Source organism: Triticum urartu, chromosome 7A (assembly GCF_056163025.1).
Source record: "Triticum urartu cultivar PI428250 chromosome 7A, HENAU_Tu73, whole genome shotgun sequence".
In the NCBI taxonomy this organism is placed as follows: Eukaryota; Viridiplantae; Streptophyta; class Magnoliopsida; order Poales; family Poaceae; genus Triticum; species Triticum urartu.
The window spans coordinates 160,272,389-160,416,567 of record NC_141879.1 but is presented as its reverse complement, the minus strand read 5'-3'; positions in this window follow the sequence as shown (position 1 = coordinate 160,416,567).

Here is a 144,179-nt window from a genome sequence, read left to right as displayed (position 1 = left end):
TCCATTTTGTGCCTATTATGTTATGCTTGCGAGGGTCAGGACGCTTGACAAGTTCCCAAACATTGTTCATCTTGAACTGTTGAAGCTCTTCTTGCATAGCTTGAATCCACTCAGGTTCCATAAAGGCTTCAGCAACTTTCTTGGGTTCTGATATTGACACAAAGGCAAAGTGCCCACAGAAATTTGCTAATTGTGTTGCTCTTGAGCGAGTAAGTGGACCGGGTGCATTGATGCTATCAATTATCTTCTCAATCTGTACTTCATTTGCAACACGAGGATGAACTGGACGAAGATTTTGCTCTTGCTGATCATTATCAACATTGGAAGGATTGTCTTCAGGCTGAGCATTTTCTTCAGGTTGATTGGGTGCAGAAATGATAAGTTCCTCTTCAGGCTGAGCTTCAGAAGGCATGATTTCACCAGTTCCCATTAGCTTGATAGATTCGCTGGGTGGAGCTTCATCTAGTGTACTTGGCAGGAGCTCTCTTTGTGAACCATTGGTTTCATCAAACCGCACATCCACAGTTTTGATGATTTTGTAAAGATAGAGATTGAAGACTTTGTAAGAGTGCGAGTCCTTTCCGTAACCGAGCATGAAGCCTTCGTGAGCTTTAGGTGCAAATTTTGATTTGTGATGTGGATCCTTGATCCAGCACCTAGCTTCAAATACTCTGAAGTAACTGACATTTGGCTTCTTGCCAGTGAGGAGCTCATAGGATGTTTTATTTAGAAGCTTATGGATGCAGACACGGTTGATGATATGACAAGCTGTATCAATAGCTTCAGGCCAGAACTTTCTTGGGGTCTTGTATTCATCGAGCATTGTTCGAGCCATCTCAATGAGGGTTCTGTTCTTGCGCTCCATGATGCCATTTTGCTGAGGTGTGTATGGAGCAGAGAACTCATGAGTGATTCCCATTGTATCCAGATAAAGATCAAGTCCAGTGTTCTTGAACTCAGTGCCGTTGTCACTTCTGATATGCTTGATCTTGACGCCATAATTATTCATGGCACGGTTGGCGAAGTGTCTGAAGACATCTTGCACTTCAGTCTTGTAGAGAATTATGTGTACCCATGTATATCTTGAGTAATCATCAACAATGACGAAGCCATAGAGACAAGCAGTTGTTGTGAGGGTAGAGTAGTGAGTAGGGCCAAATAAGTCCATGTGTAGCAGCTCGAAGGGTTGATATGTCGTCATGATTATCTTCGAGGGATGCTTGGCCCTAGTCATCTTTCCAGCTTCGCAGGCACCACACAAATGATCCTTCTTGAACTTGACGCCCTCGATGCCTATGACATGCTTCTTCTTGGCGAGAGTGTGTAAGTTCCTCATGCCAGCATGCCCCAGCCTCCGATGCCAGAGCCAGCACTCTGAAGCTTTTGCAAGAAGACATATGGCAAGCTGTGGACCTGCTGAGAAATCTACCATGTATAGATCATCTTTCCGGTACCCTTCAAAGACTAGAGACTTGTCAGATTCCATTAGTACAAGGCAACGATATTTTCCGAATAACACAATCATGTTCAAGTCACAAAGCATTGAGACAGACATTAAGTTGAAACCAAGGGATTCAACAAGCATCACTTTATCCATGTGCTGATCCTTTGAGATTGCAACTCTACCTAGACCCAATACCTTGCTTTTCCAGTGTCAGCAAATGTGATGTGACTCTTGTCAGATGGACGTAAGGTTGAGTCCATGAGAAGACTTCGATCACCAGTCATATGATTAGTGCATCCGCTGTCCATAATCCATTCTGAAGCATGAGGTGTCATACCCTATAGTACAGTCAGGGGGATAGGCCTCACCAAGAGATGTGTGAAGCATAAACATTTGATGGGCAAGAGGATTATTGAAGCTCAGATCAAGATTAGGACTGATAGGATGAATGGCAAACGATTCAGGAACAATATACATAGTGAGACCATTTGGGCATTTGATCTTGCACCCTATAAGATGTTTTAGGTCCCCAGCAATAGCATCAGACGCCTTTGATTTTCGGCTGGAGACCTTTTCCTGCAAAAGAAAGTTAATTCTTCTTAACCACCCACATCTTCAGGTGTGGCCTAGAAGCAATGAGTCTAAGTGCAGCATCTGAGAACTTCGGCTTTGGAGCCCTAGCAAATAGCCTTGTAGGAGATGAATGATACTCATATGAATAAGCAGAAAAGTTCTTAGTTCTATGAACATAGCGGTTTGAAGACACATGCTCATATTCATAAGTCTGAGTATGGTTTCCCTGCAAAACATTGGCGTTAGGGTGACTCAGGTGAGTCCTCGGTCTGTATGAAGACTTTGGACCATATGAAGCCTTAGGTCTGGGGTTTGTCTTATTCCCAGGTGGTGTCATGATGACATTCACCGGAAGATTCTCAAGACAGCTTTTGGGAACCCAGATCTTCTTCATAGGTGGCCCATTCCTGCAGTTAGTGCCAATATACTAGGCAAACACTTCACCATTCTGATTCTTGAACAGTTTATAGTTTGTATCAAAGGATTCATCAACGTAAATAGGGTTAGCACAGGTAAAGCCAGATAAGGTGGATGGATCCACTGAAGGTCCCTTTGCAGCAACCCATGTGGTTTCGGGATACTGCTCAGGCTTCCAGTAGGAACCATCAACATTCATTTTCCTCTCGAACCCAACACCCTCTTTCCTAGGATTTTGGTTCATAATACGCTTTTTGAGGACATCGCACAATGTCTGATGCCCTTTCAGACTTTCGTACATCCCTGTTTCAAGCAATGTCTTCAACCTAGCATTTTCATCAGCAATAGTAGTGGTATCCTCCGCAGAGGGGTTAGTTACCACATCAGTAATTGAAGACAATGCGACAGTAGCAGCAGTAGAACATTCAGCAACAGAGGTAGCGTTGTCACGCTCAAGGAATTTTAGACATGGTGGTTCAAATCCATCCTGAGCGGGACTGATCTATTGAGCGCGAAGTGACTCATTCTCTTTTTGAAGATCTTCATGAGCCGCTCTCAATTTCTCAACCTCTTGCTTCCTTTGAAGATAATCATAGGAGAGCTTTTCATGAGTGGTTGAGAGCGTTTCATGACGACTTTCAAGTTCTTGGTACTTAGCATGAAGATTTTTTATGTCTTCAACTAAGGACTGTGAACGGGTCATTTCCGCGTCCAACAGGTCATCGCTTTTGTCTAACAGTTTTTGAGTATGTTCCATAGCTTTTTGTTGTTCAGTTGCAATTTTAGCAAGTGTTTTGTAGCTAGGTTTGGATTCACAATCAGAGTCATCTTCACTTGATGTTTGAAAGTAAGCATCACGTGATTTTACCTTCGCACCACGTGCCATGAAGCAGTAGGTGGGAGCGGAGTCGTCCTTGTCATTAGCTTCAGCGTTGGTGTGGAAGTCATTGTCTTCAGTGTTGAAGATGGACTTGGCAACATAGGCTGTGGCTAGAGCCAAACTTGCAACGCCAGGGTCAGACTCCTCCTCAGACTCCACCTCCGCCTCCTCAGAAGTAGACTCCTCCTCTGAATCCATCTCCTTGCCAACAAAATCACGAGCCTTGCCAGATGAGCTCTTCTTATGAGATGAAGACTTGGATGAGGACTTGGAAGAAGACTTTGAAGATATCTTCTTCTTCTTGTCATCAGAATCGTATTCCTTGCTCTTCTTCTTCTTCTCATTGTCCCACTGTGGACACTCAGAGATATAGTGTCCAGGTTTCTTGCACTTGTGACATGTTCTCTTCTTGTAGTCATGAGTGGAAGCTTCATCATTTCTTGAGCTAGATCGTGAAGACTTTCTGAAGCCCTTCTTCTTAGTGAACTTCTGGAAATTCTTCACAAGCATAGCAAGTTCCTTTCCAATGTCTTCAGGATCATCAGCACTGCAGTCAGATTCTTCTTCAGATGAGGAAACAACTTTTGCCTTCAAAGCGCGAGTTCAGCCATAGTTGGGACCATATATATCTCTTTTCTCAGATAGCTGGAACTCATGTGTGTTGAGCCTCTATAGTATATCAGACGGATCGAGTGTCTTGAAGTCAGGGCGTTCTTGTATCATGAGGGCAAGGGTGTCAAAGGAGCTGTCAAGTGATCTCGGTAGTGTCATGACGATTTCATGCTTGGTAATCTCAGTGGCGCCGAGAGCACGAAGCTCATTTGTGATGTCGGTGAGGCGATCAAACGTGAGCTGGACATTTTCATTGTCATTTCTCTTGAAGCGGTTGAAGAGGTTGCGAAGAACACTGATCCTTTGATCTCTCTAGGTTGAGACGCCTTCGTTGACCTTGGACAGCCAGTCCCAGACTAGCTTCAACGTTTCCAGAGCACTCACACGGCCATACTGTCCTTTGGTCAGATGACCATAGATGATGTTCTTGGCAGTAGAATCCAGTTGAATGAACTTCTTGACATCAGCAGGAGTGACACCTTCACCAGTCTTGGGAATGCCATTCTTGACGACATACCAGAGGTCGACATCAATGGCTTCAAGATGCATGCGCATCTTATTCTTCCAGTAGGGATATTCAGTTGCATCGAAGACGGGGCAAGCAGCAGAGACTTTGATTATCCCTGCAGTCGACATAGCTAAAACTCCAGGTGGTTAAACCGAATCACACAGAACAAGGGAGTACCTTGCTCTGATACCAATTGAAAGTGCTAGTTATCGACTAGAGGGGGGGGGGGTGAATAGGCGATTTTTATGAAAGTCTTCAAAACATGGAAGTTTCAAAGACAAACAATAGAAATGACCCTATTGATATGCAGCGGAAGATAAACTACACTAAGCAAGCCATAGTCAAGTATGCAATAATGTGAAAGTACAAAGACTAACAGCAGCTAGGTAGTAAGGATCAGGGTGGAAGATGGTATGAAGCCAAACTACGAAAATAGTCAGATAGTGAAGACAAATAGGTAAAGCAAACAAGCAATGACTTCACGAAGACAAACTCTAAATAAAGAGAGGGAGAGGATAGAACCAATCACTTGTTGAGGACACAGGATTTGTTGGACCAGTTCCAGTTGCTGTGACAACTGTACGTCTGGTTAGGGAGGCTGAGATTCAACTCAGAAGACCACGTCTTCACCTTATTCCCCTTGAGCTAAGGACACCCAGTCCTCACCCAATTACTCTGGTAAGTCTTCAAGGTAGACTTCCAAACCTTCACAGACTTCGTTCACTGGCGATCCACAATGACTCTTGGATGCTCAGAATGCGACGCCTAACCGGGTGGAGGATTCACAGTCCTCAAGTGTAATAAGTCTTTAGGTCACGCAGACAGAAAGACTTCAGTGATGCCTAACACTCTTTGGCTCTGGGTGTTTGGGCTTTGTCCTCGCAAGGATTTCTCTCTCTCAAAGGCTTCGAGGTGGGTTGCTCTCAATGCGAGAAAAGCCGTGCACTAACTCTGAGGAGCCACCAATTTATGGTGTAGGGGGTGGGCTATTTATAGCCACTAGGCAACCCGACCTGATATGTCCGAAATGACCCTAGGTCAATAAGGAACTGACACGTGTTCCAACGGTCAGATTTCAAACACACACGGCAACTTTACTTGGGCTACAAGCAAAGCTGACTCATCTAGCTTTGGATAAGATTTGCTCTCATTGTCTTCGCTCGAAGATAATAGGATTTGGGTTGAGCATCACTTCAGTCACTCTGACTTTGTTCACTTGGACCCCACTTAACAGTACGGTGGTTCCTATGACTCAACAAAGAAAAAAAGGAAACAACGAAATGACTAATTCTTCGCGCTCCATAGTCTTCACTCAATGTCTTCTCATGTCATAGTCTTCAATATGAATATCTTCACATACCACCATTGTCGTTAATGTCTTCATACATTTTTAGGGGTCATCTCCGGTAGGTAAACCGAATCAATGAGGGACTACTACCTGTGTTATCCTGCAATTCTCACAAACACATTAGTCCCTCAACCAAATTTGTCGTCAATACTTCAAAACCAACTAGGGGTGGCACTAGATGCACTTACAAAGACATAAAAAATATTCACGTTAAGTACGAGGAACTTGAGAGTCGTCATGAAACCTCTCAACTACTCATGAAAATCTTTCCTATGATTATCTTCAAAGGAAGCAAGAACTTGAGAACTTGAGAGCGACTCATGAAGATCTTCAAAAGGAGAACGAGTCACTTCGCGCTCAACAGATCAGTTCCTCTCAGGTAGACTTTGAACCACCATGTCTATTCAAGTATCCTTTTATGCTATTCAGAAATTCAGTATCATTTCCGATCAACAATATGTCATCCACATATAATATCAGAAAATCTACAGAGCTCCCAGTCACTTTCTTGTAAATACAGGCTTCTCCAAAAGTCTGTATAAAACCATATGCTTTGATCACACTATCAAAGCGTATATTCCAACTCTGGGAGGCTTGCACCAGTCCATAAATGGATTGCTGGAGTTTGCACACTTTGTTAGCATCTTTTGACAAACCTTTTGGTTGCATCATATACAACTCTTCTTTAAGATATCCATTAAGGAATGCAGTTTTGACATCCATTTGCCAGATTTCATAACCGTAAAATGCGGCAATTGCTAACATGATTCGGATAGACTTGAGCATCACTACGGGTGAGAAGGTCTCATCATAGTCAACTCCTTGAACTTGTCGAAAACCTTTCGCAACAAGTCGAGCTTTGTAGACAGTAACATTACCGTCAGCGTCAGTCTTCTTCTTGAAGATCCATTTATTCTCTATGGCATGCCGATCATCGGGCAAGTCAACCAAAGTCCACACTTTGTTCTCATACTTGGATCCCACCTCAGATTTCATGGCCTCAAGCCATTTTGTGGAATCTGGGCTCATCATCGCTTCCTCATAGTTCGTAGGTTCATCATGATCAAGTAACATGACTTCCAGAACAGGATTACCGTACCACTCTGGTGCGGATCTTACTCTGGTTGACCTACGAGGTTCGGTAGTAACTTGATCTGAAGTTTCATGATCATCATCATTAGCTTCCTCACTGATTGGTGTAGGAATCACTGGAACTGATTTCTGTGATGAACTACTTTCCAATAAGGGAGCAGGTACAATTACCTCATCAAGTTCTACTTTCCTCCCACTCACTTCTTTCGAGAGAAACTCCTTCTCTAGAAAGGATCCATGCTTAGCAACAAATATCTTTCCTTCGGATCTGTGATAGAAGGTGTACCCAACAGTCTCCTTTGGGTATCCTATGAAGACACATTTCTCCGATTTGGGTTCGGGCTTATCAGGTTGAAGCTTTTTACCATAAGCATCGCAACCCCAAACTTTAAAAAACGACAACTTGGGTTTCTTGCCAAACCACAGTTCATATGGTGTCGCCTCAACGGATTTAGATGGTGCCCTGTTTAACGTGAATGCAGCCGTCTCTAAAGCATAGCCCCAAAACAACAGTGGTAAATCAGTAAGAGACATCATAGATCGCACCATATCTAATAAAGTGCGGTTACGACGTTCAGTCACACCATTACGATGTGGTGTTCCAGGTGGCGTGAGTTGCGAAACTATTCCGCATTGTTTCAAATGAAGAACAAACTCATAAATCAAATATTCTCCTCCACGATCAGATCGTAGAAACTTTATTTTCTTGTTACGATGATTTTCCACTACACTCTGAAATTATTTGAACTTTTCAAATGTTTCAGACTTATGTTTCATTAAGTAGATATACCTATATCTGCTCAAATCATCTGTGAAGGTCAGAAAATAACGATACCCGCCGCGAGCATCAACACTCATCGGACCGCATATATCAGTATGTATTATTTCCAATAAATCTATTGCTCGCTCCATTGTTCCGGAGAATGGAGTCTTAGTCATCTTGGCCATGAGGCATGGTTCGCAAGCATCAAGTGATTCATAATCAAGTGATTCCAAAAGCCCATCAGCATGGAGTTTCTTCATGCGCTTTAGACCAATATGACCTAAACGCTAGTGCCACAAATAAGTTGCACTATCATTATTAAACTTGTATCTTTTGGCTTCAATACCATGAATATGTGTATCACAACTATCGAGATTTAACAAAAATAGACCACTCATCAAGGGTGCATGACCATAAAAGATGTTGCTCATATAAATAGAACAACCATTATTCTCTGATTTAAATGAATAACCGTCTCGCATCAAACAAGATCCAGATATAATGTTCATGCTTAACGCTGGCACCAAATAACAATTATTCAGGTCCAAAACTAATCCCGAAGATAGATGTAGAGGTAGCGTGCCGGCGGCGATCACATCTACTTTGGAACCATTACCCACGCGCATCATCACCTCGTCCTTAGCCAATCTTCGCTTAATCAGTAGCCCCTGTTTCAAGTGCCAAATGTGAGCAATAGAACAAGTATAAATACCCAGGCGCTACTACGAGCATTAGTAAGGTACACATCAATAACATGTATATCAAACATACCTTTCACTTTGCCATCCTTCTTATCTGCCAAATACTTGGGGCAATTCCGCTTCCAGTGACCAGTCCTTTTGCAGTAGAAGCACTCAGTCTCAGGCTTAGGTCCAGACTTGGGCTTCTTCACTTGAGCAGCAACTTGCTTGCCGTTCTTCTTGAAGTTCCCTTTCTTTCCTTTGACCTTTTTCTTGAAACTAGTGGTCTTGTTAACAATCAACACTTGATGCTCCTTCTTGATTTCTACCTCCGCAGCTTTTAGCATCGCGAAGAGCTCGGGAATTGTCTTATCCATCCCTTGCATATTATAGTTCATCAGAAGCTTTTGTAGCTTGGTGGCAGTGATTGAAGAACTCTCTCAATGACACTATCATCAGGAAGATTAACTCCCAGTTGAGTCAAGTGGTTGTGGTACCAAGACATTTTGAGTATATGTTCACTTACAGAACTATTCTCCTCCATCTTGCAGCTATAGAACTTATTGGAGACTTCATATCTCTCAATTCGGGCATTTGCTTGAAATATTAACTTCAACTCCTGGAACATCTCATATGCTCCATGACGTTCAAAACATCGTTGAAGTCCCGGTTCTAAGCCATAAAGCATGGCACACTGAACTATCGAGTAGTCATCAGCTTTGCTCTGCCAGACGTTCATAACGTCCGGTGTTGCTCCTGCAGCGGGTCTTCCACCTAGCAGTGCTTTCAGGACATAATTCTTCTGTGCAGCAATGAGGATAATCCTCAAGTTACAGACCCAGTCCGTGTAGTTTCTACCATCATCTTTCAACTTAGCTTTCTCTAGGAACGCATTAAAATTCAAAGGAACAGTAGCACGGGCCATTTATCTACAATAACATAGACATGCAAAATACTATCAGGTACTAAGTTCATGATAAATTAAAGTTCAATTAATCATATTACTTAAGAACTCCCACTTAGATAGACATCCCTCTAGTCATCTAAATGATCACGTGATCCATATCAACTAAACCACGTCCGATCATCACGTGAGATGGAGTAGCTTTCAATGGTGAACATCACTATGTTGATCATATCTACTATATGATTCACGTTCGACCTTTCGGTTTCAGTGTTCCGAGGCCATATCTGCATATGCTAGGCTCGTCAAGTTTAACCCGAGTATTATGCGTGTGCAAAACTGGCTTGCACCCGTTGTATGTGAACATAGAGCTTATCACACCCGATCATCACGTGGTGTCTCGGCACGACGAACTTTCGCAACGGTGCATACTCAGGGAGAACACTTGTACCTTGAAATTTAGTGAGGGATCATCTTATAATTCTACCACCGTACTAAGCAAAATAAGATGCATAAAGGATAAACATCACATGCAATCAAAATAAGTGATATGATATGGCCATCCTCATCTTGTGCCTTTGATCTCCATCTCCAAAGCACTGTCATGATCACCATCGTCATCGGCTTGACACCTTGATCTCCACCGTAGCATCGTTGTCATCTCGCCAACTATTGCTTCTACGACTATCGCTACCACTTAGTGATAAAGTAAAGCAATTACATGGCGATTGCATTTCATACAATAAAGCGACAACCATATGGCTCCTGCCAGTTGCCGATAACTTTTCCAATCATGATCATCTCATACAACAATTTATATATCATCATGACTTGACCATATCACATCACAACAAGCCCTGCAAAAACAAGTTAGACGTCCTCTACTTTGTTGTTGCAAGTTTTACGTGACTGCTACGGGCTTCTTGCAAGAACCGTTCTTACGTACACATCAAAACCACAACGATTTTTCGTCAAGTGTGCTGTTTTAACCTTCAACAACGACCGGGAGTAGTCAATCCCGATTCAACTAAAGCTGGAGAAACAGACACCCACCAGCCACCTGTGTGCGAAGCACGTCGGTAGAACCAGTCTCATGAACGTGGTCATGTAATGTCGGTCCGGGCCGCTTCATCCAACAATACCGCCGAATCAAAGTAAGACGTTGTTGGTAAGCAGTATGACTATTATCGCTGACAACTCTTTGTGTTCTACTCGTGCATATAACATCTACGCATAGACCTGGCTCAGATGCCATTGTTGGGAAACGCTGTATTTCAAAAAATTTACCTACGATCACGCAAGATCTATATAGGAGATGCGTAGCAACGAGCGGGGAGAGTGTGTCCACGTACCCTCGTAGACCGAAAGCGGAAGCATTTAGTAATGCGGCCGATGTAGTCAAACGTCTTCGCGATCCAACCAATCCAAGCACCGAACGTACGGCACCTCCGCGTCAGCACACGTTCAGCTCGATGACGTCCCTCAAACTCTTGATCCAGTTGAGGCCGAGGGAGAGTTCCGTCAACATGACAGCATGGCGATGGTGATGATGAAGTTACCAGCGCAGGGCTTTGCGTAAGCACTACGACGATATGACCGAGGTGTGTAGCTGTGGAGGGGGGCACCGCACACGGTTAAGAGAAACTTGTGTGTTCTAGGGTGCCCCCTGCTCCCGTATATAAAGGAGGGGAGGGGAGGCCGGCCAACCCTCCTAGGGCGCGCCAGGAGAGGTAGGACTCCAAGTCCTAGTAGGATTCCACCTAAGGAAGAGGGGGAAGAAGGAAGGGGGCCGGCCCTCCTTGTGGCCCTTCCTCTCTTCCCACTAAGGCCCATCAAGGGCCATTAGTTCCCCCGGGGGGTTCCGATAACCCTCCGGCACTCTGATAGTTATCTAGTACCTCTCGGAACTCATCCGGTGTCTGAATAACATCGTCCAATATATCAATATTTATGTCTCGACCATTTCGAGACTCCTCGTCATGTCTGTGATCTCATCCAGGACTCTGAACAATCTTTGGTCATCAAATCACATAACTCATAATACAAATCATCATCGAACGTTAAGCTTGCGGACCCTACGGGTTCGAGAACTATGTAGACATGAGCGAGACACATCTCCAGTCAATAACCAATAGCGGAACCTGGATGCTCATATTGGCTCCTACATATTCTACGAAGATCTTTATTGGTCAAAATCGCATAACAACATACGTTGTTCCCTTTGTCATCGGTATGTTGCTTGCCCGAGATTCGATCGTCGGTATCACCATACCTAGTTCAATCTCGTTACTGGCAAGTCTCTTTACTCATTCCATAATGCATCTTCCCGTGACTAACTCATTAGACACATTGCTTGCAAGGCTCATAGTTATGTGCATTACCGAGAAGGCCCAGAGATACCCCTCCGATACATGGAGTGACAAATCCTAATCTCGATCTATGCCAACTCAACAAACACCATCGGAGACACCTATAGAGCATCTTTATAATCACCCAGTTACTTTGTGACATTTGATATCACACAAGGTGTTCCTCCGGTATTCGGGAGTTGCATAATCTCATAGTCAGAGGAACATGTATAAGTCATGAAGAAAGCAATAGGAATAAAACTAAACGATCATTATGCTAAGCTAACAGATGGGTCTTGTCCATCACATCATTCTCTAATGATGTGATCCCGTTCATCAAATGATAACACATGTCCATGGTCAGGAAACTTAACCATCTTTGATTAACGAGCTAGTCAAGTAGAGGCATACTAGGGACACTCTGTTTCTCTATGTATTCACACATGTACTAAGTTTCCGGTTAATACAATTCTAGCATGAATAATAAACATTTATCATGATATAAGGAAATATAAATAACAACTTTATTATTGCCTCTAGGGCATATTTCCTTCAGTTTAACCACCTGTAGTTTTAGCTATGTCGACTGCAGGGATAATCAAGGTCTCCGATGCGTGCCCCGTCTTCAATGGCACTAATTACCCCTACTGGAAGAGTAATATGCGTATGCATCTTAAAGACATTGACGTCGACCTCTGGTATGTCGTCAAGAATGGCGTTCCCAAGGTCGGTGAAGGTGTCACCGCTGCTAATGTCAAGAGGTTCATTCAACTGGATTCGACTGCCAAGAACATCATCTGTGGTCATCTGACCAAAGGACAATATGGCCGTGTGAGTGCACTGGAAACTACAAAGCTAGTATGGGACCGGCTCTCCAAGGTCAACGAAGGCGTCTCAACTCAAAGAGACTCAAGGATTGATGTTCTTTGCAACCTATTCAACTGCTTCAAGAGAAACGACAATGAGAATGTCCAGCTCACGTTTGATCGCCTCACTGATATCACAAATGAGCTTCGCGCACTTGGTGCCACTGAGATCACCAAGCACGAAATCGTCAAGAAGCTTCTGAGATCACTTGACAGCTCTTTCGACACCCTGACCCTGATGATTCAAGAACATCCTGACTTCAAGACTCTCGATCCGTCTGACATACTTGAGAGGCTCAACACACATGAGTTCCAGTTATTTAAGAAGAGAGACATCTATGGTCCCAACTATGGTCGAACTCACGCTTTGAAGGCAAAGGTTGTTTCCTCATCTAAAGAAGAATCTGACTATACTTCTGGGGATCCCAAAGACATTGGAAAGGAGCTAGCTATGCTCGTGAAGAAGTTCCAGAAGTTTACCAAGAAGAAAGGCTTCAGAAAGTCTTCAAGATCCACCTGAAGAAATGATGAAGCTTCCACTCGTGACCACAAGAAGAGAACATACCACAAATGCAAGAAACCTAGTCACTACATCTCCGAGTGTCCACAATGGGACAATGAGACCAAGAAGAAGAAGAAGAGCAAGGATTATGATTATGATGACAACAAGAAGAAGAAATCCTCAAAGTCTTCATCGAAGTCTTCATTTCTCAAGAAGAACTCATCAAGCAAGGCTCGTGCGTTTGTTGGCAAGGAGATGGATTCAGAGGAGGAGTCTGCTTCTGAGGAGGCGGGGGTGGAGTTTGAGGAGGAGTCTGATTCAGGTGTGGCAAGCTTGGCTCTGGCTTCAGCGTATGTCGCCAAGTCCATCTTCAACACCGAAGACAATGGTCTCGTCCCCAACGCTGATGCTAATGATGAGGATGACTCTGCTCCTACCTACTGCTTCATGGCACGTGGTGCCAAGGTAAACTCACGCGATGCTTACTTTAAAACATCCAGTGAAGATGACTCTGAATGTGAATCTAAACCTAGCTACAACACACTTGCTAAAATTGCTACAAAACAACAAACTGCTATGGAGCATATTCAAAAGTTGTTAGACAAAAGCGATGACCTGTTGGCCACAGAAATGACTCAAACTCAGTCCTTAATTGAAGACTGAAAGTGCTAGTTATCGACTAGAGGGGGGGGGTGAATAGGCGATTTTTATGAAAGTCTTCAAAACATGGAAGTTTCGAAGACAAACAATAGAAATGACCCTATTGATATGCAGCGGAAGATAAACTACACTAAGCAAGCCATAGTCAAGTATGCAATAATGTGAAAGTACAAAGATTAGCAGCAGCTAGGTAGTAAGGATCAGGATGGAAGATGGCATGAAGCCAAACTACGAAAATAGTCAGACAGTGAAGACAAATAGGTAAAGCAAACAAGCAATGACTTCACGAAGACAAACTCTAAATAAAGATAGGGAGAGGATAGAACCAGTCACTTGTTGAGGACACATGATTTGTTGGACCAGTTCCAGTTGCTGTGACAACTGTACATCTGGTTAGGGAGGCTGAGATTCAACTCAGAAGACCACGTCTTCACCTTATTCCCCTTGAGCTAAGGACACCCAGTCCTCACCCAATTACTCTGGTAAGTCTTCAAGGTAGACTTCCAAACCTTCACAGACTTCGTTCACCGGCAATCCACAATGACTCTTGGATGCTCAGAACGCGACGCCTAACCGGCTGGAGGATTCACAATCCTCAAGTGTAATAAGTCTTCAGGTCACGCAGACAGAAAGACTTCAGTGATGCCTAACACTCTTTGGCTCTGGGTGTTTGGGCTTTGTCCTCGCAAGGATTTCTCTCTCTCAAAGGCTTCGAGGTGGGTTGCTCTCAATGCGACAAAAGCCATGCACTAACTCTGAGCAGCCACCAATTTATGGTGTAGGGGGTGGGCTATTTATAGCCACTAGGCAATCCGACCTGATATGTCCGAAATGACCCTAGGTCACTAAGGAACTGACACGTGTTCCAACGGTCAGATTTCAAACACACACGGCAACTTTACTTGGGCTACAAGCAAAGCTAACTCATCCAGCTCTGGATAAGATTTGCTCTCATTGTCTTCGCTCGAAGATATAGGATTTGGGTTGAGCATCACTTTAGTCACTCTGACTTTGTTCACTTGGAACCCACTTAACAGTACGGTGGTTCCTATGACTCAACAAAGAAGAAAAGGAAACAACGAAACGACTAAGTCTTCGCGCTCCATAATCTTCACTCAATGTCTTGTCATGTCATAGTCTTCAATATGAATATCTTCACATACCACCATTGTCGTCAATGTCTTCATACATTTTTAGGGGTCATCTCCGGTAGGTAAACCGAATCAATGAGGGACTACTACCTGTGTTATCCTGCAATTCTCACAAACACATTAGTCCCTCAACCAAATTTGTCGTCAATACTTCAAAACCAACTAGGGGTGGCACTAGATGCACTTACAAAGACATAAAAAATATTCACGTTAAGTACGAGGAACTTGAGAGTCGTCATGAAACCTCTCAACTACTCATGAAAATCTTTCCTATGATTATCTTCAAAGGAAGCAAGAACTTGAGAACTTGAGAGCGACTCATGAAGATCTTCAAAAGGAGAACGAGTCACTTCGCGCTCAACAGATCAGTTCCTCTCAGGTAGACTTTGAACCACCATGTCTAAAATGTCTTGAGCGTGATAATGCCGTTTCTGTTGCTGAATGTTCTACTGCTGCTACTGTTGCATTGTCTTCAATTACTGATGTGGTAACTAACCCCTCTGCGGAGGATACCACTACTATTGCTGATGAAAATGCTAGGTTGAAGACATTGCTTGAAACAGGGATGTACGAAAGTCTGAAAGGGCATCAGACACTATGTCCTCAAGAAATATATTCTGAACCGAAACCCTAGGAAAGAGGGTGCTGGGTTCGAGAGGAAAATGAATGTTGATGGTTCATACTGGAAGCATGTGCAGTACCCCAAAACCACATGAGTTGCTGCAAAGGGACCTTCAATGGATCCATCTACCGTATCTTGCTTCACTTGTGCTAACCCGATTATCATTGATGAATCCTTTGATGCAAACTATAATCTGTTTAAGAATAAGAATGGCGAAGAGTTTGCCAAGTATATTGGTACTAACTGCAGGAATGGGCCACCTTTGAAGAAGATCCGGGTGCCCAAAAGTTGTCTTGAGAAGCTTCCTGTGAATGTCATCATGACACCACCTGGGAAGAAGACAAACCCCAGACCAAAGGCTTCATATGGTCCAAAGGCTTCATACAGACAGAGGACTCACCAGAGTCACCCTAACGCGAATGTTTTGTAGGGAAACCATACTCAGACTTATGAATATGAGTGTGTTTCATCAAACCGCTATGTTCATAAGACCAAGAACTTTTCTGTTTATTCTTATGAGTATTATTCACCTCCTGCAAGGCTATTTGCTAGGGCTCCAAAGCCGAAGTTCTCAGATGCTGCACTTAGACTCGTTGCTTCTAAGCCACCCCTGAAAATGTGGGTGGTTAAGAAAAATTAACTCTCTTTTGCAGGGAAAGGTCTCCAGCCGAAAATCAAAGGCTTCCGATGCTTATGCTGGGGACCTAAAACATCTTGTGGGATGCAAGATAAAATGCCAAAATGCTCTTACTATGTATTTCACCCCAGGATTCCTTGACAAACATCCTATTTACCCTAACCAGGATCTAAACTTTCATAATCCGCTTGTTCGTCAAATGTTTATGCTTCACAATACCCTTAGTGAAGCCTATCCCCCAAACTGCACTGTAGGGTAAGACACCAAAGGCTTCAGAATGGATTATGGACAGTGGATGCATGATACGTCTCCAACGTATCTATAATTTTTGATTGCTCCATGCTATATTATCTACTATTTTGGACTATATTAGGCTTTATTTTCCACTTTTATATTATTTTTGGGACTAACCTATTAACCGGAGGCCCAGCCCAAAATTGCTGTTTTTTTGCCTATTTCAGTGTTTCGAAGAAACGGAATAACAAACAGAGTCCAAACGGAATAAAACCTTCGGGAACGTGATTTTCTCACCGAATATGACCCAGGAGACTTGGACCCTACGCCAAGGAAGCTTCGAGGTGGGCATGAGGTAGGGGGGCGCGCCCTACCCCCCAGGCGCGGCCCCCACCCTCGTGGGCCCACCGAAGCTCCACCGACGTACTTCTTCCTCCTATATATACCTACATACCCCCAAACGACCAGAGACGGAGCCAAAAACCTAATTCCACCGACGCAACTTTCTGTATCCACGAGATCCCATCTTGGGGCCTGTTCCGGAGCTCTGCCGGAGAGGGCCGTCATCACGGAGGGCTTCTACATCATCATAGCCTCTCCGATGAAGTGTGAGTAGTTTACCTCAGACCTTCGGGTCCATAGTTAGTAGCTAGATGGCTTCTTCTCTCTTTTTGGATCTCAATACAATGTTCTCCCCCTCTCTTGTGGAGATCTATTCGATATAATCTTCTTTTTGCGGTGTGTTTGTTGAGACCGATGAATTGTGGATTTATGATCAAGTCTATCTATGAATAATATTTGAATCTTCTCTGAATTCTTTTATGTATGATTAGTTATCATTGCATGTCTCTTCGAATTATCCGTTTGGTTTGGCCAACTAGATTGGTAGTTCTTGTCATGCGAGAAGTGCTTAGCTTTGGGTTCGATCTTGCGGTGTCCTTTCCCAGTGACAGAAGGGACAGCAAGGCACGTATTGTATCGTTGCCATCGAGGATAACAAGATGGGGTTTATTTCATATTGCATAAATTTATCTCTCTACATCATGTCATCTTGCTTAAGGCGTTACTCTATTTTTAACTTAATACTCTAGATGCATGCTGGATAGCGGTCGATGAGTGGAGTAATAGTAGTAGATGCAGGCAGGAGTTGATCTACTTGTCTCGGACGTGATGCCTATATACATGATCATACCTAGATATTCTCATAACTATGCTCAATTCTGTCAATTGCTCAATAGTAATTTGTTCACCCACCGTAGAATACTTATGCTCTTGAGAGAAGCCACTAGTGAAACCTATGGCCCCCGGGTCTATTCTCATCATATCAATCTCCATCACTTTAATCTTGCTTTGCTTTTTTACTTTGCCTTTTACTTTTTGCTTTGCATCTCTATATCAAAAATACCAATAATATTATCTATCATCTCTATCAGATCTCACTCTCGTAAGTGACCGTGAAGGGATTGACAACCCCTAATCGCGTTGGTTGCGAGGAGCTATTGCTTTTGTGTAGGTACGAGGGACTTGCGCGTGGCCTCCTACTGGATTGATATCTTGGTTCTCAAAAACTGAGGGAAATACTTACGCTACTCTGCGGCATCATCCTCTCCTCTTCGGGGAAATCCAAGGCAAGCTCAAGAGGTAGCAAGAAGAATTTATGGCGCCGTTGCCGGGGAGTCTACGCAAAAAAAGTCAACATACCAAGTAACCATCACAATCCCTATCTCCCGAATTACATTAGTTGCCATTTGCCTCTCATTTTCCTCTCCCCCACTTCACCCTTGCCGTTTTATTCGCCCTCTCTTTCTCCTCCTCCTCCTCCTCCTCTTTCTCCGTTTTCCTTTTTTCTCGCCTGCCTTTTGTTTGCTCGTGTGTTGGATTGCTTGTTTGTCGCGATGGCTCAAGATACTACCAAATTGTGTGACTTCACCAATACCAACAATAATGATTTCCCTAGCACTCCGATTGCTCCTCTTGCCAATACCGAATCTTGTGAAATCAATACTGCTTTGTTGAATCTTGTTATGAAAGATCAATTCGCCGGCCTTCCTAGTGAAGATGCTGCTACTCATCTGAATAGCTTCGTTGATTTATGTGATATGCAAAAGAAAAAAGACGTTGATAATGACGTTGTTAAATTTAAGATATTTCCTTTTTCGCTTAGAGATCGTGCTAAAGCTTGGTTTTCGTCTTTGCCTAAAAATAGTATTGATTCTTGGAACAAGTGCAAAGATGCTTTTATCTCTAAGTATTTTCCTCCCGCTAAGATCATCTCTCTTAGAAACGACATTATGAATTTAGAGCAACTTGATCATGAACATGTTGCACAAGCTTGGGAGAGAATGAAATTAATGATACGTAATTGCCCTACTCATGGTTTGAATTTGTGGATGATTATACAAAAATTTGAAGCCGGATTGAATTTTGCTTCTAGAAATCTTTTAGATTCGGCCGCGGGAGGCACTTTTATGGAAATCACTTTAGGAGATGCTACTAAACTCCTAGATAATATTATGGTTAATTATTCCCAATGGCATACTGAAAGATCTTCTAATAAAAAAGTGCATGCGATAGAAGAAATTAATGTTTTGAGTGGAAAGATGGATGAACTTATGAAATTATTTGCTACTAAAAGTGTTTCTTCTGATCCTAATGATATGCCTTTGTCTACTTTGATTGAGAATAATAATGAATCTATGGATGTGAATTTTGTTGGTAGGAATAATTTTGGTAACAACGCATATAGAGGGAATTTTAATCCTAGGCCTTATCCTAGTAATCCTTCTAATTATGGAAATTCCTACAGCAATTCTTATGGAAATTTTAATAAGATGCCCTCTGAATTTGAGAGTAGTGTTAAAGAGTTTATGAATTCACAAAAGAATTTTAATGCTTTCCTTGAAGAGAAATTGCTTAAAGTTGATGATTTGGCTAGGAACGTTGATAGAATTTCTCTTGAGGTTGATTCTTTAAAGCTTAGATCTATTCCTCCTAAGCATGATATCAATGAGTCTCTCAAAGCTATGAGAATTTCCATTGATGAGTGCAAGGAAAGAACCGCTAGGATGCGTGCTATGAAAGATGCCTTTATTAAAGCGTGTTCTTCCAATTCCTATGAAAATCAAGATGAAGATCTAAAAGTTATTGATGTGTCCCCTATCAAATCTTTGTTTTGCAATATGAATCTTGATGAAACTGAATATGATCTTCCTTTACCTAGAAGGCGTTCCAAAAATTCAGAGTATTTAGATCTCTATGATGAAATTGATGAAAGTGGGATTGAAAGAAATAAAACCCTAGATGTTGCTAAACCCACTATATTGGAATTCAAGGAATTTAATTATGAAAGTTGCTCTTTAATTGATTGTATTTCCTTGTTGCAATCCGTGCTAAATTCTCCTCATGCTTATAGTCAAAAGAAAGCCTTTACCGAACATATTGTTGACGCCATGATGCAATCTTATGAAGAAAAACTTGAGTTGAAAGTCTCTATCCCTAGAAAACTCTATGATGAGTGGGAACCTACTATTAAAACTAAAATTAAAGATCACGAGTTTTATGCTTTGTGTGATTTGGGTGCTAGTGTCTCCACTATCCCCAAAACTTTGCGTGATTTGCTAGATTTCCGTGATTTTGATGATTGCTCTCTAAACTTGCATCTTGCGGATTCCACTATTAAGAAACCTATGGGAAGGATTAAAGATGTTCTTATTGTTGCAAATAGGAATTATGTGCCCGTAGATTTCATCGTTCTTGATATAGATTGCAATCCTTCTTGCCCTATTATTCTTGGTAGACCTTTCCTTAGAACAGTTGGTGCAATTATTGATAGGAAGGAAGGGAATATTAGATTCCAATTTCCATTAAAAAAGGGCATGGAACACTTTCCTAGAAATAAAATAAAATTGCCATATGAAACTATCATGAGAGCCACTTATGGATTGCCTACCAAAGATGGCAATACCTAGATCTATCCTCGCTTTTATGCCTAGCTAGGGGCGTTAAACAATAGCGCTTGTTGGGAGGCAACCCAATTTTATTTTTAGTTTTTTGTGTTTTTCTTCTGTTAGGGAATAAATAATCCATCTACCTTCAGTTTGGATGTGCTTTCGTGTTTTAATTAGTGTTTGTGCCAAGTTAGACCTATTGGATCTTCTTGGATGATAGTTATTTGATCTTGCTGTAATTTCCAGAAACTTTGCGCTCAGTGCCCGAATTCTTAAAAATCACCAGAACGTTATAAAATACTGATTCCAATTTCTGCTGATCAATAAACAAATTGTCTAGGTTGTCTAATTTTGGTAGAATTCTTGGTCTTTTGAGCTATGTAGTTTTGCTCTATGTGCTTCAGTTATATCTTTCGAGCGTTATAATTTTGCTCTATGTGCTTCACTTAGATCTTTTAGAGCACGGTGGTGGTTTGTTTTAAAGAGACTATTGATCTCTCATGCTTCACTTAGATTATCTTGAGAGTCTTAATAGCATGGTAATTTGCTTAATAATAATATGCTTGGTATTCAAGATTTGTGAAACTTCTTTTTAGTATGTTGAATACTAAGAAAAGATTGATGCATGATAATTGTTTTGAGATATGAAGATGGTGATATTAGAGTCATGCCAGTTGAGTAGTTGTGAATTTGAGAAATTCTTGTGTTGAAGTTTGTGATTCCCGTAGCATGCATGTATGGTGAACCGTTATGTGATGAAGTTGGAGCATGATTTATTTATTGATTGTCTTCCTTATGAGTGGCGGTCGGGGACGAGCGATGGTCTTTTCCTACCAATCTATCCCCCTAGGAGCATGCGCGTAATACTTTGCTTTGATAACTTCTAGATTTTTGCAATAAGTATATGAGTTCTCTATGACTAATGTTGAGTCCATGGATTATACACACTTTTTCCCATCCTTCCACCATTGCTAGCCTCTCTAATACCGCACACTTTTTGCCGGTATCATACACCCACCATGTACCTTCCTCAAAACAGCCACCATACCTACCTATCATGGCATTTCCATAGCCATTCCGAGATATATTGCCATGCAACTTTCCACCGTTCCATTTATTATGACGTGCTCCATCATTGTCATATTGCTAGCATGATCATGTAGTTGACATCGTATTCGTGGCAAAGCCACCGTTCATAATTCTTTCATACATGTCACTCTTGATTCATTGCATATCCCGGTACACCGCCGGAGGCATTCATATAGAGTCATATTTGTTCTAAGTATCGAGTTGTAATTGTTGAGTTGTAAGAAAAATAAAAGTGTGATGATCATCAATTTTTAGAGCATTGTCCCAAGTGAGGAAAGGATGATGGAGACTTTGATTCCCCCATAAGTCGGGATGAGGCTCCGGACGAAAAATAAAATAAAATAAAAAAAGAGGCCATAAAAAGGCCCAAATAAAAAATGAGAGAAAAAGAGAAAAGGGACAATGTCACTATCCTTTTACCACACTTGTGCTTCAAAGTAGCACCATGATCTTCATGATAGAGAGTCTCTCATTTTGTCACTTTCATATACTAGCGGGAATTTTTCATTATAGAACTTGGCTTGTATATTCCAATGATGGGCTTCCTCAAATTGCCCTAGGTCTTCGTGAGCAAGCAAGTTGGATGCACACCCACTTAGTTTCTTTTGATGAGCTTTCATATACTTACAGCTCTAGTGCATCCGTTGCATGGCAATCCCTACTCACTCACATTGATATCTATTGATGGGCATCTCCATAGCCCATTCATACGCCTAGTTGATGTGAGACTATCTTCTCCCTTTTTGTCTTCTCCACAACCACCATTCTATTCCATATATAGTGCTATGTCCATGACTCACGCTCATGTATTGCGTGAAGATAGAAAAAGTTTTGAAAATGTTAAAGTATGAAACAATTGCTTGGCTTGTCATCAGGGTTGTGCATGATTTAAATACTTTGTGTGGTGAAGATAGAGCACCAGCCTATATGATTTTGTAGGGATAACTTTCTTTAGCCATGTTATTTTGAGAAGACATAATTGCTTTATTAGTATGCTTGAAGTATTATTGTTTTTATGTCAACATGAACTTTTGTCTTGAATCTTTCGAATCTGAATATTCATACCACAATTAAGAATATTTGCATTGAAATTATGCCAAGTAGCACTCCGCATCAAAAATTATTTTTTATCATTTACCTACTTGAGGACGAGCAGGAATTAAGCTTGGGGATGCCTGATACGTCTCCAACGTATCTATAATTTTTGATTGCTCCATGCTATATTATCTACTGTTTTGGACTATATTGGGCTTTATTTTCCACTTTTATATTATTTTTGGGACAAACCTATTAACCGGAGGCCGAGCCCAGAATTTTTGTTTTTTTGCCTATTTCAGTGTTTCGAAGAAACGGAATATCAAACAGAGTCCAAACGGAATAAAACCTTCGGGAACGTGATTTTCTCACCGAATATGACCTAGGAGACTTGGACCCTACGCCAAGGAAGCTTCAAGGTGGGCATGAGGTAGGGGGGCGCGCCCTACCCCCCAGGCGCGCCCCCACCCTTGTGGGCCCACCGAAGCTCCACCGACGTACTTCTTCCTCCTATATATACCTATGTACCCCCAAACGATTAGAGACGGAGCCAAAAACCTAATTCCACCACCGCAACTTTCTGTATCCATGAGATCCCGTCTTGGGTCCTGTTCCAGAGCTTTGCCGGAGAGGTCCGTCATCACGGAGGGCTTCTACATCATCATAGCCTCTCCGATGAAGTGTGAGTAGTTTACCTCAAACCTTCGGGTCCATAGTTAGTAGCTAGATGGCTTCTTATCTCTTTTTGTATCTCAATACAATGTTCTCCCCCTCTCTTGTGGAGATCTATTCGATGTAATCTTCTTTTCGCGGTGTGTTTGTTGAGACCGATGAATTGTGGGTTTATGATCAAGTCTATCTATGAATAATATTTGAATCTTCTCTGAATTCTTTTATGTATGATTGGTTATCATTGCAAGTCTCTTCAAATTATCCATTTGGTTTGGCCAACTAGGTTGGTAGTTCTTGCCATGGGAGAAGTGCTTAGCTTTGGGTTCGATATTGCGGTGTCCTTTCCTAGTGACAGAAGGGGCAGCAAGGCACGTATTGTATTGTTGCCATCGAGGATAACAAGATGGGGTTTATTTCATATTGCATGAATTTATCTCTCTACATCATGTCATCTTGCTTAAGCTGTTACTCTGTTTTTAACTTAATACTCTAGATGCATGCTGGATAGCGGTCGATGAGTGGAGTAATAGTAGTAGATGCAGGCAGGAGTCGATCTACTTGTCTCGGACGTGATGCCTATATACATGATCATACCTAGATATTCTCATAACTATGCTCAATTCTGTCAATTGCTCAACAGTAATTTGTTCACCCACCGTAGAATACTTATGCTCTTGAGAGAAGCCACTAGTGAAACCTATGGCCCCCGGGTCTATTCTCATCATATCAATCTCCATCACTTTAATCTTGCGTTGCTTTTTTACTTTGCCTTTTACTTTTTGCTTTGCATCTCTATATCAAAAATAGCAAACATATTATCTATCATCTCTATCAGATCTCACTCTCGTAAGTGACCGTGAAGGGATTGACAACCCCTAATCACGTTGGTTGCGAGGAGCTATTGCTTTTGTGTAGGTACGAGGGACTTGCGCGTGGCCTCCTACTGGATTGATACCTTGGTTCTCAAAAACTGAGGGAAATACTTACGCTACTCTGCTGCATCATCCTCTCCTCTTCGGGGAAATCCAACACAAGCTCAAGAGGTAGCAATGCACTAACCACATGACTGGTGAGCGAAGTCTTCTCATGGATTCAACCCTACGTCCGTCTGACAAGAGTCACATCACATTTGCTGACACTCGTAAAAGCAAGGTATTGGGTCGAGGTAGAGATGCAATCTCAAAGGATCAGCACATGGATAAAGTGATGCTTGTTGAATCCCTTGGTTTCAACTTAATGTCTGTCTCAATGCTTTGTGATCTGAATATGATTGTGATATTTGGAAAATATCGTTGCCTTGTGCTTATGGAATCTGACAAATTTCTAGTCTTTGAAGGGTATCGAAAAGATGATCTGTATATGGTAGATTTCTCTGTAGGACCACAGCCGGCCGTATGTCTTCTAGAAAATGCTTCAAAATGCTGGCTCTGGCATCGGAGGCTAGGGCATGCTAGCATGAGGAACTTGTACACTCTCGCAAAGAAGAAGCATGTCGTAGGCATCGAGGGCGTCAAGTTCAAGATGGATCATATTTGTGGTGCCTGCGAAGCTGGAAAGATGACTAGGGCCAAGCATCCCTCGAAGACAATCATGACAACGACACATCCCTTCGAGCTGCTTCACATGGACTTATTTGGCCCTACTCACTACTCTACCCTTACTACCACTGCTTACCTCAATGGCTTCATCATTGTTGATGATTACTCAAGATATACATGGGTGCACATAATCCTCTACAAGAATGAAGTGCAGGATGTCTTCAGACAATTCGCCAATCGCGCCATGACCAACTATGGCATCAAGATCAAGCACATCAGAAGTGACAACGACACAGAATTCAAGAACACCGGCCTCGACACTTATCTTGATACATTGGGCATCACACATGAGTTCTGAGCTCCATACACACCTCAGCAGAATGGCATCATGGAGCGCAAGAACAGAACCCTCATTGAGATGGCACGGATGATGCTTGATGAGTACAAGACACCAAGGAAATTCTGGCCTGAAGCCATTGATACTGCATGCCACGTCATCAACTGTGTTTATCTTCACAAGCTTCTAAAGAAGATATCTTATGAGCTCCTGACTGGTAAGAAGCCAAACGTCAGCTACTTCAGAGTATTTGGTGCTAGGTGCTGGATCAAGGATCCACATCACACTTCAAAATTTGCACCGAAAGCACATGAAGGTTTTATGCTTGCCTACGGAAAGGATTCTGCTACCTCTTGAGCACTGCGTTGGTTTTCCCTTGAAGAGGAAAGGGTGATGCAGTAAAGTAGCGTAAGTATTTCCCTCAGTTTTTGAGAACCAAGGTATCAATCCAGTAGGAGGCCACACGCAAGTCCCTCATACCTGCAACAAACAAATAAGAACCTCGCAACCAACGTGATAAAGGGGTTGTCAATCCCTTCACGGTCACTTACGAGAGTGAGATCTGATAGAGATGATAAGATAATATTTTTGGTATTTTTATGGTAAAGATTAAAAGTAAAGAAAGCAAAATAAACGACGCCAGAAATAGCTAGTTGTTGGGAGATTAATATGATGGAAAATAGACCCGGGGGCCATAGGTTTCACTAGTGGCTTCTCTCAAGATAGCATAAGTATTACAGTGGGTAAACGAACTACTGTCAAGCAATTGATAGAATTGAGCATAGTTATGAGAATATCTAGGTATGATCATGTATATAGGCATCACGTCCGTGACAAGTAGACTGAAACGATTCTGCATCTACTACTATTACTCCACACATCGACCGCTATCCAGCATGCATCTAGAGTATTAAGTTCATAAGAACAAAGTAACGCTTTAAGCAAGATAACATAATGTAGAGGGATAAACTCATGAAATATGAGAAAAGCCCCATCTTTTTATCCTCGATGACAACAATCCAATACGTGTCGTTTCCCCTACTGTCACTGGGATCGAGAACCGCAAGATTGAACCCAAAGCTAAGCACTTCTCCCATTGCAAGAAAGATCAACCTAGTAGGCCAAACCAAACTGATAATTCGAAGAGACTTGCAAAGATAATCAATCATACATAAAAGAATTCAAAGGAGATTCAAATATTGTTCATAGATAATCTGGATCATAAACCCACAATTCATCGGATCTCGACAAACACACCGCAAAAAGAAGAGTTACATCAAATAGATCTCCAAGGGAATCGAGGAGAACTTTGTATTGAGATCCAAAGAGAGAGAAGAAGCCATCTAGCTAATAACTATGGACCCGAAGGCCTGAGGTAAACTACTCACACATCATCGGAGAGGCTATGGTGTTGATGTAGAAGCCCTCCATGATCAATGCCCCCTCCGGCAGGACGCCGGAGAATGCCCCAAGATGGGATCTCACGGGTACAGAAGGTTGCGGCGGTGGAATTAGGTTTTCGTGGTGCTCCTCGATGGTTTGGGGTTACGTAGGTATATATAGGAGGAAGAAGTAGGTCAGTGGAGCCACGAGGGGCCCACGAGGGTGGAGGGCGCGTCCTGGGGGGGGGGGTAGGCGCGTCCCCCAACCTCGTGGCTTCCTCGTCTGTTGCTTGACATCCACTCCAAGTCCTCTGGATCACGTTTATTCTGAAAATCACGTTCCCGAAGGTTTCATTCCATTTGGACTCCATTTGATATTCTTTTCCTTCGAAAGACTGAAATAGGCAAAAAAACAACAATTTGGGCTGGGCCTCCGGTTAATAGGTTAGTCCCAAAAATAATATAAAAGTGTATAATAAATCCCATTAAACATCCAAAACAGAATATATAATAGCATGGAACAATAAAAAATTATAGATACGTTGGAGACGTATCAAGCATCCCCAAGCTTAATTCCTGCTCGTCCTCGAGTAGGTAAATCATAAAAACAGAATTTTTGATGTGGAATGCTACCTAGCATATTCCTTAATGTAATTCTCTTATTTGTGGTATGAATATTCAGGTCCGAAAGATTCATGATAAAGGTTTAGTATTGACATAAAAATAATAATACTTCAAGCATACTAGCTAAGCAATCATGTCTTCTCAAAATAACATGGCCAAAGAAAGTTATCCCTACAAAAGCATATAGTCTGGCTATGCTCTATCTTCATCACACAAAGTATTTAATCATGCACAACCCCGATGAGAAGCCAAGCAATTGTTTCATACTTTTGATGTTCTCAAACTTTTTCAATCTTCACGCAATACATGAGCATGAGCCATGGACATAGCACTATATGTGGAATAGAATGGTGGTTGTGGAGAAGACAAAAAAGGAGAAGATAGTCTCACATCAACTAGGCATATCAATGGGCTATGGATATGCCCATTAATAGATATCAATGTGAGTGAGTAGGGATTGCCATGCAACGGATGCACTAGAGCTATAAGTGTATGAAAGCTCAACAAAAGAAACTAAGTGAGTGTGCATCCAACTTGCTTGCTCACAAGACCTAGGGCATTTTGAGGAAGCCCATCATTGGAATATACAAGCCAAGTTCTATAATGAAAAATTCCCACTAGTATATGAAAGTGACAAATCAAGAGACTCTCTATCATAAAGATCATGGTGCTACTTTGAAGCACAAGTGTGAAAAAAGGATAGTAGCATTGTCCCTTCTCTCTTTTTCTCTCATATTTTTTTGGTCCTTCCTTTCTTTCTTTTGGCCTTCTCTTTTTTTATTTAGTCCGAAGTCTCATCCCGACTTGTGGGGGAATCATAGTCTCCATCATCCTTTCCTCACATGGGACAATGCTCTAATAATGATGATCATCACACTTTTATTTACTTACAACTCAAGAATTACAACTCAATACTTAGAACAGAGTATGACTCTATGTGAATGCCTCCGGCGGTGTACCGGGATATGCAATGAATCAAGAGTGACAAATGATGAACGGTGGCTTTGCCACAAATACGTTGTCAACTACATGATCATGCAAAGCAATATGACAATGATGGAGCGTGTCATAGTAAACGGAACGGTGGTAAGTTGCATGGCAATATATCTCGGAATGGCTATGGAAATGCCATAATAGGTGGGTATGGTGGCTGTTTTGAGGAAGGTATATGGTGGCTGTATGATACGGGCAAAAAGTGCACGGTATTAGAGAGGCTAGCAATGGTGGAAGGGTGAGAGTGCGTATAACCCATGGACTCAACATTAGTCATAAAGAACTCACATACTTATTGCAAAAATCTATTAGTTATCGAAACAAAGTATTACGCGCATGCTCCTAGGGGGATAGATTGGTAGGAAAAGACCATCGCTCGTCCCCGACCGCCACTCATAAGGAAGATAATCAATAAATAAATCATGCTCCGACTTCATCACATAACGGTTCACCATACGTGCATGCTACGGGAATCACAAACTTTAACACAAGTATTTCTCAAATTCACAACTACTCAACTAGCATGACTCTAATATCGCCATGTTCATATCTCAAAACAATTATCAAGTATCAAACTTCTCTTAGTATTCAACGCACTTATAAGAAAGTTTTTACTAATCTTGGATGCCTATCATATTAGGACTACCATCTCAATTTAAGCAAATTACCATGCTATTTTGTAGGACTCTCAAAATAATATAAGTGAAGCATAAGAGATCAATAGTTTCTATAAAACAAAACCACCGCCGTGCTCTAAAAGATATAAGTGAAGCACTAGAGCAAAAACTATATAGCTCAAAAGATATAAGTGAAGCACATAGAGTATTCTAATAAATTCCGAATCACGTGTGTCTCTCTCAAAAGGTGTGTATAGCAAGGATGATTGTGGTAAAATAAAAAGTAAAGACTCAAATCATACAAGACTCTCAAAGCAAAACACTTATCATGTGGTGAATAAAAATATAGCTCCAAGTAACGTTACCGATGGACGAAGACGAAAGAGGGGATGCCTTCCGGGGCACCCCCAAGCTTTGGCTTTTTGGTGTCCTTAGATTTATCTTGGGGTGCCTTGGGTATCCCCAAGCTTAGGCTCTTGCCACTCCTTATTCCATAATCCATCAAATCCTTACCCAAAACTTGAAAACTTCACAACACAAAACTTAACAGAAAATCTCATGAGCTCCGTTAGCGGAAGAAAACAAAACACCACTTCAAGGTACTGTAATGAAATCATTATTTATTTATATTGGTGTTAAAACTAATGTATTCCAACTTCTCTATGGTTTATAAACTATTTTACTAGCCATAGATTCATCAATATAAGCAAACAACACACGAAAAACAGAATCTGTCAAAAACAGAACAGTCTATAGTAATCTGTAACTAACGCAAACTTCTGGAACTCAGAAAAATCCACCAAAATAGGAAGACTTAGATAATTTGTTTAGTGATCTACTGCAATTGGAATCAGTATTTTATAACATTCTGGTGATTTTTAAAAATTGTTTTTGTGAACAGAAAGTTTCTGGAATTTTCAGCAAGATCAAATAACTATCATCCAAGAAGATCCTATAGGTTTAACTTGGCACAAACAATAATTAAAACACAAAAACAAATCAAACCAGAGGCTAGATCAAAGATTTATTCCTAAACAGAAGCAAAAAAGTAAAAAAAAAACTAAAATAAAATTGGGTTGCCTTCCAACAAGCACTATCGTTTAAAGCCCTTAGCTACGCCTAAAAGCAAGGATAGATCTAGGTATTGCCATCTTTGGTAGGCAATCCATAAGTGTCTCTCATAATAGATTCATATGGTAATTTAATCTTCTTTCTAGGGAAGTGTTCCATGCCTTTCCTTAACGGAAATTGGAATCTAATATTCCCTTCCTTCATATCAATAATTGCACCAATCGTTCTAAAGAAAGGTCTACCAAGAATAATAGGACATGAAGGATTGCAATCTATATCAAGAACAATAAAATCTACGAGCACATAGTTCCTATTTGCAACAATAAGAACATCATTAATTCTTCCCATACGTTTATTAATGGTGGAATCCGCAAGATGCAAGTTTAGAGAACAATCATCAAATTCACGGAAACCTAGCAAATTACACAAAGTTTTGGGAATCGTGGAAACACTAGCACCCAAATCACACAAAGCATAGCATTCATGATCTTTAATATTAATTTTAATAGTAGGTTCCCACTCCTCATAAAGTTTTCTAGGGATAGAAACTTCCAACTCAAGTTTTTCTTCATAAGATTGCATTAAAGCATCAACGATATGTTTAGTAAAAGCTTTATTTTGACTATAAGCATGAGGAGAATTTAGCACGGATTGCAACAAGGAAATACAATCTATCAAAGAGAAATTATCATAATTAAATTCCTTGAAATCCAAGATAGTGGGTTCATTGATATCTAAAGTTTTGACCTCTTCAATCCCACTTTTACCAAAATTTGTATCAAGATCTAAAAACTCCGAATTTTTGGGATGCCTTCTAACTAAAGTTGACTCATCTCCAGTCCCATCATTATCAAGATTCATATTGCAAAACAAAGATTTAATAGGGGACACATCAATAACTTTTAGATCTTCATTTTTATTCTCATAAAAATTAGAAGAACACGCTTTTACAAAGCAATCTTTCTTAGCACGCATCCTAGCGGTTCTTTCTTTGCACTCATCAATGGAAATTCTCATGGCTTTGAGAGACTCATTGATATCATGCTTAGGTGGAATAAATCTAAGTTTCAAAGAATCAACATCAAGAGAAATTCTATCCTCGTTCCTAGCCAGTTCGTCAACTTTAAGAAATTTTTCTTCAAGCAAGGCATTGAAATTCTTTTGAGAAATCATAAACTTTTAACACTAGTCTCGAATTTAGAGGGCATCTTATTAAAATTTCCATAAGAATTGTTGTAGGAATTACCATAATTATTAGAGGAATTACTACGGAACGACCTAGGATTAAAGTTTCCTCTATACGTGTTGCTACCAAAATTATTCCTACCAACAAAATTCACATCCAGAGATTCATTATTACTCTCAATCAAGGTAGACAAGGGCATATCATTAGGATCAGAAGAAACACTCTTATTGGCAAACAATTTCATAAGTTCATCCATCTTTCCACTCAAAACATTAATTTCTTCTATCGCATGCACCTTTTTACTAGTAGATCTTTCGGTGTGCCATTGAGAATAATTAACCATAATATTATCTAGGAGTTTAGTAGCTTCTCCTAAAGTGATTTCCATAAAAGTGCCTCCCGCGACCGAATCTAAAAGATTTCTAGAAGCAAAATTCAATCTGGCATAATTTTTTTGTATAATCATCCATAAATTCAAACCATGAGTAGGCAATTACGTATCATTAATTTCATCCTCTCCCAAGCTTGTGCAACATGTTCATGATCAAGTTGCTTAAAATTCATAATATCATTTCTAAGAGAGATGTTCTTAGTGGGAGGAAAATACTTAGAGATAAAAGCATCTTTGCACTTATTCCAAGAATCAATACTATTTTTAGGCAAAGACGAAAACCAAGTTTTAGCACGATCTCTAAGCGAAAACAGAAATAGTTTCAACTTAACAATATCATTGTCCACATCTTTATTCTTTTGCATATCACAATCAACAAAGCTATTTAGATGGGTAGCGGCATCTTCACTAGGAAGGCCGGCGAATTGATATTTCATGACAAGATTCAGCAAAGCAGCATTAATTTCACAAGATTCAGCATCGGTAAGAGGAGCAATCGGAGTGCTAAGAAAATCATTGTTTTTGGTATTGGTAAAGTCACACAATTTAGTATTATCTTGAGCCATCGTGACAAGCAAGAAATCCAACACACGAGCGAACAAGAAGCAAGCGAGAAAAAAAGAGGCGAACGGAAAAATAGAGGGTGAATAAAACGGCAAGGGTGAAGTGGGGGAGAGGAAAACGAGAGGCAAATGGCAAATAATGTAATGCGAGGGATAAGAGTTTGTGTAAGTGCATCTAGTGCCACCCCTAGTTGGTTTTGGAGTATTGACGACAAACCTAGCTGAGGGACTAATGTGTTTGTGAGAATTGCAGGAAAACACAGGTAGAAGTCCCTCATTGATTCGGTTTTACTATCAGAGATGACCCCTAAAAATGTACGAAGACATTGAAGACAATGGTGGTTTATGAAGATATTCATATTGAAGACAATGACATGAGAAGACTCCCTATGAAGCTTTTGGAACTCGAAGACCTAGATCCTTCGTAGTTTTATTTCATTCATGTTGTGTCATAGGAACCACCGTACTGTTAAGTGGGGTCGAAGAGAACCAGTCAGAATGACTGAAGTGATGCCTAATTCAAATCCTATGTCTTCGAGCGAAGACTTTGAGAGAAAATCTTGTCCAGAGTTAGACAAGTCAGCTTTACTTGTAGCCCAAGTAAAGTTGCCGTGTGAGTTCAAAATTCGACCGTTGGTACACGTGTCAGTTCCTTAGTGACCCAGGGTCATTTCGGACAGATCAGGTCGGGTTTCCAAGTGGCTATAAATAGTCCACCCCCCACAACCATAAACGGTTGGCTGCTCAGATTTCAGTGCACGGCTTCTGTCGTTTGAGAGCATCCCACCTCGAAGCCTTTGAAAGAAAAATTCCCAGTGAGGAGAAAAGCCCTAACCACCCAGAGCCAGAGTAAATTGGGCATCACTTAAGTCTTCGTGTCTGTGTGATTTGAAGACTTATTACACTTGAGGACTATGCATCCTCTAGACGGTTAGGCGTTGCGTTCTGAGCATCCAAGAGAAATTGTGGATTGTCAGTGAACGAAGTCTGTGAAGGTTTGGGAGTCTACCTTGAAGACTTACCTGAGTGATTGGGCGAGGTCTGTGTGACCTTAGCTCAAGGAAAAAACGGTGAGGACTGGGTGTCTTGGACTAAGTGTCCTTGACTGGGTGTCCGGGACTATGTGTCCTTTGGTTTAAATACCTAGCCGCTCCAACCAAACGTACAGTTGTCACAGCAACTGGAACTGGTCCAACAAATCATTGTCTTCAACGTGTCACTGGTTTCATCTTCACTTCCTTTCGCTTACAGTTATTCATTGTGAAGCCATTGCATGCTTGCTTTATCTTTTGTCTTCACAACATGAATGTATGATCTGTTTGGCTTCATAACTTCTTCCTACCTGATCCTTATTACACTGAAGCTGTTTGTCATTGCGCTTTCACTCTATTGAATACATGACCATGGCTGGCCTAGTGTAATCTAACTTCCGCTGCATAGTAATAGGCATGATCTTCACTGTTTATCTTCACAACTCTCACGTTTTGAAGACTTTCATAAAAATCGCCTATTCACCCCCCCTCTAGTCGATATAACGCACTTTCAATTGGTATCAGAGCTCGGTGCTCCCTTGTTCTGTGTGATTCGGTTTAACCACCTGGAGTTTTAGCTATGTCGACTGCAGGGATAATCAAAGTCTCCGCTGCTTGTCCCGTCTTCGATGGAACTGAATATCCCTACTGGAAGAATAAGATGCGCATGCATCTTGAATCCATTGACGTCGACCTATGGTATGTCGTCGAAAACGGCGTTCCCAAGGCTGGAGAAGGTGTCACTGCTGCTGATGTCAAGAAGTTCGTTCAACTGGACTCTACTGCCAAGAATATCATCTGTGGTCATCTGACCAAAGGACAGTATGGCCGTGTGAGTGCCTTGAAGACATCCAAACTGGTCTGGGATTGGCTCTCCAAAGTTAATGAAGGCATATCAACCCAGAGAGATCAAAGAATCAGTGTCCTTCGCAATCTCTTCAACCGCTTCAAACGAAATGACAATGAGAATGTGCAGCACACCTTTGATCGGCTCACTGACATCACAAATGAGCTTCAAGCCCTCGGCGCTACTGAGATCACCAAACATGAAATCGTCAAGACGCTGCTGAGATCACTTGATAGTTCGTTTGACATTCTGGCCCTGATGATTCAAGAACGTCCTGATTTCAAGACACTCGATCCGTCTGACATACTTGAGAGGCTCAACACACATGAGTTTCAGCTTTTTGAGAAAAGAGATATCTACGGTCCAAACTATGGGCGAACTCGTGCCTTGAAGGCAAAAGCTGTCTCCTCATCTGAAGAAGAATCTGACTGCAGTTCTGATGATCCTGAAGACATTGGAAGAGAACTTGCAATGCTAGTGAAGAAGTTTCAAAAATTCACCAGGAAGAAAGGCTTCAGAAAATCTTCATGATCAAGCTCAGGGAATGATGAAGCTTCTGCTCATGACTACAAGAAGAAAACATGTCACAAGTGCAAGAAAACTGGGCACTTCATCTCTGAGTGTCCACAGTGGGACAATGAGAACAGAAGGAAGAAGAAGAGCAAGGAATATGATTCTGACGACAAGAAGAAGAAGAAACACTCAAAGTCTTCTTCCAAGTCTTCATCAAAGTCTTCATCACACAAGAAGAGCTCATCTGGCAAGGCGCGTGCGTTTGTAGGCAAGGAGATGGATTCAGAGGAGGAATCCCCATCTGAGGAGGCAGAGGTGGAATCTGAGGAGGAGTCTGATTCTGGCACTGCGAGTCTGGCTACAGCATACGTCGCCAAGTCCATCTTCAACACTGAAGTCAATAATTGCATCACCGACACCGATGCAAATGAAAAGAACGACTCCACTCCTACCTACTACTTCATGGCACGCGGTGCCAAGGTAAACACACGCACCACTCGCTATGAAACATCCAGTGACGATGACTCTGAATGTGATTCAAAACCTAGCTACAAAACACTTGCTAAAATTGCAACTGAACAACAGAAAGCTATGGAACATATTCAAAAACTGTTAGACAGAAGCGATGATCTGTTGGGTGCTGAAATGACTCGATCTGAATCCTTAATTGAAGACATAAAAAACCTTCACGTTAAGTATCAGGAACTTGAAGATCGTCATGATACTCTCTCAATAACTCATGAAAAGCTTTCCTATGACTATCTTCAAAGGAAGCAAGAACTCGAGAAATTGAGGGTGGCTCATGAAGATCTTCAAAAGGAAAACGAGTCACTTCACGCCGAACAGATCAGTCCCGCTCAGGCAGGATTTGAACCACCATGTATTAAATGCATTGAGCGTAATAATGCTAATTCTGTTGCTGAATGTTCCACTGCTACTACTGTTCCAATATCTTCAACTGTTGATGTGGCAACTAACCCCTCTGCTGAGGATACCACTGCTATTGCTGATGAGAATGCTAGGTTGAAGACATTGCTTGAAACAGGGATGTACAAAAGTCTGAAAGGGCATCAAACATTATGTGATGTCCTTAAGAAGCAGATTCTGAACCGAAACCCTACGAAAGAGGGTGTTGGGTTCATGAGGAAAATCAATGCAGATGGCTCTTACTGGAAACCTGAGCAGTACCCCAAAACTACATGGGTTGCTGCAAAGGAACTTTCAGCAGATCCATCCAATTTATCTGGCTTCACTTGTGCTAACCCAATTATCATTGATGAATCCTTTGATCAAACTATAAACTGTTTAAGAATCAGAATGGTGAAGTGTTTGCCAGGTACATTGGTACTAACTGCAGGAATGGACCGGCTATGAAGAAGATCTGGGTTCCGAAAACATGTCTGGAAAATCTTCCTGTGAATGTCTTCATGACACCTCACTTGAAGAAGACAAACCTCGGTCCAAAGGCTTCATACAGACAGAGGACTCACCTGAGTCACACTAACGCAAATGTTTTGCAGGGAAACCATACTCAGGCATATGAATATGAGAGCGGTTCATCGAACCGCCATATTCATATGACCAAAAATTATTCTGCTTATGCCTATGAGTATTATTGTCCCCCTGCTAGACTATTTGCTAAGGCTTCAAAGCCAAAATTCTCAGATGCTGCTCTTAGACTCATAGCTTCTAAGCCACCCTTGAAGATGTGGGTGGTTAAGAAAGCTTAACTTTTTTTTGCAGGGAAAGGTCTCCAGCACAAAAGCAAAATCTTCTGATGCTATTGCTGGGGACCATAAAAATCTTGTGGGGCGCAAGATAAACTGCCCAAATGGCATCATTATGTACTTCGTTCCTGAATCGCATGCTACTCTCCCCATTAGTCCTAATCTGGATCTAAGTTTTCATAACCCACTGGTTCGTCAAATGTTTATGCTTCACAACACTCTTCGTGAAGCCTATCCCCCTAACTGCACTGTAGGGTACGATACCAGCGACTTCAAAGTCTTCAGAATGGATTATTGACAGTGGGTGTACAAATCACATGACTGGCAGAAGAAGCCTTCTTATGGACTCAACTTTACGTCCATCCGACAAGAGCCACATTACATTCGCTGACACTGGTAAAAGTAAGGTATTGGGTCTAGGTAGAGTTGCAATCTCAAAGGATCAACACATGGATAAAGTCATGCTTGTTGAATCCCTTGGCTTCAACTTAATGTCTGTCTCAATGCTTTGCGATTTGAATATGATTGTAATGTTTGGCAAATATCGCTGCCTGGTGCTAATGGAATCTGACAAATCTCTAGTGTTTGAAGGGTATAGGAAAGGTGATTTGTATGTGGTAGATTTCTCAGCAGGACCACAACTTGCAGTATGTGTTCTTGCAAAAGCTTCAGAATGCTGGCTTTGGCATCGAAGGCTTGGGCATGCTGGCATGAGGAACCTCCACACCCTTGCGAAGAAAAAGCACGTCATAGGCATTGAAGGCGTCAAGTTCAAGAAAGATCACTTATGCGGTGCCTGTGAAGCAGGGAAGATGACAAGGGCAAAACATCCTTCGAAGACAATCATGACCACTACTCAACCCTTCGAACTGCTTCACATGGATCTTTTCGGTCCCACTCACTACTCAACTTTTACTACTTCTGCATGCCTCTATGGCTTCGTAATTGTTGATGATTATTCTAGATAGACTTGGGTGCACATAATCCTTTACAAGACTGAAGTGCAGGATGTCTTCAGACACTTCGCAAATCGAGCTATGAACAATTTTGGCGCCAAGATAAAGCACATCAGAAGTGACAATGGCACTGAATTCAAGAACACTGGCCTTGATACATATCTGGATACCTTGGGCATCACACATGAATTCTCAGCTCCATACACGCCACAGCAGAATGGCGTCGTCGAACGCAAGAACAGAACACTCATTGAGGTGGCCAGAACAATGCTAGATGAATACAAGACTCCAAGAAAATTCTGGACTGAAGCCATTGATACTGCATGCCATACAATCAATCGTGTTTATCTTCACAAGCTTCTGAACAAGACATCCTATGAACTCCTAACTGGCAAGAAGCCAAATGTCAGTTATTTCAGAGTATTTGGCGCAAAATGCTGGATCAAGGACCCACACCACACCTCAAAGTTTGCACCAAAAGCGCATGAAGGCTTCATGCTTGGATATGGAAAGGATTTGCACTCCTACAGAGTCTTCAATCTCTTCCACTACAAAGTGGTTGAAACAGTGGATGTGCGATTTGATGAAACCAATGGATCACAAAGAGAGCAATTGCCAAATGTGCTAGATGAAGTTCCAGCAAATGAATCAATCAAGCTTATGGGAACTGGAGAAATTGTACCTTCTAAATCTCAACCTGAAGAAGAACTTATCATCTCAGCACCTGATCCACATGAAGACAATGCTCAGCCTGAAGATATACCTTCAAATGACCACATAGATTAACAAGAGCAAAGTCTTCGCCCCACACACCCTCGTGTTGCAAATGAAGTACAAATTGACAAAATACTGGACAGCATCAATGCACCTGGTCCACTCACTCGTTCAAGGGCAACTCAGCTAACAAACTTCTGTGGGCATTTCGCATTCGTCTCAATATCAAAACCCAAGAAAGTTGAAGAAGCCTTCATGGAACCTGAATGGATTCAAGCTATGCAAGAAGAGCTTCAACAGTTTGAGCTGAATAATGTATGGGAACTGGTTAAGCGTCCTGATCCACGGAAGCACAACATAATAGGCACCAAATGGATATACCGCAACAAGCAAGATGAGCATGGTCAAGTTGTCAGAAACAAAGCTCGTCTAGTTGCTCAAGGATATACTCAAGTGGAGGGCATTGACTTCGATGAAACATTTGCTCCTGTGGCTAGGCTTGAAGCCATACGCATACTGCTGGCCTATGCAAATCATCATAACATACTTCTCTATCAGATGGATGTGAAAAGTGCCTTTCTCAATGGCAAGATTGAAGAAGAAGTGTATGTTGCACAACCACCTGGCTTTGAAAATCCAAAACATCCTGATATGGTATACAAGCTCAACAAGGCACTGTATGGCCTCAAACAAGCCCCTAGGGCCTGGTATGATACACTCAAGTACTTTCTGAAAAGCAAAGGCTTCATACCTGGTTCCCTGGATCCCACTCTTTTCACGAAGACATATGATGGTGAACTGTTTGTGTGCCAAATATATGTGGATGACATTATCTTCGGCTGCACCAATCAGAAGTATAGTGAAGAGTTTGGATACATGATGCAAGAGCAATATCAGATGTCCATGATGGGGGAGCTGAAGTTCTTTCTCGGTCTTCAAATACGGCAACAACGCAACGGCATCTTCATATCTCAAGAGAAATATCTTAAAGAGTGCCTGAAGAAGTTCGGTATGCAAGACTGCAAAGGCTTCACAACACCAATGCCAGCCAAGCATCATCTGGGTCCCGACGACAATGGTAAAGAGTTCGATCAAAAGGTATACCGCTCCATGATTGGGTCTTTGCTTTATTTATGTGCATCTAGGCCAGATATCATGCTTAGTGTTTGCATGTGTGCTCGATTTCAAGCGACACCAAAGGAGTCGCATCACTTAGGTGTGAAGCGAATTCTTCGATATTTGGCTCACACCCCAACTCTAGGATTATGGTATCCAAAGGGCTCAGAGTTTGATTTAGTTGGATTTTCGGATGCTGATTATGCTGGTGACAAAGTTGATCGCAAGTCTACATCAGGCACATGTCACTTTCTGGGATGATCACTTGTATGTTGGTCTTCAAAGAAGCAGAACTGTGTATCACTCTCCACTGCTGAATCTGAATACATTGCTGCTGGATCTTGCTGCGCTCAGCTTCTGTGGATGAAGCAAACACTCAAGGATTATGGCATTCATCTGAAGCAAGTGCCACTTTACTGCGACAACGAAAGCGCCATCAAGATTGCCAACAACCCAGTTCAGCACTCGAAGACAAAGCACATTGAAATTCGTCATCACTTTCTCAGAGATCATGTTGTGAAGGAAGACATTGATATCATACACGTCAACACTGAAGAGCAATTGGCAGATATCTTCACAAAGCCCTTGGATGAGAAGAGATTTTGCAAGTTACGGTGTGAGCTAAATATCTTGGAATCCTCAAATGTCCTGTGATCAGGCACACATCCTAACACTTAAGCATATTGATGACTTAGATGTGCAACACACGAAGTAGCGTATATCTTCAAACAATGAAGACATACATTCTAAGTGTGAATACATTAATGTGGAATTTGACTTCGGAGCGCCACGATAATTGTGCGCCGTGTCTGGGTCTAATACTTCCTATACGGTGGGTAACGCCACCACCAAACGTTCCATTTTGAAGTGTTTCTCTCATGGCGTTACCTCTCAATGTCTTCACAATTGGTTTGGTTTCATTCTCAATATGTATTCATGATTATCTTCACTGCGTTGATTATATGGATATATATGTACTGATGTTCTGTCCTCTACAGCATTCACTTATAGCTATGTCTTCTTGGTTGAATCTTTTGAACTAAGTGAATGTGATCGGACCCTAACCTCTCTATGCTTTCTATCTCAAACTCTATCTCTCCAAGTCATATGCATTCTGTTGAAACTTTCAAATGTCTTCACTGTGTCCTTGTCAGCTGAAGACATAGTGACAACCATAAAAGTCCGTTTTTAATGCTCATTCCTCCACATAAGATCCGGAGAAGAAGGAACGACCGCCCGACAATTTAGGCGTGCGTGGGACATGGAACAAATCCCAATCTTCCTCTAACTGGCCATGTGTGCCTCAAATGCGAACCGCCAGGGGTACCTGCGTAATAGCGCAGTGCCGCCTCTATCCCTATAAATACACGATTCACTGCGGTCATTATCTCCTTCTTCCACCCTCGCACGAACCCTAGCGCCACCGCTAGCACTCGACGATGCCGGCGACGAAGCGCTTCACTGCCGCAACCTCTCCGACGCCGTTTTCACGCCGACAGCGGACATCGCTCTCTCCGCCGTCGCCGTAGGTGTCTTCCGTTGCCAAGTTAGGGCACGGAGGATTGAACTGCTCGACCTCAACTCTCACTTCGTCTAGCAGTTCCAAGTGTGGTAAATAAACCTCTTTTAACAGCCTCTTTTGATCCTACAGTTCAGTCACTTTCTGCCATAAGAAGTTTCTCTTCACACCAGTTAAATCTCTCGCTGCATCTCATAACATGCCTAGTATATTCACTTGTGCTTCATAACGTAGTTAGATTCCTCACTTGTACTGATCTATGGGTTCGTACAAATCTGGAACCAACTTCTTATCTATAAGTGAATGTCTTCGCATAATGAGGTCAATGTCTTCTAAACCGATTTATCTTCAAAATCTTCTGAGAATGCATATGACCTCTTCCCCTTCCCTCGCACCTTAATGCTGTCACAGGTACATGTCCGTGGGAGAATCCTTTGGTTCTCATAGTCTGCATTCATTTGCAGAGTACTTGCAGCATCACATCAACTCGCCTGAAGCCAGTTCTTGCAAAAGGAAGCCTTTGAAGCCTTTGAACATCTTGAAGCCTTCCAAGTTATTCATGGCTTCAGAAACAGCAGCAAGGAAGGGAGGCAGACAGCGACGTGGTGAAACGTCCAAAGATCTGCCTGATGAATTGGCAGAGATGTACAAAACTGATCCTGAAGAAAGCTATGGTCAGCGCAAGATACGAATCCAATGGATTCGAAGATATTGGGCAGAGCAATGGTTCCACTACCGCTTCGTCACTCAGGAATATGCGGAGAAGTGCGCCATCAAGAGACCGTGGGGAGATGTATTATACAAAAATCTCGTACCCAGGTCCAGAGACGAAGCCATTGCTCAAGGCTTCTATCCATGCATGGTGAGAGGACCACAGCCAGCTGAGGCACATCCGTCATCACTTCTCTGGTGCCGCGATGATAATCTCTTCAAGCGCAACTTTCAGTTTGCACAACAGTCAGCGAAGATAAACAAGAAGAAATTTGGGCTTGACTTCAACCCTGGTCCCTCCTCACCAAAGGCAGATGGCACACGCAACGCCGATCCCAATATCATCGGGCCGTATGCCAATCTTGCAGGCCTCATCACTCGCATCCTAGTCCAAGGGACTGCTGTGAATGACCCTCCAATAGATACTGAGTCAGATGACACCCCTGCTGCTCCGAAGCCAAAGCAGAAGAAGCCAAAAGCTCCAAAATCTTCAAAGCCAGCCGCTTCTCCCAAGATCGCAAGAGTGAAGCCTTTAGCAACTGCACCTCCTGAAGCCAGTGTGCAGTCAGAAGGCTTATCACGAGTGTCCAAGCCCCAAGAAGCCAAGAAGCCTCAGCCACACACAGGCAAAGAGCTCACAGCTGCTGACATTCTGCGCTGCGAAGCCATTGATCTCTCAAGTGATGAAGATCTTGGAGATGATGCTCTTGAGCAGCTCATCAAGAGCAAGGAGGAGGCTGAAATCTTCAACAATCTGCCTCTGTTTGATGTCGCCATCATCCACAACTTCATCGATGAATGGTTTGACACACCAGACATAAGCTTCAATGATCTGCAGCTACCCATAGGCCTCAGCGTTGCCTTTCAAGGTGCAATTGCTTCAGAACTTGCAATAGCCCAGCAAATTGTAGAACTGAAGCAGAAAATTGATCATGAAAAGGCTCAGTTCAAGAAGCACGTGGCCAAGCTCAGTATGCAAGAAGTGAAAAACTTCAAGATCATGTTGCACGAGCTGAAAGAGAACTTCCTGAAGACGCGTGCCGAAGCTCAAGGCTCACGAGAACGCATGAAGACTTTGGCTGATCGCTGCGTGCAAGCCTACAATGAGGCAGAAAAGCGCAAGGCACTTGGGCGTCCCGGCATCGACCCCAGGATGGCCGCGAAGAAGAAAAAGAAGGCGGCTGTGCCCGAACCTGAAGCGCCAAGGTCAGAAACTGCTCCGCTTGTCTTCCCCGCTGCAATGACTGGCTCGAAGCCAAAGAGTCGATCAACCGCCTCACAGCACAAGAAGACACGGACTGCAGAGGCTGAAGCTAAGAAGAGAAAACATTCTGAAGCCTCTCCTTCTGAACCCATCATCAAGAAGCGCAAGACCAAGAAATCTCGGGCTGCTCCCACAGAGCCCCTGATAGTTGAACCCCTCTGCGTCCGCTATCCTGACACAGATCGTCAGTTGACTGTGCATGAACCCAACACTGAAGACATTCCAGCAGACGAACCCTACGCTGCTGAAGACATTGGTCTCCAAGACAATGTGCAAGGTGATGCAGCCCTTCCTCAGCTTGAGACAAGCGAACAGATCAGTATTGGTCGTCCATTGACGCCAATCACACAAGATGCGTCGTGGGCAGATCGCCCACAGGAGGAAGATGAGCCCCAACCCATTGCAACTCCACCGGCGCCTACACTCCATAGGCTTCGCAAAGGGCCAAGGGCTCAGGCTACTGAAGACATTCTGGCTGCATCAGCCGAAGAGCAAGCAGAAATACCACAAGCTCCAACTCCCCCGCACCAACAAGAAGCAGTTCTCAAGGAGAACGTGCCTAAAGCTGAAAATGTTGAGGCTGCCACAAACAACGCCGAAGCAAATGTGGAGCCCTCCCCAACAACAGCTTCAGAAGACACCGAAGCTACTGCTCCTGAACATTCTGTGCCTGAGTCTGCTGCCGGACCACAATTCAACTATCATATTGCGCACAGGCCCCAGGTCCAGAAGCCGATCCCACGACTACCAAGGTTCCCAGGTCCTGCATCAGCTCCTGGTTCCTTCAACATCAACGGCTTCAGGGCAGATAACACGTTTTTTGACCGCTCCAAGAACCCTTATTCAAGGGAACGGATTGTATCAGATATGTTCTGGAGCCATCAACAGCGCAGCTATTATTCATGCATCCTTTACAACCAAGGCCGCATCTTTCCTCTCAAGCGCCTTGAGGTTGAAGCTGTTGCTGGTCTGCCTGGTCTGGAAGAAGCACTGGATTGCTTCAAGCAAGTGGGTTTGCTGCCATTTATCACTGATGAAGAGCACTGGAACGAAGAGCTTCTGCTCCAGTTCTATGCCACTGTGCATATCAAAGGCTATAACAGAGATCCGAAGACATGGATTCTGGAGTGGATGACAGGCAATATCCATCATGAAGCCAATGCTTTCGACCTAATTGAGCTTACCGGCCTTCCCACTCCTGGCGAATTCTTTGAAGAAGGGTGCCAACTCCATGCTGAAGCAATTGAGAGCATATTTCAGCGTCCTGAGCCAGATATGAGTCAGATGCTCTCAATGATGAAGCCACTGCCTCCGAATGCACCCTATCCAACTAGGTTCTTCGTTGAAGACTTAGAGTACTTGCCCAGAACAATATATCATATCATCAGGCGGACTCTATGGCCTGTCAAGGGACACTCTCGATATGCGACAATTGATGGTGCAATGAAGACTCTCATCTTCTGCATTCTTCATGGCAAATGCTTCAATGCACAGGATCTCTTCATCCGTCAATTTGCAGCATCTGCTTCAGAACTGTTTGGATTAAAGTTTTATGCTCCTTGGGTTATGAGGCTGATCAAGCTTCACTCTGCAATCTCCTATCAACCCTCAGCCCGCAATCATAGGATATTTTTGCCAGATGTGGACACATCTGCTGAAGCAATATATCCAGAGCCGGCCAAGCAACCACTAAGTCTTCAGAATGCAGAACACTAGAGCTTCACTCAAAATATTGAAGGTGTTGAAGCTCTCTCCCGAGTGTATCCAATGGCTGGCACCACACGTGCCCCTGCATCAACTGAAGCCACCAACAGCACAGCTGCAAAGAGACCCAAGAAGCGCACTCGTGCACTCAATGACAGAGAGCTTCTTGTGGCTCTTCACCAAAAGCAAGATAGGCATCATGACTGGCTCAAGAGGCAGATGAGAAGCATCATGCAAGACGTCAATCGCATCAGAAATCTGGCAACCAAGAATGCATTCGTCACACACGAGACCTGTCGCCGCACTTGGAAGGGCCTCACCATGATGTGCCCTGAAGCTGAACTGCATGAGGATGGCTTCACAGAGCATTTCAAATTTGACTCCACGCCTCCAAGAAGAGCGGTGATGCGCAGCACACCATCACTTGAAGAGTCCGAGTTCACTTCTTCTGCTGCCACCGTGTCTGCCCGGATTATTGAAGAAGAAGACGACGCGACATCATCTCCACCTGCTTCAACGCGCGTCGAATCTGCACCAAGCTCGTCTGCACCGCCGCCAAACAACTCCACCGACCCTGCTGCGCCTGGGAACGCGTAGAAACCTCTATGTCTTCAAACCTTTTTTGGTCATCACTGACAAAAGGGGGAGAAGCATATGATGGTTATAGTCTTCAAGCGGGTCACTATGGGCGGGTGCCTTCATATTTTGCTACATTTTGCTTCGTGCTTACAACTCCCGTTTTTTTGCTACATTTGCTTCATTGAGTTGTAACACTTAGCCTTGATGGTCGTCTGCTACCTGTTTGTCACTCCGTTTTGTGAAGATAAATTCCGCATGTGCGACGATAAATTCCGCACTCATCTCATTCTGCAGACGTCCATTTTCCATTATGCATGTCATTATCTTCATATACTTTCACATGCATAGTGGATTGTCATAAGTTGAAGTGGATCTCCACAAGTACAACCTGCCATGTGCATTTGCATTCAAGAAGCAAATTACTTATATGCACATCTTCAGGGGGAGCCCTTGCAACTTATGAAGACAATTCTTTTACAATTTCACAAATTATGTTTCCCGTTGAAAACTTCAACTAGTTTGTCATCAATCACCAAAAAGGGGGAGATTGTAAGTGCATCTAGTGCCACCCCTAGTTGGTTTTGGAGTATTGACGACAAACCTAGCTGAGGGACTAATGTGTTTGTGAGAATTGCAGGAAAACACAGGTAGAAGTCCCTCATTGATTCGGTTTTACTATCAGAGATGACCCCTAAAAATGTACGAAGACATTGAAGACAATGGTGGTTTATGAAGATATTCATATTGAAGACAATGACATGAGAAGACTCCCTATGAAGCTTTTGGAACTCGAAGACCTAGATCCTTCGTAGTTTTATTTCATTCATGTTGTGTCATAGGAACCACTGTACTGTTAAGTGGGGTCGAAGAGAACCAGTCAGAATGACTGAAGTGATGCCTAATTCAAATCCTATGTCTTCGAACGAAGACTTTGAGAGAAAATCTTGTCCAGAGTCAGACAAGTCAGCTTTACTTGTAGCCCAAGTGAAGTTGCCGTGTGAGTTCAAAATTCGACCGTTGGTACACGTGTCAGTTCCTTAGTGACCCAGGGTCATTTCGGACAGATCAGGTCGGGTTGCCAAGTGGCTATAAATAGTCCACCCCCCACAACCATAAACGGTTGGCTGCTCAGATTTCAGTGCACGGCTTCTGTCGTTTGAGAGCAACCCACCTCGAAGCCTTTGAAAGAAAAATTCCCAGTGAGGAGAAAAGCCCTAACCACCCAGAGCCAGAGTAAATTGGGCATCACTTAAGTCTTCGTGTCTGTGTGATTTGAAGACTTATTACACTTGAGGACTGTGCATCCTCCAGACGGTTAGGCGTTGCGTTCTGAGCATCCAAGAGAAATTGTGGATTGTCAGTGAACGAAGTCTGTGAAGGTTTGGGAGTCTACCTTGAAGACTTACCTGAGTGATTGGGAGAGGTCTGTGTGACCTTAGCTCAAGGAGAAAACGGTGAGGACTGGGTGTCTTGGACTAAGTGTCCTTGACTGGGTGTCCGGGACTGTGTGTCCTTTGGTTTAAATACCTAGCCGCTCCAACCAGACGTACAGTTGTCACAGCAACTGGAACTGGTCCAACAAATCATTGTCTTCAACGTGTCACTGGTTTCATCTTCACTTCCTTTCGCTTACAGTTATTCATTGTGAAGCCATTGCATGCTTGCTTTATCTTTTGTCTTCACAACATGAATGTATGATCTGTTTGGCTTCATAACTTCTTCCTACCTGATCCTTATTACACTGAAGCTGTTTGTCATTGCGCTTTCACTCTATTGAATACATGACCATGGCTGGCCTAGTGTAATCTAACTTCCGCTGCATAGTAATAGGCATGATCTTCACTGTTTATCTTCACAACTCTCACATTTTGAAGACTTTCATAAAAATCGCCTATTCACCCCCCTCTAGTCGATATAACGCACTTTCAGTTTGTGATGGGTACTTGGTATGTCTTGACTTGTGCGTAGACTCCCCGGCAACGGCGCCAGAAATCCTTCTTGCTACCTCTTGAGCACTGCGTTGGTTTTCCATTGAAGAGGAAAGGGTGATGCGGTAAAGTAGCGTAAGTATTTCCCTCAGTTTTTGAGAACCAAGGTATCAATCCAGTAGGAGGCCACACGCAAGTCCCTCGTACCTACACAAACAAATAAGAACCTCGCAACCAACGTGATAAAGGGGTTGTCAATCCCTTCACGGTCACTTACGAGAGTGAGATCTGATAGAGATGATAAGATAATATTTTTGGTATTTTTATGGTAAAGAGTAAAAGTAAAGAAAGCAAAATAAACAGCGCCAGAAATAGCTAGTTGTCGGGAGATTAATATGATGGAAAATAGAACCGAGGGCCATAGGTTTCACTAGTGGCTTCTCTCAAGATAGCATAAGTATTACAGTGGGTAAACGAATTACTGTCAAGCAATTGATAGAATTGAGCATAGTTATGAGAATATCTAGGTATGATCATGTATATAGGCATCATGTCCGTGACAAGTAGACCGAAACGATTCTGCATCTACTACTATTACTCCACACATCGACCGCTATCCAGCATGCATCTAGAGTATTAATTTCATAAGAACAGAGTAACGCTTTAAGCAAGATGACATGATGTAGAGGGATAAGCTCATGCAATATGATATAAACCCCATCTTTTTATCCTCGATGGCAACAATACAATACGTGTCGTTTCCCCTACTGTCACTGGGATCGAGCACCCCAAGATTGAACCCAAAGCTAAGCACTTCTCCCATTGCAAGAAAGATCAATCTAGTAGGCCAAACCAAACTGATAATTCGAAGAGACTTGCGAAGATAACCAATCATACATAAAAGAATTCAGAGGAGATTCAAATATTGTTCATAGATAATCTGGATCATAAACCCACAATTCATCGGATCTCAACAAACACACCGCAAAAGAAGAGTTACATCAAATAGATCTCCAAGGGAATCGAGGAGAACTTTGTATTGAGATCCAAAGAGAGAGAAGAAGCCATCTAGCTAATAACTATGGACCCCAAGGTCTGAGGTAAACTACTCACACATCATCGGGGAGGCTATGGTTGTTGATGTAGAAGCCCTCCGTGATCAATGCCCTCTTCGGTAGGACGCCGGAGAAGGCCCCAAGATGGGATCTCACGGGTACAGAAGGTTGCAGTGGTGGAATTAGGTTTTCGTGGTGCTCCTCGATGGTTTGGGGGTACGTAGGTATATATAGGGGGAAGAAGTAGGTCGGTGGAGCCATGAGGGGCCCACGAGGGTGGAGGGCGCGCCCTAGGTGGGGTAGGCGCGCCCCCCACCTCATGGCTTCCTCGTCTGTTGCTTGACGTCCACTCCAAGTCCTCTGGATCACGTTTGTTCCGAAAATCACGTTCCCGAAGGTTTCATTCCGTTTGGACTCTGTTTGATATTCTTTTCCTTCGAAACACTAAAATAGGCAAAAAAAACAACAATTTGGGCTGAGCCTCCGGTTAAGAGGTTAGTCCCAAAAATAATATAGAAGTGTATAATAAAGCCCATTAAACATCCAAAATAGAATACATAATAGCATGGAACAATCAAAAATTATAGATACGCTGGAGATATATCAGATTCGCACTCCAACAGAGTCTTCAACCTCTTTCATTATAAAGTGGTTGAAACTGTGGATGTGTGGTTCGATGAGACTAACGGCTCGCAAAGAGAGCACCTGCCAAATGTGCTAGATGAAGCCTCACCAAGTGAATCTATCAAGCTTATGGGTACTGGAGAAATCATACCTTCAGAGGCACAGGCTAAAGAAGAAACCATCATTTCTGCACCTAATCAACCTGTGATGCCAATGCTGAAGATGAAGACAATGATCAGCAAGGGCAAAATCTTCGTCCAGTTCATCCTTGTGTTGCAAATGAAGTACATATTGAGAAGATAATTGATAGCATCAATGCACCTAGTCCACTCACTCATTCAAGAGCAACACAACTAGCAAATTTCTGTGGGAACTTTGCATTTGTCTCTATATCTGAACCCAAGAAAGTTGATGAAGCCTTCATGGAACCTGAATGGATTCAAGCTATGCAAGAAGAGCTTCAACAGTTTGAGCTGAACAATGTTTGGGAGCTAGTTAAGCGTCCTGATCCTCGCAAGCACAATATCATTGGCACCAAATGGATCTATCGCAACAAACAATATGAGCATGGTCAAGTCGTCGGAAACAAGGCTCGTCTCGTTGCTCAAGGATACAATCAAGTTGAAGGGATTAACTTCGATGAAACATTTGCTCTTGTGGCTAGGCTTGAAGCCATTCGCATTCTGTTAGCCAATGCCAACCACAACAACATTCTTCTGTACCAAATGGATGTAAAGAGTGCCTTTCTCAATGGCAAAATTGAAGAAGAAGTGTATGTTGCACAACCACCTGGTTTTGAAGATCCAAAGCATCCTGACATGGTATACAATCTCAAGAAGGCAATGTATGGCCTCAAACAAGCACCTCGAGCTTGGTATGACACGCTCAAAGACTTCTTGAAGAGAAAAGGCTTCATACCTGGTTCTCTAGATCCCACACTCTTCACGAAGACATATGATGGTGAACTGTTTGTATGCCAAATCTACGTGGATGACATTATCTTCGGCTGCACTGACAAGAGATACAATGATGAGTTTGGGCATATGATGCAAGAGAAATATCAGATATCCATGATGGGTGAGCTGAAATTCTTCTTCAATCTTCAAATCCGTCAGCAGAGCAATGGCATCTTCATTTCACAAGAAAATTATCTCAAAGATTGCCTGAAGAAGTTTGGAATGCAAGACTGCAAAGGGTACACGACGCCAATGGCAACCAAAGGTCAATTGGGTCCCGACCACAATGGTAAAGAGTTCAATCAGAAGGTATACTACTCCATGATTGGTTCTTTACTCTATTTATGTGCATCTAGGCCAGATATAACGCTTAGCGTTTGCATGTGTGCCTGATTTCAAGCGGCACCAAGGGAATCGCATCACTTAGCTGTGAAGAGAATTCTTCGATATTTGGCTTACACCCCAACACTTGGATTATTGTATCCAAAGGGCTCAGAGTTTGATCTAGTTGGATTCTCAGATGTTGATTATTCTGGTGACAAGGTTGATCGCAAGTCCACATCAGGCACATGTCACTTTCTTGGACGATCTCTTGTTTGTTGGTCTTCGAAGAAGCAGAACTATGTATCCCTCTCCACTGCTGAATCTGAATACATTGCTGCTGGATCTTGCCGCGCTCAGCTTCTGTGGATGAAGCAAACTCTCAAGGACTATGGCATCCACCTGGAGCATGTGCCACTCTACTGCGACAATGAAAGCGCCATCAAGATTGCCAACAATCCAGTTCAGCACTCGAAGACAAAGCACATTCAGATCCATCACTTTCTCAGAGATCATGTCATGAAGGAAGATATTGACATCATTAATGTCAACACTGAAGAGCAATTGGCAGATGTCTTCACAAAGCCCTTGGATGAGAAAAGGTTTTGCAAGTTGCGGTGTGAGCTAAATATCTTAGAATCCTCAAATGTCCTGTGATTGGACACACATCCTAATGCTTATGCATGTTGATGACTTAGATGTGCAACACACTAAGTAACGTATATCTTCAATCAATGAAGACATACACTCTAAGTGTGAATACATTAACGCGGAATTTGACTTCGGAGCGCCATGATAATTGTGCGACGTGTCTGGGTCTAATACTTCCTATACGGTGGGTAGCGCCACCACCAAACTTTCTCGAAGATATTCTCCTGGCGTCATGATTGCATTATCTTTGCATTTAGTTTGACTTCAACATTGATTTATCTTCATGGTTTATCTTCGCAATGTTGATTTAGTCTTTTGATATGTATATGGTGTTTTGTCCTCTACAACGTTCACTTATATATATATGTCTTCGAACTTGCCATTTTTCTGAACTAAGTGAATGTGATCGGACCCTAACCCCCTCTGTGCTTCTTCCTGAAACTCTATCTATCTAGTCATATGCGTTATGTTGAAACTTGTCGAATGACTTCACTGCATCCTTGTCAGCTGAAGACACAGAGACACACATTTAAGACTGCTTTCGATGATATATCTATTTTGCCTGAATCCCGGAGAAGCCAGAATGACCACCCAACAAACTAGGCATGCGTGGGAACATGGGACAACTCTAAATGAGTTGCATGCACGCCATGTGTCCATCAGATGTGAACCGCCAGGGGCACCTGCGTAATTATGTTGTGTAGTCCTCTACCTTATAAATACTCACCCATGCGGTCATTATCCTTTCTTCCACCTCACCACCTTGCTCAAACCCTAGCGCCTCCGCTAGCTCGCGTCGACGCCGGAGACGAAGCGCTTAGCTGCCGCGACTTCTTCGACGCCATCCTCACGCCAGTCGCGTACCTTGTCCTCTCCGCCGCCGCTGTAGGTGTCCTCCGCCGCCAAGTTAGGGCGCGGGAGATTGAACTGCTCGGCTTCTTTCTCTGCCTCGTCTAGCAGTTCGTCAGCGGTAATTAAATCTCACTTTTTACTATCTTTTTGATCCGTCAAATCCATCCACTTCAATCAGAAGTGGTTTCTAGACTTTCAAATCTAGATCTATCTTTGACTGCGTCTCGTATCATGCAAAGGATATTCACTTATGCTTCATAACTAGTTAGATTCCTCACTTGTACTTATTAATGGATTCGTACAAATCTGGAACCAACTCCCTTCAAATAAGTGAATGTCTTTGCTCTATGAGATCAATGTCTTCAAACTGATTTATCTTCAAAATCTTCTAAGAATGCATATGACCTCTTCCCCTTCCCTCTCACCTTTAATGCTGTCACAGGTACATGTCCATGGGAGAATCCCTTGGTTCTCATAGTCTGCATTCATTTGGAGAGTTCTTACATCATCATATTCACTCCCCTGAAGCCAGTTCTTGTCTGACCAGTAGACGGAAGCCTTTCACTGTTCTGAAGCCCATCTGCTTAAATATCATGGCCATAGAGAAGTCTGCTAGGAAAGGTGGCAGGCAGCGCCGAGGCAATACAGCTCTAGATCTACCTCCGGATCTGCATGAATTGTACAAAACTGATCCTGAGGAGAACTACAATCAGCAAAAGACCCGAATCCAATGGATTCGAAGATATTGGGCAGAACAGTGGTTCAAGTACAACTTCATCACTACTGAATATGCTGAGAAGAACGCCATCAAGTGCCCATGGGGCGACATTCTGTACTAGAATCTACAGCCAAAATCGAAGCCTGAAGCCATTGCTCAAGGTTTCTATCCATGCATGGTCCGAGGACCGAAGCCTGAGAATGCCGACCCATCATCCATGTTATGGTGTCGTGAAGACAATATCTTCAAGCGCAACTATCAGTTTGCCAAAGAGTTAGCTGCAAAGAACAAAAAGGATTTTGGACTCAACTTCAACCCTGGTCCATCTGCACCAAGGCAGGATGGCACTCGCGATGCCAATCCGAGGTCATCGGCCCACTCACTAGCTTCGATGGGCTCCTCTCCCACATTGCTTCTCAGAGGGCCACAGTGGAGCAATCAGCTAATGATGCAAACTCCGAAGATGCGCCAGCTCCACCAAAGCAGAAGAAAAAGAAGTCAAAAGCTTCGAAGCCCTCTGCCACACCAAACGCTTCGACTGTGAAGCCGCTGAAGACTGCACCTCCTGAACCCAGTGTGCAGTCTGAAGATTTGTCTCGTGTCTCCAAGAAGACCAAGAAGACCAAGATGCCCAAGAAGATTTCTGGGCATGAACTGACTCCTGCTGCTATTCTACACAACGAGAAGACACCATTGATTTGTCTAGCGATGAAGATCTTGGTAATGAAGCACTTGAGATGCTGATCAAGAGCAAGCAAGAGGTGGAGATCTTCAATGATCTGCCCCTCTTTGACGTTGAAATTTTGAACAACTTCATTAATGAGTGGTTTTGATGACCAGAGCATCAGTATTGATGACCTTCAGCTGCCCGTGGACATCAGCGTCACATTCCACGGAGCCATTGCCAACGAATTGGCCTTGGCTCAGAAAATCATCGAGCTCAAGAACAAGATTGATCATGAGAAGGCACATTTCAAGAAGCACATGGCCAAGCTCAGTGTGGCTGATGTGCAAATCTTCAAGAAGATGTTGCATGATCTTAAGGAAGAGTTCACAAGAAGAGGGAAGAAGCCAAAGGCTCTCCCGAGCGCATGAAGTACTATGCGCAGAAATGTGTTCAAGCCCATAATGAAGCTGAAAAGCGAAAGACTCTTCGGCGTCTTGGCATTGACCCCATGATGGCTGCCAAGCAAAAGAAGAAGTCTGTTGCTGCCCAAACCAAAGCACCAAGGCAGGAAGAACCTCACATTGTCTTCCCTGCCAGTATGACTGGCTCGAAGCCTAAGGTCACCTCAGCAGCTTCAGAGCTGAAGAAGACAAGGGCAGCTGAAGCCGAAGCCAGGAAGCGTAAGCACAAAGACACTTCTGATGGTGCTCCATCCACGAAGAAATTGAAGACGGAGTCTTCAAAGAAAGAGCGTGTTGCTGCCCCAGAGCCCCTCATTGTTGAACCTATCTCCGTCGCTCTTCCCGTCTCGACCAACCAAGAGCGTCGTCTTGTGATTCATGAGCCTGCTTCCACAGAGGCTCATGCAAGTCAAGAAGTTCTAGCTGCTAACCCCAACACAGCTGAAGACATTGGTCATGAAGACAATGTTGATGATGATGTAGTCCTTCCTCAGCTCCAGTCCCAGTCAGTATCATCGCCTGCTCTAACGAGCAGTGAACTCATAAGCATTGGTCGTCCATTGACGCCAATTGCTCAAGACGACTCATGGGTGGAGCGCCAACAACAAGACACCCCAGTACATGATGAGACACCAAGAACACCACCACCTCAAGTCACCACTCCAGTGCTTGATGACGATAACTACATGGTACAGACCACTCCCTCACCAAAGGCGTCGCCAGTGTTTCACAGGCTTCGCAAAGGCCCCAGGCCACAGGTCACCATGTCGAGCATTCTAGAAGGGGAAGTGCAACAAAGCTCAGTCGCACGTCAAGTGTTTCCTGAAGCCACCCCTACTACGAATGCCTCTGAGTCTGAAGCCAAAGTTGGTGAAGACAATCCGGCTGCATCAGCCGATGAAGACAAAGAAGAAGAAAGAGTTGCCACACCCCCAACTAGTGATCAAGTCATTCTCGAGGAAAATGTGATTGTGCCCGACCCTCCAGTCCTTGAACAGATGGAGGTTGAAAATCCTGAGGCTGCCACCAACAACACCACTGAAGCCAATGACTCAGTCATGGCCAAAGACATTGTGGAGCCTGAAGCTAATGAGAATGTTGAAGTCACGTTGATGCCAATCATCTCGGATGGCGCTGTTCCTCCTCCTTGGCCTCACACCATGGAACACGCATTCAATCGTGAAGGTTAGCTTGTCACAGTCAGATGGCCAGTTATGGTTCCACCCACTTCTCTCGGGCCACAATATGATTACCGTGTGGAGCAGAGGCCTCAAGTTCAGAAGCCCAAGCCTAGGCTGCCAAGGCTTCCAAGTGCTGCAACTACACAGGGTTCCTTCAGCATGCACAGCTTCAGAGAGCACAATACTTTCTTTGCCAGCGCCAAGAATCCTTATTCGAAGCCAAAGATCTCCTCCGACAGATTCTGGAGTTATCAGCAGCGAAGCTATTACTCGTGCATCCTCTACAACCAAGAGCGAATCTTTCCACATATGCGTCTGGATTGTGAAGCTATAGTTGGGATGCCTTGTCTTGAAGAAGCTCTTGACTGCTTCAGACTAGCCACAATGGATAGTAACATAGACTAGTAACATGCCCATGTTACTAGTCTATGTTACTACCTCTGTAGTGGGGAGTAACATATGTGTGGTAATATGGAGCACTTCATTTATTAGGCTATAGACACATCTTGCCTTGATATGTGTGATGCTAGTTGTCGGTGTCAAAACCGGCGGATCACGGGTAGGGGGCCCCGAACTATGCGTCTAGGCGGATGGTAACAGGAGACAAGGGACACAATGTTTTTACCTAGGTTCGGGCCCTCTCGATGGAGGTAAAAACCCTACTCCTACTTGATTAATATTGATGATATGGGTAGTACAAGAGTGGATCTACCACAAGATCAGGGAGGCTAAACCCTAGAAGCTAGCCTATGGTATGATTGTTGTTCGTCCTATGGACTAAAACCCTCCGGTTTATATAGACACCGGAGAGGGCTAGGGTTACACAGAGTCGGTTACAATGGGAGGAGATCTACATATCTGTATTGCCAAGCTTGACTTCCACGCCAAGGAAAGTCCCATCCGGACACGGGACGAAGTCTTCAATCTTGTATCTTCATAGTCCAAGAGTCCGGCCAAAGGTTATAGTCTGGCTATCCGGACACCCCCTAATCCAGGACTCCCTCAGTAGCCCCTGAACCAGGCTTCAATGACGATGAGTCCGGCGCAGATTGTCTTCGGCATTGCAAGGAGGGTTCCTCTTCCAAATACTGCATAGAAGATTTTTGAACACAAGGATAGTGTCCGGCTCTGCATAATAAGTTCCACATACTGTCATAGAGAGAATACTATTTACACAAATCTAAGCTACTGACGTATTCCGTAGCGTGTCATCACACCACAACCAAGCCTTTATTCGAATCATTTTTACTGCCCCACCTCAGCGCGTTTTGCGAGGCGGTTTCCTTGGCACGTCTTGTTGAAGCAGAGACCGTGTCCCCTTTATTTACGGGATTCTCATCAATACGGATGTGGGTAACCCAGTCGTTCCCGTTGGTACGTCTCCTCGATCAAAGGCGAGTCCCAAACGGTCACGGGGAGGGCTCTTGGTATTCAACCTCTTATAAAGAGACCAAGGCATTACTCCTTTCCTTTGATCTCAATCGAATTCTCCCTTCGCCTCGAGTTCCAACACCCAAGGCCCCAGATTTCAGGCGCTTCGGACCTTCGACGATGTCCGGTTTCGACTTTCGAGGCCGATGGATGCCGGAGGAAGACGTGCTAAAGCTGAGAGAGGCCAGGTTTTTGACCAGTGAAATCTCGCATAGGCTGCTTGCTCACGGGCAGGTTATTCCTACTCCCAAGCCTGGTGAGAGCATGGTGTTTGTGTCTCACTTCCTCCGAGGGCTAGGCTTTGCGACGGATCCCTTCGTGAGGGGGCTCATGTTTTATTATGGGCTGGAATTTCATGACTTAGCTCTGGAGTCCATCCTCCACATCTCATCGTTCATTGTCATGTGCGAAGCCTTCCTCCGTATTACTCCTCACTTCGGACTGTGGCTTAAGACCTATAAAATAGAGCCGAAGATGATCGAGGGACAGCACGCGGAGTGCGGAGGCGCTGTTATAAGCAAGAATGCTGATGCTCCATGGCCCGAGGGCTCTTTTCAAGAGGAGTTCAACTTATGGCAACAAGAGTGGTTTTATATCATAGCTCCCAGGGGCACCAAGTGGGTGGCGCCGCCTGCTTTCCGCTCGGGTCCCCCGCCACGACTAGCGTCATGGGTCAATAAGGGGCTGGACTGGGGGTCGGCAAAGGACATGCCCCTGTTGCAGGGTCGCATCCGAGATATCCTAGAAAGAGACATCAGTCTGGTCGTGGTGACACAGGTTATGTTAATTCGCCGAGTTCTTCCCTGCAAACGTCGCCCCCTCCGCCTGTGGGAGTTCAACCCAGAGGGACCGCGAGCTCTCCAACATTTTCATGGCATGACGCCCGTGGAGATGTACAAATTGTTCTTCGGACCACAAGTAGTGTGTCCGGATTCTACGGAGGACGCAGGTCTAAGCTGCAATCGTCCGGATACTCAAGTAAGTAGCCCTGTGCCCGGACACACCATCCGTTCCTTTATCACAACATCACCCTTAAAAGAGTTGTCCTTGAAACAGGAGTGGGTAGCGAAGGCGAAGTTAATCAGGTGTCTGGCCCCCCTTCCTGAGACCTCGCCGGATCCCGTGTTAACCAGGATGCTGGAGATCGTGCCTTTGGAAGAAAACGAAGGGGGGGGGGACAAGGAAGCTACCGCCTCCCCGAAGGAGGCTGTCAGGAAAGGAGGAATCGAAAATTCCTCTACCCAGGGGAAGAAGAGGACCGCCTCTGAAGACCCGGAGACCATGGTCTCAAAGCGGGGGAAGAAATCTTCGCCAGAGGGTCCTGTGCCGGGGGATACCTCGGCCGTACTGTGCCCCCAAGGGGATCAGCCCTCCATCGAGCCATAAGTAGAGAGGGGAGGTTTAAAATGAGAGGGATCCTTATTTTATCTCTGAGGAAAATAACCGACATTTTACCTTGTAGTTCGGATCTCAGCCCTTCTCAGCAGAGCTCATCTTCGGGGGATCTTCTTCCGGAGATGATGGAGAGTGGAACGCCTCCCCCTGCCGTTCCGCCTTATGGGGCGGGCGACCCTGAGGTGTCGTCGCGGAGGGTTTCTCCTAATCTGGCAGGGCCGGAAGGCAGTCATATGGCCCCCCAAAGCTCTTCGTGTCCGGCCTTTGAGAAAAGCCATCGAACGAGTCCGGCACCACCTGGTGCGCAGTCGGAGGAGCTGAAGGACCTGCTTTTGACAGTTCCGCATATATAAGATGCGCCCTGTGTAGATAGTAGCCCCTGAGACTCTGTGTGTTGTCGAAGACGGCAGCACGCAGAGGATCATAGTCCCAGGTATAATTTTGCCGCCTTCCTATGCAGGTGGCGAAGTGTCCGGTGGCCAGCCGGACTGATGAATTTGCCGAGCTAATGCGGCAACTTGACGTGGCAGATGCCGACATCACGCTTGTCAACAAGCGGTTGACGAGGCACAAGGTATGTAATTTCTCCGGAGACACCTGGTAAGAGGAGCTTGATGCCAGTATCTTACCATGTGTGCACTTAATGCAGATGGTGTTGCCGCTGTGGAGGACCTTCAGGCAGAGCTTGCCCGAGCCAAGGAGCAAGCCAGAAAAAGCGATGCGGCTGCCCTAAAGGCGGTTGAGGAGCTGAAAGCCGAATAGGCTGCTCACTGCCGAAGTAAGAAGGAAATGGCCGAGATGGCTGTGAAGTTAAAGACCGCTGCTGACCGCTGCAAGCTTCTTGAAAAAGAAGATCAGGCGGAGCAGACAGACCTGGAAAAGGCCACTACTGCGGCCAAGGATGCTCGTTCTACAATGAGAGCGATGAAGGAGGAGCTGCGCCAGGCCGGAGATATCGCGGCCGGAAAGCCCTTTATGCTGCGGATGAAGTTCGGAGATCCTAAGTATGCTCCGTTGGGCCGGATGTGGAGTTCGGCGGACGCATATCTGGATTTAGTTGCGAGTGCCGCTGATGCGGCTGAACATTTCCGAGATCAGAAAGATAGCAAAGTGGAAAAGCTCTTCTGGTCACAGTTCAACAATCCGGAGCATCCACTTCTATTGACCGATCGTTTGGCCGAATGGGCCGAACTAAATAGGTTGTCCAGACTCGCCATGAAGGATGTCGTGGATCATCTGTGGCCGGAAAGGCCAAAGCCGAACAGCTATTTTAGCTTGGTGCAGCAGTTCCTTGGTGTGGTGCCGCATATCAATGCGATAAAGAGGTCAGCATGCATAGAGGGTGCGCGGATGGCCCTTGCCCGTGTCAAGACATACTGGGCGGAGATGAAGGCCACCACTGTTGCATCCAAAGACTCGGACGGAAGCCGAGTACCTGCCGAGCACTATTTTCAGGAAGTTCTGCAAGGCGCTCATTTAATAGAGACGCGGTGCTCGAAGGATATTATGTTCGAATAACATGGATTATTGTAAAACAATATTTTGATGGAATATAAAAGCTTTTTATACTTGTGCCTTCAAGAATTAAAATACCTCCTGTGCGGCCGTTAATGTATATGTGTATATAACCTGAAAGATGGCAGTCGTCGGCTTCAGCCCCCACGCATATAATGCGGGGGTGTTCGCAGAAGGCGCATTTTCACACTTGATCTAACGTCTTGGTCCATGAAGGAGGTGATAGCGCAGCGAACTAGGCAACCGGACTATAATGCTTTATCACTTTCACTTGACCATAGGAGCTTGACGGTGAGGCTACTATATAGCCCCTGGTGGCGCCGCGCGTGTGCCTGGCCGGGAAACGGCCCTTCGTTAATGCGGAGGAATCCCGAAGATTCTGATAGGTCATCGAGTGGTTGACCAGTCTCATGCTATATCATGACAGTCAGTTTTCGGCTTTCTCTACTGAGGTGCTCGCCTGGCTGAATCGGGGCACAATCGAAGTAGTTCTCCTGGTGCCACCTTAGCCGATAGAACGGAACGTAAGCCAGCAAAACACAGGAGCCGGGCAAACCCAACATTTGACCAAAGACATGATTCGGAGCTGATGCATATAAGGCCAAACTCACGACGCCGAACACTCCCTTAGGTATTCGGTCTTTATGGAAACGGACTGAGCAATGCCCTTGATAATAAGCCCCTGGTGTCCAAGTACGTGCAAAATTCTGACGTGGCCACATGCCAAGATGCCATCCTCCTCCTCCTCAGTTATACTGAGAATCCGGGGGATGTGTATCAACAAGAGACAGTAAAAAAGGTTTACGCAGGGTCTTAATCTAAAAAGAATCCTGGAGACGGGTCCCTGCTGCACGTCTGCGCCTATGTCTCCGTTGCGCCGTGTCCTGGACGGGCATAGCATGGTGTTCATCTGTAAAAGAGAGGAACTTAGCTGAAAAGAAAAAAAAAGAATAGTCGTGCGGAATGTATGTTGTACTAAATAAACAAAGTATAATTCAAGACGGGTAAAATCGAGCCTTATTGTCGCTTATTTTACATACGCGGAGCCCCTTGTATAGGGGTGTACGGCTACTAAATCTTTATCAATTATACATTTGCTCCAGACTCGCCTAGCCGTGTCCGTGGTCTTAATGACCTGTTAGATGCTTTTGTTGGTGAAGCTGTTTTAATGTATGGCTGTCAAGGCAGCCGCATATTCTTCCGCGCTCGAGGAACACTCGATATTTCCCTTTAGTGAGATGATGCCTCGTGGACCAGGCATCTTAAGTGTAAGAGATGCATAATGCGGTATTGCGTTAAAGCGGGCGAAAGCTTCGCGTCCCAGTAGTGCTTGATAGCTACTTGAAAATGGGGCGATGTGGAAGGTTAGTTTTTCGCGGCGGAAGTTATCGGGGGAGCCGAACATAACTTCTAGCAGGAGAGAACCCGTGCAATGGGCATCCGGGCCTGGCGTTACTCCTTGAAAGGAAGTGTTGCTATGGTGAATTTTTGTTGGGTCCATCCCCATTTTGCAGATTGTGTCCTGATATAGCAGGTTTAGACCACTGCCGCCGTCCATCAGGACTTGTGTAAAGTGGAGTCCGTCGATTATCAGATCTAATATCAGGGCAGTCCAGCCTGCGTTCCGGATACTTCTAGAGTAATCCTGATGGTCGAAGGTGATCAGTTTTAACAACCAGTGGCGAGACTCCTTCGGGATAGGCCGTATGGCGCGTATCTCTATAGGTGCCACTCTTTCTTTCCCTTTTGTCACGTGAAGTAAGTTTACTGTTTTGACTTCTTGTGGGAAATTCTTTTGTTTCCCGGTGCTCTGCTTGTGGGGTTCGTCATCGTCCTCACTTGGTGTGTCGAGCCCCTTGTGTTCGGTGTTGAGTTTGCCGGATTGCTTGAAGACCCAAAAATCTCTGTGGGTATGGTTTGCAGGCTTCCCGGGAGTACTGTGGATTTGACATATCTTGTCCAAGATTTTGTTTAGGTTAGATAGCTCATCCCTGTTATCCTTGAGGGGCAGCTTTTTCTGATTCTGCCGAGAGCTTTTGAATCCGGCGTTGAGTGCCGTGCTCTTCGGGCTGTTTCCCTTATTCCGGCGCTGGTCCTTGCTGCGTCGCGGTTTCCCGTTTCCATCCCTAGCTTCGAATGTACTTGGGTCACTGGTGCTGCATCTTGCCAACCAGCTGTCCTCTCCCGCGCAAAAGCGGGTCATGAGGCTTGTTAATGCGACCATTGTTCTTGGCTTTTCTTGGCCAAGGTGTCTGGCGAGCCATTCGTCTCGAACGCTGTGTTTGAAAGCTGCTAAGGCTTCGGCGTCCGGACAGTCGACTATCTGGTTCTTTTTAGTAAGAAATCTGTTCCAGAGTTTCCGGGCTGACTCTCCGGGCTGTTGAGTTATATGGCTTAAATCGTCTGCGTCCGGAGGTCGGACATAGGTCCCTTGAAAATTTGCCCGAAAAGCATCCTCGAGCTCTTCCCAACTTCCAATGGTGTTTTCGGGAAGGCCTATAAGCCAATGCTGGGCTGGCCCTTTGAGCTTGAGGGGTAAGTATTTTATGGCATGGAGGTCGTCTCCTCTGGCCATGTGTATGTCTAGGATATAATCCTCAATCTAGGCTCCAGGGTCTATTATTCCGTCGTACGCCTCTATGTTTATGGGCTTGAATCCCGCTGGAAATTCATGGTCCAGCACCTCATCGGTGAAACAGAGGGGGTGTGCAGCACCCCTGTACTTGGGTGTGCCGTGTTGTTCGGATATTTGTTGCATTACATTGCTTACCAGAGCTTGCTTTCTTGGCCCGTAAATGGACCTGGCTGGGCCATCCTTTTGATGCGAATCCTTGGGTGGATCGCGTGTTGGTTTGTGTGCGGCTCCATTTGCCGCTCTATGTTGTCCATGGGGTCGTCTATCCGACCGGGTGGCTTCCTTATTTTTTGATTTTGGGGGCTCTAGGGCCTTCTCATCAAATTCGGGCAGTAGCTTTCGCTTTGGGTAACTCTTTGTGTGGCGACTATCGCCGTATTTGTCTGCGGTGTTGAGTACTTTGCTCCATCTGATTCGGAGTGCGTCTTTCGCAGTTTTGAGCTTCCACTTCTGCTTTTTTAGGCTACGCGCCGTGGCGACGAGCCTTTTGTGGAGGTTTTCCTGTTCCAGGAACTTGTCCGGCGTGAGGTCGTCCGGACTGTTATCTTCGCCGGGGACGGGTTGTGCGGTTTGTTTATCCAAGTTGCCTTGTTCGAACGGTTGCTCGATGCCATGTTCATCGTTCGCCGGCTCGCCCTGCTCTGTGGCTGGGTCTGTACGACCGCTGTCTCTGTCGGGGCGGGGCTTGGAGTGGCGCTTACGCCGCCGCTTTGGCTGCTTTTCGGAGGAGCGACCCTTCGTTGCGTCATCACATTCTTCCTCGTCGATTCCTTTAGGTGTGTCCACCATGTATACATCGTAGGATGGGGTGGCTGTCTAGTGCCCTATAGGTGCTGGTTCATGTTCGTCTCCTATATCGTCGTCGATACCGTCGATGTCTTCGGAGTCAAAGTCGAGCATGTCGGTTAAATCATCGACAGTGGCTACGAAGTGGGTGGTGGGTGGGCGTCGAATTTCTTCGTCGTCTGCATCCCAATCCTGTTGGCCATAGTCCGGCCAGGGCTCTCCTGACAAAGAGAGAGACCTTAGTGAATTCAGGATGTCGCCGAAGGGCGAGTGCTGAAAGATATCCGCGGCGGTGAATTCCATGATCGGCGCCCAATCGGATTCGATTGGTAGGGCCACGGAGGGTTTGGAGCCCGGAAAAGAGTCCGGCACCCTGGAGTCACGGGCTTCGCAGAGGATAAGGCCAGTGTTTGGCTCGATCGCTGTTAAGACTGCAGCCCCCGCGGCGAGGTCTAGCCACCTGTCCTCGATCGGCGCGGTTGGCTCCGAGCTAAGGGTCGGAGCGGATACGGGTGCGTCCTCCAGGGAGCTGTTCGATGGCAGGGCTAAATCATGCCCATCGTGACAGTGCGGCGCGCTCGGCTGTGGCTCGAATCCGTCGAAGATCAAGTCTCCGTGGATGTTAGCCGTGTAGTTCAAACTTCCAAATCTGAGCTGATGGCTAGGGGCGTAGCTTTCAATTTGCTCCAGATGGCCAAGCAAATTGGCCCGCAGTTCAAAGCCACCGAATACGAAGATCTGTCTGGGGAGAAAAGTCTCACCCTGGACCGCATCGCTGTTGATGGTCGGAGGAGCCATCGGGCCTAAAGATGACGACACAGAGGAACTCTCAATGAAAGCACCAATGTCGGTGTCAAAACCGGCGGATCTCGGGTAGGGGGTCCCAAACTGTGCGTCTAGGCGGATGGTAACATGAGACAAGGGACACGATGTTTTTACCCAGGTTCGGGCCCTCTCGATGGAGGTGAAACCCTACTCCTGCTTGATTAATATTGATGATATGGGTAGTACAAGAGTGGATCTACCACGAGATCAGGGAGGCTAAACCCTAGAAGCTAGTCTATGGTATGATTGTTGTTCGTCCTATGGACTAAAACCCTCCGGTTTATATAGACACTGGAGAGGGCTAGGGTTACACAGAGTCGGTTACAATGGGAGGACATCTACATATCCGTATTGCCAAGCTTTCCTTCCACGCCAAGGAAAGTCCCATCCGGACACGGGATGAAGTCTTCAATCTTGTATCTTCATAGTCCAAGAGTACGTCCAAAGGTTATAGTCCGGCTATCCGGACACCCCCTAATCCAGGACTCCCTCACTAGTAGTAACTAGCTATGTTACTACTTTCATCTCTTTCTTCATTTATTGCATGCCACATCATCTATTTAACCCAGATATGTGTGATGTTACTACCTATGTTACTCCCACTGTGGGTAGTCCCGGGGATGTTGGTCGTCTGCCTTTCGTGACTGACAAAGAACACCGGAATGAAGAGTCTGCTGCAGTTCTATGCCACCCTCCATATTTGCGGCTACAACAGGGATCCAAAGACTTGGATCCTTGAGTGGATGATAGGTGATGTACATGACGAAGCCAAAGCTCAAGACATCATCGAGCTTACTTCCCTGCCCACTCCAGGTGAATTATATGAACTTGGTTGTCAGCTTCATAGAGATGAGCTGCAGAGCATTTTTCAGAGGCCTAAACCAAACATGAGCCAGATGCTTAACCTGATGAATCCATTGCCTCAAGACACTGAATACCCAAAGGAGTTCTTCGTGAAGGACCTCGAGTACTTGCCACACACAGTATACCATATTCTGAGGCATACTCTATGGCCAATCAAGGGACATTCTTCTGAAGCTAAACTTGAAGGAGCCATGAAGACTTTGGTATTCAATATCATCAATGGCATCAAATTCAACACCCAGGATTTCTTCATCAGACAACTTGCTGCTTCTGGGATTGATCTATTTGGCCTGAAGTTCTATGCTCCATGGGTGATGCGCCTAATTAAGCTTCATTCCACTATAGACTATCAGCCCTCAGCGTGCAACCACATTGTTTTTCTGCCTGACGTTGATCTGTCTATTGAAGCCATCTACCCCGAGCCTGCCAAGAAGCCCCTACATCTTCAGAATGCTGAACATCAAAGCTTCTCGCAGCCAATTGACGGAATCCTTGTCCCCAATGCTGCAACACCCGCTTATCCTCTGGCTGGGAACATGAGAGTGCCACACCGTGCTAACACTGAAGCCACTGCAAGTATAATTGCCCAAAGGCCTCAGAAGCGTTCTCGTGTACTCAATGACTGAGAGCTCCTTGTGGCATTGCATCAGAAGCAGGATAAGCATCAGGACTGGCTAAAGCGTCAGATGCAGAGTCTCTTGGTGGATGTCAATCACATCCGTAATTTGGCCACCAAGAACTCATTTGTTGCACATGAAGCCTGTCGGCGGTCCTAGAAGAGCCTCATAATGCTCTATCCTGAAGACGATTTCGCGAAGGTGGCTTCATAGAGAACTTCAAGTTTGACTCTAGACCTCCACCAAATGCAAGCTGGCGTCGCACTCCCTCCATTGAAGATTCTGAGCATTCATCTTCGGCTGCAACTGTTGTTGCGAGAGTCGTCGATGAAGAAGACGACGCCACTTCACCAACCTTGGCTGCACTGCACCACGACACTGCATCAGGCCCATCCGCACCACCTAACTCCAACGTCGACCCTGCTCCATCATCTACTCCATCTGGGAACGAGTAGATACTCTATGTCTTCAAACATTTTTGGTCATTACTGACAAAAGGGGGAGAAGCATATGAGTTGACAGTCTTCAAGCGGATCATTATGGGTGGTTGCATAAATTTTTGCTAAGTCGTTGCAACTCTCGTCTTTTTAACAATTTGGTTTTTGGGTTGCAACACTTAAACTCGATGGTCGTCTGTTACGTTTTTTTTGCTGCCACTGTGTGATGCGATGATAAATCCCACAGACGTCCATTTTTCATTATGCATGTCATTATCTTCGTTATCTCTTTATATGCATGATGAATTGTCTTCATAAGTAGAAGAGGATCTCCACAAAGTAAAACGTGCCATGTGCATTTGCATTCAAAAGCAAACTACTTATATGCACATCTTCAGGGGTAGCCTTTTTCTACTTATGAAGACAATGCCTTAATCCTTAACTTTCACATACTTTTATCCCCGTTGAAAACTTCAACCAGTTTGTCACCAATCACCAAAAAGGGGGAGATTGTAAGTGCATCTACGGCCACCCCTAGTTGGTTTTGGAGTATTGAGGACGGACTTGGTTGAGGGACTAATGTGTTTATGAGAACTGCAGGATAACACATGTAGTAGTCCCTTATTGATTCGGTTTACCTACCAGGAATGACCCCTAAAAATGTATGAAGACATTGAAGACAATGGTGGTTTGTGAAGATGTTCACAGTGAAGATTATGACATAAGAAGACATTCACGTGAAGACTATGGAATGCGAAGACATAGTTGTTTCGTAGTTTCCTTTTCTTCTTTGTTGAGTCATAGGAACCACCGTACTGTTAAGTGGGGTCCAAGTGAACAAAGTCAGAGTGACTGATGTGATGCTCAACCAAATCCTATGTCTTTGAGCGAAGACAATGAGAGCAAATCTTATCTAGAGCTGGATGAGTTAGCTTTACTTGTAGCCCAAATCAAGCTGCTGCATGTGTTTGAAATCCGACAGTTGGACACGTGTCGGTTCCTTAGTGACCCGGGGTCAGTTCAGACAAATCAGGTCGGGTTGCCTCCTGGCTATAAATATCCCACCCCCTACACCATAAATTGGGGGCTGCTCAGAGTTAGTGCACAACTTTTGTCGTTTGAGAGCAACCCACCTCCGAAGCATTTGAGAGAGAGAGAGAGAGATCCTTGCAAGGACAAAGCCCAAAACACCCAGAGCCAAGGAGTGTTAGGCATCACTGAAGTCTTTCTGCCCGCATGATCTAAAGACTTGTTACACTTGAGGACTGTGAATCCTCCAGCCGGTTAGGCGTCACGTTCTGAGCATCCAAGAGCCATTGTGGATTGCTAGTGAACGAAGTCTGTTGTCACAGCCCCAGATCAGCCCTTGCTTGACTTTGCTTGCTCATCATGTCATCATGTTTAAATTCCTAAGAAACTTGAAATGGGGATGTTGAAACCCTAGCACCAAATGAATTCAAATAAGTTCAAATAAAATCATTTTCAATGATCCCAAAATGCCCTTTGAAAATGTTCATGATTTCTGATAAAGGCAAAAACCTCTGCCAAAAATGATGAACATGTTTCTAGGTCATTCCTGGAATTTTGAATTAAATCATAATGTATTTGAATTGGGGCATTTGAATTCTATATATATTTTAGATGCTCCAAATATTCTGTCATAATTTGTGGGCTTCTGGAATAATCCAAATAATGCCCCCAATTTATCTCAGGAGTTTTAAAAATGAATTAGTATTTTTACTAATTCAAAACAGAATAAAAGAAATAGAAAAAAACAAAAACAGAAAGCAAAGAGCAGAGACTCACCTGGCTTACCTGTCGCGGCCCAGCTGGCCAGCCCCTCTAGCTGGCCCAGCCCACTGGCCGAAGCGGTCGTCTTCAACCTCTGCCAGTAGGCAGAGGCGTGCCGACGCGCGCGCCCGAGGCCTGCACCTTCTGCTTCCTCTCCCGCCCTCGGCTGAGCGCCTGGAGGCGCCACGCGCCCCCTGGCCCTCTCTCTCGCACCCGCAGCTCCTTCCCTCCTCTGGCTCTTCCTCCCTCGCAACACCCAAGCATGCTCGCCGCCGCTCGCCGTTCCTGCGGCCATCGGTCACCCCTCGCCGTGCCGCTGATCTCAGGAGCTCCGCCTCGCCCCCCTCTCCCTCCCCACCGAGCCACGCCCCCTCCGGAAGCCCTGCAGCATCGTCCCCAACCTCGTCTCCAACCTCTGACCGCTGGCGGACTCGTCGGGGATTCGCGAGCTCCAGCCTCTCCCCGGCCTCGCCGACGCCTCTACTGGAATCGCCGTGAGCCCCTGCCTCTTTCCCCTCTCTCCCCGTGCTCTCCCGCGCCTTCTAGCCACCGTGGCCATCGGAGCCGATTGCTCCTTGCCGCCGGCCATGTCGCCACTGCGGCTACGGCCGTGCAAGCACGCGTCTGAGCTCACCACTGAACTGACCGCACTCCCCTGAGCATAACGCACACACCCATCCATCTCCCCGTGCTCTGTAGCTCCATCTCGCTCAATACCCGAACGCCGACCGCCGCTATGAGCTCGACTCCGGCGAGCTCGCTCCACCCCAGCCCCTTCCGTTTGCCCTACCAGATGCGCGTGAGTCCCAGCTACGTGTAGGACCAAACCATGGTCGATTTGGTCAATCGTGGGCAAAACCCGAGCTAACCCAGTGTGTCTCCGCCGCGTTTTGGTCGCCGCCGGTGTAACTCCGGCGATCGTGACGTGGCAGATTAGTTTAGGCTAATGACGCACTTAGTCAACACCTAGTGACACTAACAGCAGGGCCCCACCTACTAATTAAACTTAGATTAGTTTCTGTTTAGTTTTTACTATCTTAGTGGCCCCATGCGTCAGCGTTGACCATGCTGACGTGGCCATTGACTGGGTCCACATGTCAGTGACCCTAACTAGCACTGAGACACTGACCAGTGGGTCCCACTGGTCAAGTTTGACCTGGACCGGGTCAGTTGACCTGCTGACGTCACGGTGACATAGTGCTGACGCCATAACTCATTTTCTGGATTAATTTTAATTCAAGAAATTCCAGAAAATACCCAAAACTTCAAAAATTCATAGTAATTCAACCGTAACTCCAAATCAAACAAAGTATATATGAAAAATTATCAGAAAAATGCAATCTATCCATCTGTACCATTTTCATGCATGACAAACTAAGTTATACCTGCTGTATACCTGAAAACATGTTAATGGCATTTAAATAACCACATGTGGAATTTGAATTTGAACCTTGGGTTCAAACCAACTTCATTTAAATTGTTGCTAGCTGCATTAGCTCAACTCACACCATATTGCCATGACATTATCATGCATCATAATTGTTGCATTGCATTGATTGTGTTCTTCTTTGTTTGCCGGTAATTGTCCCCTCTCGATAGATGTGGTTTCGACGATGAGTTCGATGACACCGATGAAGAACTATAATATCTTCAGAAGTGCCAGGCAAGCAAAACCCCCTTGTTCATTCCGATATAATCCCACTCTCTCGCTCCTGCTCTCTTTTACTGCATTAGGACAACAACGATTCATTTGTTACTTGCTGCGGTAGCTGAACCCCTTTATCCTTTGCATGACCTGTCATTGCCATAGTAAATAGATGAAACCCACTAGCATGAGTAGGAGTTGTTTGAGCACTGATGTGCCTACTCATTCATGTTTGTTGTCATGCCTGCTACTGCTTAAAGTTGAGACGGGTCTGATTCATCGGGGATGAGTTGGAAAGTGGTGAACATGTCATATTGTTGAGAGCTCAGTGTATGAATACGATTTGGTAAAGGTAGCGATGAGACGCCATGTAGGAGTACATGGTGGGTTGTCTCATTGAAACCGTCCTCAGGAACTGAGTTCTGTGTTTGTGATCCATGAAACAGTTACTACCACGCATTAGGCCCGAAACCAATGGACCCTCTCGGCTTCTTGATCACCCTTGTCCTCTGTCCAGGAGTTGCAAGTAGTTTCTGGTGTTTGTAGTATGCTGGGGGCCGCACGCAGCGCTGACCGTCGGGGTGGGCTGTGTTGCGGTAGGCACGTGGCACGGTGTACCGGGCGCCCGTTTGGTGTCTCGGGAACCCTGCGCACATCGTTCGGGGCCGTATGTGGAAACCTCGGCCGGACTCCCTGCGGATGGAACCTGAATAGGCGACAAACCTGGACGAGAGACTTGAGTGTTTAGGCAGGCCGTGCCGACACCCTCGTTGGGCTTCCGCTTGAAGGTTGCCGAGTACATGTCGTGTAAACGGTGGTAAGTGGTGAGAGCGTGTGTGAAGAACTACACCCCTGCAGGGTTAACATCATCTATTCGAATAGCCGTGTTCGCGGTAATGGACTTCTGGGTTGCCTATAACAGTTCATAGACAAGTGAAAGTGGATACTCTAAAATGTGGAAGATAAGCGTGAGTGCTATGGATGGCGTTCTCGTAGGAATACGGGAGCGGATCCATAGTGGCGTACTGATATGGTGAATATGTGGACTCGTGTGCGCCACCTCAAAAGAGTTACTTGCAGTTGTAGTTCAGGATAGCCACCGAGTCAAAGCTGGCTTGCTGCAGTTAAACTCCACTACCCCCTTTGTTGACACCGATGCATATGTAGCTAGTTCTGATGTAAGTCTTGCTAGGTACATTTGTACTCACATTTGCCTATTTTATGTTTTTGCAGAGAGATGTCAGTCTCGCTAGTAGTTCCGCGTGGACTTCGACGTTTAGTTGGTTACCTCAGCTACGATCTTGTGCCCTCGGCAGGGTCTTGTACATAGTCAGGCTTTTTAGCCTTCTTCATTTGTAGTTGTCTGTACTCAGACAAGTTAAGCTTCCGCATGTGCTTGTTGTTTGTATGCTCTGAATGTTGGGGTCGTGAGACCCATGTTTGTAATATCTCGCTCCTCGGAGCCTAATGAATAAATACTTTGAGTCGTAGAGTTATGTTGTGATGCCATGTTGTATTTACACATATCGAGCATATTGTGTGTATGATTGAAATGCTTGGTATGTGTGGGATCCGACAATCTAGTTGTTTATCCTTGGCAGCCTCTCTTATGGGGAAATGTAGTCTAGTGCTTCCATGAGCCATAGTAGTCCGCTACAGCCCAGTTCACCGGAGTCCTGCTAGCCCAGCACTACTGCTCAGGACACTTGACTGGCCGGCATGTGTTTCACTTCGTTCCTGTGTCTGTCCCCTCGGGGAAATGTCACGCGGTGACATCCGGAGTCCTTCCTAGCCTGCTACAGCCCGGGTTACCGGAGTCCTGTTAGCTTAGTGCTACAGCCCGGATTCACACGCTGATGACTGACATGCTCGAAGTTGATTCATGTATGCCTGTCCCCATGGGTTAGTGCCGCTTTGGGTTCACGACTAGCCATGTCGGCCCGGGTTCTTTGTCATATGGATGCTAGCGACACTATCATATACGTGAGCCAAAAGGCGCAAATGGTCCCGGGCCGGGTAAGGTGGCACCCGTGGGAGGACCGTGCGTGAGGCCGCAAAGTGATATGACGTGTTACATGCTAGATCGGTGTGACTTAGGATCGGGGTCCTGACAGCGTTGGTATTAGAGCCTGACTGTCTGTAGGATTACCAAGCCAAACTGGTCGAAGTTTAGTCTAGAAATGCTTTAGTTATGTAAGGGAATTGATTGTGGAAGGGAACGTAAGGCTCTTTTTACTCCTTATACCTCATGGCCTTCTGATCTGAGTCAGCCTCTTCTTTTCTACGGGGATTAAGAACTAGGCCTTCTCATCTATCTATTAGGATGACGAATTGCTATGATAGAGACTTATAGGATTGTTGGTTCCAGGCCTCAATTCAGTTTCTACTACTTTAGTATGTTGTCAGTTGAACCAGAACCTTGATATGATGTTGTTAAGTGACTTTGCAAATCTTTGTGAATGTCTCAAATCTTTTTCTGAGCATTTACAGCCGTTATGCTGTCCGAGTCATCCCAGGTCTCTAAATAGTCTGATGCATTTGCAAATTCCTTCTTCCGTTACCGACGTTCCTTTGGGCCAGTTTATCCACCCTAATCGGTGAGTTGAGGTACTCTGTTGCCTCGACATATATGTTGGAGCTATTATTATGACCCTAGGTGTTTTAGCGAGTCACCTAGTAATCTAGCCATGTTTTGTGTTTCCGGTGTGATAATCCTCGCCACCATTCTCGAAAGCATCCCGTGATGCCATTTAGTAGTAGGTATTCTACTCCTGGGTTTTCGAACCTGATATTCACCCTATGTCATGTTGTCAGTATTTGCTAGCTCCCTTAAGATATTAGTAACCTTTGCGATAGTCCTCGAGGTTCGTGGTATTTCCTTCTTCCAAATACCATGAACCATTAAGGCAGAAGTTCCTTGAACCAAAAGCTCACAATCAAAGTACTCTTTAGGAGTTCTCCTTTCATAATTATGATTCTACCAGCTCTACCTTTCTGCATGGGTTATCCGGAAGAAATATGTTGAGCTTTGCTCGACATACTAATCTATGCATCCACAACTCACAAAGATATATGTCCCTTTGAGTTGTCCCTCTGTAGTTGTATTCCGATCCTTGTCTATCAGTTGATAGTCAAGTTTATGTCGTGCGATCGTGTTCATCGATGCCTATTATTCTTGTGGTCCGTTAAGCCATTCTAATTTAGAATGACTAGGAGAAACAAACTCCAGTACCTCATCCATATCCAGGATTGGGTCAAAGTAGTTGTGTTCTGTAGATCAAATGTCAATCCAGCTTTTGCTCTGTTCTACCCTGGAGTATTACCCCCTTTATGTCAGGATTGTCATAAGAATTGTACCATCTCTTATGAATTCTTGACGCAGTAATACTTCTTGCCATCATTGTTCATTCCTCGGTTCCGTGTTATTGCAACCGGAATACTGACAAGTGAACCGTGATCTGTGAAATCGATACTCCTAGCAACCTCGTTGCTTGGTAGTTAATGGACAATATTCTCATTCTTAGCGTGTTGGTTATTGAGTCATCATTCTAAGATTGATCGTGCTACCTTGTCCTCATTTCTGGTGCACTCTTCGATCTATGAGTTAGGATTGAATCCCTTGCTCATTTGATCACATCGTCTTGCCTGAAAGGCAAGATTGTTCTCGAGCTTAGTAGCATATCGGTGGTTCATGATGTTCCGAATATCTTCTCGGAAGTATTACCAGGTTGTCACCTGACCGCTAGGTTGAGTTCGTGATCAAGTTGGTTTTCTTATAAATCACCCCTTCTCCAAGAATCTGTGTTGGTTATCCCTGAGCTAGTTGGTTGAGCTAGACAACAACTTGGAGAGTTGGAAGATAGAATCTTGCCTGACTTAGTTCATGTTAAGGGATATCCTTTTGTGTGTGTGTGTGCTGAAGAAAGGTGATATCTTCATCGATTGGTCCTCGTGATCAGTTGTTGGATCTATTGCCTTGACAAAACTTTGACTTGAGTATGGGCTATCGTCAAGTCAAATCAGAGCCAATGATGTTCGTAATGTTGTCTTACTCGTGGTTGATCCCTCGAGCATACACCATTACATACTTTGGTCTGATCAATGCTATCGCCGTGTTCACATAATGGTGGAAGTCCAGTGATATGGAAATCCCGATGAGTTGCTGTTGAGCCCATCAGCAACATCTTGTCTCCCCCATGATCCGTGTTAAACATTGAGCTAGTGTTGGAAATTTTGTAAGCATTGCCTTCGTGTTCCGCTCGTGACGTATATGTTTTGGATGGAAGAAGCGACTTCCTCTAATTCATGCACATTTGATGCAAGTTGCCGTCATGAATTCGAGAAAGTTTGTTTTTGCTTCCTCTGGAATCGTCCCAAGTTAGTCACGCATGTGCGAAGTATTCCATGGTTTGATAGGATCGCTACCTCCACTCCATGTGTAATCCCTAGCACGCCAAGCCACTGGTTGATTTGTTCAAGGAGAAGTAGTTCCTTCTTAAGAGCAAGACTTATACAAGGACTTCGATATCCTCGATGATGGTTCCCCACCTGAACTCGGTAGTGTTTTGTTGTAAGATTTCTACGTGATCATGCTTGTCTTGGACATCATGTTCACATGTATGTAGCAGAATCAGCTCATGTTTTGGAGCTTGCTATCGTAGTTCATTCCCGAGAATCTCGCAACTCCGTCTCGTCGGTTTGTGTTGCAAACTTTCTTTTCCAGACATGCTGTCTAAAATATCCTGTCTCCAACCAGATCTGAATCTCAGGCAGATATGATGGTTGGAACATTTCCAACATTTGCATGTTGTTCCCAGCTTGCACCGCCGTTGTGCCATCCTACCATGGGTCCCCTCCATTTCCGTTGATAAGCAAAAGTCATCCATTGCGTTGTCTTCAACAAGGTAGTCCACATCATCCATTCTAGTCCGAGTACGTCATTTCTTCGAGCTCCGTCAAACGATCATTTGTAAATTGCCTCGGGCTGGTGAAAAGAGTTCCAATGATCTATGGATCAAAAGTAATTCTTTTGCCACTTAAGGGAATAGTTCTTCGAGTCACCTTTTCCAAAGTGCCCCGTTATGGAATCATGGCAATTATTTCCTCGCCACCTTGACACCATCCACCATCTCTCTAAGCGTGGAATTTTTGCCCACCAAATCAAACCTTGTTGTTTGTTCTTCCATCCCTCTCGATGTGCTTTGTGTCTCAACTCGAGATGTTCCAACATCTCATTCCATGAGTTGATCTTGAGTGCTCGATCTTCGAGGAGATCGTTTCCTATAGATTTTCTTTCTGTCGCCATCGTGTTGGATGAAGATCTCGAAAGCAAGGACGTCAAGATCAATTGGAGCAATGAACCAACATTTTCGAGAAGGGCAATTGGATCGACAAGTTCGTGTTAGCTAGTGTCCCCTCTGTCTTCTTACCTCACGTCTTGAATCTCGGGACGAGATTCCTGTTTAGTGGGGGTGAGCTGTCACAGCCCCAGATTAGCCCTTGCTTGACTTTGCTTGCTCATCATGTCATCATGTTTAAATTCCTAAGAAACTTGAAATGGGGATGTTGAAACCCTAGCACCAAATGAATTCAAATAAGTTCAAATAAAATCATTTTCAATGATCCCAAAATGCCCTTTGAAAATGTTCATGATTTATGATAAAGGCAAAAACCTCTGCCAAAAATGATGAACATGTTTCTAGGTCATTCCTGGAATTTTGAATTAAATGATAATGTATTTGAATTGGGCATTTGAATTCTATATATATTTTAGATGCTCCAAATATTCTGTCATAATTTGTGGGCTTCGGGAATAATCCAAATAATGCCCCCAATTTATCTCAGGAGTTTTAAAAATGAATTAGTATTTTTACTAATTCAAAACAGAATAAAAGAAATAGAAAAAAACAAAAACAGAAAGCAAAGAGCAGAGACTCACCTGGCTTACCTGTCGCGGCCCAGCTGGCCAGCCCCTCTAGCTGGCCCAGCCCACTGGCCCAAGCGGTCGTCTTCAACCTCTGCCAGTAGGCAGAGGCGTGCCGACGCGCGCGCCCGAGGCCTCCACCTCCTGCTTCCTCTCCCGCCCTCGGCCGAGCGCCTGGAGGCGCCACGCGCCCCCTGGCCCTCTCTCTCGCACCCGCAGCTCCTTCCCTCCTCTGGCTCTTCCTCCCTCGCAACACCCAAGCATGCTCGCCGCCGCTCGCCGTTCCTGCGGCCATCGGTCACCCCTCGCCGTGCCGCTGATCTCAGGAGCTCCGCCTCGCCCCCCTCTCCCTCCCCACCAAGCCACGCCCCTCCGGAAGCCCTGCAGCATCGTCCCCAACCTCGTCTCCAACCTCTGACCGCCGGCGGACTCGTCGGGGATTCGCGAGCTCCAGCCTCTCCCCGGCCTCGCCGACGCCTCTACTGGAATCGCCGTGAGCCCCTGCCTCTTTCCCCTCTCTCCCCGTGCTCTCCCGCGCCTTCTAGCCACCGTGGCCATCGGAGCCGATTGCTCCTTGCCGCCGGCCATGTCGCCACTGCGGCTACGGCCGTGCAAGCACGCGTCTGAGCTCACCACTGAACTGACCGCACTCCCCTGAGCATAACGCACACACCCATCCATCTCCCCGTGCTCTGTAGCTCCATCTCGCTCAATACCCGAACGCCGACCGCCGCTATGAGCTCGACTCCGGCGAGCTCGCTCCACCCCAGCCCCTTCCGTTTGCCCTACCAGATGCGCGTGAGTCCCAGCTACGCGTAGGACCAAACCATGGTCGATTTGGTCAATCGTGGGCAAAACCCGAGCTAACCCAGTGTGTCTCCGCCGCGTTTTGGTCGCCGCCGGCGTAACTCTGGCGATGGTGACGTGGCAGATTAGTTTAGGCTAATGACGCACTTAGACAACACCTAGTGACACTGACAGCAGGGCCCCACCTACTAATTAAACTTAGATTAGTTTCTGTTTAGTTTTTACTATCTTAGTGGCCCCACGCGTCAGCGTTGACCATGCTGACGTGGCCATTGACTGGGTCCACATGTCAGTGACCCTAACTGGCACTGAGACACTGACCAGTGGGTCCCACTGGTCAGGTTTGACCTGGACCGGGTCAGTTGACCTGCTGACGTCACGGTGACATAGTGCTGACGCCATAACTCATTTTCTGGATTAATTTTAATTCAGGAAATTCCAGAAAATACCCAAAACTTCAAAAATTCATAGTAATTCAACCGTAACTCCAAATCAAACAAATTATATATGAAAAATTATCAGAAAAATGCAATCTATCCATCTGTACCATTTTCATGCATGAAAAACTAAGTTATACCTGCTGTATACCTGAAAACATGTTAATGGCATTTAAATAACCACATGTGGAATTTGAATTTGAACCTTGGGTTCAAACCAACTTCATTTAAATTGTTGCTAGCTGCATTAGCTCAACTCACACCATATTGCCATGACATTATCATGCATCATAATTGTTGCATTGCATTGATTGTGTTCTTCTTTGTTTGCCGGTAATTGTCCCCTCTTGATAGACGTGGTTTCGATGATGAGTTCGATGACACCGATGAAGAGCTATAATATCTTCAGAAGTGCCAGGCAAGCAAAATCCCCTTGTTCATTCCGATATAATCCCACTCTCTCGCTCCTGCTCTCTTTTACTGCATTAGGACAACAAAGATTCATCCGTTACTTGCTGCGGTAGCTGAACCCCTTTATCCTTTGCATGACCTGTCATTGCCATAGTAAATAGATGAAACCCACTAGCATGAGTAGGAGTTGTTTGAGCCCTGATGTGCCTACTCATTCATGTTTGTTGTCATGCCTGCTACTTCTTAGAGTTGAGATGGGTCTGATTCATCGGGGATGAGTTGGAAAGTGGTGAACATGTCCTATTGTTGAGAGCTACGTGTATGAATACGATTTGGTAAAGGTAGCGATGAGAGGCCATGTAGGAGTACATGGTGGGTTGTCTCATTGAAACCGTCCTCAGGAACTGAGTTCTGTGTTTGTGATCCATGAAACAGTTACTACCACGCATTAGGCCCGAAACCAATGGACCCTGTCGGCTTCTTGATCACCCTTGTCCTCTGTCCAGGAGTTGCAAGTAGTTTCTGGTGTTTGTAGTATGCTGGGGCCGCACGCAGCGCTGACCGTCGGGGTGGGTTGTGTTGCGGTAGGCACGTGGCACGGTGTACCGGGCGCCCGTTTGGTGTCTCGGGAACCCTGCTCACATCGTTCGGGGCCGTATGTGGAAACCTCGGCCGGACTCCCTGCGGATGGAACCTGAATAGGCGATAAACCTGGACTAGAGACTTGAGTGTTTAGGCAGGCCGTGGCCGACACCCTCGTTGGGCTTCTGCTTGAAGGTTGCCGAGTACAAACGGCGGTAAGTGGTGAGAGCGTGTGTGAAGAAGTACACCCCTGCAGGGTTAACATCATCTATTCGAATAGCCGTGTCCGCAGTAATGGACTTCTGGGTTGCCTATAACAGTTCATAGACAAGTGAAAGTGGATACTCTAAAATGCGCAAGATAAGCGTGAGTGCTATGGATGGCGTTCTCGTAGGAAGACGGGAGCGGATCCATAGTGGTGTATTGATATGGTGAATATGTGGACTCGTGTGCGCCACCTCAAAAGAGTTACTTCCAGTCGTAGTTCAGGATAGCCACCGAGTCAAAGCTGGCTTGCTGCAGTTAAACTCCACTACCCCCTTTGTTGACACCAATGCATATGTAGCTAGTTCTGATGTAAGTCTTGCTGGGTACATTTGTACTCATGTTTGCCTATTTTATTTTTTTGCAGAGAGATGTTAGTCTCGCTAGTAGTTCCGCGTGGACTTCGATGTTTAGTTGGTTACCTCAGCTACGATCTTGTGCCCTCGGCAGGGTCTTGTAGATAGTTAGGCTTTTTAGCCTTCTTCATTTATAGTTGTCTGTACTCAGACAAGTTAAGCTTCCGCATGTGCTTGTTGTTTGTATGCTCTGAATGTTGGGGTCGTGAGACCCATGTTTGTAATATCTCGCTCCTCGGAGCCTAATGAATAAATACTTTGAGTCGTAGAGTTATGTTGTGATGCCATGTTGTATTTACACATATCGAGCATATTGTGTGTATGATTGAAATGCTTGGTATGTGTGGGATCCGACAATCTAGTTGTTTATCCTTGGCAGCCTCTCTTATGGGGAAATGTAGTCTAGTGCTTCCATGAGCCATAGTAGTCCGCTACAGCCCGGTTCACCGGAGTCCTGCTAGCCCAGCACTACTGCTCAGGACACTTGGCTGGCCGGCATGGGTTTCACTTTGTTCCTGTGTCTGTCCCCTCGGGGAAATGTCACGCGGTGACATCCGGAGTCCTGCCTAGCCTGCTACAGCCCGGGTTACCGGAGTCCTGTTAGCCCAGTGCTACAGCCCGGATTCACACGCTGATGACCTACATGCTCGAAGTTGATTCATGTATGCCTGTCCCCATGGGTTAGTGCCGCTTTGGGTTCACGACTAGCCATGTCGGCCCGGGTTCTTTGTCATATGGATGCTAGCGACACTATCATATACGTGAGCCAAAAGGCGCAAACGGTCCCGGGCCAGGTAAGGTGGCACCCGTGGGAATACCGTGCATGAGGCCGCAAAGTGATATGACGTGTTACATGCTAGATCGGTGTGACTTAGCATCGGGGTCCTGACATCTGTGAAGGTTTGGAAGTCTACCTTGAAGACTTACCAGAGTGATTGGGCGAGGACTACGTGTTCTTACCTCAAGGGGAATAAGGTGAAGACGCGGCCTTCTGAGTTAAATATCAACCTCCCTAACCAGACATATAGTTGTCTCAACAACTGGAACTGGTCTACCAAATCCTTGTCTTCACCAAGCTACTGGTTCTATCCTTCACTTCCCTTTACTTTCAGTCTGTCTTCGTGAAGTCATTACCTGCTTGCATGATCTGATTGTCTTCACTGTGTGAAGTTTGTTTACCGTTTGGCTTCATACCATCTTCCATCCTGATCTATACTACCTAGTTGCTGATAGTCTTCGTGCTTTCACTTCATTGCTTACTTGACTATGGCTTGTGTAGTGTAGTCTACCTTCTGATGCATATCAATAGGTTCATTTATACTGTTCTTTTTCAAAGCCCCCCGTGTTTTGAAGTATTTCATAAAAATCGCCTATTCACCCACTACAAAAAAAGACACATCCGTGACATTTTGGGCCGAACAAATTTTTTTCCTGTCATGCTTATGACACTTCTATGACGATAATTGTGACAAAACCCGGTATCATCATAGATGTGGTGGGATCCTACTTCTATGACAGAAAATCATGACAGGAAATGGGCTTTTCGTCCTGGGCGGGCCGGAGACGCGGGTGCATGACATTCTTTGGGCCGTCCATGACGGAAACACCGTGGTAGATGCGAGGGCGCGGAAAATATCGGGGAGTTCCTGGTATGGTGGGTGGTCGGGGGCCGAGCGATGCGTGTTTATCTCGTACACGTACGTGCGTGGATGCGAGGCGTTGGGCTCTAACTGAACCCGAGTGAGGCGTTCGCCTACTGAACCCAAGCGATTGCCCTGCAGGCTACACGTTACTGAACCCGAGCGATTGATCGATGGCCGGTAACTGAACCCGATCAAGCTATTCCTTCGCTACTGCTGCTAACTGAAGCCAATCGAACCTGCTGCCTCTTGATGAATAGTGAGCATTGTTGGGGGTTTGGATGAACAGTTCTCGTGTTGTTGCCGCTGGATGAACCTGTGGTGTTGCCGCTGGATGAACAATACCCTGATCGATCGTGCCGGTGGAGGGGTGGATGAACAGGACCCCGTGGAGGGCTGGATGGACAGGACGACCCCGTGGAGGGCGGGTTGAACAGTAGCCGGTGGAGGGCTGGATGAACAGTAGCCCGTGGAGGGGTGGTTGAACAGGACCCCGTGGAGAGAGTTGGTTGAACTATAGCCGGTGGAGGAGCGTGCGATGGAGGCTGGATGAACAGGAGCCCGTGGATGAACAGTCGCAGGTGGAGGCTGGAGGAGGTCAACGATGGATGAACAAGAGCCCGTGGAGGCAGTCGATGGTGGATGAACAGTAGCCCGTGGAGGTAGTCAATGGTGGAGTTGAACAGTATCCCGTGGAGTCCCGTTTTGTGGTACGCCACACCCCTCCCGATGAACAGGACCCCCGTTTTGACCGTAGTGCTCCAACACAAGTCTGTTTCCTCCGTTTTGCGGTACGCCACACCCCTCCCAATCAACATGACCCCGTTTTCACTGTTTTGCGGTACGCTAGACCCCTCCCAATAAACAGGATCCCGTTTCGACCGTGGCCGGTCGAACACAAGGCCGTTTCCTTTGTTCTGCGGTACGGCAGGCCTCGTTTCCTTCGGCTGTTCCGTCCAAGCCGGTTGGCTCCCGATGAACACGAAGACGCATTCCGTTCCGACCCAGCCGTTTGCCTCCCCATGATCACGACGACGGCGCAAATTCTCCGTTCCGACCCAGCCATGTACACGAGCCCTGGCCGTACGTATGCGTGAGTAGGCGTTCGAGTCCCCGCCCATATGTACGTACGTGGCTGTATTTACTTTCTTGCACCCTGGCTGTACGTACGTGTACATGCTACGTGCGCGCCTCCACTACGACACGTGCGCGCCTCTACTACGACACGTGCGCACCTCTACTACAACACGTGCGCGCCTCTACATCGACCAGTATGTACGTACATGTTCGCGACCAGAATGACAACGCTACGCACGCTTCGACCAGGTGGGTCCTAACTATCAGGCACTTCCTTCTGTGCGAAGATGTAGCTGGTGGGTCCCAGCAGTCAGGGGAGAAATATTTTTTTCGAGAAATACGGTGGCCCGTCCTGTGGGTCCCTGTTATCAGGTGGAGGAAGAATTATCTTGCGCATAATAAGGAGGCACTTCCTTGCTGCTGCCGTGGACCCAGCTGTCAGCCTCTCCACGTACAGTTCTCTTCCGATGGAAGTCGTTCCTTGACCACATTGACCATGCCGCACCGAGAGCACCAGGGTGGTGGAGGACGGCGAGGCCTAGGAAGGGGATGACGCGGAGCCGAGGAAGACGTGGCAGTGGATGCCCACGCAAAGGGGAGTATGTGGGTTGACTGCTTCGGCTGTGGTGTGAGTCTGCCGTCACCGGAGAATAACAGGAGGTGTGGGTGAGTATAGAGGGATGGCATGGCTAGCGGTGGCAGCACAACCGGACATGGGAGGCAGGAGCAGGCGGCACAGCCGATGCTTGTTTGGGCGACTGGAGCAAGAAGACCAGAGGTTGAAGAAGCACTACGGCCGTTGGATGGACATCGTACGGTCACTGGAGCTAGAATCGTTCATATTGACTAAGTTGACAAAGCCCTCCGTCCCTGTCATCTTAGTAGGCCCACAAGTCAGCCTCCCACTATGGTGGGTCCCAGCTAGCAGGGGGAGTATTCATTTTTTTGTGCGTAATAATTATAAGATCTATATTTACTCTTAGATAAATGTAGAATTAACACAATGGTTATGAAGTTTTGGATTGCTCATGTAAGTACCTGTTGTCATGTACTCCCTCTGTATCGAATTAATTGTTGATCAATTGGATGTATTTAGAACTTAATAGTGCTAGATACATCCATTTGAGCGACAAGTAATAACGGACGGTGGAGGTATTACTGTACTAGCATCGCGAGATAGTTGATTGTCTAGCATTACTCTACATCTTATCTTCCCTGCCCTCCACTTTCTCCAAATTATCATATCTATATTTACTCTTACCAAATTGTTGAATAAAGCCAATGCCACTGCACACGTTGATGTGTGCATTCCTCTTGTCAGTACCTTTTGCCTTGTAACCCTGTACTTAGTTAATTGCTATTTGATTATGTATCATTAGTCTGCACCTGAGCTTCATTATCCTCTGTTTCTTCCAATATTATTTGATCTATATTTACTCTTTGCAAAATGTAGAAAAGTGGCAACGCTTATAAAGAATTTTCGTTGGGGAATTTATTGAATTATCCTTCCATCAACATGGAGATGGGCTTTGTCCAGCCCGTGTTAACATGTAGTGTGAGTTCATCCTTCTCAAGCCTTCAAACGTTGTTCTAGTATAGAGTTGGATAGGCATCATTTCCTCCACTGTTGTTTACTTTGCTGTTTACATCTGATTGGATGTTTGCAACGACTACCAGTTTTAAATTGTAGTTGTAAAAACATGTTCCTTATGCAGAACAAATCCATTTATTTGCTTATATAATTGTGAAACCTGTTACGTGTCTCCTTGGTTCTCTTTCAGAGTCGTATCTCTTATGCCAGGAAGAACTTTAGGGAAGATAGTGACCCAAATCATACTGAGGATAGCGAGATGCACTACAAAAAAAGACACATCCGTGACATTTTGGGCCGAACGAATTGTTTTTTCTATCATACATATGACACTTCTATGACGATAATTGTGACAAAACCCGGTATCATCATAGATGTGGTGGGCTCCTACTTCTATGACAAAAAATCATGACAGAAAATGGGCTTGTCCTGGGCGGGCCGTAGACGCATCTGCATGACATTCTTTGGGCCGTCCATGACGGAAAAAACCGTGGTAGAAGCGAGGGCGCGGAAAATATCGGGGAGTCCCCGGTTATGGTGGGTGGTCGGGGGCCGGGTGATGCGCGTTTCTCTCAAACATACGCGCGTGTGTGTGAGGCGTTGGGCTCTAACTGAACCCAAGCGAGGTGTTGGGCTCTAACTGAACCCGAGCGATTGCACTGTAGGCTACGCGTTACTGAACCCGAGCGAGCGATCGATCGATGGCTGTTAACTGAACCTGATCGAGCGATTCCTTCGCTACTGCTGCTAACTGAAGCTGATCGATGCTGCCTCTGGATGAACAGTGAGCGTTGCGGGGGGGGGGGGGGGGGGGTTCAGATGAACAGTTCCCGGTGGGGGTGGATGAACAGGACCCCGTGGTGTTGCCTCTGGATGAACAGTACCCCGATCGATCGAGTCGGTTGGGGCTGGATGAACAGGACTTCGTGGAGGGCTGGATGAACAGGACCACCCCGTGGAGGGCAGGATGAACAATAGCCTGTGGAGGGGTGGTTGAACAGGAGCCCGTGGAGAGGGCTGGTTGAACAGTAGTCGTTGGAATAGCGTGCGGTGGAGGCTGGATGAATAGGAGCCCGTGGATGAACAGTCGCAGGTGGAGGCTGGAGGAGGTCGACGGTGGATGAACAGTAGCCCGTGGAGGCTGGAGGGGGTCGACGGTGGAGATGAACAGTATCCCGTGGAGTCCCGTTTTGCGGTACGCCACACCCCTCCCGATGAACAGGACCCCGTTTCGACCATAGCGCTCCAACACAAGTCCGTTTCCTCCGTTTTGTGGTACGCCACACCCCTCCCGATCAACAGGACCCCCGTTTCGACCGTAGGAGGTCCGTTTCCTCCATTTTGCGGTACGCCAGACCCCTCCCGATGAACAGGATCCCGTTTCAAACATGGCCGGTCGAACACAAGGTTGTTTCCTCCGTTCTGTGGTACGCCAGGCCTTGTTTCCATCACCTGTTCCGTCCAAGCCCTCCCGATGAACACGACCACGCATTCTGTTCCGACCCAGCCGGTTGGCTCCCACGCGTTCCGTTGCCTCCGGATGAACACGACGCATTCCGTTGCCTCCCCATGAACACGACGACGACGCTGTTTCTCTGTTCTGACCCAGCCATGTACACGAGCCCTGACTGTACGTATGCGCGAGTAGGCGTTCAAGACCCCGCCCGTATGTACACATACGTGGCCGTATTTTCTTTCTTGCACCCTGGCCGCTGTACGTACGTGTACATGCTACGTGCGCGCCTCTACTAAGACATGTGCGCGCCTCTACATCGACCAGTATATATGTACGTACACGTTCGCGACCAGAATGACAACGCTACGTACGCTTCGACCAGGTGGGTCCCGACTGTCAGGCACTTCCTTGTGTGCGAAGATGTAGCTGGTGGGTCCCAACAGTCAGGGGGAAACATTTTTTTCATGAAATACAGTGGCCCATCCGGTGGGTCCCAGCTGTCAGGTGGAGGAATCATTATTTTCGGCGTAATAAGGAGGCACTTCCTTGCTGCGGCCGTGGACCCAGCTGTCAGCCTCTCCACGTACAGTCCACGTCCGATGGAAGTCGTTCCTTGACCATGTTGACCACACCGCGCCGAGAGCACAAGGGCGGTGGACGACGGCGAGGCCTAGGAAGGGACGACGGGGAGCCGGGGAAGACGCGGCAGTGGAATCCCGCGCGGAGAGGAGTACGAGGGTTCACTGGTTCGGCTGCGGTGTGAGGCTGCCGTCGCCGCAGGGCCTGGCCAGCGGTAGGAATAGTAGGGGGCGGTGAGGCCTCCGCGGCAGCACAGCCGGCCACGGGAGGCGGGAGCATGCGGCACGACCGGCGCTGCTTTGGGTGGCTGTGTAACGCCCTCGATGCGGCTATAGCTCCCACGTGTCGAGGCACGACTTAGAGGCATAACCGCATTGAAAGCAATGTCGCAAGTTAGGCAATCATCACAACATCCCATGTAATATAGATAATAAAAGGGGAGATACATAGTTGGCTTACACTCGCCACGTCAATCAAAGTACATAAATAACATACATCATCCAAACACTCATGGCCTGACTACGGCGCCAAAATAGAAGAAAACCCAACATGCGACACGGTCCCAATCACCCCCAACTGGGCACCACTAGTGATCATCAGGAAAAGAGACATAGTAACGCTGAGAGTCCTCGTCGAACTCCCACTTGAGCTCGTACGCGTCACCTGGAGCGGAATCACCTGGACCTGCATCTGGTGTAATAATAATCTGTGAGCCACAGGGACTCAGCAATCTTGCACCCTCGCGATCAAGACTATTTAAGCTTATAGGAAGGGTAAGGTGAATATATGTGGAGCTGCAGCAAGTGACTAGCATATATGGTGGCTATCTTATTCGCAAAAGAGAGCGAGAAGAGGAGGCAAGGCGCGAGCGAGAAAACTAGGGCAACATGCGCAAACATTACTCCAAAACCGTGTCCACTTCCCGGACTCCACCGAGAAGAGGCCATCACGGTAACACACACGGTTGATTCATTTATTTAAATTAAGGTTCAAGTTATCTACAACCGGACATTAACAAATTCCCATCTGCCCATAACCGCGGGCACGGCTTTCGAAAGTTCAATCCCTGCAGGGGAGTCCCAACTTAGCCCATGACAAGCTCTCACGGTCAACGAAGGAATAGACCTCCTCCCAAGACGTTCCGATCAGACTCGGTATCTCGGTTCTTTAGGACAACTCCGACAATGGTAAAACAAGTCCAGCAACACCACCTGCTGTGCCGACAAATCCCGATAGGAGCTGCACATATCTCGTTCTCAGGGCACACCGGATAAGCTAAGCGTACGGGAGCCAACGTAACCCAAGTTGCCAAGGGACGGCCCCGCACGGTGCTCTAGGTTGGACCAACACTCAGAGGAGCACTGGCCCGGGGGGTTTAAAATAAGATGACCCTTGAGTCCGCGAAACCCAAGGGAAAAGGGGCTAGGTGGAAAATGGTAAAACCAAGGTTGGGCATTGCTGGAGGAGTTTTATTCAAGGCGGACTGTCAAGGGGTTCCCATTATAACCCAACCGCGTAAGGAACGCAAAATCCGGGAACATAACACCGATATGACGGAAACTAGGGCGGCAAGAGCGGAACAAAACACTAGGCGAGAGGCCGAGCCTTCCACCCTTTACCAAGTATATAGATGCATTAAGATAACATAGCAACATAATGATACCCCAACAAGTAAATAAATGTTCCAACAAGGAACGGCTTCAATCTTCACCTGCAACTAGCAACGCTATAAGAGGGGCTGAGCAAAGCGGTAACATAGCCACTCAATGGTTTGCTAGGACAATGGTGGGTTAGAGGTTTGACATGGCAATTGGGAGGCTGACAAGAAAATGGTAGGCATCGTAGGATTGGCATAGCAAAAGAGCGAGCAAACTAGCATAGCAAAGATAGTAGTGATTTCGAGGGTATGATCATCTTGCCTGCAAAGTTGTCAGAGGTGACTGGATCCTCAAAAGCAAACTCAACGGGCTCCTCGTTAGCGAACTCGTCTCCTGGATCTACCCAAACAAGACAAACAAGCAACAAGGATACAATCAAGCACGTGCAAGGAACAATCAATATGATGCAATGATGAAATGCTATGCGGGATGCGATGCGGGATGCAAAATGCAAGATATGACAGGATATGCATGAACCTGGCCTCAACTTGGAAAACCAAGTGTGCCACTGGAAATATGAGATGAAATCGCTTGAAAATGATATAAACATCACCGGAATCGGAGTTACGGTTTGGAAATGGCAAGCGATTCAAAATTGGCACCGGTCTGCGATTTACAGCAAGTAGGCCTCTAAATGCAACGAAATGAACATGCTACAGCACTCAAACATGGCATCAAAATAAATGGCAGGGAAGCATTCAAGATGCTTAACAAAAGTCTAGCACTAAGCTACGGCCAATTCATCCATTAACAGGTTCAAACAAGCATGGCAACAACACAAATGGTAAACAGATCTCAGACTTAGTGAAATTAACACTTGTCTGAAATTTCAGATCATATAGCCCTCTTCGGAGCAACAAAACAACATGCTACAGGACCTGATTATGACAAAGAATAACATGGCATGGAGCTACTTAACAAGCTTAACAAAAGTCCCTTAGTGACCTTGAGCCAAAAGGGATGACAAAATATACTAACAAGCACACGAACATAGCAAAAACATAATCAGTTTTCAGACTTAGTGAAAACTGGGACATGCTGAAACATAACTCACGAAGCCATGTTAACGAGCTCGATGCACTCACTACGGTGCAAGTCAGGGCAAGGCAAGCATACATCCATGAAGAAGGCACAAAATTCAATCTAGACATGGCAAGAACAATAGCATAGCATGCATGGATCAACTACAACATCACCGGCAAAATTGCAAACGAGTTGACAATCTGCCCAGATTCACAACGAAGCAAAATTAGAGCTCGATTGACTCAATCTAGGGTGCTCCATAATTGCAAAAAAGACATGGATGGATAGAGCACTACAATATTAACAAAACTCCTTTACTAATCATCCTCAAAAGAGGCACGGATCACTAGGAAACAACACGAACATATGGCATCATGGACTAAACAATCCCAGGACTTGGTGAAAATACTAAGTCCCTGAAAACAGAGTTACCGGGTGCCTCACTTTGCAAGCTTGCACTAGTCACCACACACATCACAAAAATACATGGGTTGCACCTCTGGAAAGATGACAAAACCCTTAACAAAACATATGCACACAATAATCATGGGCATATCATGCACACAATAATCATGGCAAAAATGACAAAAGTCTAAGATGAAGTAGCAGATCTGACAATTAACTCAAGTAGCCCTCTTCTAGCAGAATTTCAGGCATCAAGATGAGCTCAAATGAAAATGATGCAATGGAATGAAATGATGTACTCTCTGAGACGAACAATTTGATATGCTATATGCGTGAATCGGAGCTACGGATGCAAAGTTATCACAGGTCAAAGTATGCAACATGAGCTAGGGTTTTGAGGCAAAAGTCAACCCGAATCTCAGATCTGGATCTGGCACGGATTACGAGGATGGCCGGATTTACTGTAGATGGCCGGAGCTTCACGAAGCGTTGCCGGAGAGGAAGAAGACCGGGGCGGCCGAGGAGGAGCGGGGTGGCCGGAGCCGGCCTTGGGGCGGCGCGGCCGGAGCGGTGGTGGCGGCGGCCGGAGTGGCGGAGCGCGGCGGAGGCGGCGGAGCGCGGCGCCGGCGGCGGAGCGCGGCGGTGGCCGGCGCGCGGCGGGCGGCGGGGTCGCGGGCGCGGCAGGCGGCGCCTCGGGCGCAGGCGGCGGACGGAGTGGGCCGTGGGGGCCGGCCTTGGGCCTCGTGGGCCTCCGCGGGTGGCGGCGCGGTGATGTGGGAGCGAGGGCGGCGGCCAACGGAGGAGCGACACGTGGCGGCGGCTCTCGGGTCAGACACGTCCGGCCCGGCAGTTTTTGTCCGGCGCGCGAGGTGAGGGAGAGATCTAGGGTTTGCCCGAAAATTTCGGGGAGTGGTCTTTAAATAGAGGTGGAGGGAGCTAGGGGAGTGCAAATGAGGTGCGGTTTTCGGCCACGCGATCGTGATCGAATGCTCTAGATGATGGATCAGAGTTTGGTGGGTTTTGGGCCAAATTGGAGGGGTGTTGGGCTGCAACACACACGAGGCCTTTTCGGTCCCTCAGTTAACCGTTGGAGTATCAAACGAAGTCCAAATGATACGAAACTTGACAGGCGGTCTACCGGTAGTAAACCAAGGCCGCTTGGCAAGTCTCGGTCCAATCCGGAAATGTTTAATCCCCACACACGAAAGAAAGGTAGAATTGACCACCGGAGGAGAACGAAGCGCCGGAATGCAAAATGGACAATGGGGAAAATGCTTGGATGCATGAGATGAACACGTATGCAAATTCAATGCACATGATGACATGATATGAGATGCATGACAAAGAAAACAACACATGGAGACAAAGACCCGAACCCGAGAAAATAAATATAACTTAACACCGGAAACAGCAAGAGTTGGAGTACAAATTGGGAAAGTTATATCCGGGGTGTTACAGGCTGGAGCAAGAAGACCAGAGGTTGAAGAAGCACTACCTCCGTTGGATGGACATCGTACAGTCACTCGAGCTAGAATCGTTCATATTGACTAAAGTTGACAAAGGCCCCGTCCCAGTCAACTTAGTAGGCCCACAAGTCAGCCTCCCACCATGGTGGGTCCCAGCTAGCAGGGGGAGTATTCATTTTTTTGTGCGTAATAAGAAGGCACTTCCGGTGGGTCCGAGCTGACAGCGGGGGGGACGTTTTTTTCGCGAAATACACTGGCCCGTCTGGTGGGTCCCAGCAATCAGGGGGAAACGTTTTTTCACGAAATAAGGTGGCCCGTCTGGTGGGTCCCTGCTGTCAGGTGGAGGAATAATTATTTTGCGCGTAATAAGGAGGCACTTCCTTGCAGCCGCCTGGACCCAGCTGTCAGCCTCTCCACGTACAGTACTCTTCCGATGGAAGTCGGTCGTTGACCACGCCGCGCCGAGAGCACCAGGACGGTGGACAACACCGAGGACTAGGAAGGGGACAACTCGGAGCCGGGGAAGATGTAGCAGTGGATGCCCACGCGAAGAGAAGTATGGGGGTTCACTGGTTCGGCTGCAGTGTGAGGCTGTTGTCGCCGCAGAATAACAGGGGGTGTGGGTGAGTAGAGGGATGGCCTGGCCAGCGGTGGGAGTAGTAGGGGGCGGTGAGGCCTCCGCGGCATCATAGCCGGCCATGGGAGGCAGGAGCACGCGGCACGACCGGCGCTGGTTTGGGCGGCTGGAGCAAGAAGACCAGAGGTTAAATAAGCACTACGGCCGTTGGATGAACATTGTATGGTAACATGAGCTAGAATCGATCATATTGACTAAGTTGACAAAGCCCTCCGTCCCCGTCAACTTGGTAGGCCCACAAGTCAGCCTCCCACTATGCTGGGTTCCAGCTGGCAGGGGGAATATTCATTTTTTTGTGCGTAATAAGGAGGCACTTCCTTGCGTGCGAAGATAGCTGGTGGGTTCGACATGTCAGCGGGGGGAACGTTATTTTCACGAAATACAGAGGCCCTTCAGGTGGGTCCCAGATGTCAGGTGGAGGAATCATTATTTTGCGTGTAATAAGGAGGCATTTCCTTGTGTGCGGTCGTGGACCCAGCTGTCAGCCTCTCCACACACAGTCTACTTCCGATGGTGTCGTTCGTTGACCACGTTGACCACGCCGCGCCGAGCGCATCCAAGGTGGTGGACGACGGCGAGGCCTCGGACAGCAACAAGCCGGAGATGGGAAGACGCGGGAGTAGAGTTGCAGACGGAGAGGTGGATGAGGGTTAACTGGTTCTAGTGCGGTGTGGTTCGGCAGTCGATGGAGAAGAACAGGAGGTGTGGAGGGGTGGAGGGATGGCCCGGCCAACGGTGGAGTAGCGCTTCGTAGCGAAGCATGCTAAGCAGAGCTGCTAGCAGCAGGAGGCGGGAGGTGGTCCTGGCGGCGCTGGAGGAAGAAGACGAGAGATTGAAGATGGATGCCGGTCGTTGGATGTAAATCCAACGGCTAACATGTCAGAATCATTTGTTGACTAAATTGACAACGACTTGCGTTTGCTTCGACCAATTGGCCCCACATTTTAGCCTCCAAAAATATGGCATGTATTCAACCCATTTTTTCAGAATTTACAGTCTTTTTTTTGCGCGGTAGAATTTACAGTCAATTTGATCTTTTCTTTGAATTACAGCCATTAGCTGGGCTGGGTGAACAAATAATGTAGCGTCTATGCAGCCCGTTTATTTTATTTCCTAAAAAATTACAGGCCATTTGCACTTTCTTGAAATACACGATTTTGCTGGGCTGATTCTAATTATAATGTTGGGTTGAGCCAGCAATGTTATCAACAAATAAAAAGGGGCTGAGCATTTGTTATAAATATATTTAAATAATAAGTGATATTATTACATTGGTCCTTAAATATTACCAAGCTTTTGTACACAATCACTAGGATTTTCGTGCCAAAACAATCCAGGATTTTATTTGTTAAGAAATTATTTTTATAAGTTAATAAGATGTGGGATATTGTTTTCTTACATATGTAAGTATCTGTTAAATATATGATGACAATAAAAATAATATATAATAACATATAAAATATTTTTTTTAGAAAAACAGGGAGCATCTCCCCGGTTCCATTGCTGAGAACAAAACCACAACATATTCTGATACAGCAGCTCAAAGAGCAGTTCGAAAGCAAAGGTAGAAAAGCTACAAACTAGGGGGGTGGACGAACAAGTTCTCTAAATAACACAAATCACCCGAGCGGTGCCAAAGGCAGAGCGGATAGAGCACTCAAATGACATAAGGAGGGTCCAGTGAAGCCTTCATGGTCTTCAGCCGAGGGGCCGTGTCAGCCTGCGGCGACCAGTAAGCAAGCGGAGACACCGGGCTGGAAGGCGTAGCATGGTGGATGTCCCTCTTTTTCAGCGCCAGGTGCCCATCATCTTCATCAGAGATCTTGAGATGAGCCCACGGGTCCAGCCCCAGAGTAGGTCGAGCCTTGTTCAGCCACAAGTGATCGCCAATGGTTTCTGGAGGGATCTTGTTAGGGTTTCCACGAAGCTCATCAACTTGTCCTTGTCCGATCCGGAGGAGAGAATCGCCCAGTTCCTCACCATGTTCCTGATCAACCTCAAGACCTGCGGAATGGAAATCCAGGAGGTGTTATTGAAAATCATAGCATTTCTATATTTCCAGGGGCACCCAAGGACAGCTGAGCTAACAGTGTTTAAAACCGAGCACTTTTTGGTAGCAATCCAGAATCTGGCGACAGATTCGAAGGATGAGCCAATCTGACTAGAGAAATATTCCTCAATGTGGGCCCGGAGATGTTTAGCAACTATACATTCAAAAAATAGGTGAGAACAAGACTCTTGTTCCAAGCAGTAAACACAATCAAGGGGTTTGATGATGTGTCTCTTCCTAAGGTTATCCCTAGTCATCAATTTGTTTTTGGAGAGAAGCCAGAGAAATACATGAATTTTATGGGGAACTCTCAATTTCCAGACAGCAGGGATAAACACGGGTTAAACCCCTCTAAAGTTGATAATATGATAGAGGGAGCTGGAGGAATACTTCCCCTTATTGTCCAGCTGCCAAATCAGGGCATCCGGCTCGGCAGTAAAGGTAATGCTTTTGGCAATTTCCTCCAACTGGAACCATTGTTCCATGAGACTATCACTAAAGTTCCTTCTAAAAGAGAGTTTTAGGCATTGACCATCCCAAACTTCATTGACACTTTTGTTAAGCCCTTTGTATCTTCTAAGATTAGCTTCCTCATTGGAGTTCCACCCTTTGGTAGTTCTTCTAAATATCCTGATTTTGATCTGCCAATTTTCTAGGGGGCAGCTGCTCCCAGTAGGCTCATTCCAGATTTTCCTGACTAGCTCAGTAAAATCTTCTCTAAGCAACCACCACTTTTCAAATTTAAAACTATTGCTCTTTGGAGTTTGGTTAAGACCAGAGTCCCAGAGCAAAGGAGTGTGGTCACTACCACATCTGGGCATAGCTCTACAACTAGAAAGGGGAAAGAAACTATCTAATTCTGTGTCACAGAAAATTCTGTCAATGGTGGACATAATCCTGGGGCAGCACTTCCAACATATCTAGCAGAACTGTGGGTTTTCCTTCTGACAGGGCAATTCTCAACTTTATGGGTAACCATTTTGCAGATAAAACAACTCTTGGGCTTGACACATTTATCCAAATGATGCCCTGGTTCCCCACAGTTGTAGCAGATCACCTCAGAGTATGCCATAAGGCCCGAAGCAGGGGAAAGAGCAGTTTTCTGGATGTCCTAGCTCTTCTTTTGCTGATTCTTGCCTTGAGATTTCCCACTGATCTGAGAGTCAGAACCACCAGCAGATTGATCTTGGGCAATTACAGGAGCCTGCCCAGATTGTGCCCCCATTTGGGGCGGAGGTGGGCCGTACCACTGCCCAACCGGCGCTCCCCCCCCCCCATTGTGATAAGGGAAATTCATCAGAGTTCCTGGTTCCTTCTCATCCTCCAGCCAGATGTTGTCTCTCAGGAAGCAGAAATAACCACCAGACAGCTCAATTGAAGCAGATTGCAAGCCTAATTTCAATCTTCTGCAGGTTTGGGGGAGAGGTAAGGTAGGGGATCCACCTACTCCGGCTCCGGTGGCGTGCTGGTGGGCAGGAGTCCAGTCAAGCATTCCCATCTCGCAACACGGCGTGGATCTCCTGAATTCACTTCTCCTTTCGCCCATCGAACGAACGCAATCGATGGCTCATTGGGGTGGGGCATCCTGTGCTTCTCCGAGAAATCTCCTTCGAAGTAGATCCGCAGGGCTAGATTCAGCAGCTCCCAATCCACATGGTCCTTGCACATCCGAGCATACCTGCGCGAGTGAGAGAACAGATTCGGTCCCTCCTCGGCTTCCTCCCTCGCAGCTTCCTCCTCTGCTTCCCTCCATTTGCGCGTGCACTGGGTCCAGGAGAGAGCGTCGTCGCGGATCCGCATCGCCCGCTCCCTCCATCTCCTCCCTCGAGTCTCCCGCAACACCGCCGGCGTGACGGAGTCGAGCGGCTGGAGCATCCACGGGAAGGCTTTGTAGACATGTGGGAGATGCATCTTCTACATCTGCCTGTCTTCCAGCCATTCCCCGTGGATATGGCCGACGACTCCATGGGGCGCGCGAGCGGACTTGCTGAGGGGGGCAGGCGCGCCCGGAGTCAGGAGGCGGGGGGTGGCGGCGAGATCTATGGCGGCGGCGAGGGTGGAGGTAGTGGCGGGGGCGGCGGCAAGGGTGGAGGTGGTGGCGGGGGCGAAGGGGATTGCGGGAGCGGTCATCTATTTGCCAATTACTCCCTCCTTTTCGGTTTATATGGCTCAATTCAAAAATCTCACCAACCAAGGTAGATGATGAATGGTGGAATACTTTTTGTAGTTTGCGAAAGCACCTAATTAATGCACCTGTTTTCCTCAAAAAATTATGTTTATCAATGCATAAATTTCGTCCCTCGTTTTCTCTGTGTTTCGCACACTCGACATTGTGTGGGAATTTTGACTGTGCATCATATGAAGATGTGCTATGCATGAATGTTGATCGGCATGATGTTAACTGGCTGGTAGTTCCATTTTCGACCATGAATAAAACTTCCAACATGATGTTAGCCCTGTTTGAAAAGGACGTGTTAATATAAATGCTCTGCCTCTGAAAGTTGCAGTTTCTTATCTGAAACTGAACTTGTAGTTTCTTATCTGAAACTGAAACTTGTAGTTTCTTCTCTGAGAATCACATTGTCTGCACTTTTATACTCCTATGAAACTACATTTTTTTAAGTGCTAAAAATAGATCTCAAGAATTCATAAAATACTTCATGTGCTCATACTGCAAATCTGAAATTCAATAGACATTCATATCTGAAAGTACTCTCAAAATACACAACACAAAATACAATTCACAACCTGCAAATACTGACAACCCTAAGCTCCTCCTGACAATTCACAACCTGCCCGACTATTGGGCTGGGGGGCAGCCCCCTCCTATTCCTCAGCAGCAGACAGCCGCCCCGTGAGATGATGTGAACGGCGAGGGAGACGATGGCGGGGAAGCGTCGTCGGGCCAACTGCTTTTCTCCTCTTGTAGTTGGGTTCGGTCGACGAAGACTCCACCGGCTCGATCTGGTAGGACACCCTCACAAACGGCACCCTGTAGATGCTCGATCCTTCAATCTCTGGTGGATGCTCCATCTGGGATCGATACTCCCACCACCGCTCCCTCACGATCGGATTCGGTGAATCTGTTTGCTCCATGGCCCAGAGGAGCAGCTCTATGTACTCCGGCACGACTCCCTCCGGGAGTATCGCCGCCTTTTCGCTCTGTTGCAGATATTTGGCCATGGATGTCGCCGTCGCCGCTAGTTGGTCCTTGTTGTCAAACCAAGACTGTATCTCCAACATCCTAGCTAGCTTCACAGGGTCGCCGTCTGCGATCCTCACGTATCGGTTGTACTCCTCCATCGATCTACTTCTCCACAGCACCTTCACTCGCCGGCGGTGGTTTTTGAATGGAAGAGGAGAGGAGCAGCGCTGGTTTTGGATTAGAACAGGAGAGGAGCGACGCTGGTTTTGGACTGGAATGGGAGAGGAGGGGCGGTGGTTTTGAAATGGAAGAGGAGAGGAGTGGCGCTGCATTTAGATTGGAACAGGAGAGGAGTGGCGGTGGTTTAAGAGGAGAAGAGCGGAAGAGCAGCGCTGGTCTTGGAAGTATTTTTTTTGTTGTTTTGCGTATTTTGGGTCAAAGTTTGACCACGTACTGTATTTGACAAGCAAAATGTGAATGCATGTCACCAAAAATTGTATCGTTTGGTTCGTATCTGAATGTACTTTCAAATTATATTATTTTTGCAACGTATAACATATACTTTATGTGCGAAAATCATGGTCAATTATGACCCAGAATAAAAGGGAGACTAGTTAATGTGGGGTCGCTTTATTAATTGAAGGGTAAATTGATTTTGATTTTGATCCAGTCACAGCGCGCCGGCCCTCTCGTCCAATCCTAAATCGCTACCGCATGCTCCTCTCCCTCTTCTCCATTGCAAAACCACCTCCTCTCCTCTCCATCATCTCCATTCCAAAACCACTGTCTCGCCTCTCCCTCTTCTGATCTTCTCCATTGCAAAACCACCTCCTCTCCTCTCCATCATCTCCACTCCAAAACCATTGTCTCGCCTCTCCCTCTTCTCTATTGCAAGACCACCGTCTCTCCTCTGTTTTCTAGACGCTTTGCTCCATGGCGCGGGCGCAATCCATGGATACAAAATTAGTATACTGTATACTATTTAAAAGTCGAGGGCGGGGCTTTTCCTGCGCGGTAGGCGGCGGGGCAGTTCCGCCTAGTCGGTTCGACAGAGACGCGAGAGACGAGGGAGTAGGCTGCTGCAAACGTAGGGCTGTGTGATTTGACAGCGAGTTACTGCTGGACAAGTGGGGCCCCGTGATTTGACTTGCCATTATCATTTTAACTGCGGCGCTACGACCGGCGTGAGTCTCCCAGATTCCTGACCACCTCCATACAGGTGCCTCTCCCAATGCTCCACCATGTAGTAGAGGCTGGCTCTTGCATGAGAGCCCACTTCTCCACTTTTTCCTTGCCTCTCTTTCCTCCACATATGCAAAAATGTCATGTAAAGCGCACTATTGTACTTACTTTTACTTGCTCCTACAGGTGCTTAAGCTTGCCACATAGGCATAAAGTCTGATGTGGCAAGTTAATCAAGAAGATAGAGACTAGTTTGGTGACCCAAGGAAGAAACAGTGCTAAGCGCGTGTACCTAGGTGAAAAGACAATTTGAGTATATAGCTAATTAAATGAAGCAAACTTAGCAACACCATTTCATTGGAAGAGGTCACTCCTTGGCAAATGCAATAAATACTAGTACTCCCTGTGTCCCATAATATAAGAACGTTTTTGGCACTACACTAGTGTCAAAAACGTTCTTATATTATGGGACGGAGGGAGTACGAAGAAAGAGATAGAGAGAAGTAAAAAAACACACTTATAGCCAACCTTATAGCCAAAACCTTGTTGTAGTATGAGTGACTAAGTGATGACTATGTATGACATGCCAACATCAGATAGCCTAACGCACCATGTTAAATATCCAAGGGCGCGACCGCATGAGCGACGCGACGGTCATGGTAGGCGCGACCACAGTACGGGCTGCTGGCAGCCCTTGTATCTGAGATCAAACGGTCGCATGCTAAGTTGCTGAAAATTTGCATAATAACCCTCCAGGATAGGATATTCACCCATAGGTCTAGAATCACGCCATGCAACCGTTCGATCTCAGATCCAAGGGCTCTCGGAAGCCCGTATCATGGGAGAATGGAAAGCCACTACCCTGCCATTCGCACGCTGGCAGTTCGCTCCTACTCGTCCCCGCATGTCCTTCAATACTACGGCGGTTCGCTCCTAGTCATCCCGTCCATTCACATTACGGCAGTTCCACTAATCCTAACCCTCCTCCCAAATCCATGGCATCCCAAATCTCCACGATCGGCGGTGAGTACAAGGTTAGAACCATCACCGGCGATGAGTTCGACGTCATCTACACCCGTTCTTCCGCGATGGTGAAAGGATGCCTTTCTCGCTTTAGACGCATGTTCGAAAACTCAGATGATGAGTGGGTCGCTGGGCTAGATGTTGAGCACACCACAGTCTTGGGGAGAGAGAAGGATCTAAAGGACGAAGAGAGGAAGAATCCCGACGTGATCCAGGTTTGCGTACATAATGTTTGCTTGGTCTACCACATATGCCATGCCGACGTTGAGTGCCAGGATTTTAAGAACTTCCTCGAGAGCAACCTAGTCAAATTCGTTACTTTAGACTTTGGTAACGACAAAGAAGTCCTGCGTCGGATAGGCCTCATTGTAGGCAACACCTTCGACCTCCAGAAGAATCGGCTGGTGTCCTCTCGTCAGCCTTCAATGCTGACCCTGGCAGGAGCCATGGTTCATCCTTCGTACGGTAAACTGGAGAAACCTCATTACACGTTTCATCGTCATGCATGGCAGCGGAATGTACTAGATACAGACCACATCCACTATGCTGCAATGGATGGCTACCTTTGCTTCAATATCTACAAGGGTTGGATGAAGAGCAACAGCCAAGTGTGCGGTTCAAGCAAAGAAGTATCGGCCAAGAGGAAGAGGGACAAGGACGAAGTCGAGGACATGGACGAGGACTCCGAGTAAGGTGGCAGTGTCGTTGCTCATGGTGGTTCTAATGCAGTGTCTACCGGAATAGTTGCAAAGTTTAATTTCAGGTGTGCTTAATTTAATTTGAGGGGTGTGTCGTGCTGAGCCCCCAGCAGAACTATGTTATGTTTCTTCTCGTTACTTTAACTCTTTAGTACGTACATACTAGTATTTCTTACATTTCATCTTTTAGTTGGTATAGTACTACCACTCGTTTCTTCACATTATATACGTACAATATATATGGCCAACATCATATAGCCAGCAGTTTAGTTGTCAAAGAATTTCAGGGTGCTTAGTTTTGTCAAAGAATTCCAGGATGCTTAGAGGGTGCTTGGATCCAAGGGACTTATTTTAGTCTAACTAAAAATAGTCTCTTTAAGAGGCTAAAGTTCCAAGCACCCTGACTAAAGAGGGGCTAAAACTAGTCTTGAGACTAAATTTTTTTAGTCAGGGGTACCCCTACTAAAATGTGGATTAGTCCTCTCTCTACTCATTTAACTCCTCTCCTTTAACACAGGCGAGTTCTGCATTGGAGGGTTTGGAGGATAATAAATGCTCATTAACTTGATTTTAGCCTTTTTAGTATTTGGATCCAAGTATGGGTGAGGCTAGCATGTTTTAGTCCCACTACTTTCAGTCATGGGACTAAAACGTATCCAAGCACCCTCTTAGTTTTATTTGAGGGGTGGGTTGTGTTGGACACCATTATTGTGACTAGCCTTTTTAATAGTACTATATGCATAATTTGGCGACGAGCGCTCTCTATATGTACCACCTTTTTTTTTTAATTTCAAGTTTTGCTCCATGGCGCAATCCATCGATACTACTGATGTACAAAAGTATACATTTTTTAAAAGGCTAGAGGGCGGGACAGTCTAGCTTGGTCGGTTTCACGAGAGGCGAGGGCCTTTGTGATTTGACGGCTCATTACTGCTGGAAGGCGGGGCCTTGTGATTTGACTGCTCGTATAAATGCGTTGACGACCTGATCCAGGAGGAGCAAAGAACCGTGTGGTATGCTCAAGTTTTCCACTGGAGTAGTACTGCGACGGAGGAGCACGAAACATGGCAGCCCAGTGCGATATGGCGATAAAAAATGATCTAATTTGCTAGTCATCTCATTGTTAGCATTGTTCTATTCATTCCCTCAAAAAAACCATTGTTCTATTCATGCCTCACAGAGAACGTGACACGTGCGGCGAAACACCCGAAGCAAAAGATGAAACACAGGAGCAAACGAAGAAGGAAGATTATCACCCCAAATGATCTAATTCGTCGCGGAGTCGTAACTGCTTCTTCATCGCCTCCACGACCTCCATCTCCTTGTGCGTCTCCTCCGCCATCTTCATCATTGTGTCCATGACATGGCATTTCTCGACGCGAGCCTTCATCATCTGTTCCATGGCCATATTACGTACCTTGACAGCAGCCGGGTGCTCGATGCGGAGCTTCGCCAACTCTTCCTTCTGTTCCATGACGAGGGCCTGCAGCATCTTCATCGAGGAACTACTATTCTCATGCAGCTTCTTCCAGCCGGCGTTCTTCTCCTTCAACAGGTCGATCTCGTGGCAGAGCTTCGCATTGTCCTCCCGAAGTCGCAGGATTTTGCCGGTCACCTTCTTCTCTGAGGCAATGCTCTTCTTTAGCAGCATCACCAAGCCGGCAGTCAACTCCCCATACCGATTGAGCTCAGCGGGCATGTCGTCGAGACTCTCCTTCAGCAACTCCATCAAGCCTTGGATGAACTCCTTCTGCTTATTGAGCTGATCGGGCATGCCGTCGAGGGATAACGACTCCAGCTCTGCCGGCTCGGCATGTTCGCCTCCGCGGCTAGGGCGCTCCTGGGAGCCATCACCTGCCCGTGAGAGATCTTTCGAGGTCTCTGCGTGGCGGCGAGCCCTCTTTTTTTCCGCAGCCTTGGTTGCCGCTCCCTTGTTACGAGTAGTTCTCGACCTAGAGCTCTGCTCACCGGCCATGGCAACGACGGACGAAGAAGAAGCACTTATGAGGAGGAAAGGTAGAGTAATTTTTGGTTAGGTAGTTCCCCTTTTTATAACCTAAGTACTAACACTAGTACTAATACCTGCATAGTGGGAACACGTTCAGGTTTGGTACGTACTAGTAGGTGTGAGCAGGCTTTCGAATGTGATGGGAACAAGGTAAAGATTAATTGATGGTTTTGGTTTCGAGGCCCAAAACGGCTCCCAATGAGTTTAGCGGAACATAAATTGCAAGTACTACACTGCTCAAATGAGTAAATATTATGTTACTATCAAAAATTGGCACAAAATACGAAGGAGACCAATGGAAGTACTACTAGCAACCCACGATTTAACTACTCGCACGCACGCAGTGGAGTAATAATGTCTTTCTTCCGCCCTCACGTCCACTCAATTTGCATGCGCTGTATTAATTGACCATCAATGAAGTAAACGACTTTACATGCGTCAAATTATCACATGGGGTGGATCTTGGTACAAAATTGCGTCTGCCCGTGTACCCGCGTGTGCGTGCGAGGGAATGAGTGCGTGCGTGGCGTGCGTGCACATCTTCACTTCGTGCATGTACCGCTAGTATGGCTCAGGGAGGACGAGTACATTCTTCTGGAACCAGTAGCACGTCACTGTGATCAATCCATGCAAGGAGGTCGCGACAACGCCTCCACATGTTCCACATGGCTTCATGAACTATAAGAGAGACACTGTGTAGCGTGCCATTGGTATTCTAATTTACGTGTTTTGCACATACTCGAAGTACTAGTAAGGTACACGTGCATTGCACGCATCAGATTTTGCAACCAAATTATGAATAAATACCACACTATAGCATGTAAGCTCTGAGTCATATATGCCTGATGTAGCCCTTCGTTTAATTCTTATAGTTCATCTCATTCAAAATCAATTAGTTTTTATAAAAAAGCTAAGAACGCGGGAATAGGAAAAACATGGGATTATAGTGGAATGTCGTCTTGAATCCTACAGGATTGTACGAGTGTTTGATTGTGCATAGAAAAAAACGCAGAATTCTTTCAAAGAGGTTTGAGTGGATGGGATGTTTCCTATGAAATCTAGTGCAAATGAATCATATGGAAAAATTCCTATGGTTTACAATCCTATGAATCAAACAACCAAGATAGGAAAAATTCCTAATGATTAGAATCCTCCAAAATTCCTTTGAGAATCCTTTGAATCAAAGAAGCCCTTAATCTATTTTATGATTCATGGAATTGTGCGTTGTAAAGCATAAAGTAAAAACAAATAATGGCAATTCAACTAGAAAAAAAGTTTGGGCAGTTATGGTACGGAAGATTCTAGAACAAAAGAGAACCACTGTTGTTTTGAGGTTTGTGCATTATGCTTAAGTTCAACCATGGAGTCTGCTAGATTGTACATGTGGCAAAATCCGGTGGGGGCTAGAAGATGGTGCGAGGGGCTGAGTGGAGGGAGACTATGAAGGAATGCACAAGTGCGAGATCGATATTTAGAGAGAGGGGGCGAACACGTGCGCTGTTGCGCGCAGTGGCGGAGCCATGAAAAATAAATGAGCGAGGGGGCCAAGCATTGCTAATCCTTTACGAGGAGGGTCAATTCATGAACTTAAACCATTTTTAGCAGCAATTGTCTAATGATCACATTCATATTAGCCTCGATATATAGTGATGTTAGGGGGGAGGGGGCAGGGCCCTTACTTCCCCCTGTCTTCGCCATTGTGCACGCGTCTGAGAGATGAAGCGGAAGGCATGGATGATGAGAGGGGGACGTTGGATATATAATTAATGTGGGTGTATTAGCTATATATGTTAATCCTATATAGAGAGGTATAGATTGATCGATGTGGACGTGGGAAAGAGGGTGAGACCTCACTGTATATATCGATTGATCGGTTTGTGTTGAAAACTATGAAAGACCTAGCTATATACACACATACATAGAGGAACATCGATCATTGCGCATGCACGCGTGAGAGATAAAGAATGCCCGATATGATGGAGAGGGGGATGTGTGTTGGTGTGTGCCTTCATGGGAGACCGACCTGAAGAAAAAGATTGCATGCATGCGATGGATAATGCCGACTGGTAGTGTGTGTGCATGCATGCACGAGAGAAAGTTAGTGGTACAATTATAAAGAGAAGACTACTGTGTGGGTGTAAAAGAATAGCTGAATAGGTGAGGTCATAATCAATGTAAAGTTGAATTCAAATATTTGAATAAGAGATCCTGATGTTTGAAACCCATGCATGCATGAATATAACAGAGATCTACGCGGTGTGGTTTGGAAACAAGCATGTTGTAATTTATACACATTGAACAAGGTCAGACTGATTTGAATTTGAGATACAGATGGCAGACATCATTTGGCCACGTCGCATCCGTGCATGGACAGACTATTCAAATTGGAGATGATGGGCGGCTTTGCATCACATATCTATATCTATACCCCTATATATATATTATATTTTATATTTTTTTATATTGTGTGCGGGTAACTTTAACTTTGAAAGATGGTCGTTGGATGAGGCGAATCCGATCGTCCAAAGATGGCAAATTTGAGCACTACTGGCCGTTGCATATCATCTAGATTCCACCAGATTTCGCCACATGTATAATCTAGAAGACTCCATGGTTGAACTTAAGCATAATGCACAAACATCAAAACACAAGCACTTCTTATTTGTTCTAGAATCTTCCATATCAGAATTGCCCAAATGTTTTTCTACATGATTTGCCATTATTTGTTTTTTACTTTATGTCTTACGACGCACAATTCCATGAATATTAAAATATATTAGCTTTCTTATAAAAACTAGATGATTTTGAATGAAATGAACTATAAGAATTAAACGAACATCTACATCATTCATATATGACTCAAATCTTGCATGCTATAATGTGGTATTTATTCATAATTTGGTTGCCAAATCTCATGCGTGCAATGCACGTGTACCTTACTCTAGTCTAAATGGTGTTTGTGTGTGTGTTGTGCGTGATGAGGTGCAAATTGTCTTTTTTGGGTACACGTTAAGCTTGTTCTTCCAAAATTTCAAGCCGCGCCTTGTTATGCAGAAAATTCAAGCTAGCGTCTCTGTCTATCGTCCTGCGAAACTCCCGCCTCTTCAACCCGCGCCTTGTTAGCCCGAAATATTTAAGATATATCTTTGTCTCGTTGTGCTCCGACAACTCCCTCCATCTCAACCCGCGCCTTGCTATTCCGAAATTACAACGCGTGTGAAAACTCCCACCTCCTGTGAAATCCCGACATGCGAAATGCCCGTGGTACCCCTAAACCGAAAGAACCGCCTCAAATCGGTGGGGGTACTTTCGTAACTTACCCCACATTTCGGACAAGCGTGTCTCTAAGCCTTGGTTCCCCACTGCCGTCCCATCCGCCCACCCATTCGTACACCGAGGCCGTGAAAACCCGCGACGAAACCCCACACCCTGCTCCGTCCGCCACCCAGCCGGAGCCTCTTCCCCGACGACATCGTCCACAGCAACACCTCGACTGTTGGAAATATGCCCTAGAGGCAATAATAAAAGATTATTATATTTCCTTGTTCATGATAATTGTCTATTGTTCATGCTATAATTGTATTGTCCGGAAATCGTAATACATGTGTGAATACATAGACCACAATGTGTCCCTAGTGAGCCTCTAGTTGACTAGCTCATTGATAAACAGATAGTCATCGTTTCCTGGCTATGGACATAGGGATGTCATTGATAACGGGGTCACATCATTAGGAGAATGATGTGATGGACAAGACCCAAACCTAAGCATAGCATAAAGATCGTGTAGTTCGTTTGCTAGAGCTTTTGCAATGTCAAGTATCATTTCCTTAGACCATGAGGTTGTGCAACTCCCGGATACCGTATGAGTGCTTTGGGTGTGCCAAACATCACAACGTAACTGGGTGGCTATAAAGGTAAACTACGGGTATCTCCGAAAGTGTCTGTTGGATTGGCACGAACCGAGACTGGGATTTGTCACTCCGTATGACGGAGAGGTATCTCTTGGGCCCACTCGGTAATGCATCATCATAATGAGCTCAATGTGACCAAGGGGTTGGTCACGGGATCATGCATTACGGTACGAGTAAAGTGACTTGCCGGTAACGAGATTGAACAAGGTATTGGGATACCGACGATCGAGTCTCGGGCAAGTAACCTACCGATTGACAAAGGGAATTGAATACGGGATTGATTAAGTCCTCAACATCGTGGTTCATCCGATGAGATCATCGAGGAGCATGTGGGAGCCAACATGGGTATCCAGATCCCGCTGTTGGTTATTGGCCGAAGAGGCGTCTCGGTCATGTCTGCATGTCTCCCGAACCCGTAGGGTCTACACACTTAAGGTCCGGTGACACTAGGGTTGTAAAGATATGAATATGCAGTAATCCGAAAGTTGTTCGGAGTCCCGGATGAGATCCCGGACGTCACGAGGAGTTCCGGAATGGTCCGGAGGTAAAGAATTATATATAGAAGTGTTGTTTCGGCCAACGGGAATGTTTCGGGGTCACCGGTATTGTACCGGGACCACCGGATGGGTCCCGGGGGTCCACCGGGTGGGGCCACCCATCCCGGAGGGCCCCATGGGCTGAAGTGGGAGGGGGAACCAGCCCATAGTGGGCTGGTGCGCCCCCCTTGGCCCACCCCCTTGCGCCTAGGGTTGAAACCCTAGGGTGGGGGGGCGCCCCACTTGCCTTGGGGGGTACTCCACCCCCCTTGGCCGCCGCCCCCCTTGGGAGATTGGATCTCCAAGGGCCGGCGCCCCCCAGGGGGCCTATATAAAGGGGGGAGGGAGGGGGCAGCCACACCCTTGCATCTTGGCGCCTCTCTCTCTCCTGCTACACCTCTCCCTCTCGCGCAGACGCTCGGCGAAGCACTGCTGCGGTGACAACTGCATCCACCACCACACCGTCGTGCTGTTGGATCTTCATCAACCTCTCCTTCCCCCTTGCTGGATCAAGAAGGAGGAGACGTCATCCGCTCCGTACGTGTGTTGAACGCGGAGGTGCCGTCCGTTCGGCGCTTGGTCATCGGTGATTTGGATCACGTCGAGTACGACTCCCTCATCCCCGTTCTTTGAACGCTTCCGCTCGCGATCTACAAAGGTATGCAGATGCATCCGATCACTCGTTGCTAGATGAACTCATAGATGGATCTTGGTGAAACCGTAGGAAAAATTTTGTTTTCTGCAACGTTCCGCAACAGTGGCATCATGAGCTAGGTTTATGCGTAGTTCTCTTTGCACGAGTAGAACACAATTTGTTGTGGGCGTAGATGTTGTCAACTTTCTTGCCGCTACTAGTCTTATTTTGCTTCAGCGGTATTGTGGGATGAAGCGGCCCGGACCAACCTTACACGTACGCTTACGTGAGACCGGTTCCACCGACTAACATGCACTAGTTGCATAAGGTGGCTGGCGGGTGTCTGTCTCTCCCACTTCAGTTGGAGCGGATTCGATGAAAAGGGTCCTTATGAAGGGTAAATAGAAGTTGACAAATCACGTTGTGGCTTTCACGTAGGTAAGAAAACGTTCTTGCTAGAACCCTATTTCAGCCACGTAAAACTTGCAACAACAATTAGAGGACGTCTAACTTGTTTTTGCAGCAAGTGTTTTGTGATGTGATATGGCCAAAGTTGTGATGAATGATGAATGATATATATGTGATGTATGAGATGTTCATGCTATTGTAATAGGAATCACGACTTGCATGTCGATGAGTATGACAACCGGCAGGAGCCATAGGAGTTGTCTTTATTTTCTGTATGACCTGCGTGTCATTGAGAAACGCCATGTAAATTACCTTACTTTATTGCTAAACGTGTTAGCCATAGTAGTAGAAGTAATAGTTGGCGAGCAACTTCATGGAGACACGATGATGGAGATCATGATGATGGAGATCATGGTGTCATGCCGGTGACAAGATGATCATGGAGCCCCAAGATGGAGATCAAAGGAGCTATGTGATATTGGCCATATCATGTCACTATTATTATTTGATTGCATGTGATGTTTATCAGGTTTTGCATCTTGTTTACTTAGAACGACGGTAGTAAATAAGATGATCCCTCATAATAATTTCAAGAAATTGTTCCCCCTAACTGTGCACCGTTGCGACAGTTCGTTGTTTCGAAGCACCACGTGATGATCGGGTGTGATAGATTCCAACGTTCACATACAACGGGTGTAAGACAGATTTACACATGCAAAACACTTAGGTTATCTTGACGAGCCTAGCATGTACAGACATGGCCTCGGAACACGGAGGACCGAAATGTCGAGCATGAGTCGTATAGAAGATACGATCAACATGGAGATGTTCACCGATGATGACTAGTCCGTCTCACGTGATGATCGGACACGGCCTAGTCGAGTCGGATCATGTTTCACTTAGATGACTAGAGGGATGTCTAATCTGAGTAGGAGTTCATTAATAATTTGATTAGATGAACTTAATTATCATGAACTTAGTCTAAAATCTTTACAATATGTCTTGTAGATCAAATGGCCCACACCAATGTTGCCCTCAACTTCATCACGTTCCTAGAGAAAACCAAGCTGAAAGATGATGGCAGCAACTATACGGACTGGGTCCGGAACCTGAGGATCATCCTCATAGCTGCCAAGAAAGATTATGTCCTAGAAGCACCACTAGGTGAAGCACCATTCCTAGCAAACCAAGACGTTATGAACGCCTATCAGTCACGTGCTGATGATTACTCCCTCGTTCAGTGCGGCATGCTTTACAGCTTAGAACCGGGGCTCCAAAAGCGTTTTGAGCAACGCGGAGCATATGAGATGTTCGAGGAGCTGAAAATGGTTTTCCAAGCTCATGCCCGGGTCGAGAGATATGAAGTCTCCGACAAGTTCTTTAGTTGTAAGATGGAGGAAAATAGCTCTGTCAGTGAACACATACTCAAGATGTCTGGGTTGCACAACCGCTTGACTCAGCTGGGAGTTAATCTCCCGGATGACGCGGTCATTGACAAAATCCTTCAGTCGCTTCCACCAAGCTACAAGAGCTTTGTGATGAACTTCAATATGCAGGGGATGGAAAAGACCATTCTCGAGGTATATTCAATGCTGAAATCAGCAGAGGTGGAGATCAAAAAGGAACATCAAGTGTTGATGGTCAATAAAACCACCAAGTTCAAGAAGGGCAAGGGAAAGAAGAACTTCAAGAAAGACGGCAAGGATGTTGCCACGCCTGGTAACCAAGTTGCCGGGAAGAAGTCAAAGTATGGACCCAAGCCTGAGACTGAGTGCTTTTATTGCAAAGGGAAGGGTCACTGGAAGCGGAACTGCCCCAAATACTTAGCGGACAAGAAGGCCGGCAACACTAAAGGTTTATGTGATATACATGTAATTGATGTGTACCTTACCAGTGCTCGTAGTAGCTCCTGGGTATTTGATACCGGTGCTGTTGCTCATATTTGTAAATCAAAGCAGGAGCTGCGGAATAAGCGGAGACTGGCGAAGGACGAGGTGACGATGCGCGTCGGGAATGGTTCCAAGGTCGATGTGATCGCCGTCGGCACGCTACCTCTACATTTACCTACGGGATTAGTTTTAAACCTCAATAATTGTTATTTAGTGCCAAGTTTGAGCATGAACATTGTATCTGGATCTCGTTTAATTCGAGATGGCTACTCATTTAAATCCGAGAATAATGGTTGTTCTATTTATATGAGTGATATGTTTTATGGTCATGCTCCGATGGTCAATGGTTTATTCTTAATGAATCTCGTGCGTGATAATACACATATTCATAGTGTGAATACCAAAAGAATTAAAGTTGATAACGATAGTCCCACATACTTGTGGCACTGCCGCCTTGGTCACATTGGTGTCAAGCGCATGAAGAAGCTCCATGCTGATGGACTTTTAGAGTCTCTCGATTATGAATCATTTGAAACATGCGAACCATGCCTTATGGGCAAAATGACCAAGACTCCGTTCTCCGAAACAATGGAGCGAGCAACCAACTTATTGGAAATCATACATACTGATGTGTGCGGTCCAATGAGTGTTGAGGCTCGTGGAGGATATCGTTATGTTCTCACTCTCACTGATGACTTGAGTAGATATGGGTATGTCTACTTAATGAAACACAAGTCTGAGACCTTTGAAAAGTTCAAGGAATTTCAGAATGAGGTAGAGAATCAACGTGACCGAAAAATAAAGTTCTTACGATCAGATCGTGGAGGAGAATATTCAAGTCACGAATTTGGCACACACTTAAGGAAATGTGGAATCGTTTCACAACTCACGCCGCCTGGAACACCTCAACGTAATGGTGTGTCCGAACGTCGTAATCGCACTCTATTGGATACGCTGCGATCTATGATATCTCTTACTGATTTACCGCTATCATTTTGGGGATACGCTCTAGAGACAGCCGCATTCACTTTAAATAGGGCACCGTCTAAATCCGTTGAGATGACACCGTATGAATTATGGTTTGGGAAGAAACCTAAGATGTCGTTTCTAAAAGTTTGGGGATGCGATGCTTATGTCAAGAAACTTCAACCTGAAAAGCTCGAACCCAAGTCGGAAAAATGCGTCTTCATAGGATACCCTAAGGAAACCATTGGGTATACCTTCTACCTCAGATCCGAAGGCAAGATCTTTGTTGCCAGGAATGGATCCTTTCTAGAGAAAGAGTTTCTCTTGAAAGAAGTAAGTGGGAGGAAAGTGGAGCTTGATGAAGTACTGCCTCTTGAAACGGAAAGTAGCGCAGCTCGGGAAAATGTTCCTGTGGTGCCTGCACCGATTAGAGAGGAGGTTAATGATGATGATCAAGATACTTCGGACCAAGCTCCTACTGAACTTCGTAGGTCCACAAGGACACGTTCCGCACCAGAGTGGTACGGCAACCCTGTCCTAGAAATCATGTTGTTAGACAACAGTGAACCTTCGAACTATGAAGAAGCGATGGCGGGACCGGATTCCAACAAATGGCTGGAGGCCATGTAGTCCGAGATAGGATCCATGTATGAAAACAAAGTATGGACTTTGACAGACTTGCTCGATGATCGGCGAGCGATAGAAAATAAATGGATCTTTAAGAAGAAGACGGACGCGGATGGTAATGTCACCATCTATAAAGCTCGACTTGTCGCTAAGGGTTATCGGCAAGTTCAAGGGGTTGACTACGATGAGACTTTCTCTCCCGTAGCGAAGCTGAAGTCCGTCCGAATCATGTTAGCAATTGCCGCATACTATGATTATGAGATATGGCAAATGGACGTCAAAACGGCATTCCTTAACGGCTATCTTAAGGAAGAACTGTATATGATGCAGCCGGAAGGTTTTGTCGACCCTAAGAATGCTAACAAGGTATGCAAGCTCCAGCGATCCATTTATGGGCTGGTGCAAGCATCTCGGAGTTGGAACATTCGCTTTGATGAGATGATCAAGGCGTTTGGGTTTATGCAGACTTATGGAGAAGCCTGCATTTACAAGAAAGTGAGTGGGAGCTCTGTAGCATTTCTCATATTATATGTAGATGACATACTTTTGATGGGAAATGATATAGAACTTTTGGACAGCGTTAAGGCCTACTTGAATAAGAGTTTTTCAATGAAGGACCTTGGAGAAGCTGCTTATATATTAGGCATCAAGATCTATAGAGATAGATCGAGACGCCTCATCGGTCCTTCACAAAGTACGTACCTTGACAAGATATTGAAGAAGTTCAATATGGATCAGTCCAAGAAGGGGTTCTTTCCTGTATTGCAAGGTGTGCGATTGAGCACGGCTCAATGCTCGACCACGGCAGAAGATATAGAAGAGATGAGTGTCATACCCTATGCCTCAGCCATAGGGTCATGTATGCCATGCTGTGTACCAGACCTGATGTAAACCTTGCTGTAAGTTTGGTAGGTAGGTACCAAAGTAATCCCGGCAAGGAACACTGGACAACGGTCAAAAACATCCTGAAGTACCTGAAGAGGACCAAGGATATGTTTCTCATTTATGGAGGTGCCGAAGAGCTTGTCGTAAAGGGTTACGTCGACGCTAGCTTCGACACAGATCTGGATGACTCTAAGTCACAAACCGGATACGTGTATATTTTGAATGGTGGGGCAGTAAGCTGGTGCAGTTGCATGCAAGGCGTCGTGGCGGGATCTACATGTGAAGCGGAATATATGGCAGCCTCGGAGGCAGGACAAGAAGCAATGTGGATGAAGGAGTTCATTACCGACCTAGGAGTCATACCCAATGCGTCGGACCCGATGACTCTCTTCTGTGACAACACTGGAGCTATTGCCCTTGCGAAGGAGCCCAGGTTTCACAGGAAGACCAAGCATATCAAGCGCCGCTTCAACTCCATTCGTGAAAGTGTTCAAAATGGAGACATAGAGATTTGTAAAGTACATACGGACCTGAATGTGGCAGATCCGTTGACTAAACCTCTCCCTAGAGCAAAACATGATCAACACCAAAATTCCATGGGTGTTCGATTCATCACAATGTAACTAGACTATTGTCTCTAGTGCAAGTGGGAGACTGTTGGAAATATACCCTAGAGGCAATAATAAAAGATTATTATATTTCCTTGTTCATGATAATTGTCTATTGTTCATGCTATAATTGTATTGTCCGGAAATCGTAATACATGTGTGAATACATAGACCACAATGTGTCCCTAGTGAGCCTCTAGTTGACTAGCTCGTTGATCAACAGATAGTCATGGTTTCCTGGCTATGGACATAGGGACGTCATTGATAACGGGGTCACATCATTAGGAGAATGATGGATGGACAAGACCCAAACCTAAGCATAGCATAAAGATCGTGTAGTTCGTTTGCTAGAGCTTTTGCAATGTCAAGTATCATTTCCTTAGACCATGAGGTTGTGCAACTCCCGGATACCGTATGAGTGCTTTGGGTGTGCCAAACGTCACAACGTAACTGGGTGGCTATAAAGGTACACTACGGGTATCTCCGAAAGTGTCTGTTGGGTTGGCACGAACCGAGACTGGGATTTGTCACTCCGTATGACGGAGAGGTATCTCTTGGGCCCACTCGGTAATGCATCATCATAATGAGCTCAATGTGACCAAGGGGTTGGTCACGGGATCATGCATTACGGTACGAGTAAAGTGACTTGCCGGTAACGAGATTGAACAAGGTATTGGGATACCGACGATCGAGTCTCGGGCAAGTAACGTACCGATTGACAAAGGGAATTGAATACAGGATTGATTAAGTCCTCGACATCGTGGTTCATCCGATGAGATCATCGAGGAGCATGTGGGAGCCAACATGGGTATCCAGATCCCGCTGTTGGTTATTGGCCGGAGAGGCGTCTCGGTCATGTCTGCATGTCTCCCGAACCCGTAGGGTCTACACACTTAAGGTCCGGTGACGCTAGGGTTGTAAAGATATGAATATGCAGTAATCCGAAAGTTGTTTGGAGTCCCGGATGAGATCCCGAACGTCACGAGGAGTTCCGGAATGGCCCGGAGGTAAAGAATTATATATAGAAGTGCTGTTTCGGCCAACGGGAAAGTTTCGGGGTCACCGGTATTGTACCGGGACCACCGGATGGGTCCCGGGGGTCCACCGGGTGGGGACACCCATCCCGGAGGGCCCCATGGGCTGAAGTGGGAGGGGGAACCAGCCCATAGTGGGCTGGTGCGCCCCCCTTGGCCCACCCCCTTGCGCCTAGGGTTGAAACCCTAGGGTGGGGGGGCGCCCCACTTGCCTTGGGGGGTACTCCACCCCCCTTGGCCGCCGCCCCCCTTGGGAGATTGGATCTCCAAGGGCCGGCGCCCCCCCAGGGGGCCTATATAAAGGGGGGAGGGAGGGGGCAGCCGCACCCTTGCATCTTGGCGCCTCCCTCTCCCCTGCTACACCTCTCCCTCTCGCGCAGACGCTCGGCGAAGCCCTGCTGCGGTGACAACTGCATCCACCACCACACCGTCGTGCTGTTGGATCTTCATCAACCTCTCCTTCCCCCTTGCTGGATCAAGAAGGAGGAGACGTCGTCCGCTCCATACGTGTGTTGAACGCGGAGGTGCCGTCCGTTCGGCGCTTGGTCATCGGTGATTTGGATCACGGCGAGTACGACTCCATCATCCACGTTCTAGTAAACGCTTCCGCTCGCGATCTACGAAGGTATGTAGATGCAATCTGAATACTCGTTGCTAGATGAACTCATAGATGGATCTTGGTGAAACCGTAGGAAATTTTTTGCTTTCTGCAACGTTCCCCAACATCGACGTCCCTCATCCACCGTACCGGATGAGGATCCGTCGTCGATCTCATCGTCCGGCCGGTTCAGCCACCCCGTCCTCCACCTCCAAGGAGCTGCCCCGATGTTCCCCTCATCTTTCGCGCCACCTCCATTCCCACACCGCCGTCTTCACCTGCACCACCGGAAGAGCATCATCATCACCGTTTCCTCGGATCAAGCTGCGGCCTAATCGGCGCCACCAAAGAGGTTGTACACTAATCGCCGCATTTTCTTCTGGATTCGATCTCATGGTGCTGCCCGCGTTCGGTCCCGAGCCGACACGGCGCGGCTCCATCCACGGCGGCGTCGCCGGCCACTTCCTCCACGGCGTCGCTCCCTCGGCAGCGACGTCCACATCAATAGGATCTGCTGCTGCTTTAGCTCTCGCTCACGCTGCTGCTCTGCTCTTGCTCTTGGTCCCCTGCCTGGTTTGCTCTTGCTATTGCTCTTGCTCGCGCTGCTGCTCTCGCTCTTGCTCTTGCTTGCGATGCTACTCCGATTTAGCTACACTTCAGTCGAGAATCGACTTTTGGGTCAGTCGATTTTCAGGGGGGTGGGGGGGCTCGCCGGGGTGAAGGAAGAACCAGCCGCAGCGGGGAGGGGGCTCGCCAGAGAGGTACCCCACTATGTATCTTAGGGTTCAGGATGGGGGTGGTGGTCGCTGGCGGTGGCGGGGCGTTGGCGGGGCGGTGGCGTGGGGATCGCCGGAGAAAAAGTTCGGCACGGGGGGCCTAGAGGGATGGCCGGGGCGGCGGCGGACCGGCGGTGGGGAGTGTTTTCGGGGTGGGCGGGGCGGCGCACCGCCTGGCGTGGGCGGCGGGGGGCTGCTGTTTGGCCGGCTCACGGGGGTGGAGGTTGAAGATGAACCGCAGGCCCTAGATTTCGTATCCAATGGCTGCAAAATCGACTGACCAGAGATGAAAAAGTCAGTCGACCGACGTGTAGCCTCACCTTGCTAGTGCGTTCAGTTTCGACAGCAAAATTCAGTTTCGACAGCAAAATTCAGTTTCGACAGTTAAGTTCAGTTTCGATAGTTAAATTTAGTTTCGACAGTTAAGTTCGGAGATGAGCCGCTGATGTATTTTACATATAGCACTTTGTGGTTATGTATTTTACTTCATGTATTGGAGATGCTATTCGAATTCCACTCAGGTTAACGTTGTTCGTTGTCTCTCTTGTCCTGCTTCAGCCTCGGCGTCGTACAACTCACCGGATCTGCTCCAACGACGAAACCCTCCATCACAGCGGAGCAGTACCTCGGGCTCCATCTCCAGACGCCTAAGATCTTCTTCCCCTCCTCCGACAGCCAAGTCAGCCGGAGCATCCTCACCGGCCAACCCAATCACGCTGAGATCGACATGGCTTCGCCAAAGAGGTTGTACACTTGTTGCATCTCTTTTTTACTCTACATGTTATATATATTGTCCACTGAGCACTCGTAGTAACGGGAAATACGATTATTTTATCCTACTATATGACAAGCAGTGAGGTACCAGGCAACTTATCTATCCGCGATGGACTCTCTTGAACGCCATCATTATTTATCTCTGCGCGTTTGAGTTGTGCATTTGTCGATGGGCCTGGGAGTTGAGCTAGTATGGCAGTGGCCTGGGTCCAAAGTAATAGAAGTAGCACAAAAACATTTTTTTAGTGTAGGATTTTCCTTGCTCAAGCCTACCTACTAGAATCGCTAGTGCTTGAAAGGAAAAGTGAATGAAAAACATCGGAATTGGAAAGTTTCCTTTGGTACTACTTTTCATGAATTTGGTGCAAAGGAAAACTATAGGATTTGTTCCTTTAGTGTCTCCTTGAAAGAAAAACCGTAGGAATTCTAATTTCCACTTCTCCTCCTTTTCATATTCCTATTCATCAAGCACAAGACTAAGAGATAGTAGCATAATGGCATTATAAACGTACATTTTCTTGTGGTTTGACTTAATCTCACCATGCTTTTTTGCATCCTGTGATCTTCCAATTGTTGTGAATCAAACAACCAGATTGGCAGAAATCCTGTGTTTTTAAATTCTCTATTTTGCACATGCATTCCTATCCTATTCCTGTCTATTTCCTATCCCTGCATTGTTAGAATCCTCACTTTCAAACAAGCCCTTACTCAATTACTTCTGTTACAGATATGTGTCAAAGAAAACCTTGTGTGGTTTGTCCTGCTCCTGCGGCACTGTGTTCCACCCCAACTCAGCTGCTCCAATGACGGAAGGGTTCACCACAGCAGGGATCCGCTCTCCAGACTGTCTTTCGCCGCCTCAGATCTTCTTCCCCGCCGCCGGCAGCCACGGCAACTGCATTACCATCATCAACTGAGCAGATGACCTTGAGGACTACACGGGTCCGCAAGAGAGGTCGCACTCTTCCGTGTCTGCTTATGTTATGCGTCGCTTAACATGATGACATGCTACATTATCGTCGTGTTCACCTATTAGACTCCGAGTCAGGTCCAAACTAATGCTGAAACTTGAGTTTTTAAATGGTTGTGGGGTACATATTGGGGCAGCAATCAGTACTATCTGTCTACTATCTGGTTAATCTCCGGTGTCTACTATGAGTTTCATGTTGGGTGCAAACAAACATTAAAGGAGCCATTATCTGTATTCTTTAACTAAAGCTATTATCTGCCTGCTATCATTGGTTTTGGGTCTATCCACAGTTTGCTACCATCACTCTGGATTTGTGCATGCACTCCTTACATAATCTCACTATGTTTTATTCCTATGCATGCCAGTTATTGTACACAATGGAATTGATCATGTAGAGCAAAAGAGACGAGCCTTGCGTGGCAATAAAATTTCATGCAGACGTCGTTCCATGGTGGGCGCAAAGGAAGCCCCCCCTCCACCCATTTCGGATCTTAATCAAGAGGAAGATAACTGTTATGAGGGGGATTCAGAAGGAGAAGACCACTCCTATTTACCCCATGAGGTCTTCGCTCTAACTTGGCATGCTGATGTTGGTAATATCATGCATATGGTGCCTTGCATTACTTACTGTATACATTAAAGATGTCATCTGCTTAGTTTAGACATGCTTTGTGTCAATGCCATCTGTTTAGTTTCTTTATCGTATATGTGAATCATGCAATGCCATCTTGTCTAGCCAGGCATCATATATGTGAATTTTGCAATGCCACCCTGGTTAGCCAGTCATCTTATATGTGAATTATATCATGCCATCATTTTTTTATTACGTGTTAAATTTGTCAACAATTTTAGTACATTCAATTACTCTTCATGTGCATCAGCCATTTGGCACGGCCATGGAAAAATCTGGAGTGGAAACAAGGTCTTCAAAGCAGACAATACTATCTGATGAAGCGCATGTCTTGCTGGTTACCGATAGCTCCTCAGAGTAGGATTCAGAGACAGATGACCAGTCATACCCCCCCCCCCCCCCGAGGTGCATGCCCTAACTTGGCAGGGTTATGTTGCTCATATCGTGTGTATGGTATCTTGCATTGCTATGTCATTTGCTTAGTTTAGACATGCTTTGTGTGAATGCCACCTGTTTAGTGTCTAATTACCATATATGTGAATTATGCAATGACATCTTGTTGCAAGACATTATATATGTGAATTATGCAATGTTATCTTGTTGCAAGGCATTATGTATATGAATTATGCAATGCCATGCTGTTTAGGCAAGCGTCATATATGTGAAATATATCATGCCGTCCTTTTTTTGTATTTCTCATTGCTTTTGTCGATAATGTTTGTATATTCAACTGCTCTTCCTGTGCATCAGCCATTTGAATTGGTGATGGAGAAATCTGGAGTGAAAACAAGGTCTTCAGAGCAGACAATGCTACCTGCTGAAGTAGATATCTTGCTGGTTACAGATAGCTCTTCAGAGGAGGATTCAGAGGTAGATGACCAGTCCTATTATCCCCCTGAGGTGTATGCTCAAACTTGGCAGGGTTATATTACTCATATAATGCATATGTTGTATTGCAATGCTTAGTTTTTAGATCATATACACAATATTGAATGCCATCTCCTTAGTTGACACATCATATATGCGATTGCCCTCTGCTCACTTCCTTAGTATATAAATCATATATTTGAATTATGTCATGCCATGATGTTTACATAGACAACATGTATCTGAATTATGGCATGCCAACCCATTTTCTAAAGACATGATATAGTTATATCATCTCATCCTGTTTACATAGTCATCATATTTTAAATTATGTCATTCTATCCGTGAATTATATCATGCCATCATGTTTCCATCGACGGCATGTTTGTGATTTATGGCATGCCAAGCACTTTAATAGACACATCGTATAGTTAAATCATGTCATCCTGTTTACATAGTCATCATATTTTGAAGTATGTCATTCTATCCTGTTTAGTTAGCTATCATACATGTGAAATTGTGTCATGCTATCCTGTTTAATTAGCCATCATATATGTGAAATTATGTCCTGCTATTCGTTTTGCTTAGACAACATAAATGTGAATTATTTCATGCCCTGTTTTCTTCCCTACTATCCATTGGACTTGTCTATCTTACAATGTCTGTACATTCAATTACTTTTCTTGTTTATTATCCATTTCAATTGGAGGGAGTGATGGTAGTATCTGTGGGAGTAAAAAGACGGTTTTCAGAAAAGATCATGCTACCTGTCGATGTAGATAGAACCACGGTCGTACTTGCCCAAGAACCAGCCCCACCACACATAAATCACACTCATGCAGAATGTACCCCTACCTAGTTGGACAGAGAACCAGCTACACCCCTTCTAACCCCAACCCCAGCAGATAGACACCCAGTTCCCGTTGACACAGCACCGTCTCCACCACAGAGCACCCAAACACGAGCAGTTAGTAAGGCAACTGCATTGCCCAAATCACGAGGACCACCGCTCCGAACCCGAAGTCAACGCTTAAAGCAGAAGAAGAATTGTTCTCAAGTCAGGTTCCGTAGCTATGGTTCATACTACTTTGCTCTTGCATCACTGTATTTTATGATGCCAACTAATTTCAAATTTGAAGGATGCAACTGAAACTCCAATGGCGCAACAGGTATGTTTTAAACCTGTTTCTTCAATGTGTTTGGCTGTATGCTGCTGTAACTTGCTCTATGTCGATTTCAGTTTCAATTGAATAAACAGTTATGTTCTCATGCCATGCACATTACAAGTGTTGTTATTGTTGTGTAGTTTCCCACACTTATATTCTATCTATGCTGCTTTGTCTTAAATAGATATGATTCAAACTATATCTATCTTGATTTGGCAACATAAACTAGAATGATATAGACCATACAATGACCATACTACATAAATATATGTTTGTTTCATGCTGTTATCCTGTCCACCTTACTACTGAACAGGTTTACCAAAATGAGTTTCATATACTACATTGTAAACCTGAGATGTGTTTGTTTGTTTCTCTTTTAGAACGCGGATAAAATATTGGAGAAGAGTACCCTGTTATGCAATGGTAGAGGAAGCAATGCAGATAAGGTTCAAGATAGTGAGACATCCCTTTTGGTCTCCAAGAAAGCTAATAAAAACTATAATGAAGACACTGAGACAACCCAAAAGTCCTGTCTTGATGTAGTGTTCGAGTTACTAGCTACCACTGATGGCACCAGCTCTTCGAACTTGTTGCCTGAATCAGTTCGGCTTCTTGAGTCTCTACTTCAAGTTGAAAGACATCGATCAGATGTTATGCAACAGGAAGCCAAAGGACTGAGGAAGTCCCTGCAGAATTCAGATGCATACTTTCTGGTGCAACAGCAAGCGCTGGAGGACTTAAGCGCCAAACAAGAGAAAGTTAATAAGCTTGCTAAGCATCTTGCTAGCATTATGGGTACCCAGGATATTGTTTCTTGAGCTCTTCTGAAGTGGTTTCAGTTCTGGACTTGTTTTGCTGCGGCGTTTATATGCTGATGTGTTCCCTATATTTGCACTGGCGGCGAACTTTGATGCCCAGTGGATGTAATATGTGTAATAGCCGTGATAGCCTAGTGTAAGTTGCTTGCTTATTTATTTCCTTGTTGTCTTGTTTATTTGTTTGCTTGTAGTCAGTGCAGTTCTTTTTCTGCGGTTTGCTAGTGGCTGCAATAACCTATTTTTTAAACTAGGCCACAATAACCATGGGCTAATATTTACTGTAGTGACACTGGGCCTCCTACGGGCCGTAGAAACAGTGGGCCTTCTACGGGCCGTATAAACAGTGGGCCTTCTATGGGCCGTAGAAACAGTGGGCCTACTACGGGCCATAGAAACAATGGGCCTTCTACGGGCCATATCTGAAGGAAATATGCCCTAGAGGCAATAATAAAGTTATTATTTATTTCCTCATATATCATGATAAATGTTTATTATTCATGCTAGAATTGTATTAACCGGAAACATAATACATGTGTGAATATATAAACAAACAGAGTGTCACTAGTATGCCTCTACTTGACTAGCTCGTTAATCAAAGATGGTTATGTTTCCTAACCATGGACAAAGAGTTGTTATTTGATTAACGAGGTCACATCATTAGTTGAATGATCTGATTGACATGACCCATTCCATTAGCTTAGCACCAGATCATTTAGTATGTTGCTATTGCTTTCTTCATGACTTATACATATTCCTATGACTATGAGATTATGCAACTCTCGTTTACCGGAGGAACACTTTCTGTGCTACCAAATGTCACAACGTAACTGGGTGATTATAAAGGTGCTCTACGGGTGTCTCCGAAGGTACTTGTTGGGTTGGCGTATTTTGAGATTAGGATTTGTCACTCCGAATGTCGGAGAGGTATCTCTGGGCCCTCTCGGTAATGCACATCACATAAGCCTTGCAAGCATTACAACTAATGTGTTAGTTGTGAGATGATGTATTATGGAACGAGTAAAGAGACTTGCCAATAACGAGATTGAACTAGGTATTGGATACCGACGATCGAATCTCGGGCAAGTAACATACCGATGACAAAGGGAACAACGTATGTTGTCATGCGGTCCAACCGATAAAGATCTTCGTAGAATATGTAGGAGCCAATATGGGCATCCAGGTCCCGCTATTGGTTATTGACCGGAGACGTGTCTCGGTCATGTCTACATTGTTCTCGAACCGTAGGGTCCGCATGCTTAACGGTACGATGACAATTATTATGAGTTTATGTATTTTGATGTACCGAAGGTTGTTCGGAGTCCCGGATGTGATCATGGACATGACGAGGAGTCTCGAAATGGTCGAGACATTAAGATCGATATATTGGACAACTATATTCGGACACCGAAATTGTTCCGGGTGATTTCGGATAAAACCGGAGTGCCGGAGGGGTTACCGGAACCCCCCGGGGAAGTAATGGGCCTTAGTGGGCCTGAGGGGAGAGAGAGGGCAGCAGCCCAGGAGGTGGCGCGCCCCCCCTCATGGGGAGTCCGAATAGGACTAGGAGGGGGGGCGCGGCCCCCCTTTCCCTCTACCTCTCCCTCTCTTTCCTTCCCCCTCTCTATTCCTAGTTGGACTAGGAAAGGGGAGTCCTACTCCCACTAGGAGGAGGACTCCCCCCTCTCCTTGGCGCGCCCCAATGGCCGGCCGGCCTCCCCCTTGCTCCTTTATATACGGGGGCAGGGGGGCACCCTAGAACACACAAGTTGATCATCATGATCGTTCCTTAGCCGCGTGTGGTGCCCCCCTCCACCATATTCCACCTCGGTCATATTGTAGCAGCGCTTAGGCGAAGCCCTGCAACGGTAGAACATCAAGATCGTCACCACGCTGTCGTGCTGACGGAACTCATCCCCGAAGCTTTGCTGGATCAGAGCCCGGGGAGCGTCATCGAGTTGTACGTGTGCCAAGAACTCGGAGGTGCCGGAGTAACGGTGCTTGGATCGGTCGGACCGGGAAGACGTACGACTACTTCCTCTACGTTGCGTCAACGCTTCTGCTTCGGTCTACGAGAGTACGTAGACAACACTCTCCCTCTCGTTGCTATGCATCACCATGATCTTGCGTGTGCGTAGGAATTTTTTTTTGAAATTACTATGTTCCCCAAGAGTGGTATCAGAGCCTAGGTTTTATGGTTTGATGTTATATACACGAGTAGAACACAAGTGAGTTGTGGGCGATATAAGTCATACTGCCTACCAGCATGTCATACTTTGGTTCGGCGGTATTGTTGGATGAAGCGGCCCGGACCGACATTACGCGTACGCTTACGCGAGACTGGTTCTACCGTCGTGCTTTGCACACAGGTGGCTGGCAGGTGTCAGTTTCTCCAACTTTAGTTGAACCGAGTGTGGCTACGCCCGGTCCTTGCGAAGGTTAAAACGGCATCAACTTGACAAACTATCGTTGTGGTTTTGATGCGTACGTAAGATTGGTTCTTGCTTAAAGCCCGTAGCAGCCACGTAAAACTTGCAAAAACAAAGTAGAGGACGTCTAACTTGTTTTTGCAAGGCATGTTGTGATGTGATATGGTCAAGACATGATGCTAAATTTTATTGTATGAGATGATCATGTTTTGTAACCGAGTTATCGGCAACTGGTAGGAGCCATATGGTTGTCGCTTTATTATATGCAATGCAATCGCCCTGTAATGCTTTACTTTATCACTAAGCGGTAGCGATTGTCGTAGAAGCATAAGATTGGCGAGACGACAACGATGCTACCATGGAGATCAAGGTGTCGCGCCGGTGACGATGGTGATCATGACGGTGCTTCGGAGATGGAGATCACAAGCACAAGATGATGATGGCCATATCATATCACTTATATTGATTGCATGTGATGTTTATCTTTTATGCATCTTATCTTGCTTTGATTGACGGTAGCATTATAAGATGATCTCTCACTAATTATCAAGAAGTGTTCTCCCTGAGTATGCACCGTTGCCAAAGTTCGTCGTGCCCAGACACCACGTGATGATCGGGTGTGATAAGCTCTACGTCCATCTACAACGGGTGCAAGCCAGTTTTGCACACGCAGAATACTCGGGTTAAACTTGACGAGCCTAGCATATGCAGATATGGCCTCGGAACACGGAGACCGAAAGGTCGAGCGTGAATCATATAGTAGATATGATCAACATAATGATGTTCACCATTGAAGACTAATCCATTTCACGTGATGATCGATTATGGTTTAGTTGATTTGGATCACGTGATCACTTAGAAGATTAGAGGGATGTCTATCTAAGTGGGAGTTCTTAAGTAATATGATTAATTGAACTTAAATTTTGTCATGAACTTAGTCCCTGATAGTATCTTTCTTGTTTATGTTGATTGTAGATAGATGGCCCGTGCTGTTGTTCCGTTGAATTTTAATGCGTTCCTTGAGAAAGCAAAGTTGAAAGATGATGGTAGCAATTACACAGACTGGGTCCGTAACTTGAGGATTATCCTCATTGCTGCACAGAAGAGTTACGTCCTGGAAGCACCACTGGGTGCCAGGCCTGCTGCTGATGCAACTGACGACGTTAAGAACGTTTGGCAGAGCAAAGCTGATGACTACTCGATAGTTCAATGTGCCATGCTTTACGGCTTAGAACCGGGACTTCAACGACGTTTTGAACGTCATGGGGCATATGAGATGTTCCAGGAGTTGAAGTTAATATTTCAGCAGAATGCCCGGATTGAGAGATATGAAGTCTCCAATAAGTTCTATAGCTGCAAGATGGAGGAGAATAGTTCTGTCAGTGAGCATATACTCAAGATGTTTGGGTATTGTAATCACTTGATTCAACTGGGAGTTAATCTTCCGGATGATAGCGTCATTGACGGAATTCTCCAATCACTTCCACCAAGCTACAAGAGCTTCGTGATGAACTATAATATGCAAGGGATGGATAAGACAATTCCCAAGCTCTTCGCAATGCTAAAGGCTGCGGAGGTACAAATCAAGAAGGAGCATCAAGTGTTGATGGTCAACAAGACCACTAGTTTCAAGAAAAAGGGCAAAGGGAAGAAGAAGGGGAACTTCAAGAAGAACAGCAAACAAGTTGCTGCTCAGGAGAAGAAACCCAAGTCTGGACCTAAGCCTGAAACTGAGTGCTTGTACTGCAAGCAGACTGGTCACTGGAAGCGGAACAGCCCCAAGTATTTGGCGGATAAGAAGGATGGCAAGGTGAACAAAGGTATATGTGATATACATGTTATTGATGTGTACCTTACTAGAGCTCGCAGTAGCACCTGGGTATTTGATACTGGTTCTGTTGCTAATATTTGCAACTCGAAACAGGGACTACGGATTAAGCGAACACTAGCAAAGGACGAGGTGACGATGCGCGTGGGAAATGGTTCCAAAGTCGATGTGATCGCGGTCGGCACGCTACCTCTACATCTTCCTTCGGGATTAGTATTAGACCTAAATAATTGTTATTTGGTGCCAGCGTTGAGCATGAACATTATATCTGGATGTTGTTTGATGCGAGACGGTTATTCATTTAAATCAAAGAATAATGGTTGTTCTATTTATATGAGTAATATCTTTTATGGTCATGCACCCTTAAAGAGTGGTCTATTTTTGATGAATCTCGATAGTAGTGATACACATATTCATAATGTTGAAGCCAAAAGATGCAGAGTTGATAATTATAGTGCAACTTATTTGTGGCACTGCCGTTTAGGTCATATCGGTGTAAAGCGCATGAAGAAACTCCATACTGATGGACTTTTGGAACCACTTGATTATGAATCACTTGGTACTTGCGAACCGTGCCTCATGGGCAAGATGACTAAAACGCTGTTCTCCAGTACTATGGAGATAGCAACAGATTTGTTGGAATCATACATACAGATGTATGTGGTCCAATGAATGTTGAGGCTCGTGGCGGATATCGTTATTTTCTCACCTTCACAGATGATTTAAGCAGATATGGGTATATCTACTTAATGAAACATAAGTCTGAAACATTTGAAAAGTTCAAAGAATTTCAGAGTGAGGTTGAACATCATCGTAACAAGAAAATAAAGTTTCTGTGATCTGATCGTGGAGGAGAATATTTGAGTTACAAGTTTGGTCTACATTTGAAACAATGCGGAATAGTTTCGCAACTCACGCCACCCGGAACACCACAGCGTAATGGTGTGTCCGAACGTCGTAATCGTACTTTACTTGATATGGTGCGATCTATGATGTCTCTTACAGATTTACCGCTATTGTTTTGGGGTTATGCTTTAGAGACGGCCGCATTCACGTTAAATAGGGCACCATCAAAATCCGTTGAGACGACGCCTTATGAACTATGGTTTAGCAAGAAACCAAAGTTGTCGTTTCTTAAAATTTGGGGCTGCGATGCTTATGTAAAAAACCTTCAACCTGATAAGCTCGAACCCAAATCGGAGAAATGTGTCTTCATAGGATACCCAAAGGAGACTATTGGGTACACCTTCTATCACAGATCCGAAGGCAAGACATTCGTTGCTAAGAATGGATCCTTTCTAGAGAAGGAGTTTCTCTCGAAAGAAGTGAGTGGGAGGAAAGTAGAACCTGATGAGGTAACTGTACCTGCTCCCTTATTAGAAAGTAGCACATCACAGGAACCGGTTTCTGTGACGTCTGAACCAATTAGAGAGGAAGTTAATGATGATGATCATAGAACTTCAGATCAAGTTACTATAGAACCTCGTAGATCAACCAGAGTAAGATCCACACCAGAGTGGTACGGCAATCCTGTTCTGGAAGTCATGCTACTAGATCATGATGAACCTACGAACTATGAAGAAGCGATGGTGAGCCCAGATTCCGCAAAATGGCTTGAAGCCATGAAATCTGAGATGGGATCCATGTATGAGAACAAAGTGTGGACTTTGGTTGACTTGCCCAATGATCGGCAAGCAATTGAGAATAAATGGATCTTCTAGAAGAAGACTGACGCTGACGGTAATGTTACTGTCTACAAAGCTCGACTTGTCGCAAAAGGTTTTCGACAAGTTCAAGGGATTGACTACGATGAGACCTTCTCACCCGTAGCGATGCTTAAGTCTGTCCGAACCATGTTAGCAATTGCCGCATTTTATGATTATGAAATTTGGCAGATGGATGTCAAAACTGCATTCCTGAATGGATTTCTGGAAGAGGAGTTGTATATGATGCAACCAGAAGGTTTTATCGATCCAAAGGGAGCTAACAAAGTGTGCAAGCTCCAGCGATCCATTTATGGACTGGTGCAAGCCTCTCGGAGTTGGAATAAACGCTTTGATAGTGTAATCAAAGCATTTGGGTTTGTACAGACTTTTGGAGAAGCCTGTATTTACAAGAAAGTGAGTGGGAGCTCTGTAGCATTTCTGATATTATATGTAGATGACATATTACTAATCGGAAATGATATAGAATTTCTGGATAGCATAAAGGGATACTTGAATAAGAGTTTTTCAATGAAAGACCTCGGTGAAGCTGCTTACATATTGGGCATTAAGATCTATAGAGATAGATCAAGACGCTTAATTGGACTTTCACAAAGCACATACCTTGACAAAGTTTTGAAGAAGTTCAAAATGGATCAAGCAAAGAAAGGGTTCTTGCATGTGTTACAAGGTGTGAAGTTGAGTAAGACTCAATGCCCGACCACTGCAGAAGATAGAGAGAAAATGAAAGATGTTCCCTATGCTTCAGCCATAGGCTCTATCATGTATGCAATGCTGTGTAGCAGACCTGATGTGTGCCTTGCTATAAGTCTAGCAGGGAGGTACCAAAGTAATCCAGGAGTGGATCACTGGACAGCGGTCAAGAACATCCTGAAGTACCTGAAAAGGACTAAGGATATGTTTCTCGTATATGGAGGTGACAAAGAGCTCATGGTAAACGGTTACGTTGATGCAAGCTTTGACACTGATCCGGACGATTCTAAAACGCAAACCGGATACGTGTTTACATTAAACGGTGGAGTTGTCAGTTGGTGCCGTTCTAAACAGAGCGTCGTGGCGGGATCTACATGTGAAGCGGAGTACATAGCTGCTTCGGAAGCAGCAAACGAAGGAGTTTGGATGAAGGAGTTCATAACCGATCTAGGTGTCATACCTAGTGCATCGGGTCCAATGAAAATCTTTTGTGACAATACTGGTGCAATTGCCTTGGCAAAGGAATCCAGATTTCACAAGAGAACCAAGCACATCAAGAGACTCTTCAATTCCATCCGGGATCTAGTCTAGGTGGGAGACATAGAGATTTGCAAGATACATACGGATCTGAATGTAGCAGACCCGTTGACTAAGCCTCTTCCACGAGCAAAACATGATCAGCACCAAGACTCCATGGGTGTTAGAATCATTACTGTGTAATCTAGATTATTGACTCTAGTGCAAGTGGGAGACTGAAGGAAATATGCCCTAGAGGCAATAATAAAGTTATTATTTATTTCCTCATATATCATGATAAATGTTTATTATTCATGCTAGAATTGTATTAACCGGAAACATAATACATGTGTGAATATATAAACAAACAGAGTGTCACTAGTATGTCTCTACTTGACTAGCTCGTTAATCAAAGATGGTTATGTTTCCTAACCATGGACAAAGAGTTGTTATTTGATTAACGAGGTCACATCATTAGTTGAATGATCTGATTGACATGACCCATTCCATTAGCTTAGCACCCGATCGTTTAGTATGTTGCTATTGCTTTCTTCATGACTTATACATATTCCTATGACTATGAGATTATGCAACTCTCGTTTACCGGAGGAACACTTTCTGTGCTACCAAATGTCACAACGTAACTGGGTGATTATAAAGGTGCTCTACGGGTGTCTCCGAAGGTACTTGTTGGGTTGGCGTATTTTGAGATTAGGATTTGTCACTCCGAATGTCGGAGAGGTATCTCTGGGCCCTCTCGGTAATGCACATCACATAAGCCTTGCAAGCATTACAACTAATGTGTTAGTTGTGAGATGATGTATTATGGAACGAGTAAAGAGACTTGCCAATAACGAGATTGAACTAGGTATTGGATACCGACGATCGAATCTCGGGCAAGTAACATACCGATGACAAAGGGAACAACGTATGTTGTCATGCGGTCCAACCGATAAAGATCTTCGTAGAATATGTAGGAGCCAATATGGGCATCCAGGTCCCGCTATTGGTTATTGACCGGAGACGTGTCTCGGTCATGTCTACATTGTTCTCGAACCGTAGGGTCCGCATGCTTAACGGTACGATGACAGTTATTATGAGTTTATGTATTTTGATGTACCGAAGGTTGTTCGGAGTCCCGGATGTGATCATGGACATGACGAGGAGTCTCGAAATGGTCGAGACATTAAGATCGATATATTGGACAACTATATTCGGACACCGAAATTGTTCCGGGTGATTTCGGATAAACCCGGAGTGCCGGAGGGGTTACCGGAACCCCCCGGGGAAGTAATGGGCCTTAGTGGGCCTGAGGGGAGAGAGAGGGCAGCAGCCCAGGAGGTGGCGCGCCCCCCCTCATGGGGAGTCCGAATAGGACTAGGAGGGGGGGCGCGGCCCCCCTTTCCCTCTACCTCTCCCTCTCTTTCCTTCCCCCTCTCTATTCCTAGTTGGACTAGGAAAGGGGAGTCCTACTCCCACTAGGAGGAGGACTCCCCCCTCTCCTTGGCGCGCCCCAATGGCCGGCCGGCCTCCCCCTTGCTCCTTTATATACGGGGGCAGGGGGGCACCCTAGAACACACAAGTTGATCATCATGATCGTTCCTTAGCCGCGTGTGGTGCCCCCCTCCACCATATTCCACCTCGGTCATATTGTAGCAGCGCTTAGGCGAAGCCCTGCAACGGTAGAACATCAAGATCGTCACCACGCTGTCGTGCTGACGGAACTCATCCCCGAAGCTTTGCTGGATCAGAGCCCGGGGAGCATCATCGAGTTGTACGTGTGCCAAGAACTCGGAGGTGCCGGAGTAACGGTGCTTGGATCGGTCGGACCGGGAAGACGTACGACTACTTCCTCTACGTTGCGTCAACGCTTCTGCTTCGGTCTACGAGAGTACGTAGACAACACTCTCCCCTCTCGTTGCTATGCATCACCATGATCTTGCGTGTGCGTAGGAATTTTTTTTGAAATTACTATGTTCCCCAAGAGTGGTATCAGAGCCTAGGTTTTATGGTTTGATGTTATATACACGAGTAGAACACAATTGAGTTGTGGGCGATATAAGTCATACTGCCTACCAGCATGTCATACTTTGGTTCGGCGGTATTGTTGGATGAAGCGGCCCGGACCGACATTACGCGTACGCTTACGCGAGACTGGTTCTACCGTCGTGCTTTGCACACAGGTGGCTGGCGGGTGTCAGTTTCTCCAACTTTAGTTGAACCGAGTGTGGCTACGCCCGGTCCTTGCGAAGGTTAAAACGGCATCAAATTGACAAACTATCGTTGTGGTTTTGATGCGTAGGTAAGATTGGTTCTTGCTTAAAGCCCGTAGCAGCCACGTAAAACTTGCAACAACAAAGTAGAGGACGTCTAACTTGTTTTTGCAAGGCATGTTGTGATGTGATATGGTCAAGACATGATGCTAAATTTTATTGTATGAGATGATCATGTTTTGTAACCGAGTTATCGGCAACTGGTAGGAGCCATATGGTTGTCGCTTTATTTTATGCAATGCAATCGCCCTGTAATGCTTTACTTTATCACTAAGCGGTAGCGATTGTCGTAGAAGCATAAGATTGGCGAGACGACAACGATGCTACCATGGAGATCAAGGTGTCGCGCCGGTGATGATGGTGATCATGACGGTGCTTCGGAGATGGAGATCACAAGCACAAGATGATGATGGCCATATCATATCACTTATATTGATTGCATGTGATGTTTATCTTTTATGCATCTTATCTTGCTTTGATTGATGGTAGCATTATAAGATGATCTCTCACTAATTATCAAGAAGTGTTCTCCCTGAGTATGCACCATTGCCAAAGTTCGTCGTGCCCAGACACCACGTGATGATCGGGTGTGATAAGCTCTACGTCCATCTACAACGGGTGCAAGCCAGTTTTGCACACGCAGAATACTCGGGTTAAACTTGACGAGCCTAGCATATGCAGATATGGCCTCAGAACACGGAGACCGAAAGGTCGAGCGTGAATCATATAGTAGATATGATCAACATAATGATGTTCACCATTGAAGACTAATCCATTTCACGTGATGATCGATTATGGTTTAGTTGATTTGGATCACGTGATCACTTAGAAGATTAGAGGGATGTCTATCTAAGTGGGAGTTCTTAAGTAATATGATTAATTGAACTTAAATTTTGTCATGAACTTAGTCCCTGATAGTATCTTTCTTGTTTATGTTGATTGTAGATAGATGGCCCGTGCTGTTGTTCCGTTGAATTTTAATGCGTTCCTTGAGAAAGCAAAGTTGAAAGATGATGGTAGCAATTACACAGACTGGGTCCGTAACTTGAGGATTATCCTCATTGCTGCACAGAAGAGTTACGTCCTGGAAGCACGACTGGGTGCCAGGCCTGCTGCTGATGCAACTGACGACGTTAAGAACGTCTGGCAGAGCAAAGCTGATGACTACTCGATAGTTCAATGTGCCATGCTTTACGGCTTAGAACCGGGACTTCAACGACGTTTTGAACGTCATGGGGCATATGAGATGTTCCAGGAGTTGAAGTTAATATTTCAGCAGAATGCCCGGATTGAGAGATATGAAGTCTCCAATAAGTTCTATAGCTGCAAGATGGAGGAGAATAGTTCTGTCAGTGAGCATATACTCAAGATGTTTGGGTATTGTAATCACTTGATTCAACTGGGAGTTAATCTTCCGGATGATAGCGTCATTGACGGAATTCTCCAATCACTTCCACCAAGCTACAAGAGCTTCGTGATGAACTATAATATGCAAGGGATGGATAAGACAATTCCTGAGCTCTTCGCAATGCTAAAGGCTGCGGAGGTACAAATCAAGAAGGAGCATCAAGTGTTGATGGTCAACAAGACCACTAGTTTCAAGAAAAAGGGCAAAGGGAAGAAGAAGGGGAACTTCAAGAAGAACAGCAAACAAGTTGCTGCTCAGGAGAAGAAACCCAAGTCTGGACCTAAGCCTGAAACTGAGTGCTTGTACTGCAAGCAGACTGGTCACTGGAAGCGGAATAGCCCCAAGTATTTGGCGGATAAGAAGGATGGCAAGGTGAACAAAGGTATATGTGATATACATGTTATTGATGTGTACCTTACTAGAGCTCGCAGTAGCACCTGGGTATTTGATACTGGTTCTGTTGCTAATATTTGCAACTCGAAACAGGGACTACGGATTAAGCGAACACTAGCAAAGGACGAGGTGACGATGCGCGTGGGAAATGATTCCAAAGTCGATGTGATCGCGGTCGGCACGCTACCTCTACTTCTTCCTTCGGGATTAGTATTAGACCTAAATAATTGTTATTTGGTGCCAGCGTTGAGCATGAACATTATATCTGGATGTTGTTTGATGCGAGACAGTTATTCATTTAAATCAAAGAATAATGGTTGTTCTATTTATATGAGTAATATCTTTTATGGTCATGCACCCTTAAAGAGTGGTCTATTTTTTATGAATCTCGATAGTAGTTATACACATATTCATAATGTTGAAGCCAAAAGATGCAGAGTTGATAATGATAGTGCAACTTATTTGTGGCACTGCCGTTTAGGTCATATCGGTGTGAAGCGCATGAAGAAACTCCATACTGATGGACTTTTGGAACCACTTGATTATGAATCACTTGGTACTTGCGAACCGTGCCTCATGGGCAAGATGACTAAAACGCCGTTCTCCAGTACTATGGAGATAGCAACAGATTTGTTGGAAATCATACATACAGATGTATGTGGTCCAATGAATGTTGAGGCTCGTGGCGGATATCGTTATTTTCTCACCTTCACAGATGATTTAAGCAGATATGGGTATATCTACTTAATGAAACATAAGTCTGAAACATTTGAAAAGTTCAAAGAATTTCAGAGTGAGGTTGAAAATCATCGTAACAAGAAAATAAAGTTTCTGCGATCTGATCGTGGAGGAGAATATTTGAGTTACAAGTTTGGTCTACATTTGAAACAATGCGGAATAGTTTCGCAACTCACGCCACCCGGAACACCACAGCGTAATGGTGTGTCCGAACGTCGTAATCGTACTTTACTTGATATGGTGCGATCTATGATGTCTCTTACAGATTTACCGCTATCGTTTTGGGGTTATGCTTTAGAGACGGCTGCATTCACGTTAAATAGGGCACCATCAAAATCCGTTGAGACGACGCCTTATGAACTATGGTTTAGCAAGAAACCAAAGTTGTCGTTTCTTAAAATTTGGGGCTGCGATGCTTATGTAAAAAACCTTCAACCTGATAAGCTCGAACCCAAATCGGAGAAATGTGTCTTCATAGGATACCCAAAGGAGACTATTGGGTACACCTTCTATCACAGATCCGAAGGCAAGACATTCGTTGCTAAGAATGGATCCTTTCTAGAGAAGGAGTTTCTCTCGAAAGAAGTGAGTGGGAGGAAAGTAGAACCTGATGAGGTAACTGTACCTGCTCCCTTATTGGAAAGTAGCACATCACAGGAACCGGTTTCTGTGACGTCTGAACCAATTAGAGAGGAAGTTAATGATGATGATCATAGAACTTCAGATCAAGTTACTACAGAACCTCGTAGATCAACCAGAGTAAGATCCGCACCAGAGTGGTACGGCAATCCTGTTCTGGAAGTCATGCTACTAGATCATGATGAACCTACGAACTATGAAGAAGCGATGGTGAGCCCAGATTCCGCAAAATGGCTTGAAGCCATGAAATCTGAGATGGGATCCATGTATGAGAACAAAGTGTGGACTTTGGTTGACTTGCGCAATGATCGGCAAGCAATTGAGAATAAATGGATCTTCTAGAAGAAGACTGACGCTGACGGTAATGTTACTGTCTACAAAGCTCGACTTGTCGCAAAAGGTTTTCGACAAGTTCAAGGGATTGACTACGATGAGACCTTCTCACCCGTAGCGATGCTTAAGTCTGTCCGGACCATGTTAGCAATTGCCGCATTTTATGATTATGAAATTTGGCAGATGGATGTCAAAACTGCATTCCTGAATGGATTTCTGGAAGAGGAGTTGTATATGATGCAACCAGAAGGTTTTATCGATCCAAAGGGAGCTAACAAAGTGTGCAAGCTCCAGCGATCCATTTATGGACTGGTGCAAGCCTCTCGGAGTTGGAATAAACGCTTTGATAGTGTAATCAAAGCATTTGGGTTTGTACAGACTTTTGGAGAAGCCTGTATTTACAAGAAAGTGAGTGGGAGCTCTGTAGCATTTCTGATATTATATGTAGATGACATATTACTAATCGGAAATGATATAGAATTTCTGGATAGCATAAAGGGATACTTGAATAAGAGTTTTTCAATGAAAGACCTTGGTGAAGCTGCTTACATATTGGGCATTAAGATCTATAGAGATAGATCAAGACGCTTAATTGGACTTTCACAAAGCACATACCTTGACAAAGTTTTGAAGAAGTTCAAAATGGATCAAGCAAAGAAAGGGTTCTTGCATGTGTTACAAGGTGTGAAGTTGAGTAAGACTCAATGCCCGACCACTGCAGAAGATAGAGAGAAAATGAAAGATGTTCCCTATGCTTCAGCCATAGGCTCTATCATGTATGCAATGCTGTGTAGCAGACCTGATGTGTGCCTTGCTATAATTCTAGCAGGGAGGTACCAAAGTAATCCAGGAGTGGATCACTAGACAGCGGTCAAGAACATCCTGAAGTACCTGAAAAGGACTAAGGATATGTTTCTCGTATATGGAGGTGACAAAGAGCTCATGGTAAACGGTTACGTTGATGCAAGCTTTGACACTGATCCGGACGATTCTAAAACGCAAACCGGATACGTGTTTACATTAAACGGTGGAGTTGTCAGTTGGTGCCGTTCTAAACAGAGCGTCGTGGCGGGATCTACATGTGAAGCGGAGTACATAGCTGCTTCGGAAGCAGCAAACGAAGGAGTTTGGATGAAGGAGTTCATAACCGATCTAGGTGTCATACCTAGTGCATCGGGTCCAATGAAAATCTTTTGTGACAATACTGGTGCAATTGCCTTGGCAAAGGAATCCAGATTTCACAAGAGAACCAAGCACATCAAGAGACTCTTCAATTCCATCCGGGATCTAGTCTAGGTGGGAGACATAGAGATTTGCAAGATACATACGGATCTGAATGTAGCAGACCCGTTGACTAAGCCTCTTCCACGAGCAAAACATGATCAGCACCAAGACTCCATGGGTGTTAGAATCATTACTGTGTAATCTAGATTATTGACTCTAGTGCAAGTGGGAGACTGAAGGAAATATGCCCTAGAGGCAATAATAAAGTTATTATTTATTTCCTCATATATGATGATAAATGTTTATTATTCATGCTAGAATTGTATTAACCGGAAACATAATACATGTGTGAATATATAAACAAACAGAGTGTCACTAGTATGCCTCTACTTGACTAGCTCGTTAATCAAAGATGGTTATGTTTCCTAACCATGGACAAAGAGTTGTTATTTGATTAACGAGGTCACATCATTAGTTGAATGATCTGATTGACATGACCCATTCCATTAGCTTAGCACCCGATCATTTAGTATGTTGCTATTGCTTTCTTCATGACTTATACATGTTCCTATGACTATGAGATTATGCAACTCTCGTTTACCAGAGGAACACTTTCTGTGCTACCAAATGTCACAACGTAACTGGGTGATTATAAAGGTGCTCTATGGGTGTCTCCGAAGGTACTTGTTGGGTTGGCCTATTTTGAGATTAGGATTTGTCACTCCAAATGTCGGAGAGGTATCTCTGGGCCCTCTCGGTAATGCACATCACATAAGCCTTGCAAGCATTACAACTAATGTGTTAGTTGTGAGATGATGTATTATGGAACGAGTAAAGAGACTTGCCAATAACGAGATTGAACTAGGTATTGGATACCGATGATCGAATCTCGGGCAAGTAACATACCGATGACAAAGGGAACAACATATGTTGTCATGCGGTCCAACCGATAAAGATCTTCGTAGAATATGTAGGAGCCAATATGGGCATCTAGGTCCCGCTATTGGTTATTGACCGGAGACGTGTCTCGGTCATGTCTACATTGTTCTCGAACCATAGGGTCCGCATGCTTAACGTTACGATGACAGTTATTATGAGTTTATGTATTTTGATGTACCGAAGGTTGTTCGGAGTCCCGGATGTGATCATGGACATGACGCGGAGTCTCGAAATGGTCGAGACATTAAGATCGATATATTGGACAACTATATTCGGACACCGAAATTGTTCCGGGTGATTTCGGATAAAACCGGAGTGCCAGAGGGGTTACCGGAACCCCCCGGGGAAGTAATGGGCCTTAGTGGGCCTGAGGGGAGAGAGAGGGCAGCAGCCCAGGAGGTGGCGCACCCCCCCCCTCATGGGGAGTCCGAATAGGACTAGGAGGGGGGGCGCGGCCCCCCTTTCCCTCTACCTCTCCCTCTCTTTCCTTCCCCCTCTCTATTCCTAGTTGGACTAGGAAAGGGGAGTCCTACTCCCACTAGGAGGAGGACTCCCCCCTCTCCTTGGCGCGCCCCAATGGCCGGCCGGCCTCCCCCTTGCTCCTTTATATACGGGGGCAGGGGGGCACCCTAGAACACACAAGTTGATCATCATGATCGTTCCTTAGCCGCGTGTGGTGCCCCCCTCCACCATATTCCACCTCGTTCATATTGTAGCAGCGCTTAGGCGAAGCCCTGCAACGGTAGAACATCAAGATCGTCACCACGCTGTCGTGCTGACGGAACTCATCCCCGAAGCTTTGCTGGATCGGAGCCCGGGGAGCGTCATCGAGTTGTACGTGTGCCAAGAAATCGGAGGTGCCGGAGTAACGGTGCTTGGATCGGTCGGACCGGGAAGACGTACGACTACTTCCTCTACGTTGCATGAACGCTTCTGCTTCGGTCTACGAGAGTACGTAGACAACACTCTCCCCTCTCGTTGCTATGCATCACCATGATCTTGCGTGTGCGTAGGAATTTTTTTGAAATTACTACGTTCCCCAAGAGTGGTATCAGAGCCTAGGTTTTATGGTTTGATGTTATATGCACGAGTAGAACACAAGTGAGTTGTGGGCGATATAAGTCATACTGCCTACCAGCATGTCATACTTTGGTTCGGCGGTATTGTTGGATGAAGCGGCCCGGACCGACATTACGCGTACGCTTACGCGAGACTGGTTCTATCGCCGTGCTTTGCACACAGGTGGCTGGCGGGTGTCAGTTTCTCCAACATTAGTTGAACCGAGTGTGGCTACGCCCGGTCCTTGCGAAGGTTAAAACGGCATCAACTTGACAAACTATCGTTGTGGTTTTGATGCGTACGTAAGATTGGTTCTTGCTTAAAGCCCGTAGCAGCCACGTAAAACTTGCAACAACAAAGTAGAGGACGTCTAACTTGTTTTTGCAAGGCATGTTGTGATGTGATATGGTCAAGACATGATGCTAAATTTTATTGTATGCGATGATCATGTTTTGTAACCGAGTTATCGGCAACTGGTAGGAGCCATATGGTTGTCGCTTTATTTTATGCAATGCAATCGCCCTGTAATGCTTTACTTTATCACTAAGCGGTAGCGATTGTCGTAGAAGCATAAGATTGGCGAGACGACAACGATGCTACCATGGAGATCAAGGTGTCGCGCCGGTGACGATGGTGATCATGACGGTGCTTCGGAGATGGAGATCACAAGCACAAGATGATGATGGCCATATCATATCACTTATATTGATTGCATGTGATGTTTATCTTTTATGCATCTTATCTTGCTTTGATTGACGGTAGCATTATAAGATGATCTCTCACTAATTATCAAGAAGTGTTCTCCCTGAGTATGCACCGTTGCCAAAGTTCGTCGTGCCCAGACACCACGTGATGATCGGGTGTGATAAGCTCTACGTCCATCTACAACGGGTGCAAGCCAGTTTTGCACACGCAGAATACTCGGGTTAAACTTGACGAGCCTAGCATATGCAGATATGGCCTCGGAACACGGAGACCGAAAGGTCGAGCGTGAATCATATAGTAGATATGATCAACATAATGATGTTCACCATTGAAGACTAATCCATTTCACGTGATGATCGATTATGGTTTAGTTGATTTGGATCACGTGATCACTTAGAAGATTAGAGGGATGTCTATCTAAGTGGGAGTTCTTAAGTAATATGATTAATTGAACTTAAATTTTGTCATGAACTTAGTCCCTGATAGTATCTTTCTTGTTTATGTTGATTGTAGATAGATGGCCCGTGCTGTTGTTCCGTTGAATTTTAATGCGTTCCTTGAGAAAGCAAAGTTGAAAGATGATCGTAGCAATTACACAGACTGGGTCCGTAACTTGAGGATTATCCTCATTGCTGCACAGAAGAGTTACGTCCTGGAAGCACCACTGGGTGCCAGGCCTGCTGCTAATGCAACTGACGACGTTAAGAACGTCTGGCAGAGCAAAGCTGATGACTACTCGATAGTTCAATGTGCCATGCTTTACGGCTTAGAACCGGGACTTCAACGACGTTTTGAACGTCATGGGGCATATGAGATGATGCAGGAGTCGAAGTTAATATTTCAGCAGAATGCCCGGATTGAGAGATATGAAGTCTCCAATAAGTTCTATAGAATGTCACAGCGTAACTGGGTGATTATAAAGGTGCTCTACGGGTGTCTCCGAAGGTACTTGTTGGGTTGGCATATTTCGAGATTAGGATTTGTCACTCCGAATGTCGGAGAGGTATCTCTGGGCCCTCTCGGTAATGCACATCACATAAGCCTTGCAAGCATTACAACTAATATGTTAGTTGTGAGATGATGTATTATGGAACGACTAAAGAGACTTGCCAATAACGAGATTGAACTAGGTATTGGATACCGACGATCGAATCTCGGGCAAGTAACATACCGATGACAAAGGGAACAACGTATGTTATCATGCGGTCTGACTGATAAAGATCTTCGTAGAATATGCAGGAGCCAATATGGGCATCCAGGTCCCGCTATTGGTTATTGACCGGAGACGTGTCTCGGTCATGTCTACATTGTTCTCGAACCGTAGGGTCCGCACGCTTAACGTTACGATGACAGTTATTATGAGTTTATGTATTTTGATGTAACGAAGGTTGTTCGGAGTCCTGGATGTGATCATGGACATGACGAGGAGTCTCGAAATGGTTGAGACATTAAGATCGATATATTGGACGACTATATTCGGACACCGGAATTGTTCCGGGTGATTTCGGATAAAACCGGAGTGCTGGAGGGGTTACCGGAACCCCCCGGGGAAGTAATGGGCCTTAGTGGGCCTAAGGGGAGGGAGAGGGCAGCAGCCCAGGAGGTGGCGCGCCCCCCTCATGGGGAGTCTGAATAGGACTAGGAGGGGGGCGCGGCCCCCCTTTCCCTCTACCTCTCCCTCTCTTTCCTTCCCCCTCTCTATTCCTAGTTGGACTAGGAAAGGGGAGTCCTCCCACTAGGAGGAGGACTCCCCCCCTCTCCTTGGCGCGCCCCAAGGGCCGGCCGGCCTCCCCCTTGCTCCTTTATATACGGGGGCAGGGGGGCACCCTAGAACACACAAGTTGATCATCGTGATCGTTCCTTAGCCGTGTGCGGTGCCCCCCTCCACCATATTCCACCTCGGTCATATTGTAGCAGCGCTTAGGCGAAGCCCTGCGATGGTAGAACATCAAGATTGTCACCACGCCGTCGTGCTGACGGAACTCATCCCCGAAGCTCTGCTGGATCGGAGCCCGGGGAGCGTCATCGAGCTGTACGTGTGCCAAGAACTCGGAGGTGCCGGAGTAACGGTGCTTGGATCGGTCGGACCGGGAAGACGTACGACTACTTCCTCTAGGTTGCGTCAACGCTTCTGCTTCGGTCTACGAGGGTATGTAGACAACACTCTCCCCTCTCGTTGCTATGCATCACTATGATCTTGCGTGTGCGTACGAAATTTTTTGAAATTACTACGTTCCCCAACAATATCATCAATGGGCCTTCTACGGGCCGTATCATCAATGGGCCTTATACGGGCCGTATGATCGATTGGCCAAACATGGGCCAAACAGACCGCATTCTGGCCGTAAACGGGCTAGAGTTGGAATCGTCCGTTCATGGGCCGACCATAATGGGCCATCGTTAATAGGCCGTATTTGATGACGCTATGAAAATGGCCCAACGTATTAACGGACCACAAATGGGTCGACTGTAACCACGGGCTGAATTTGGCCCACAAGCAGAAAATGACAGTAACGGGCCGTAAGTAAACGAATGCTGGAAAATAGCCCAAGAATAAATGGGCTCTGAGAAGGCCGAAAGATAACATGGGCTGGAAACGGCCCAACGGAATAACGGGCTGTTAATGGGTATAAAGTGATACACTGTTCTTTACGGGCCAGTTTCACCACGGGCCGTTAATGGGTGTAAAGTGATACACTGTTCATTACGGGCCAGTTTTAGCACGGGTCGTTAATAGGCCAAGAGTTACATAGGGCCTCATATGGGCCGAAAGACGTCATGGGCCATACATGGGCCAGAAGTGAAAATGGGCTAGAATCATATTGGATGGCCCAGATGACGCTACTGGGCCTAATTCGAATAGGGCGTAACGGGCCATGGGTTAGCGGGCTGTAAATGGGCTATATGCGAACAAGCCGTTAACAGGCTTTCCATGGTCCGGCCCGCCAGCTTTTGACCAAGTCAAACGGGCCAGCCTTTTCACAGGAATGGGCCTCTGTTGGGCCGTGCCATGTGTCGATGTATCATAGACGCCTATCTGACCCACTGACGAGCTGACACATGTTTCATCCGGCCAATAAGAATTTTACACGTGGAAATTTCCCATTGGTCGGGGCTGTTAACGGGTTATCGGATCCAAAACCTGACCCGATAGCTTAACAACGTTTCGTTACGGTGGATTCCACGTGTCGGTCACCCTTGACGAAAGCACTTCTGTGACGCGCGATTTATCATCATGGAAGTGGACACTTCCGTGATGATAATTTTGGTAATGTCATGGAACACTTCTACAACAGCACATGTATGACTATCTTGATTCTGTCATAAATTTGTCATGGATGTACATGCATGACAAAAAACGCGACCTACTGTGACAAACACGTATCATCACGGAAGTGTTTTTTTTTGTAGTGACGACTCCAAGGTCCTGTCTTGATGAAGACAGTGAGTTGAAGCTACTCACCAGCAGGTGTGAGACAACCTCTATGCAGTCGCTGCCTCAATCAGTTCAACTTCTTCAGTCTCAACTTAAAGCGGACAGGCTTGCTTCAGCTCAGCTCCGACTTGAAGTCAAAGATGCAAGGAAGATGTCAGAGGACTGCCTTGCGCACTATGGTGCCATACAACTAGGGAGGGAGCATATATCGTTGACACAACTGAGGTGTCATCAGCTTGTTCGGCTGCTTGCAGGGCCCGCCCTGGCCAGGCCTAGTGCCTTCTGAAGTGTTCTTAGTTTTGTATATTCTTTTGTCGGCGCGTTTATATGCACTGGTGGCGACCTTTGATGCCCAGTGTATGTAATCCGCGGCCACGTTGCGCTTTATTATCACCGGAAGTGAACTTTGATTCCTAGTGGATGTACTATGTTGTAATTTCTTTATTGTATAGTGTAGCTTTATTTCTTGGTCGGTATGCTGTAATTTAGGACGAAAGGTTCAGTGGATCTCAGTGTTGTCGGTCTTCAAGCCGGCCCGTTACTCATATGGGACAAAACATGGGCCTATAATCATCTTGGGCCATTAGCAGGTCTAAACCTATAGTAGTTTCCCACCTTTAACAGGCCGAGTAAAGTTCTAGCCAGCTGGGCCAGAGAATACCATGGGCTTTTAACAGGCTTAAACCTAGATTGGGCCAGCGTTGGGCCGAAAAATTCACGGGCCAATACAGGCAGAAACTGTCTAAGGCCCATGTTTGGCCCAAATAGGATGAGTAGTTAACAGGCCAAAATATATCTCGGACCAGTTTGGCCCAATAAAATTATGGGCTTTAAGCAGGCCGGTATCCACGCAGGCCATAGGCCCAGAAGTGTCACAAGCCATTATCAGATGGGCTGTAAGCAGGCCTTATTCAATGCGGGCTGTAATTAGGCCCAACTGTTCCACGGGCCATTAACAGGCTGGCATGTTGGGCTGAATTTTATCCATGAAGACTACGGGCCATTAAGAGGCCTAAAGTTACTTCAGACAAGAAATAGCCCAGTTTCTGCATGGGCTGTTAAAGGGCCTAAAGTTAAACCGGGCTGATAACGTCCCAGATGCACCACGGGCCGCTAACAGGCCGAAACTTTTATCGGGCCAAACTGGTTAACGTGCATTTAATAGGCCAAAATACAAACCTGTCTTAGAATGGGCCCAAAAGAACAGTGGCCTGTTAACGGGCGTGATTCGATATGGGCCCTAATTTGGCCCAAAACACGGCAGGCTGTGAACGGGTCTGATCCGCTATGGGCCTCAATTTGGCCCAAAACATCGCCGGCTGTTAACGGGCCAGCCCACTAGTGTTTGAAAAAACATGGTGGGCCTTTAGCTGGGCCGGCCTTTTCACCGGAATGGGCCTCTATTGGGCCGTGCCATGTGTCGATGTATCATAGGCGCCTCCTGTCCAATGAGTGGATGACATCTGTCCCAACGGTGAGCAAACACGTGTTTCCTCCGGCCAATGAGAATTTTACACGTGGAAAATCCCTATTTGTCCGGGCTGTTAACGGGTTATCGGATCCAAAACTGGACCCGGTAGCTTAACGACGACCCATTACAGTCAACGCCACGTGTCGGTCACCCTTGACGAAAGCACTTCTATGACGCGGGATTTATCGTCATGGAAGTGGACACTTCTGTGATGATAATTTTGATATTGTCACGGAACACTTCTACGACAGCATAGGTATGACTATCTTGATTCTGTCATAAAATCGTCATGGATGTACATGCATGACAGAAAATGTGACCTACTATGACAAACACGTATCATCACGAAAGTGTATTTTTTTTGTAGTGATATAGGATCATTACATCAGTTTGTCTTCAAGGACCTCGTGTTTTGAAGACTTTTGTAAAAATCGCCTATTCACCCCTGTCGGTGTCAAAACCGGCGGATCTCGGGTAGGGGGTCCCGAACTGTGTGTCAAGGCCGGATGGTAACAGGAGACAAGGGACACAATGTTTTTACCCAGGTTCGGGCCCTCTCGATGGAGGTAATACCCTACTCCTGCTTGATTAATATTGATGATATGGGTAGTACAAGAGTAGATCTACCACGAGATCAAGGAGGCTAAACCCTAGAAGCTAGCCTATGGTATGATTGTGTATGGAGTTGATTGTCCTATGGACTACAACCCTCCGGTTTATATAGACACCGGATAGGGTTAGGGTTACACAGAGTCGGTTACAAGGGTAGGAGATCTTGAATATCCGCATCGCCAAGCTTGCCTTCCACGCCAAGGAAAGTCCCATCCGGACACGGGACGAAGTCTTCAATCTTGTATCTTCGTAGTCCAAGAGTCCGGCGAAGGTATAGTCCGGCTACCCGAACACCCCCTAATCCAGGACTCCCTCAGTAGCCCCTGAACTAGGCTTCAATGATGAGTCCGGCGCGCAGATTGTCTTCGGCATTGCAAGGCGGGTTCCTCCTCCAAGTCCTTCACAGAAGATTGTAAACACCAAGAATAGTGTCCGGCTCTGCAAAACAAGTTTCCACATATTGCCATAGAGAGAATAATATTGACACAAATCAAATCTGCTGACGCATTCCGTAGTGCGTCATCACACTACGGCCAAGTCTTTTACTCGAATCGTTTTTACTTTTCCACCTCAGCACAGTTTGCAAGGCGGTTTCCTTGGCACGTCTTGTCAAAGCAGAGATCGTGTCCCCTTTTTTACGGGATTCTCATCAATACGGACGTGGGTAAACCAATCGTGCCCGTTAGCACGTTTCCTCGATTAAAGGCGAGCCCCAAACGGTTACAGGGAGGGCTCTTGGTATTCAACCTCTTATAAAGAGACCAAGGCCCCGCTCCTCCTTTCAATCTCAAGCGAGTTCGCCCGTCACCTCGAGTTCCAACACCCTAGGTTCCAGATTTCAGGCGCTTCTGATCTTCGACAATGTCCGGTTCTGACCTTCAAGGCCGATGGACGCCCTCCTCCGTCACGGAGGAGGACGTGCTAAAGTTAAGAGAGGCTAAGTTCCTGACCGGCGAAATTCCGCACAGGTTGCCTGCTCAAGGGCAGGCCGTTCCCAGCCCCCAGCCCGGTGAGAGTGTAGTGTTCATGTCTCACTTCCTCCGGGGGTTAGGCTTCCCGATGGATCCCTTTGTCAGGGGGCTGCTGTTTTATTACGGGCTGGAATTCCATGACTTAGCTCCGGAGTCCATCCTCCATATCTCCTCATTTATCATTATGTGTGAAGCGTTCCTCCATGTTACCCCTCACTTCGGATTATGGCTCAAGACCTTTAAAGTGGAGCCGAAGATAATCGAGGGACGGCACGCAGAGTGCGGAGGTGCTGTCATAAGCAAGAAAGCCGATGCTCCATGGCCTGAGGGCTCTTTTCAAGAGGAGCTTGGCTTGTGGCAACGAGAGTGGTTTTATATCACCGCTCCCCGGGGCACCAAGTGGGTGGCGCCTCCTGCCTTTCGCTCGGGTCCCCCGCCACAACTAACATCGTGGATCAACAGAGGGTTAGATTGGGGGTTACCCAAAGACGTGCCCCTGCTGCAGGGCCGCATTAAGGATCTCTTGGAAGGAGACCTCAGCCTGGTCAAGGTGACGCAGGTCATGCTGATTCGCCGAATACTGCCCGGCAAACGTCGCTCCCTTCGCCTGTGGGAGTTTAATCCAGAGGGACCTCAAGCTCTCCGGAATTTCATGGGCGCAACGCCCGCAGAGATGTATAAACTGTTCTTCGGATCACAAGAGACGTGTCTGGATTTAACCAAGGATGTAGGCCTGAGCTGCAATCGCCCGGATACTCAAGTAAGTAACCTTGTGCCCGGACCTTCTATCCGTATAATTGTCATAATTTGCCCCTGAAAGAGCTGTCCTTTTAAGCAGGAATGGATAGCGAAGGCAAAGATGATCAGGTGTCCGGCTCCCCTTCCCGAAACCAGGCCGGATCCTGTGCTAGTCAGGATGCTGGAGATAATGCCTTTGGAGGGGAGTAAAGGGGAGGACAAGGAAACTATGGCCTCCTCGAAGGAGGCTAATCCGAAGGGAGGAACCGACAATCCCTCTCCTAAGGGGAAGAAGAGAGCCGCCTCCGACGACCCAGAGACCGTGACCTCGAAGTGGGGAAAAAATCCTCGTCAGAGGGTCCTACGCCGGGGAGTTCCTCGGCCAGACTACGCCCTCAAGGGGATCAGCCCTCCAGCGAGCCGTAAGTAGAGGAAGATTTTCCTTTTGAGGGATGAGAGAAATCCTTAATTTATATTTGAGAAGATTAACCGAGTTTTTACCTTGTAGTTTGGACCTCAGCCCTTCTCAGCAGAGCTCATCTTCAGGGGACCTCCTTCCGGAGATGATGGAGAGCGGGACGCCTCCCCCTGCCATGCCGCCTAGCGAGGCGGGCGATCCTGAGGTGTCGTCACGGAGAGTTTCTCCGAATCCGGCAGGGGCAGAAGATGGTCATGTGGCCCCCCAGGGTTCTCCGTGTCCGGCCTTCGAAAGAGGTTATGGGACGAGTCTGGCACCGTCTGGTGCTCGGCCGGAGGAGCTAAAGATTCTGCTAGGGCGAGCTTCAATCTCGGAAGAGCATCGTGCATTGATGGGCACGGTGATTGAAAGGATTTCATCCGCACAAAGCAGATTGCATGAGGCCGTCAAAAGTTTACTGACGGGTTTTGAGGTACGTTGGATAATGTACACTTTTGTCAGTTGCGCATAAGTAAGATGTGCCCTGTGTAGATAGTAGCCCCTGAGACTCTACGCGTCGTCAAGAAAGGACGGCACGCGGAGGATCATAATCCCAGGTCTAAGATGTCGCCTTTGAATGTAGGCGGCAGGGTGTCCGGAATCCAGCCGGACTGATGATTTGGCCGAACTAAAGCGGCAACTGGATGTGGCAGATGCCGACATCGCGCTTGTCAACAAGCGGCTTGATGAAGCTCAAGGTATGTAGTTCCTCAGACGGCATTAGGTAGGAAGGGCTTTACGCCAGTATCTTACAATGCATGTGCTTGACGCAGATGGTGCGGCCGCCGTGGAGAGTCTCAGGGCAGAACTTGCCCGAGCTAAGGAACAAGCCAGAAGAAGCGATGCAGCTACCGAGAAAGCCCGTGAAGAGCTGAAAGCTGAACAGGCTTCTCACTGCCGAAGCAAGGAGGAGATGGCCGCGATGGCCGTGAAGTTAAAGGGCGCTGCTGACCGTTGAAAGCTTCTTGAAGAAGAAGACCTGGCGAGGCGGACGGGCTTAGAGAAGGCCGTTACTAACGCCAAAGACGCTCGCTCTGCGATGAGAGCTGCGAAGGAGGAGCTGCGCCAAGCCGGACAGATTGCGGCTGGAAGGCCGTTTATGCTGCGGAGGAAGTTTTGTGATCCGAGGTTTGCTCCGTTGGACCAGATGTGGAGTGTGAAGGACACCTATCTGGATTTGGTAGTGAGTTCTCCTGATGCGACCAAACATTTTTGAGATCCAAAAGATCACGAAGTGGAAAAGCTTTTCTGGTCGCAGTTTCACAATCCAGAGCATCCACTTTCAGTGGACGATCGTTTGGCTCAATGGGCCGAACTGAATAGGTTGTCCGGACTCGCCATGAAGTACGTCATGGGTCATCTTTGGCCAGGGAGATCGGAGCCGAAGAGTTACTTCAGCTTGGTGCAGCAATTCCTTGATGCAGTGACACGAATCGATGCAATGAAGAGGTCAGCCTGCATAGAGGGCGCACGGATGGCTCTTGCCCGTGTCAAAACATACTAGGCAGAAATGGAGACCACCGTTGTCGCGTCCCGAGATTCGGACAAAAGCCGAGTACCTTTCGAGCACTATTTTCAGGACGTCCTTGAGGGCGCTCGTATAATAGAGACGCAGTGCTCGAAGGATGCTATTTTATGATAGCATATGTAATTATAAAGCAATATGGTAGTGGCCTTTTATACTTGTGCCTTCAAGTATTTGAAACACCTCCTGTGCGGCCGTTATATATATAATCTGAAAGATGGCTGTCGTTGGCTTCAGCCCCCACGCACATAGTGCGGGGGTGCTCGCAGAAGATGCATTTTCACACTTAACCCAATGTCTTGGTCCTACCAAGGAGGTGATAGCGCAGCGGGCCAGGCAACCAGACTATAATGCTTTAACACTTTCACTTAGCCATAGGAGCTTGACAGTGGGACTCTTTAGGTAGCCCTTTGGTGGCGACTGCGCTCGCCCGAGTTCGGGGCGCGTATATGCCTAGCCGGGAAGCGGCCCTTCATTAAAGCGGAGGAATCCGATAGATTCCCATAGGTTGTCGAGTGGCTGACCAGTCTCACGCTGCATCATGACAGTCAGTTTTCGGCTTTCTCTACTGAGGTGCTCGCCCGGCCGAACCGGGGCACAATCGCAGTAGTTCTCCTGGTGCTACCTTAGCCGATAGAGCGGAACGTAAGGTAGCCGAACTCAGGAGCCGGGCAACCCAACATTTGACCAAAGAAATGATTCAGAGCTGATGCATATAGTGCCAAAACTCGCGACGCCGAACACTCCCTAGGGTGTTCGGTCTTTATGAGTGCGGGCAAAACAACACTCTGTAGTAAAAAAGCCCCTAGTGTCCAGGTACGCGCAAGAATTCTGACGTGGCCACATGCCAAGACGCCAGCCTCCTCCGTGGTTATGTTAAAGAAAACCAGGGGAGATGTAACAACGAGAGACAGTAAAAAAGGTTTACGCAGGGTCTTAATCTAAAAAGAATCCTTAAGTTGGGTCCCTACTGCACGTCTGCGCCTGTGTCTCCGTTGTGCCGTATCCTGGACGGGCGCCGCATGACGTTCATCTGTAAAAAAGAGGAACTTATTTAAAAATGGGTCGTGTCGGACAAAGGTTTGAAATAAACAATGTATAAAGTAAAATATATAAAATTGAGCTTTATTGTCTCTCCATGTAGCCCCTAGTGCGGGGGTATATGGCCAATAGGCCTGCATCAATGGTGATTTTTGCGCCGAACTCGTCTATCCGTGTTCGTGGTCTTTAGTGACCTATTTCGAAGTTTTTTTTGGCCATTGAGACCATTTTACTGTGAGGCTGTGAAAGCAGCCGCACAGTCCTCCGCTTGGGGGAGGCGCATTTCAGTGCTTCCCCTTCAAAGAGATGATGCCCCATGGACCGGGCATCTTAAGCGTGAGAGATGCATAATGCGGTATTGCGTTAAAGCGGGCGAAAGCTTCGCGTCCTAGTAGTGCTTGATAGCGACTTGAGAACGGGACGACATGGAAGGTCAGCTTTTCACGGCGGAAGTTATCGGTAGAACCGAATATAACTTCGAGTCGGAGAAAACCCATGCAATGGGTGTCCGGACCAGGTGTTACCCCTTGAAAGAAGGTTTTGCTATGGCGGATTCTCGCTGGGTCTATCCCCATGTGACGGATTGTGTCCTGATACATCAGGTTTAGTCCGTTGCCGCCGTCCATAAGGACATTTGAAAATTGGATTCCGCCGATTATTGGATCGAGTATCAAGCCAGTCCAGCCTGCGTTCCTGATGCTTTTCGAATAATCCAGCTAATCGAAGATGATTGGTTTTGACACCCAGTGGCAGGATCCCTTGGGTATATGTCGGGTGGTGCGTGCCTTTATG